Source organism: Aquarana catesbeiana, linkage group LG04, assembly GCF_042186555.1.
Source record: "Aquarana catesbeiana isolate 2022-GZ linkage group LG04, ASM4218655v1, whole genome shotgun sequence".
Classification (NCBI taxonomy): Eukaryota; Metazoa; Chordata; class Amphibia; order Anura; family Ranidae; genus Aquarana; species Aquarana catesbeiana.
The window spans coordinates 361,990,681-362,134,859 of NC_133327.1; the positions used below are offsets into that span (position 1 = coordinate 361,990,681).

Below are 144,179 nucleotides of genomic sequence, written 5' to 3' on the forward strand. Positions count from 1 at the left end.
TCGGTTTGAAGCTTTGATTGATTATTATACAGGGTGTTTTTGGAAATGTTATTACACTTTGGGGGTTATTTACGAAAGGCAAATACACTTTGCACTACAAGTACACTTTCAAGTGCAGTTGCTGTAGATTTGAGGGGGACATGCAAGGAAAATAAAAAACTGAATTTTTGCTTGCACATGATTGGATGATAAAATCAGCAGAGCTTCCCCTAATTTCAGAGCTTCCCCTCAGATCTACAGCGATCTACAGCAACTGCACTTACAAGTGCGCTTTCAAGTGCACTTGCAGTGCACTTGTAGTGCAGAGTGGATTTCCCTTTAGTAAATCAACCCCTTTGTGATCACATATATATCTTACATTATCTCATTATATTCATTATATTCAACTGGTATTTGTGAGAATAATCTTTTTCGTATAAGGTGACATGAACTAGATTTTTGTTATACATAGTTTGTTATTTATTTACTTACAGGTATATACAATGTTGTGAACAACTGTATACTGACTGTAGCAATTGGTACCATTTGTTCTTTCTATACTAAGACCCGTGTCCCCAACTGCATCCCACACGCAGTCATTAGTGTTGCTTCTACAACTACAGGGACTATAATCATTTCTTATTAAATAATAACACCCTTTAGCCTTCTTTCCCAAAAGGTTACCCACATTCTAAACTTTTTCTTTGCTTTCATCTGTATCTTGGACACTGTTTGAGTCACAATAAAAATGTTATGCATAAAACTAACAACTCTGCCATATAAACTCACTATTATACAACTATACTACATAAAAATATACTATTCATGTCCCTTAAAGGTAGGGGACTTAACATTCCAAAACCCAGTCCCAAATACTCATATATGCCAGTTCAAGAAAGATAGCCTCATTTTGTTTTCTGTAGGCACATTTTTCCAAAAAAATAAATAAATATATGATTTAAATAGAAGACAATACAACCTCTGGTTTAATGCAATAAACCTCTCCTGCAAAACACAAGGCATCTCATTCGCCTTTTAGAAAGCAGTAAACCTAGCAAACACACATCCACACCCAGACAAATATAGAAATATAGATTGGTTATTTTATTTGTGCAATCAATGGTGAATGGTTTATATTTGTAAATGTTTATTTACCTAGAAGAAAACAAGTTACCATCTTTATTAAAATACTAGACATCCTAGATAAACACAAAAAGATTAACTATATTAGGATGTGATTGTAGCTGTTCCTTTAAACCTTCCTTTAATTCATTTCATACACAAGAATTAATTTTTAATTTCCAATCCCATATTGATTTGGTAAAACGCACTGAAACAGAACAATTTTCCTCACTCAGACCAAGCACCCATCCACCCATTACAAATGACACCACCAAACCCAGCCCTCAAAAACCATACTTGCAAACTGAATAACTCCCCTCTCATATGATGAAAAATATTAAAGGAATTCAAAATATCTAACATAATAAATTTGAAACAAATTTTGCCTCAAGATACATCTTTTAAAACTGTTGGGAAGCAGACAAAATTGTCCTTATGGGAAGTTTTTTTAATAAAAATTGGTTCTTAACTTAAAAAGAACATAAACCATTAAACAAAATAATGAATTATACAAAGAAATACCATTTTTAGAATCTTTACACTAACAATGTTTCAGTCTATAGATGCAAAAAAACATTGCAACCGTCTCAAAAGATTGCAACTCAAGATAGTTTCTCTTAAAAGATCCTCACTTTTTATAAGTTTAGAGACTATGTAGAAATAACTAAATGTGGGAAATGTTTGGCTATGCTATCCAGAATAAGAATAATCAATGGTACGTCCTACATATAAAAAAAATCAACTTGAAAACATAGGGGGGTTATTTACCAAAGGCAAATCTACTTTGCACTACAAGTGCAAACTACAACTGCAAAGTGCACTTGGAAGTGCAGTCACTGTAGATCTGAGGGGAACATGCAAGGAAAATAAAAAAAACAGCATTTTAGGTTGCACATGATTGGATGATAAAATCAGCAGAGCTTCCCCTCACTTCAGATCTACCCCTCAGATTTACAGTGACTGCACTCCCAAGTGCACTTTCAGTGCAGTTTGTAGTACAAAGTGGATTTGCCTTTCGTAAATAACCCCCATTGTCTTTCTACAGATTAAATTGTTTGACTTTTATAGAATATACCAAAGTTTATATGACTTAAGGTCCCACTAATCTCAACAAATTAAAGACAAAAGGAAAAGGAAAATATAATCTTACAGAAAATGATCTTAAAACAAATCTCCCAGTAACAACAATTTCAGTTTCAGAGTTGACAAAACCAAAATTGTAAATTTCCAGGGCCATATGGTTAGATTATTGAATATTTAAAAAAATTCAAAATATTTAACCATTTATTTAACTAATTATTTCAATTATACATGCACTGGTTCCTTTTCCCAGCTATATCCTGTACAGCAAATATCACTTTATTAGCAAAAGATGGTAGGAACTAAAATAATTGTATCAATTACAGCTTATTTCCCTTTAAAATAATTACCTAAAAATATATGCTAAGTTGTTTGCAGAAAGGATAGATTCACCACTTCCCAGCCTAATTTTCCCAACCAAACAGGCTTTATTTAAAGGAGAAAGCCTAAAGATAATACAATCAAAATAATCAACATTAAAAACCAGATAAAAAGGAAATATATAAAAACACTTTTGCTATTAAGGGATGCAGAAAAAATATTCAATAGACTTGAGAGGGGTTTATGTTTTATAGAAATTCTGATTCCCTATAACATTTGTGTATGGCTTTATCAAAAATCCTACAGCCCAAATAAAAAAATCAGAACTTTTTCAGAAAAGATATCAATACATAATAGAACTAGAAGGGGTTGCCCATTATGTGATGATATTCAATTTAACTATGGAGTCCTTTCTACAACAGATTAGACAAACTAATGGCATTGGCAGAATTAAAACAATGTAAATTGTATTTGTAAACAATTCAGAATAAAAAAACTCTACATTTGCAAATGCCCTGGTTACTATCACAAATCCACTAATATCATTACCCTCAATAATTTAAGATACTTTTCACTTTCTCCCAAACTTCCAAATTAATCACAATCAGAGATTCCTAATATCCATGTAACACCCCCTACTTGATAAATATATGCAAATCCTTGCCTTTTAAAATGCTACTTTTAAGGCACTACTAGTGTATTTATGTCTCTAAAAGAAGTAACTATACTGCCACAACCTCCTCAACGTAAATTAAAAAAAAAAAAAAACATTGATTAGAGATCAGATTCTCTGATATCTATGTTGGAAAGAATTAATCTAATTAAAATTATTATATTGCTCTAGTTATATATAAGTTGACTTGTCTACCTATTAAAATACCACAAAAAATGTAAATCAGTAAATTATTAAACAATTTTTATCTGGAAAAATAAAAATCACAGAATCCAAAAAAGACACCCTTATCCAGTACAGAAATAAAGGAGGCTTAGCCCTCCCAGATTTATACACTTCCTACCAAGCTATCCATAGAGGCCTCGTTATTGAATGGCATAACCCTCATCCCACAAATAGTGGGTCTTTAAAACTCTTTAGAACAGGCAAAAAGTAAACAGGATTCACAAGTCATCTGGTGGTATAAGAATATTAAAGAGATAACTGCTATTTAAATAAAAAATCCTTTATTTGTTAAAAGGAGGACTAAATTTAAAAGGAAAATTCATATCTTTAATATAATTTCAAAAGAGATACAAGGGTCGATTTACTAAGGGCAAATAGACTGTGCACTCTGCAGTTGCTCCAGAGCTTAGTAAATGAGGTAATGCTTCACTTTGCAAAGAATATCCAATCACACGCAAGGGGAAAAAAACAGCATTTTTACTTGTATATGATTGGATGATGGAAGTCAGCAGAGCTCCCCCTCGTTTACTAAGCTTTAGGGCAATTGCACTTGCAAAGTGCACAGTCTATTTGCCTTTAGTAAATCAACCCCACAATGCCTAAAAAAATATTGGAACGTTTTTCCATGAATAAAATTAATCCTCACCAAGAATCACCCCCAAGGTAAAAACAATAGTCTATTTACATTTGAAAAAATATTCACATCCTGCTGTATACTCCTATCTTCTTTCATAGATATAAAAAAAATATTTTAGATTATAAATGTTATCCTCCCTCCTTTACTGTATATGCAAATAGGAAGGATAACTAAATTATTCTTTTATAGAAAACCAAATTACTTAAATCCTTTCAAAATAATCTAAAGTAATCATTGGCTGCTGTCCTTAAGAGTTTTCATAACCGTACTGGGACATACCAACATTTGTAGTATCTTTGCCCATTTATCTGTACATTCTGGAACATAATTGGTTTGTTCATAAAAAACTATTATGTTGAAAGAGGTTATCCTTTCACGTGTTTTACTAAATTTTAGGTTGTGATTAAACTACACTTACTAAAAATAATAACATATCTAATCCTAGCTGCAAAAAAATGGTTATTCCTAAATATTAGAATCAGACCAAATCTCAGTTATCTGATTGGGTCAACTGAATAAACTAATTGGAATACTTTGAGGAAAGAAGGGCTTTCTCCTCTTCTAGAAAATATAATCATAAAGAAGCTGAGCCAGTCAGAGGAGCAGCTTTAAGACAACTAATATATACAAAAAGTGTTCTACATAACTAATGCAATTCAGGTCACAGGATTACTCTCTTTCCCCAATCATTTGCTATCCTCCAGTAACAGCTGGATTTTTTTTAACATTATTTTCCACTTTTTTTACATCCTTTGTCAGATTGTTATAGTGTTACTTATTTATTCCTCATCCCGTTTATATTCTTATAATCTCCCAATAATTGTAGCAACGATCAGTTTACATTTGTAATGAATACCGTTTTATAATGTATTTTTTGTTGGTGTTTCTTATAATATTTTCTATAATAAAAATTATATGTTTGAAAAAATAGCACAAGTAGAGAAGACTGGAGTGTTACTCATTTTATTTAAGTGTATATATACCCCAACGATTAACTTCTCTTATTTGCTCCCTTTTTGGTCTGCTGAATATACCATAGTAAGTGTTCTGTTATATCTGTTGGATAAGTGCAAAAAAAAACTATTGATCTTGTGTATTAGTACTGCTTGGATGTTGAAGAAGAGGTCACACCCTGAAAGCATATCCTGAAAAATTGTATGTTAGTGCAAATAAAAAAAGTATCACGGACCGTGATCTTGTCAGAAATGCGGAGCTGCCCTATGCTATCTCAAATAGGCTATTTAGCTCTCCAGGTTTTTATCATGTTCTAAAGAATGATTTGCCTTTGTGGTGTGTGGATCTGAGTGTATTGATTTAAACTTAGAGGGGAGATTTACTAAAACTGGAGTGTGCAAAATCCGGTGCAGCTCTGCATCAGATTCCAGATTCTACTGTTAAAGCTTAATTAAAGAAGATTAAATTAGAAGCTGATTGGCTACCATGCACAGCTGCAGCAGATTCTGAGTACTCCAGTTTTAGTAAATCTCCCCCATAGTGTTGTGATTCACACTAAGGGCAAGCAGCTGGGGAAAAGGGTATTGCTAGTAGCGCAGTAGCATTCTGTTATAGATTTATTGACAGTAGGAGTGGTTGAATAATTTAGCAAAAGAATCTGGGCAGAGCTGACACCATTAAGTCTACACAAATGCTGTGGGGTCGATCTACTAAAACTGGAGAGTGCACAATCTAGTAGCAGCTGTGCATGGTAACCAATCCACTTTGAACTTAGATTGTAAGTTCTAGCAAGCAGGGCCCCTCTGATTCCTAATGTATTGAATTGTATTGTAATTGTACTGTCTGCCCTCGTGTTGTAACGCCCTGCACAAACTGTTGGTGCTATGTAAATCCTGTATAATAATAATAAGCTCAGCTTGTTCAATTAGGCTTTGACAAAAACCTGGCAGCTGATTGGTTTCTATGCATAGTTGCACCAGATTGTGCACTCTCCAGTTTTAGTAAATCAGCCCCAATGTGTTGTCAGCCCACACTAGGGCTGAGTGCATTTGTTGAAGATCAACAGGTATTTTGCTATACTTGCATGGTGGTGGTGGGGGGTATGTAAGAAACATAGCAGACCAGAAACTGTCAGCTTAAGGACCATGTGAATGAGCCTTTAGACAACGTTGTCTGTTTATGGTGGTTGAAGGTGGTGGTTTTTGTAATTGTAGTTTTTACATTTTGCATTTAAATTATTTGTACATTTAATAAAGACGTTTTTCAATATACTTTTTTGTATAGTACTATTTGGGGTTAGAGAAAGTCTTGGGGGCTCATTCACATGGTCCTTAAGCTGACTATACAATAAGTTGTATAGTTAATAAAGACATTTTTCAATATGATTTTTTTTATAGTACTATTTGGGGTTACAGAAAGTCCCGGAGGCTCATTCTCACGGTCCTTAGGCTGACCGTTTCTGGTCTGCCATGTTTTTTATATAGTCTGGTTATTGACCATGGAGCCCCACTGACCATATTTGAGTGAGTGGACGAGTACTCATAGGGTTTATTTATTATCCCTACAAATAATGTTTGTGTGCATTTACAATTTGTGTTTTTTATGGAGGGGGGGTGTATGTATTGCAGACATGAACTGCATGTTTTTTTTTTTCTTGACATGAACTTGAATCAGTCTCCCCAAATCAGATAGGAATACATTTTTAGGGAAGATCATGGACAGTATTTTCCATACTGCATGTCCAAACCTGAAGATGAGTTCTTACCATTTTAACCACTTGCCGACCAGCCGCCGTCATACTGCGGCAGGTCGGCACAATCCCACGAGCCGTCGTAGCTATACGTCAGCTCTTTTAAATGTGATAGCAGGCGCGTGCACGCACCCGCTGCACTGTGGGGGTGCCGATGCTGGTGGCCGATGGTCGCAATGACCACCGGCTATGAGCGATCACAGGCACGAAAGGCAGAACAGGGACGTGTGTGTGTGTGTGTAAACGCACAAATCCCTGTTCTGTGAGGAGAGACAGATCGTGAGTTTCTAATAGCTAGGTACCACGATCTGTCATCCCCTCTAGTCAGTCCCCTCCCCCTACAGTTAGAACACACAGTCAGGGAACACAGTTAACCCCTTGATCGCCCACTAGTGTTAACCCCTTCCCTGCCAGTGACATTTATACAGTAATCAGTGCATTTTTATAGCACTGATCTCTGTATAATTGTCAATTGTCCCAAAAATGTGTCAAAAGTGTCCGCCATAATGTCGCAGTCACGATAAAAATTGCAGATCACCGCCATTACTAGTAAAAAAAATAATAATAATAAAAATGCCATAAATCTATCCCCTATTTAGTAGACGCTATAACTTTTGCGCAAACCAATAAATATACGCTTATTGCGATTTTTTTTTATTTACCAAAATTATGTAGAAGAATACATATCAGCTTAAACTGAGAAAAAATTAGCTTTTTTAAAAATAAAATTGGGGATATTTATTATAGCAAAAAGTACTAAATATTGTGTTTTTTTTTTCAAAATTGTCGCTCTTTTTTATTGTTTATAGCGCAAAAAATAAAAACCACAGAGATGATCAAATACCACCAAAAGAAATCTCTATTTGTGGTAAAAAAAAGTACGTCGATTTTGTTTGGGTACAATGTCGCACGTCCGCACAATTGTCAGTTAAAGCGGCGCAGTGCCGTATCGCAAAAAGTGCTCTGGTCATTGAGCAGCCACATCTTCCGGGGCTGAAGTAAGTGAGTGGGCGAGTACCCATAGAGTTTATTTATTATCACTACAAATAATGTTTGTGCGCTTTTAGAGTTTGTTATTTAGAGAGGGGTTGTTATGTATTGCAGACATGAACTGCATATGTTGGGTTTTTTTTTTTACATATACGTGAATGAGTCTCTCCAAATAAAATATGAATACATGTTTTTAGGGAAGACCTACCATGGACAGTATTTTCCATACTGCACAACCTAACCTGAAGGTGCACACTTTTGAAAAATCTTTATTTTTATTTTTCAAAGGTAAAGCAGTAATAAAGTAACACAAGCTCCCACATTCCCACAACCAATACAGAGAACAACCATGGTGCAACATTCATAGGTCCCACATAGGACCTAAAGTGTATGTAAAACGTTAAACATAAAGGAGCCTGAAGATGTGTTCTGACCATATTTAAGTGAGTGGACGAGTACCCATATGGTTTATTTTTGATCCCTACAAAAAATGTTTGTTATTGGGGGGGGGGGGGTGTATGTATTGCAGACATAAACTGCATTTGTTTTTCTTGACATTGACTTGAATCAGTCTCCCCAAATCTGATATGAATACGTTTTTAGGGAAGACCATGGACAGTATTTTCCATACTGCACATCCCAACCTGAAGATGCGTTCTTACCATATTTAAGTGAGTGGACGAGTACCCATAGAGTTTATTTATTATCTCTACAAATAATGTTTGTGTGCTTTTAGAATTTATGTTATTTGGAGGGGGTTGTTATGTATTGCAGACATGAACTGCATATGTTTTTTTTTTTCTTGACATATACGTGAATAAGTCTCCCCAAATCAGATATGAATACATTTTTAGGGAAGACCTACCATGGACAGTATTTTCCATACTGCACAACCCAACCTGAAGATGTGTTCTTACCATATGTCAGTGGATGAGTATCCATAGAGTTTATTTATTATCTCTACAAATATTTTTTGTTATTTGGAGGGAAGGTGTATGTATTGCAAATATGAACAGCGTTTTTTTTTTTGTTTTTGTTTTTTTTTCTTGAATCATACTCCCCAAATCAGATATGAATACAAGTTTTTAGGGAAGTATTTTCCTTACTACACATCCCAATCTGAAGATGTATCAATTTGCCATAGGTTATTTTGTCTCTTCTCCGACCACCCTTTTTTCCCCCCATTGCGATTTTTTTTTTTTTTTTTCCCTCGGTGCGTTGATTGAGGTCCTCTACCCTCCTCCCTTTCCCAATGCTGGGCTCTTATTTAGGAAGTCATTAATCACATCCCCTCCCCCGGAAAGAGATGGCGGAGCAAACCTGTGAAGTCCGATCCAGCAGCCGCCTTCACCCCCCTCTTTTAGGAAGACTGATCTAACCCTATTTTAAGCTGCTCGCCTGCTGCCTTAAATTTGCAGGGGGTGAAAGCGCCCCCCAGCGTAGCCCCCCCTGTCCATCCTTCTCTCTCTCTCTCTCTCTATATATATATATATATATATATATAGATATATATACATGTAGGTGTGCAGTGATAGTGTCTCCCTATAGGGGAAGCCTGGTGACGTTGTCTATGGCTGTTTACCTAGTATGTGTGTAAGGCAAGGCAGGCGTGTTCGCAGCTTCATTCATAAATGATTTCCGTGCTAGCCTGGAATGAGACGCCGATTGGTCGCTGGGCGCTGCTGCCAGCCCCTCCACGATCCGTGCTGAAATTAGTAGCAAGAAGGCATGTAATTGACAGAGTCACGTGTGCAGCGAGGGGGCCAGGGAGCGAGCACACACAGAAGGGAGCAGCACAAGAGGGAAAGCACGCTAGACCATGCGAGCTAAACTCGGGATCGCTCCCAATCAGGATGTCACATTGATGCCACCAATCACCCCCGTTCTAAAGGAAACTTTTCAGCTTTCGTTTGTGGAGCACAGGGCGTCATGGCCGAAGGTTGGTTTACCGCATCTTCCTTTTCGGATCGCTGGCTTTAGCGGGGTGGGATCGGAGTCGGCCGAGGGAGCGGGAGGGAAGGAAAGGGGGGAGCAGCGATGTGACTCCGGCCGATGAGCGAGAGAAGAACGCGTGCGGCTGCGGGAGGAGGGGGAGGCTTTTGTTTGAATCGCTTTGGTTACACACGTCCCCCCCCCCCTTCTTCTTCTTCTTCTGTAACCTTGAGTCCCCCTTCACCTGCCCGGGTCGTGCGGGGAAATGGATGGACAATCGGGGTGCTATGAGCCCGATCTCTGGCTTGGCTTCCCCCCATATGACGGCGATCAGGCTGGAGGGTTATTAGGATGGCAGATAGGATGGCATGATCGCCCTCATCACTGTCATTGCTTTTCTTTTTTTTCTTCTTCTACACAGGAGGTGCTGGAGGAGAACAAGAGAAGTTGCCAGAGGAGGAGGAGGACACCCAGATCTTGCGTGGTTCAGGCCACTGTAAATGGTTCAATGTGCGGATGGGATTCGGTTTCATCTCTATGACCAGCCGGGAGGGAAGTCCCTTGGAGAACCCAGTCGATGTTTTCGTTCACCAAGTAAGTCGACCCTCTTCTTCCACCCCCCCCCCCCTCCTCCTGCTAACCACCCACTAAGACACCAGCCAGCCACCCACTTTGACCAGGTAGTCTGCTATCTGCAATCATTTGCTTGCGTTCAGTGACTTTAAAGTGTATGTACCACCACAAGTTTTTTTGTTTTGGACGGAGTAGGGAAGGGTTAATACACCTACCTTATTTTTTTTTTAATTTGATTTGCTGTCTGTCTAGCACTGGGAAAATTTCCCTTCACTTTCTGTCCTCGAGACACAACAGGAAGTTAGGTAATCTTTCAAGGTAACAGGCATTTCCCTTGTAAGGTAGCTGTACCTACTAAAAGATTTTCCCTTACCTTTTTTTTTTTTTTTTTATTATTTGGGGATAACACTAACATCTTGATTTCCCTATACTTCCTGTCCCCAAGACACAACAGGAAGTTAGCGGCTCTTTCAACGTAACAGGCGTTTCCTTTACTAGAAGATTTTTCCCTAACCCTTTTTTTTCTGGGGACAACACTAACCTGATGACTTCCCTTTACTTCCTGTCCCCAAGACAAAAAAGGAAGTTACGTAAGCTTTCAACGTGACAGCCACTTCTAGATGTATCCGCTAGAAGATTTTCCCTCATTTTTTTTTCTGGGGACAGCACTAACATCTAGACTTCCTTTCACTCTATGACCCCAAGACACAACAGGAAGTTAGAAGCTTTCAACGTGACAGCCACTTCCCCTGTTAGATGTATCCACTAGAAGATTTTCCCTCACTTTTTTTTTTTTTTTCTGGGAACAACACTAACATCTTGACTTCCCTTCACGTCATGTCCCCAAGACACAACAGGAAGTTAGGGAAGCTTTCAACATGACAGCCACTTCCCCTGTTGGATAGTTGAACCCACTAGAACATTTTTCCTCACTTTTTCTGGGGACAACACTAACATCTTGACTTCCCTTCGCTTTATTCTTGGTGACCATGGTCACTGGTACAGAGAAGTGGATCTCCTTAATGGGGACACAGATGGCAATAAAAACTTGACATAGGGTTCAAGCCTTCTCCACTCTCTCTAAAATAAAACATATCTAGAGATACACTTTTATGCTTGGACGCACAAGCTAGGAAGCCTTTACTCTAAATGTTGTGCTTTAGGTCTGTAGAACCAGCTGCATGGTAATCCAGATTTGGTTTCCACCAAGCAGGTACCTATTGGTGCACGTTGGTAAGATTTTTCCAGTAGACCTATTTAGGAAATGAGTGTGCTTCTACACACTTTTTAGTATATATTTTAAAATAAAAATAAAACCAATACATTGTTCCTGTAATCTTCTAGCTGGTCTGGTAGCATCACCAAAGCTTCATGTTCTTACTTCAGGAGAGGGGGGCAGCCATTCTTCCAGGGCTGAGTTGTTTTTTTTTTTTTTAATAAAAATAAAACCTATACGTTTTACTTGTAGTCTTCTAGCTGGTCTGGCAGCAGCACTGCAGCTTCCTGTTCTCACTCTAGCCGAGGGGGGAGGGGGGGGGGGGGGGTGGCCATTCTTCCAGGCCTGAGTATTTTTTATTTAAAAAGAAAAGTAAAACCTATACATTTTTCCTGTGTTCTAGCTAGTCAGGTAGCATCACTGCAGCTTCCTATTCCTTCTCTAACGGAGGTGGGGTGGGAATTCAGGACTGAGCCCACATATTGCCCTGTGAACCACTCAGTCCTGGAGTACTGTGAGCCTAGCCGGTATCGTGATACGCCCCAAGGGGGGGGGGGGGGTCGCGCAAATGACAGGTTGGGCTCACAGGAAAAGTGCAAACTGTAATTCTGAAGAGGACTGCTGGACAGAGGAGGAAGCTAGGGCAGCGTGGACAGGATATGTAGAACTGGCATATTTTTTCTATTATTATTTTTTTGTAATTAAAAAGAAGAAATTGAAACCTGAATTCCACTTTAGGTCAAGGTAACTGTAAGCAGCTGACCACTACATTGCACTATAGCTCCACCTCCATGTTTAGCTTTTTAAGTAGTTGTCTAATGGCAGGGTTTGCTACAAAGTAATCTGACTTTCTCTACATCACCAACACAAGCTGCCTGATTTGAGCTCCAAGGCTTGCTCTCTTCATGGAGGAAGGCACAACAACTGCTAAAATACAAGACGCAAATGATAATAAAGTTAATAGCCATGTTTTAAAAGGGCCATGTTGCATTTGCACTGGTTATGAACAGCAGGAAATTTCATACAAGCTTTTGCTCTGCATCTTTAAGGGTCTTCAAGTAAAGAAAGCGTGTGGCCAGAGGCGGTTCATGTTTATACTTTTCTAACGTGTGGACTGTGCATGGTTTGTCCTTTCACCCAGACCCATGTAAAATCACTTGTGAGGGATTGCACAAAGACTACTTCCTAGTTAAAAATGACTAGCTAGTTTGATCTTTTAGGTTTGTGTTCATTTTCAGATAATTGGCCAAGCTGTATTAAACTTACTGTTAAATTGCAATATTTTTCATATTACCAAGGCAGAATGAATGATGATCCACAATGCATATTTAGTCTATATTCACATTATGTGCTGCTCCATTTTGCATCAAGAGTTTAAAAATGATCTCTGAAACTAGCATTAAAAAGGAGTGATATCATGGTACAACCTTTGCAGAAGCTATGTACAGATCTATTTTTATTTTTTATTTTTATTTATTTCAGGTACTTATATAGCGCCGTCAATTTACGCAGCGCTTTACATAGATCTATAGCCAGATGTTACTCATATGTGTTACTAATCAGTCAGGAAGTAAATATGTCCCAAACAAGACACCTCAACACTTTAGATTGATAATGCTATTGGCTGTGTCCCCCTCTTGTCCCAGATCCATCCCCTCTTGTGATTGCTTTGATTGGGGCCATGGTTCAGCCCCAAAGAAACAAAGCTCTACTGACATGGAGCTTGATGGGTCACATGGGGACATCTCTGCTCTTTGCTGGTCAGCCAAGGCCCACCACTTAGTGCTTTGCCTTGTTCCACAGATAGGTGTAAAGGTAAAGTCAACCTGGAAGGAGGGAGGAGCATTATTTTTCTGGAAATTGTTTTCTGCTCTTTTTCTCTTCCTTCTGTTTCTGATAAGAACCAACTTCATATGTTATGTGTGTGTTGTTTTTTTTTTTTTTTTTTTTTGTTTGAGATCCACTTACTTAAATCATTGTCAGATCTGATTGCTATCAGTCTCCTAGTCCCCCTTTTTTCATTTGAACCTCCTTCAGGTTGTTAAATTGCTTTTTACGATCTCATAAATTTACTTTATAGATGAATAAACTAAAAAAAAAAAACACTTCCTCTTTGTGTAATTGTATATTTATTCCCTGCTCTTTTATTAATGTTTGGCCACATGTAACGTGTGTATTCATGTGTGCGGTGTTTTTTCATTTATTTTTTGCTATTTCTGATCTAATCTAAGGTATTCTAAATGTTAACATATGTTTTATTGTATTGTGTCCTTGCTTCTGTTCTGTGGGTGATATACAGCTAATGGACAATGCTGTGTACGTGTTTGTTCTGTGTTTTTTTTTTTTTGTCTTTCAAATAAGTATACCTCTGCTTTTAGTTTTCCAACAGCAATATACACACTGCATGATACAATTGTATAAATGTACAAGACACTCCAGTTATTTTGTTGCTTCTAAGGTTCCATTATTTGTGCAAGTATTCTAAGGTGTATTTTGGGAGCGTGTTTTGGGTTGTGTTTGTTTTTTTTGTTTTTTTCCTTTTTTGTTTTTTTGATTTTATTTACTTTTTCATTAAGTAAAGATACTTTTGTTTCTTATTGAGATGTAAGTTATATGTTTACATTTTGGTTGCAAAATTAAAACATTATATAACTGGTTTGTTTAGTTATGACTTGTGGATTGCTTGCAGCATTAGGGTTGTTTTTAGCGATGTAGCTTCCAGTGGTAAAAATGGAATTCAATGGCAAGTTGTAGTGAAAAACATTCAATATGATCTTCTCATTCATAGAATTTTGTTGGAAGTATTTTAACATTGTATAAGGCAGTATTATTTATTTATTTATTTATTTTAGAATGTTCAAATCCAGAGTTGAGTGACACTAGGTATTTTTTTTTAATTATTTTGGTGTGTGTTTTAAGTGTAGGTTGTGCCATTACAAAAATACTGGCATATAATATTGTTTTTTTTTCTGTATCCTTGTTAGAAACCACAATTTTTTTCCTTTATCATATGTAGAAAGAACCCTGTTTCTTGTTTTTAGATGGTGATGTGTTTTTTCTGCTTTATTATTTTAGATCATTGGCTAACAGTGTATTCCAGCAGGTCTTTGTTCATTAACACATTGTACTAGGTGAATCAATGTTTGTGAACACTGAAGACACTAGCTTATTATAATACTGTGGGGCTCATTAATACATACAACAGCAAAGAGGAAATGATCTTCATGCTTTTTGGAGCATGAGCACAACATGGTGTTGGTAAACATCTCCTACCCACTTCATGTATTTTGTTTTTGTGTGTGAAGAACAGTACTGATTCTTGTTGATCTTATAGACCTGTTGGTGTTTGTTTGTTTCGTTTGTCTTGTTTTTTTTTTTTTTTTTGTTTTTTTTTCCCCAGCTCTTTTTATGTAAGGTTATATACTAGCTGAATCACAAGCAGCAGGTTCTTGATCACAGATGTTTGTGTGTGTGTGTGGGGGTATAGTCTAAGCAGCACAATTTAGAGAATGAAACAAAATCTGCATTGTTTTGTATAGGGCTAATCTTTTGTGAAATTTGCATTCTGAGTTAAATTTAACAGGGAAAATTACCCCTCAAACCATGAAGTTGTCCCTGGGGATGCACATACCACAGGCTGAGCTGCTGGCCTAAATGTCTGCCAGCTTTAGGTTTAACCATGAGCAATTAGGAAATGGTAGATTGTCACCTTGTATTGTGTATTTTTTTTCTCCCCTTCCCTTCTGAAACATGAATAATTCACTTTCCATATAATGACATTTACAATATGTCTTCCAATGGGCATGTCCTGTTTTCATAGTTCAGTACCATTAGAGCTCAAATACAAGTTGTACATGGTTTTTGTATAATGAAAGTCACATAGTGGTAGAATGCATGTGTTTTTTTTTTTTTTTTTTTTTTTTTTTTTTTTTACATATGGTAAAGGCTTACTTATTTCATTACTTGTGTAGGTAGGGTTTCTGATCTTAAAATGGCTGATTACTGAGAGGTGATGACCCCAGAGCAGTATAAATGGTCACGTAGTGAGTACTGTTGTGTGTTTTGTTTTTTGTTTAACAGTTGATGAATTGGTGGTGGTATTGCCTTATTACATTCATCAGACATTAAGATTTATTCTTAGTTATCCATCTTTGTAATACAAATATATAGTTGAACCTTGCATTTGCAGTCATGCATGATGCACCCAAAGAGGCGGTATCAGATTTATTGATCCAATTTATTGATTAATCTAAGTAATTGTGCAAAATGCATAGCAAATTTTTAAGTGCTTTAATACTTGTATAGTATATATACTAGTATATTGTTTATTTTAAAACCAAACACTTCTAAATGGCTTGGTAATGAGACAAAATGTAGAAGTGAGAGAAAATATAGACTAATATGTATATTTCATTCCAATGTGCTGTTTGTTTTTGTTTTCTTTTATATAAAAGAGCAAAGTGTGCTTGTCAGTTACCTTACCTGTGGAGATTGTTTAATGCTGATCTTGCTTTACATATTAAACATATTTTTTGGGGGTGGGAGGGGGGCCTGCCACTGCTCAAGTGTTCTGCTTCCCATATGATTTGGGGGGGGGGGGGGGGGCGCAAAGGCTGAGCATATATTGTATGAAATGAAACAAATATGTCTACTCTCTACTTTATTTATTTCTGTTCTGCTTAGGAGTTTGGTGCTGTGACCTAAGTATCAGTTTGCCAAATTATAAACATGTCTTTTATTTTGTATCCATTGCTATTTTCTAATATTATTCTTCACTTTGTGGGCAAGGTTAACTTGATCCCCATTTTTTGTCTGTTTCATATTTTATTTAATTGATGTCTATTTTGCTTAAATTGTTTGCAGGCTCTCTAGTTATTTGTTATTGCAAAACATGTCTCCATTATTTTAACACTAGTTTAATGTACTGTTTTGTTTTTTTTCTTTTTTTTTACCCACTCATTTGAATGATTGAGAAGTAACACTAAAAGCATTTTTTTAACTCAGTTTACATATAATTGCCACAATGCTAAATGTCCATATTGTAAGGTTTTAAATGTTGGTATGTACTTTTTTTTCTATTTACACCTTCAGGGCATTTCTGAGACGGTAGAAATGTGCTTACTTTTACAGCACATGCTGAAAAAACTAATAAACAAGCAATGTGTTTTATAAAACAGGTAGCTGTTTTCAATGTTCAAGTCCCATATCCTAGTTCAGGCTTTTTTAAGGGGGTACTACATTTTAGTAAATGCCTACAACCTAACACATGGATTGATGCTGATAATTGATTGGATCTACTGTGCTCAACTTTGTTTAAAACATTACTATAGTAATATTATTTTTACCAATAAAAAAACACTCTCTCATTGCATAGCTACTGATTTTATGAATAGGTATTGCTCACTGACTTATAAACATGATATTGTATACAGTACATTTGATTCGTATTTTGTTTCATTATTATTCTATATTCCCATATATATCGGAATTATCCAGTTGTGTACATTTTTAGGACGTTTTACTGCATTTGCTTGCTAATTTGCCAAGTAAACTTTGCAATTGTATCTCCTGATTTAATATTTTCCCAGTCAACATTTGACATTTGTTTTTCATAATTTTCCTTTGCTATGTGAAAAGGGTGCCACTTATTACAAAATAATGTAGAAGTGCTTGAATATTCTATATATTTAAAAAAAAAAAAAATCAAGCTTTTTGCCAAAATCCAGACTTCATCCTGATGGCTGTCTTGATGTTGTCTCAATGACTTTTTTCAGTCAAACCTATTTTGCTATCAGTCTGTTCAGCAGCAAAGGGGTTAACATTCCTTCCCCCACTCCATTGAAGATCTTTTGAATGGGAGGAATTTGCACCCTTTGGCTCAGGTTGCAGACTCTCTTGATCAAACTAGGGAAGTGAGGGTCATAGCTGTTCATTGCTTACTACTTCCTTGGCTAGTTTGAAACTCTGGTTATGCTTTAAAGTAACACTGTTTGCTTCCTTGGTTGTTATATTACTTCCATGCTGACTAATTTGCCATGATCCATCTGTAACCCCTTTCAGCTGTATATTTGTGTGTGTATATGTGTGTGTGTATGTATGTGTATATATATATATATATATATATATATATATATATGTTAGTCATTTCCCATTAAGTCCATATTTTGTGTCAGTAATGTGACATTTTAGGTCTATGCATTGGCATCAGAAGATGGAAGTAGAAGGATTAGGGAAACCGAACCTTCTACAGGGGGGTTACAGTGTGAGAACCCAGTACTTGTATAGGGACATACCTAAGAGTGATTAAATATATCCTTTAATTCAGGATTTCTGCAATCTTCCTGTAAAATCATAATTTTTTTTTAAAATCATCGGATAAAAAGGTTTGTGTTGCCTTTAGCAACCTGAACTACAGAATCTGGTTGCTAAGGGCAACACAGAAGCTTTTACCTTCAGCTACTTTAATAAATGAAGCCTCCAATGTTTTACACTTCGAATTGTTAATGTATTCGTGTTAATTTTAAAGAATACATTTGGCTTCAACACTTACAAATGCTTACTGAAAAATGTAAGCCTATTTTTAATGGACCATGTATTTAAAAATAGTCCTAAGACTTTCATTTATCCATACTAATAATGTATACAGTAATATTCTGTTATACAGGTTCCCTCCATTCAGTCCCCGGACACTAATATTTATTATATGCAGTTTTAAAGGTTTAAGAGAAGTCCATGCTGCTGGGTGCTTAGATCATTATCTGTGTGGTTTGTAATAAAAGAGTAAAAGGGGAAAAAAAACTACAGGTTTGTGACCTTTAACTGACTGTTCTCATTGTGGATCTAAGTTTTGTAATTAATATTTGACATTGGGAGCAGTACCGGGGCAGGAAACCTGGTGGGGGAGGTGGATGCAGTTTTCACATTTTTGATGCATTCAGGAGGTTAAAGTGGGCCCCCATTAAGATTAACCTCAACCCATTACAGCTTTTTTTTGGCATGCAGGCCCCACCCATGAATGGTCCTGGACAGCTAATACCAAGCTTTTGTTTCTCCTGCAGAAAGGGTTTTTTTTCCCCCTCTCAGAAAGGAAAGAAAACAGTCCTCTCTTTTTTCTGTGTTATAATCATGTGACTTCCCTTCAGTGAGTCACAGATAGGATTGAAGGTGATTCATAGGATGAATCAGACATCAACATTTTTTTAATTTTTTTTTTTTTTTTTTTTTTTACTCTTGAAATAAATTTGAAAAGGAATATAAACAAATATGGCAAAATTGCTAAAATGGATTATTTAACAGAAGCTTGTCACTGATCTATATTAAGCTGCTTTGTTCTAAGACATGTATTTATAACAGCAAATATGGACCCTGGAAAAAAAAACTCATTTAATATTTTACTTTTTATATAATTTATTGAATGAAGAAAACAAATGTGTTTATTTGTGGGCACGGTATGCTAGTATTGAACGCTAATATGCTGATTACAGTTTAGTGTATTTACCTGTCTCCTTTGTCTTTCTGCATTAAAATTATTCAAGCTGCAGCTGTCACATTTTAGCCAGTTTAAACCACTCTCAAAATACTCTATTAGCTCTTGCATGTGAGATGGAAGGATCTTGTTTTAATTCCAAGTCATGCTAGCTGTGTTTTTGAGCATAGTGATCGTTACTATATTTTCTCAGAACTCACATGGCAACTACAGTGGGGGAGGGGTCCCACCCACCAAGCTTCTGATGGGGGGTTGGGATTCTTGCAAGAGAATTGTAGTGATAAACACTCTCAACTTCACCAAAGCTACAACATGTCAAGCCTACATCTAGCAGTAGAGCAGGCAAAAATAGATGAATCACTGATGTGTTTTTTTTTTTTTTGTTTTGTTTTTTTTTATATTACCTTACCTCTCTTGTCTATACTGGAGGGCAAGACTCATGAACAACATATTCCTTTGACAAGCAATTTGAGTTTAGGTTTAAATGTACAAGTTGACCTAAATATTAGGTTAGTTTCTGGGAAGGAGAATAATTGGTGATGGTGTAACAAAATAGCACCGATATTATTACTATTATTATTATTTATCCTTTTTTTTTATCATTCAAGAATTAAAATTCTTTAATGCATTTTTAGTTATTAACTAACTATGTTATGCAGTGCCCATTGAATTGGTTTTATTTGGTAAATACAATGAACTGTGTTCTGACACATGAATTGTTTTGAACATATTTTATTCGCCAGGCTTCATGCCAGGATGCATATCAACTGCATAGGTGGTTGTGGATGTTAAACATCCCGTGCTAGAAAATAGTAGTTCAAAAGGAACATTGCTCTGTAAATCCTAATATTGTTTTGTTTCAATGTGTACACTGGTGATTTTAAACTGATATTGTAAGCCTGGTTTGCATTGTCTTTTTTTTTTTTTTTGTCTAAAATAAATATTTAAATTAATATAAACAAAAATTAAAAAAAGATAGAGATATATATTTATATATTACTTTGTACTATTTGTTACTAGCAAACTAAGGCAGAGACAACTCTAAAAACGTGGAGATACAATCCATAGATTATAAAATAGATAGAATAAAAAGATATATAATATTATGATTATTATTAAATATAATATATGTATATATTATATCTTTATGATTTTTAGAGTCGTCTGCCTTATTTTGCTAGTAACAAATAGTGCAAAATCATATAAAAACAATAAAATTTACAGTTTTACAATAAAACATTGAACAGGCTAATATTTACTTTTATGACTTTGTAATTTCATATCCTATTTAAAAGTGTCAAATGCGTCTACATATTTGAAAACCTGTTTCCCGTGAAGACTCACTGTATCAAGTCCATACATTCTTAAATTATTTGACAGTACGCAGTTAGTGCTGGATACATTTCTTTCCTAGCATCCCTTTAAGATAGGTTGACCCAGGAAGACTTACATGAGCCAATTTTTTTGTTCCCAACTAGTGATAGGGAAATGCTACTTCAGTAAAGCTTAACAAAATATGCTGTAGTAGTTTTTCCTGTCTTTTCTTCATCCTTTTGGGGTGCTCCCCACCCACCTACCGTTTTCATTTTTTTTCTTTTTTCCTATATGCTCTTGTCTGGTTCTACTGTCTTTCTAAATTAATGTCTGACAGTTGAGGACATTTAAAAGCTTAAACATGCTGCTTCAGATCAGTTGTGGGGAACATCTTAATCATCAAATACAATTATGAAGGTGTGTTTGAAATATAATATAGAATACAGTTAAGTGCCACCCAAAATGTACAGCCTCAATCATTTGTCCAGATTTCAGATCTTTTTATTACCAAATGGTTGGCAATATAGCAAATAAGGGTAGGAAGCTTTACTGAGCATATTGTACATTTAAACCTAGACACAGTATTGTGTCCTTGGCAGAATTGTAGAGATCTCTTGGGGAACTTGAGAGGATTTGTAAAAACACGTATGTTACAGCAGAATCTATCAAATCATTTGATTTCAGCTAGTTGTAATGCCTCCACTCTGTCTTTTTAATGACTTGACACTTTTAGCTGAATGAGTAAACCTATGTAGGTTTATTGGGAAAACAGTTTTTTTTTTTTTTTTCTTCCTTATTTGGGGAGGGGAGCACATAACTGTGGTGATATCCACTAGCAGTCTGAATAACAGGCAGGAGGTGGGGGAGTTGCCATACCTAATTCCACACAACACTTCCTATAAGCAGTTTTCTTATGGTATTTCACGTGATCACTGTAAATGCCCTTTTTTTTTATTTTACTTTACTTTCACCAATACTTTGTATTGGTTTACAAAAATTGCCACATTTTGTAATATACTAAAATCAGGCCAAAAAGAGTAATTTAAGTAACAAACAATTGAAGGCTCTGTGTATTACATTTATTCATCCGCTGTAGCAGGTATTTACCTATTCTCTACACCCCTTGGACTATATAAAGATCTGTCATGGGGGAAACATTCAACTCATTATTACATACCCCCTTCTGAAATAACTGTCTGCTAGGTTGTCATGCTGGCCCCCATGCTGTAGTGATTGATCCAGAGAAAGTATGCATGTGAAAGCTTCTGATTTTTCTGATCCATAGCTACATTTGTATTCAAGCCAAAATGTCATAAAAAACCTCTTGGAAATTAGCATTTTCATGAGTTTGGCAGTGGAAACATCCATGTTTCTTTTATGACAGGTTTACTAAAATACATAATGCTTATTTGACAAAATAATTTGTAATTCTGTTAAGCCAGACTTGTGATCTGATTAATAAAGAAGATTGATACAAAATGCTGTTGATTAAAGATAGGATATTGCAAAATAAATGACATTTGTTTTAACAGACTGCATCCAATTGATTCTTTTATTTTTGCAAACAATATTCTGACTTGCAGCAAAACTTTGACATTAGAAAATAAAGGGCAGAGTCGATTGCAGCAAAATTGTAAATGCACTTATATAAAATTAGGCAACCTGTGGAAAACTAATTCTATTCTGTTTGCCCACTCCAAATAAGGGATTGGAAAAAAAAAAACACAAAAATGTGTATTGTTAATTGCAATCTCTGTTAAAATAATAACAAAATTTGTGAAAAAATTACCCAAAAACTTTAATTGAAAAGGGAGACTTTGATTCAACATTTCTAAATTTCCAATTAAGGGAAAAAAAAAAAACACTATGGGGAGAGTTACTAAAACTGGAGCATGCAAAATCTGCAGCTCTGCAAAGAAACCAATCGGCCTCCAGGTATTGTCCAAGCTTTTATTTAACAAACTAAAGTTAGAAGCAGATTGGCTACCATGCACAGCTTCTGGGTGCTTCAGTTTTAGTAAATCTCTCCCCATATGTACAGCTTGTATGATATGCTGAGAGTTAGCAGAAGTAGATAATTCTGCCACTGTGTCCCTTCTTTTTTTAATTTATTCTTTTTTTTTTGTGGGGCAGTGTTAAATCCTTGCCTAGAAAACACTAGTAATACGATATCTCCATTTTTTTTTTTTAAAAGAGGGATGCCTATGCTTGGCTTTGAAGGAAATCTGTTGGGGTATGAAAGCTACCATCAGAGACCACCCCTGAATATGACCTGGCTGTCCTGGCTGAGACAGTACTTTTAGGTTCAATGATTTGAAACAAATATGCAGATCAGGAGTTCTGACGACTTAATTTGCATGTTTGTTGCAGGTCAGTGACACTATGGGGTTGATTTACTAAAGGCAAATAGACTGTGCACTTTGCAAAGTACAGTTGCCCTTTGCAAGTGCAGTTGCTCCAGAGCTTAGTAAATGAGGTAAGGCTTCACTTTGTAATGAGTACCCAATCACGTGCAAGGAAAATAAAAAAACAGCATTTTTGCTTGCACATGATTGGATGATGGAAATCAGCAGAGCTTCTGCTTATTTACTAAGCTCTGAAGCAGCTGCAGTTTTCAAAGTGCACAGTCTATTTTCCATTAGTAAATCAACCCTTAAAGCTCCAATCACACCTGAGTGTAGCGATTTACTGGTGTTTTTCTGGCACCTTTTATTTAAGCGTTTTTGCCGCTTTTTACGGGCATTTTAGAAGTTTATTTGCTTAGCCAGTAGAAAGCACTAGGGGGAAGAGAGGGAGCAGAAATTAGGAGTGGAGAACTGCTGTTTGAGCAGAATACCAGCAACAAAATGCTCGTAAAAGTCAGGCGTTTCTAATCTGCCAAAAAAAAGCTCATGTACTTTTTTGAGCATTTTACTTTAGGTGACAAAACGCTCATATGTGAACAGGGGCTATTGAATTGAATGGGATTTGACTTGTTGAGCTACAAGCTGCAATCCGAAAATCACAAGTTTGAATGGGGGCTAAGTATTGAAGTCGGAGACCACTGGAAAATAATTCCTATAACAAATAACAAATTTTCCTGTCCACAGGTTAATGCCAGTTCACACAGGGGCAACCTGTCAGGTGACTTGTCAGCCTGACAATTCGTGCTCCATGCAGTACAATGGAACAGTTGTAATAGGAGCGACTCAAGTCGCTCTGACTTAGAAAAAGGTTCCTGTACTACTTGGGACGACTTCGGAGCGGCTTGCATTGACTTTTATACAGAAGTAGTTTTGCAAGCTGCGCTCAAGTCGCACTGTACGGTGCGGCTTCAGAGTTGGGCGACTTTGCTCCTGTGTGAACCGGCACTTAAGCTACATATGTTTGGTTGATTCGCAACTTTTACTACATTTGGGAGTAAACTCACAAGTAATTGTTAGAAACAATGTTATTATTTACATAAATTCCTCTAAGATATGTTCCAGGGTCATTGGGCTATTCCTTATAACTGATAGCGCTAATCCTTTTTTTTTTTTTCCATAACTGTATTAATATCCAGCTTGATCAGTTAGGCTGGGTTCACACTAGCTGCGGCCACGGCTCACAGCAGGAGTCCTGGTGCACACTTGTACACAGATTCAAGTGCAAATCGGGTCCGAATTTTTGGCTGAATTTGCACCTGAAACTGAGCCAAAGGCGTACATTTTTCAGTGCGCTTCGCGGCCGCCCGAGGGCTGTGTAAACCAGCCCCTTTGAGAACCGGTCACAGTCTCCTGTCATGCAAATTGGATGCTGTGAAAGCCACATCCAATTTGCATCAGTGTGAACCCAGCCTTACTTTTTGGGCTTAGTTTAAAAGCATTATTTGGCTATTTGCCCATGGTGGCTTTATATATCTTTGCTGGGTTCATAGGAACCCTTTTAGAAACCTAGGACTGGGGGACATGGTCTTACCAGCTAGCTAAAATACATGCATATATAATTCTTCTGTCTAGCCTGGCAAACAGTTTAGGGTAGTCACCCTAGCAAAGCGTGGATTGTGGAACCAGGGATTGTCTGGCCATAAGGGTCGTCTTAGATTCTGATGCTTTTAACTCAGCTGAGATCAATTTCCCACATATGCAGATCAGGATCCCAGAGGAAAGGTCCAAAAATGGCAAAAATCAAAATCTCTGCAACATGTTTCATTGGGCATTGAGCAGAGAAACCTCACAGTATATACTGAAGTCGGGGAATGACTTCCAGAGGCTGCCTTCTTCAGTTCTTAGTTGTAGGGAGGGCCTTGCTGCTTCCCAACTTAACAGACCCCCTATGGAGCTCTGCTTTTGCCTGTCATTTCTAACTTCCTCCACTTACAAGGACCACGGTACTCTATGCTAAAAGGCATGTAGAATGGGTTAAATTAAACACAAGACTTTACTGATTTACAGTTCAAAGCACAAAAAGGAAGCCCCTAAAGATGTATACTTCTGAATGATTATTCCACTTTTTTTCATACCTACAACACTCTTTGACAGTTATGATTGTTGGTAAATACCTTGGTATGCTTACAAAATGTATAGTGCATACTATTGGCACAATATAAATTCTGCATAATAACATTGTCACTTAATCATTCTCTGCATTTTGACCTTTCTGCTTTAAAATTCTTTTTAAAACCACATTGGCATTCTATTTTTTTTCCTAGGCACTGCTTAGTGCACTCTTGCTGTCAAATAGAAAATAGCCAGTTACTAATTCCTTGCATATATTAGTCTTGTTTTTCAAAGCGGTAACAGCAGGCTCAGGTTATAAAGCCATTTGGTAATGTAGACGGGGATACTGTCCAGTTTAGTTTTTCCTAGCAGATGGCATCCCGATCTATCACAACCGACATGGTCATTTTTGCATATTTGGTCAGTGAATTGTTTTCAGTATGCCCAAATTTGACGCCAAAGGTTTCTCCATGTGTTTTTTTTTTTTTTGCCAGATGACAGCTAAATCTGGCCATAAGCCAGTAGAGTTTCCTATAAACCTTATATTGAACAATTTTATTTAGAACATGCTTAGGATATTCTTTCTTGCCCTCCTTGAGTCAACTAATTTGGTTCAAAAGCCCTTAAAGTGTTACTAAACCCATAACAGTAAAATCAGTCTGTATATGCAGTAAAGCATGCTTGTTATACTCACTGTGGAACGCAAGGGGTTAATCCTCTGCATTGTGTAAAAAGGCTGTTTAATCCTGTCTTCTCTGATCCTCTTCTTTCAGTGTCCAAACCATCCCCTGATAGAACAGAGGCTAGGGGACAAGCTGCACATGCTCAGTTTGGTGTGTTTTGCTAGAGCATTTTATTTATTTATTTTTGGGAGAGTGCATGTGATCAGCACAGGGCCAATCAACACTGTCCAAACAGAGGGTCAGGGGTCCTGCAGCCTTTTAGGACAATCGGAGGAGAATGAAAATGCCTCCTACAAGCTTTAACCAGACACTGATAGAAGTCACAAGACTACTATATACTGCTGATGAGAAAAGGTATTTTAGCAGTTTATATTTCCTAAAACTATTGCATTTCCATGTCCTGTGTACTGTGGGAGACCAGCTATAGTGAATGCAGGGTCCTGGGTTTAGTAACTCTTTAAAGCTTCATCCATACATGCTATTTGATTGCAATCCCAGACATATTAAATCAACTTCAGTACAATACATATGATTTTTTCCTGAACGAAAACCACATTCACAGTTGGAATTATGTATTTATTTATTTTTTGTTCATCCAAATTGTCCATCTTTTTTATCACTACAATGAAAAATAGAAACTAATTACCGCTCTAGGTTGGTTTCCACATGTATTGCACGCTGGCTCTATTCGTCACAGGCTTAACAGTAGAAGAGAAGAATCTGGTCGGCTGCACATCTAAAAAGATATATTGGAATATTGTGCAGCCGACCAGATTCTTCTCTTCTACCTACAATCAAAAACAGTTGGTTTTGGCCCCACTAACCCACTTAGAAAATCAGACAAACTCTCCAAAAAAAATGTTCATACAAAGTTCTATCGTTGTATGGACCACATAAAGGTATGCCATCAAAAATGAAAATAAAACCTTAAAATGCTTAGAGGGACAGCATAACAAGAGGATAAATGCCTCACAGGCTTAGCTGTAGTGCAGCTGGCAGTCCAAAGCTTAGAAGGAACTTGTCAAAGTGAAAATCTGGGAGCTGCCATTGCAGACATGATTTTGATGAGCATGCTCTGGAGCTGCTCATTCTTGTTTCTCTGCTTGGTCACTGACCTGGAAATAGTATGTGCGCATCAGGTGTTAGGGCACCTGATATGCACATGGTTCTGTTTTTTTTCTCTGGTTCGTGATTCACCAGGTACCTTGCTTTTATCCTTACAGGCTAACATTAATATATCTTGTGTTCTGAGAACCCCAGTTTCTAAAACTTGACATATTAGGCGACCTATCTCAATTCACTATTTTAGAAGAAATTATATGATCGTGGGAAACTGAAGCACTCAAAAGAAAATGTGGTTAATTCCTGGAGTCAGAGTGCAGGAAACAATACTGAGTAAAGTTGGGGTTTCACCAGTAAGTGTGAAGATTTTTTATTTTTTATGTTTATGTTCAACTTTTGATTTTGATTTTTGGTCCATTCTGTTACTTATAATGGCTATCCTGTTTGTAACACCTACAGCGATTTACTAGGTCCTCAGTACCTGAACTACTACGGTAAACAACTTACTATTCCAAATTCTGGTGCTTTGTGGTTTTAATTTTCAATCAATCCCAACATTTGCATATTTTGGGAGAACCATTATAAAGTGAGTCTTATACTGTTCCTTTTAAAACATACTGTGTAGGGCAGTGATTCTCAACCAGGGTTCCTCCAGTGGTTGCTAGGGGTTTCTTCAGCATTGGGCAATTTCTGCCTCTTAGATAAGTTCCCACTGATACCATTGATCTTTTTCACTATCTGTAAGGAGGTAATTCTTCCCAATGACCACAAGTGTAAGGACCATTCTTCCCATTGACCATCACACTAACTATCATGAGTTGTAGATTTCTAATTTTTAGCACTGGTTCCCTAAGCCCGGAGAACTATTTCAGGGGTTCTTCTGTGTTGAAAAGATTGAGAAAGGCTTGTGCAGGGCATTATCCTTTTATCTATACAACATAGTTGAAGCATGTAAGCATTCTTGTATACTTTTATCTGCACCCTGTTGATGGCAGCCACAATCAAAAGCATGCATGTGGAGATAGACTTGATTTACCTGCCTTTAAGCTCTCTGTTGGGTCCATAAAAGTGCAATCTGCTTGGGGCTGATGCAGTGTTTTACATAATATCTGACATTTTAAACATAAGGGCAAATTTCTGGTATGACTTGGTAAAGAAGAGAAGCGAGGTTCCAATGCATCACTTTTTAATATCTCTAGTATTTGAAGATGCTCTTATGTGATTTCCATCAACTGTATTGTTGGAGTCTCCTAGCAAGTGTTTTCAATGCCTTCCACTGCTTTGTATTTGTTCCACACACACACACACATTTTCCAACTTGTGGACAGCCATCGTTTACTTATCTAAGGTTGCCCCACGTGTGCCTTGTTCAAACACTTGGGCAAAATTTAAGTAAAATTACTGGTAGGTCCCATTGATGTTGCAGAACATTGGCTGATGGGCAAATTTATTGTGTATGTTATTTTTCTGTGGGACATCTCCATTGTCTTTGAGAAAACGTGGCCTATACACACCACATACAGGTGGTCATGTATGCATATGTAATCCAACCACCCTTCATGACATGCTATCTGTGCACTCTATAAAAATTGTAAGGTGGACACTTCTGAACACTGGTTTATAGAGGGGAGGAGTGGGAAAGCCAAGTGCAGGAGACCAGAGCCAGGAGAGCAACAGTGTTTTGGAGATGGGAGGGACTTCCCAAAGACTTGAGATCGTTGCCTGCCATCCAATATCTATTGGTTACTTTTAGGAAGATGAAGTTGATCATACTTCACCAAGAACTTCATCTTAATTATTTATTTTTTATTCTAATGTCTCTGATAAAGATTTGGAAGGGCATTTAGGTCCCTCACTAGTGGGAGGGCTCCCTCTGTGAATGGCCCTCCAGCAAAAGCTTCTGTGCTTTTAAAACACATTGTTAGCTTTTTTTTATTTTAGAGTATTATAATTTGAAGGGAATTAAAGAAAGCAACCTATAGTGCTCTCAAGAGTTAAATACTAAGTTCTTGTAAAGGTTGCTGGTTTTTTTTTTTTTTTTTTTTTTTTTTTTTTTTTTTTTTTTTTTTTTTACTCTTTTTAGTATTTTTTACATGCCTATTTTTCCATGTGTTCATGATTGTATTTCATACACTAATCTGCAGATGCTCCATCAAAGTTGTGTGATTATCAGCCATGCAGAATAAGTCACCTACAAATTATGAGTAAACTGTATACCCTACGCTTTGTGTGTGTGTGTGTGTGTGTGTGTGTAACCATATACAGTATGTGTAATTTATAACTGGCAAAGGAAAGATACACATGGAATTACAATACACAAATTCCTAGTTGGTCAGAACAACACTAAACTGAAACTGTTTCTCCATATAGATTAAGGCTGACCATACATTATACAATTTCTTTACAATCTCCTTTTTAGATTTTCCTTCAACTATGTAGTGCAAGGGCCTACCTAATTAAACACAAATTGAAAGTTTTTTGTTTGTTTTAGCTTTGACCTTCATATTTTATGGTTTTTGGTAAATCTAAAGGAAAAGTGTACAAGAAAATTGTATAATGTGTGGCCAGCTAAAGCTAGGTATGGCACTATGCCAGTTTCCCTGCGGCCACGTTTTGTGTGGGCACAGCAGATCATTCAATTGAATGGGCTGCTATTCATACAGAAAACGCAGAGAAAAAGTCTCCCTGCACCATTTCCAGAATCGAAACTTTGGGAAAATTGCATAGTGCTATGCAACTTGCAGCACGGGAACATTTTTGCTTTGGTTGTGGAAAACCATGTGATTTACACGCAGATGTAAACCTAGCCTAACAACTTTACCGCTGCTTGACCTTGCTTACAGACCAGTGCCACAAAAGCCAAATTTGGAATGCTAAAACGTATGGATGGATTGTTCATTACTAGTCCTCATATCCTATATAACTTAGGGGATATAGATGGGTTTTCTGGAAACTTTAAGGACCAAACTCACACTACCACTAAGTTGGGGTATTCCATGTGTTAAAAACTTTTACTCCCTTTGAATGTTAGTGCATTGTGACATGCATTGTGAAGCACTGCGTCTGGGGAACAAAAATGCCGCTTTTTACTTTTTTTTTTTTTTTTTTTCTCTCTTCCTCCTGCATTGGTAGCCCAGACACACAGTTCATGCAAATTATCTGAAGGAAGAGCCCTTTTGCTGCTTGAAACCTGCAACCCATGCATCTGGAGAGGCCAGGAAGTGCTGTGGATCTGACAGCCTTCTTTCTCGGTTCAGTGAGGCAGTATAGGGGAATACAAGACATGGCATTGCAGTATCCCTTATCTCTTTCGCATATATGAATATAATAATTACTGCACTGGATAAAAAGACCTGTCTATAAGATATTTATTGAAAATTGATTAATTTGATGATATTATTTTATGTAGTTTTAAAATGCAGAACTAAACAATACAGCTATGTAACCAAAATGCACTGATGATACATGTCCTGCAGTACACTGAAATTCATTTTTGATATATTCAAATATGTGAGAACCAAAATTAATAAACATATGTTTTACAAACACTTTTTTTTTTTAGTCTGCTCTCTATTGTCAATTTGGGTAATACTATTAACAGTTACTGGTAATGTTCATACTGACAAAACTTGGGGGGGGGGGGGGGGGGAACAAGCAATAGTTGCACATAAAATACATATACAAAACATTTTACAAAGCTATATTCTTTGTTTCTAAAAGGACCCCTTCTTTCTGAAACAATATACACACTGCTTTTTGGCTAAGAATTTTATGGTACCCTTCTATGCTTATAAAACAAAGATTTTTCTAGAAATTACTGACAACCTGCTCTGCAAACTTAGTTTCCATGAATTTGCAAAATGCCACTAGAAAGTGACTTTGTGTTGCTATAGTTCACTGCAATGCACCCATGTTAAAGCACAACACACAGATATTTGTGCGCTGTGCGTTGCATCACACTGTCCTTTGATAATTTGGTGCAGGACTACTGCGGACAGGACAGTGCTGGATCGGTGGAGGAGTTAGGAAAGTGTTTTTAGGGACATGCCTAGAATGCATTTAGGTAAAAAAAAAAAAAACGCTTATGCCCTGTACACACGATAGGATTTTCCGATGGAAAATGTGTGATAGGACCTTGTTGTCGGAAATTCCGACCGTGTGTAGGTTCCATCGGAATTTCCGACACGCAAAGTTTGAGAGCAGGCTATACAATTTTCCAACAACAAAATCCATTGTCGGAAATTCTGATCGTGTGTACACAAATCCGGCGCACAAAATGCCACACATGCTCAGAATAAATTAAGAGACGAAAGTTGTTGGCTACTACCCCACTTATAGTCCCGACGTACGTGTCTTACGTCACCGCGTTCAGAATGATCGGATTTTCCCACAACTTTGTGTGACCGTGTATATGCAAGACAAGTTTGAGCCAACATCCGTCGGAAAAAATCCATGGATTTTGTTGTCAGAATGTCCGATCAATGTTCGACCGTGTGTACAGGGCATTAGACTTTAGAACCAGTAGTTGTGAACATACATGCCATTGGAAGATTTCCCCTCTATTGCTTTTCTGGGGAAAACCCAAAATTTGGGATTTTTCTTTTTACTTTCCCTTTCAATGATAATGGTAAACAGGAAAAATAGAGGGGGTAAATCTCCTTTAACCACTTCAGCCCCCGAAGATTTGGCTGCTCAATGACCAGGCCATTTTTTGCGATACGGCACTGCGTGGGTTTAACTGAATTGCGTGGTCGTGCGACATTGTACCCAAACAAAATTGATGTCCTTTTTTTTCCCACAAATAGAGCTTTCTTTTGGTGGTATTTGATCATCTCTGCGGTTTTTATTTTTTGTGCTATAAACAAAAAAAGAGCAACAGTTGAAAAAAAAACACTATTTTGTACTTTTTGCTATAATAAATACCCCCCCCCCCTTTTTTTTTTTTTTTTTTTTTTAAAGCGAATTTTTTCCTCAGTTTAGGCCGATATGTATTCTTCTACATATTTTTGGTAATAAAAATCGCAATAAGCATATATTGATTGGTTTGCGCAAAAGTTATAGTGTTTACAAAAGAGGGGAAAGATTTATGGCATTTTTATTATTTTTACTAGTAACGGCGGTGATCAGTGATTTTTATCGGGATTGCGACATGGCGGACAGATTGGACACTTTTGACACATTTTTGGAAACATTGGCATTTATACAGCGATTAGTGCTATAAAAATGCACTGATTACTGTGTAAATGTCACTGGCAGGGAAGTAGGGGGTGATCAAGGGGTTAACTGTGTTACCTAGGGAGTGATTCTAACTGTGGGGGGATTGGAACTGCCTGGGTGAGACCGGCCGTTGTTCATACTTAGTATGAACAACAGATCGCTTTCCTCACCATTGATAGATCTCCGTTCTGTCTCTGGAGCGATTGCAGGTGCCCGGCAGTCATCGCGCGACCCCCTAGTGGTCACAAGGCGAGCTGACTTTTAGCTACGACAGTTCCCCCAGGGGAACCAACCTGCCGCAGTATGACTGCGGCGGCTGGTCGGGAAGAGGTTAAAGTGGTAGTAAACCCTCTGCTTTATTTTTACCTACAGGCAAGCTTATAATAAGGCTTACCTGTAGATAAAATTAATATCTCCTTCATCGTTTAGGAGATATTCTAGCTAGCAGCAGCCAGGGACATCAATGGCGTTCTGAAGGAACAGCACAGCTGTGCCGTTCCTTCAGACCTGTGTGTCGCGGATGAGACTGCCGCACGTATGCTTGGGAGTGACCTTTTTTCCGGCACAGCCAGTCAGACAGCCAGAGTATGAGAATGCGGAAGGAAGACCGTATAAAGATGGAAGCCTCTGCATCAGAGGCGGAGGGCTTCGTTTTAAGGCAAATCTTGCATAATGATGCATTATGATCTAACCTTGCAGGGGAAATTTGTATTTATTTTTATTCCAAAAGTTTACTACCGCTTTAACGGGGGGCACAGACAGCAATATAAACCGACAAGCGTTCTAATTCCTCTCCACTCTATCCAAAACTAAAAAAAAAAAGTTTTGCCTTTTTAGTTTTACATAAAGCAGGGGGCTTATCCAAGTGGTCCTGTGTTTGGTCAGGGTGTGTGCCAGAGGCAGGCTGTGATTGGTCAGGGGGGAGGGGTGGTTGTGTTGGCTGAACAAACTACAGAATACAGTCATGCTGTATGTCTGCACGGTGTCATGTACCTCTGAATGGGTAGCCAAAGGACGAAAACTGACCACGCTAACACAGATCAGTTTCTGTTTGTATGGTCAATTTAAAACAAGGGAGAAAGCCAGATCAGCCAGTTACTTCAGATGGAAGAAGCATATAAAAATGAATAGAGACTATGATTTATAAAAAACACACAAATTGGATAACATAGACTTTAACCCTAGCAGTGTGGGTGCATGGGCTGGTTTTTAGGTTTCTTGAAGTTGGGTTCTATAAAATCTGATCTATTGCAGCACAGAGATTGCTTGGATAGTTATAACAAAGGGATTTGATAAGGCAAAGAGTAGTTGCTGTAGAACAGAGAATAATATAAATCTGCAAAAAATAAACATGCATAGTCCCTGTAATGTATTTAGTTCACCTAGAGGGAAGGTTTCCTCTGAACAGCGTTGCCTTATTATATGTCATAAATTTAATAAAGAAAACTATACAATCACAAGAGTTATTTCTTCCTTTATTTATTATTTATTCATTTTATTTTGTATTCAATTTGTAAGTAAAAAAATGTGCATTTATTTATTTCTTTTGAAGTCTGTAGAGCATTGCACCAGCTATCAGTAGATCGCTGGTGCCATGCATCCCGTACGGGCAGGCAGATACACTGACAGGAAGAAATCAGTGAATTACCACAGCGCTCCACAGTGCCGTGGTAGTTCATTGAGGACTACAAGCTGACAACCGCAAAGGATGTGGGGGCTTGTAGTTCATTCACGCTAGCTGTCACTTTTTAAAATTAGCGCGGCCGTGCGGGGATCAGCCTAGAGGCTGCAGCATTGGTTCAGCATGTAACCTGTTCCTATTGCCATTCCCCAACCCACCAGCCTCTAGCGACAGTGAGACGGGGATCTTTTCCCCAAACTCTCTATTACAATTTTTTTTTTTTTTTAAAAAGTGGCCGTGTGGACCTCCAACCACCCATCCACATCATTTATTCAGAGTTCAGTGAATAGATGTGCTACACGTACCGGCAGCCTTTGCGGCTGTTGGCTTGTAGTTTTCAATTAATTCAGCTTACACAGTCTGCAGGAGTCCTGCATTGCACCTGCCATCTGCCGATCGCAGGTGCAATGCTTTGTAGGCTCCTAGTAAAAGAAAAAAATTCAAACTTTTTTACCTGCAAAAAGATGTGCATTTATTTATTTATTTTATTTATTTATTTTTACAAAGGTGAACTTGTCCCTGACTCTGTGTAAAAAAAAAAAAAAAAAAAAAAAAAAAAAAAAAAAATCGGGTACCTGTTAAACTTTGCTTTTAACTGTCTGTATAATACTGGGGGGTTACTGGTCCATATATGTTTTTGTTCAATGCAAAAGAAACTGAGAACATGTCAGCGTAGATTTCCTTGCAATAGAAATTTTTATAACCCCTGTTTTTATATAAGCTTTTATTAAACTTTTTTAATCATATGTGAATCAATCTACTTTAATTGATTTGTGAAGCAATGGAAAATTCATTAGTAGTGCATCATGGGATTCTAGGTGGAGAATTTAAAATTTCATAACTAATGCACAGTGGCAGACTTTGACACTTGTCAAAGCAATCTGCACTATTTCGTAGTTGTACATAGGATCTTTAGTTATACCCATGCGTTATGCCGCGTACACACGGTCGGACTTTTCACCTGCAAAAGTCCGACGGACGCCGCCGGACCAAGTCCGGCGGACAATCCGACCGTGTGTGGTCTCCATCGGACTTCCGACGGACCGTTTCGGGCGGAAATCCGACGTACTTTAGATTTGAAGCCTGCTTCAAATCTTTACGTCGTACCTCCGCCGGACTCAGTTCCTGACGGAAAGCCCGTTCGTCTGTATGCTAGTCCGAAGGACCAGATACGACGGAGGAGCAGGTTACTGCATCTCGCGCTCGCTGCAATAGGAAAAACTAATTTTCCCATTGCGGCGAGCGCGGGGGGCATCCCAGGCCCTTAGGTCTGGTATGGAACTTTAAGGGGAACCCCCCTACGCCGAAAAACCAGCGTGGGGGTCCCCCCAAAATCCATACCAGACCCCGATCCGAGCACGCAGCTCGGCCGGTCAGGAAAGGGGGTGGGGACGAACGAGCGCCCCCCCCCCCCTCCTGAAACGTACCAGGCCGCATGCCCTCAACATGGGGGGGTGCTTTGGGGGAGGGGGCGCCTTGCGGTGCCCCCCCCACCACAAAGCACCTTGTCCCCATGTTGATGAGGACAAGGGCCTCTTCCCGACAACCCTGGCCGTTGGTTGTCGGGGTCTGCGGGCGGGGGGCTTATCGGAATCCGGGAGCCCCCTATAATAAGAGGGCCCCCAGATCCCGGCCCCCCCACCCTATGTGAATGAGTATGGGGTACATGGTACCCCTACCCATTCACCTAGGTAAAAAGTGTCAATAATAAAACACAACACAGGTTTTTAAAATAATTTATTAAACAGCTCCGGGGGGGGGTCTTCTTCCGTCTTCGGGGGTCCCTCTGGTTCATCTTCTCCCGGCGTCCGGTTGATTCTTCTCCGCTCTCCGGCCTCTTCTCCCGGTGCCCCAGGTCTTCGGCCGGCCCCTCCGCTGTCTTCAGGTAGCTCTATTGCCAGCGGAGGTCCGGACTTCTTGGCTTCTTGTGTTCTCTTCTCTTCTCTTCCCCCAGATGTTGACACGACGCTCTCTCCGGCTGGACTGGTCTCTGAGGGCTGCGTTGTGACTTATATAGGCGGAGACCCCGCCCCCATATGATGTCACAGTCCCTGGGCATGCTGGGACTGTGACGTTTTAGGGGGCGTGGTCGACCACGCCCCCTAAAACGTCACAGTCCCAGCATGCCCAGGGACTGTGACATCATATGGGGGCGGGGTCTCCGCCTATATAAGTCACAACGCAGCCCTCAGAGACCAGTCCAGCCGGAGAGAGCGTCGTGTCAACATCTGGGGGAAGAGAAGAGAACACAAGAAGCCAAGAAGCCAAGAAGTCCGGACCTCCGCTGGCAATAGAGCTACCTGAAGACAGCGGAGGGGCCGGCCGAAGACCTGGGACACCGGGAGAAGAGGCCGGAGAGCGGAGAAGAACCAACCAGACGCCGGGAGAAGATGAACCAGAGGGACCCCCGAAGACGGAAGAAGACCCCCCCCGGAGCTGTTTAATAAATTATTTTAAAAACCTGTGTTGTGTTTTATTATTGACACTTTTTACCTAGGTGAATGGGTAGGGGTACCATGTACCCCATACTCATTCACATAGGGTGGGGGGGCCGGGATCTGGGGGCCCTCTTATTATAGGGGGCTCCCGGATTCCGATAAGCCCCCCGCCCGCAGACCCCGACAACCAACGGCCAGGGTTGTCGGGAAGAGGCCCTTGTCCTCATCAACATGGGGACAAGGTGCTTTGTGGTGGGGGGGCACCGCAAGGCGCCCCCTCCCCCAAAGCACCCCCCCATGTTGAGGGCATGCGGCCTGGTACGGTTCAGGAGGGGGGGGGGGGGCGCTCGTTCGTCCCCACCCCCTTTCCTGACCGGCCGGGCTGCGTGCTCGGATCGGGGTCTGGTATGGATTTTGGGGGGACCCCCACGCTGGTTTTTCGGCGTAGAGGGTTCCCCTTAAAGTTCCATACCAGACCTAAGGGCCTGCGACGGGGCTCGCAAGGTTTCAATCTCGCCAAAAAAAGCGGCGAGATTGAATTCCTTTTCTAGTCCCGTCGTACCCAAGTCACGTTCAAAATGAACGGACTTGTCCGTGTGTGGGAAAGTCCGTTCATTCTGAAAGTCCGGCGGAAGTCCGTCGGGAAGACCGGATTCCGGAAAGTCCGGCCGTGTGTAGGCAAGTCCGGCCGTTCAGAAAGTCCAGCGGTAGTCCGCCGGAAGTCTGGCGGCAAGTACGTCGGACCTAGCTTTCTAGAAAGTCCGACCGTGTGTATGCGGCATTAGAGGAAGCCACCTTCAGGTGATTGGACTCCGGCAAACAAAGCTGTAGGGACATCGCCTTTATAAACCCTCCCACTCCTAGCTGCCCTGTCTTTTGCTAGTGTCGTTAAAGTCGTCGTAAACGCTAAGGTTGGGTTCATACTATTGTGAATTGGATGCGGGGAAGCTGCATCCAATTCGCAATAGAGATTTTGACTGGCTCTCTATGAATCCGGTTCACATATCTCGGCTGCGGCTCCGGTGCAAATTTGCACAGAGGTCCTGTGTGTCCTTTTTGGTCCGTTTCAGGTCTGAATTCAGCCAAAAATTTGGGCTGAAATCGGACCTGAAATGGTGATTGGGGACGCACCGGACCCCTGCTGTGAGCTGCATGTGAAGATAGTGTGAACCCAGCCTAAAGGTTTTTTTTACCGTAATGTATTCCCACTGTTAGGGTAAAAAAAAAAACATTTTACATACAGCTACATCACCCCCCCACCCAAATACTTGAGCTTGATCTCGATGAAGCATTGTGCCTGAGAGTAGCAGCAGGCGTCCTCAATGGACTCAGTCATTGGCTCCTGTTCCTGTCAATCAAATTCAGTGATAAGGGATTGGAGGGCAGCTTGCTATGGGGGCACTCAAAAGGCAGGAGCACCAGCGTGGGACCCCAAACGAAGGGGATCGGAGCTGCTCAGTGCAAAACCATTGCACAGAGCAGGTAAGTATAACAAGTTTGGGAAGTGTTGTTTTTTTCCCTTATTTAAAAAAATCACTTTACTCAATAGATGTTTTCTGTCCTGAGTGAACTTCCTTCCCCCTTGCTGGGGTTTTGTCCTGCAAGATTCTTCTATAGAACTGTAGCTGCTCCATAGCAGACTGACTTTTTGGGCTTTCTTGGTTGAGCCTTGGGCGACTGTACTTGGTCTGTGCCTGGAAGAAATAATAAAGCTGGTTGCTTCAGGCACTAGATCATGCGTGGGTGCTCGTCTTGACACAACATATGTTAAGTTGGCCACAGGGTGCTATACAGGTCTAAAGCTATGGTCAATCAGAAGGTGGAACCCCAGCTCCATGTCAAAACCTGGGGCACACCAGAAATCGCACTAATGTGAACAGGGAATAAATGAGTGGGTATTGCAAAGCTGAAATAAAAGCAGGAACTTTGTTACCTAAGGATGGATTCACACCTATGCATTTTTAGTGCTTTTTGCATTTTGCAGGTTTGCACTACAGAATGTGTTCCATAGGAAACCATGATAAATGGACTGTAGTGCAAATCTGCAAAATGCAAACAGCACTAAAACTGCATAGATGTGAATCCAGCCTTACATGGCATAAAGGTGAATATTATTAAATAAAAAGAAACCTGTAGCTTCCAAAAAAAAACCCAAACTGAATCAAATATTCTGACGTAGCGTACAAGACAATTTGATGATAAAATTAATCAAGTATGGGAATTGAAGGTGTTAAAGAAAATGTAAGCAGTATGTGATAGAAGAAAAATAAGGAATATATATATACATATTTACACTGCTCTTCAGCCTAGCTTTTAATGGATAAATATACCAAAAAACAAAAATGTAATATGTTTGCAGTTTATCAGTCTACTTTCTTTCTTTCTTTCTTTCTTTCTTTCTTTCTTTCTTTCTTTCTTTCTTTCTTTCTTTCTTTCTTTCTTTCTTTCTTTCTTTCTTTCTTCTTCTTTCTTCCTTCCTTCCTTCCTTCCTTCCTTCCTTCCTTCCTTCCTTCCTTCCTTCCTTCCTTCCTTCCTTCCTTCCTTCCTTTCTTTCTCCCTTCCTTCCTTTCTCCCTTCCTTCCTTTCCCTCTCTTCCTTCCTTTCCCTCTCTTCCTTTCTCTTCCTTTCTCTTCCTCTCTTCCTTTCTCTTCCTCTCTTCCTTTCTCTTCCTCTCTTCCTTTCCCTTCCTTTCTCCCTTCCTTCCTTTCTCTCCCTTCCTTCCTTTCTCTCCCTTCCTTCCTTCCTTCCTTTCCCTCTCTTCCTTTCTCTTCCTTTCTCTTCCTTTCTCTTCCTCTCTTCCTTTCTCTTTCTTTCTTCCTTTCTTTCTTCCTTTCTTCTTCCTTCCTTCCTTCCTTCCTTCCTTCCTTCCTTCCTTCCTTCCTTCTTCCTTCCTTCCTTCCTTCCTTCCTTCCTTCCTTCCTTCCTTCCTTCCTTCCTTCCTTCCTATTCCTTTCTTTCCTTTCCCTTCCTTCCTTTCCCTTCCTTCCTTTCCTTTCCTTCCTTCCTTTCCTTTCCCTTCCTTCCTTTCCTTTCCTTCCTTCCTTTCCTTTCCTTCCTTCCTTTCCTTTCCTTCCTTCCTTTCCTTCCTTTCTCTTCCTTCCTTCCTTCCTTTCTCTTCCTTCCTTCTTTTCTCTTCCTTCCTTTCTCTTCCTTCCTTTCTCTTCCTCTCTTCCTTCCTTTCTCTTCCTCTCTTCCTTCCTTCCTTTTCCCTGCTGTGCTATTGTGTTCTGATAGAGGGAGCCTTCCCCGCAGTCAGAATACAATGATCAGTATAAACAGGTCGATAGGAAAAACTTGACTTCTGCACAACCAGGGTGCCCATACATGGATGGAAATTCGACCAGTCTGTACTGAACCAGCTGAATTTTGATCCATGTATGGCAGACTTTAGCTATCCCTGTGGTGTGATTGTATAAATCATTAGTATAATAAGATAACTGAGGTTTATGTGTACACAATAGTAAGATGATGACGTTTTTGCAGATTTGCAATTGTCAAAGCTAAACTCTGGGGGGGGGGGTAATCCTTTTCAGTTGATTAAAAAAAAAAAAAAAAAAATTCCTCTGTCACGTAGGCTTCGCAACTGCATGACCAATTCCTCAAAGCTGTTTCTGCTACTCTTACTCGCAGGCAACGTGATGTCATCACATACAATGCAGGACCAGCATTGAAAGTGAAGGCGCTGGGGACCCGCCCACAACCCAGAGCATCATGGTGTAGCATGGTTTCAGCTTCCAGGAAGGCAAGGAATAAGTAAAGTTTCCCCTAGAAAAAAAAAAATCTTGCGCAGCGTGTTTTTTTTTTTTTTTTCCTGGGAGATGAACTTTACATTGTGAACAACATTGTATTCATGTGAGCGGTTGAGTAAACAATAATGCCAATGTCATCCAAAGCATTTTGTTTTTTAATTTACACATTTCATTTCACACTTCCTTTTTTTTTTTTTCCTACATACTTTTAGTAACAGATCACTTCTAATAATGCTGTGATCATGAAGCAATATATCACTATAGCAGTGACTTGTTGCCACCGAGAAAACCATGACAGAGCTTCATCAAGTCTGCCCTAGCCTCCGAGCTGCCAGGAAGTACTGTGACCTCATGGCACTTCCTCTACAAACACAATGCTGAGGCATTGTTTGGCAGTATTCTAGAAGGAGCTGATCAGTGCACTACTTGGTTAGTGCAAGACCACAGTTGTTGCTAGCAGGTCCAGCACCAAATAAGGCTGGGGGACACTTATTTTACTGTTTCTTTTTCTAGTTTTTGTGGTTGTTTCCATCCCCATGCATATCTGTAGGAGAACTTTCTGATACATGTGTATTTTTCTTAGCAGAGACCTGTATAGATGCTTCAGGACTAGAGGTCCCCTGCTTCCTTTGTGCTCTCTGTTGAACATATGTGTGCCTTGGCATGGTAATGTTTCTGCTGGTTACTCCCTTAGCTGGAACTGTTAAGTACTGAAAGCACATACATGCTTGCTGTACATTGATAGCTCAGCCTGTAGTCAGGTTTAGGGTCGCACAACTTAAGCTGCCCATAGATGGATCAAAATTCTGCTGGTTCAGAAGGGACTGGATGAATTTCAATCCATGTATGAGCACTGTGGTTGTACAGAAGTCGATCTACCAAGTGACTTCTGTACAACCAATCTACTTGGAAATTTCCTCTAGCAGCGCTCATCAGTGTATTGTTTCCGCCGTCAGAATACAATGACACAGCAGGAGGATTCCCCCATCCACCTCAAATGTGTGGATGTTGAAATCGAGTCAGTTTTTTTTTTCGTTCAACCCGCTGGTTGAACAAAAAACAATTTACTCATCTATGGCCAACTTTAGGATGTAAACACCACTCCTGCGTGGCAGGAAGAGGCTGAGGCTGATATCACGTACGTCTTGTACGTCACTATGTTCGTAACTGTTGGCCAACATTTGTGTGAACGTGTGTATGCAAGACAAGTTGGAGTCAACATCCTTCGAGCAAAAATCCACGGTTTTGTTGTCGGAAAGTCTGTGTGTAAGGGGCATAAGGCTTTCATTTGATATATTTAATACTTGATATTTTAAAATACACAGAATATATTTTTATAATAAGTAGATAGAAAAAAAAGCTAAAAAAAACCTAAAAGGTTTATTACGCAAACTAATTTGTATAAATATGAATGCACTGTATGGTCAGGTATATTTGGATTTGAAGTACTAGCCATTTTTACCCACCAGCCTGGGAGTTCAGTTCAATAGTAGGCAAGTAGGGAAAGTGATAATTACAAAAGAAAAGATCGTCAGCTTAATAAATAGCAATATTTCTAAGCTTAAAATTCAGTGCACGTGCAAAAACTAAACATACTCAAAATTCCAAATGGGTCATGCTTTAAAAATCATTATAGCTGATATATTTAGTAGTTGGATGAAAAGGACAGCCCTACAATTATTTTTATTTAACCTCTTTTGTTTGTGTGTGTGTGTCTAATTTGTAATACGATGATTATGTGCATACATGGGTATATGTTTGTAGCTGTATGCTGGGGGGATAATTAATTATAAATGTTTTTTTTTTTTTTTTTTTTCATTTTTCTACTATCGTGAGAGGGCTGGTAAGCCTCCTATTACAGGGACAGGGAGACATCATGGGTCTATTAGAACCGTAATGTTTCCCCTGTAACTGGTCCCAGCAGAACGGTGACAGAGAGCCCCCTCCACCTGCTTGTGCACCAGGCATCTTTTTCAAAAGTTTTATGGCTCTGACCTGTAAATGTATACAATGTGAGCACTTTAGGTTCAGTCTGTTCAAAGGGGGTAAGGGGCCAGATGTTCCCTGATCTACTTCACTGTTGACCATCCTGAACAGTGGAGCCCCCTCCAGGTTCCAGGCTCGCTGATCAGCAAGGCGAGTCATGGAGGTGGGGAGCAGCATATTTCAACACATAGAATGGAAAGTTTAGAGCCACCCAGGCCACTTTTTACAATCTTCTCACAAAGTAGGAGGATTAACAGAAAACAAACAGGAGCGAGTTTGTTTTTTCAATCCTGTCACTGTACCTGCCAAAACATAACTTTATTGTGGTGGTGAAAGAGTTCATCAAGGAGAAAGCGTGGTCAGTAACCACTGTTTACTGTTTTTGTTTCTGGTTCCCCTGCAGCCAGGTGTAGCTACCTTAGGAAGATTAGAGTGATCTCCACAGAATGTTAAGCTGTACAATAAAACAGTACTTTTGCCGCTCTTTGGATACAAGAAATCTTACCTGGTCGGATGTTAAGTTACCATAGTTCTGTAGCTACAGGCTCTGTGGAGAAATTAACCGTGAGAGCTACCAGAGGCCAGCCTTTTAATGTGGCCAAATACTAGGTGCTGTAAGCCGTTAGAAACAGACTTGAGGGTGTCTGAGGATTAATTATTTCATAGTACCTGCAGCTCCAGAGGTCAGTGATGGCTTGTTTTTAAAGCCGCATTTCAAGTTTTAGGCCTAATGCACACTGGACGTTTTTACAGCTGCCGTTTTTGGCTTCTGACGTTTTTTTCTGCAGTCAATAAACTCCCCAGCATATTATCCTATTTGTCCATGCACACTGGGCTGTTATCAGCAGTTTTTTGGCATGGGGCGTTTCCTAGATGGAAAAAAAAACCCAGAACTAGTGGGTTTTGAGTGGAATTTTTCAGCTGTAAAAACACACTAACTCTTAAAAAAAAAAAGCAGAAAAACGCAGCTTTTCGGCGTTTATCAGTGTTTTTGAGGCAGAATCTTTTTATGTGAGTATAATTTTGCTAAAAAAAAAAACAAATAATGCTAAAAAACCCTGAAAAAACTACTACAAAAACGCTGAAACTACAGCTTTCTACAGCTAACGTTACTGCCTTTTTTATAACGTACAGTGTGCATGAGGCCTTAAAAATTAGTCAAAAACAAACTATTTACTTCAACAGATGCATTGGCTATGTGCACTGTATGAACTGTCTGTAGTGTCAGCTACATAGAGTATACAGTGCTGTGTTCAGGCAGCGGGGCAAGAACTTCCCATCCTGCTCCGGAAACAGAATAATTTGGGGCTGAGCGCTGCTCAGCCATTTACAAGAAGCTTTGATGTCATCCGCCCACCTCTCCACCTCAGCCAATCAAAGGAAGATTTGTATTCATACAATACAAAACTCCCTATGAATGGCTGCGCAGCACTTAACCCAAAACAATTTTGTTCCAGTCGTGGGACAGGAAGTATTGTACAGTTGCCAGAACACAGCACTGTATACTGTATGTAGCTGCAGCGCACACAACCACTGCATTTGTTAGTGACGTTAATAGTTTGGATCAACTTGGTGCTAAATTTAACAATTGTGTATTTATCCGTTTGCCTAAAGTTCTATTTAACCACTTCAATACTGGGCACTTTTATCCCCTTCCCCTCCAGGCCAATTTTCAGCTTTCAGCACTGTCACACTTTGAATGACAATTGTGCGGTCATTCAACACTTTACCCAAACTCAATTTTTATCATTTTGTTCACACAACTAGAGCTTCCTTTTGGTAGTTGATCAACACTTTTTTGTTTTTTTTTGCTAAATAAACAAAAAAGACAGAAAATTTTGAAAAAAACCCACACTTTTTTCTTTTTTGTTTCTGTTTTTTTTTGCAATAATTGTTCTTCTTCGTAAATTTTGGCCAAAATGTATTCTGCTACATTTCTTTGGTAGAAATAACCCAAACCAGTGTATATTTAGTCTGTAGGAAAGTTATTCTTTTTTTTTATTCTTTATTTTCAAAATTTTACCATACAAAAAGGAACATCATTTACCCTAGGCAACAAAGTAGGGATAACAATTTACATATTTATCACGGTGTTAACCTTCCTAATTGCCCCTTTTCCCTCCCCCTCCTCCCTTCCTGGACCACTCAATCCCCCTGTCTCTACACCATTTTTACCTCACTATACTCCTTCCTTAGTTTAAAGCGGGAGTCCGGTGACCAATCTTTTTTTTTTTTTTTTTTTTTTGGGTAATTGAGACACTTTGCTAACCCCAAAATAATACTCACAGTTTGGGTGTAATATTTCCTCCGCTGTCTGTTTTCGTACTGAAGAATAACTTAAAAAATGTGATGCTGGCTGTTTCCATCTTGTTTGTGGGCATGTGAAGCCCACAAGCATTGATTTTTTGGATGTGGTGAATGCTGTTCATTCACAGCTTGTTCACGCGTATGATCATTGTTTCCGCACTGAATCTTGGGAAGCCTGACACTAAGCTCCCAGGAGATAGTGCGGCGCCGGGGAAAGGCAATAAACACGCCTACTCCCATGGGAGGAGAGACAGGAAGTGCCACAATAAAGTACAATATAAAGGTTATTACAGCGATAAAAATTTTTTTCGTGCGGCATTTGAACATCTATGCAATTAACTGAAGGGAGTAAGATTAAGTTAAACATTTGAGTGGAACCCCGCTTTAAACCTTTTCCACTTTTCCCATCTCTTGGTAAATCTCTCTCTTCCTTCTTCTTGACAATATCTAAGACCTTCCATATTATGTATCTCATCTATTTTATCGAACCATTCTCTTATTGTTGGGCTGTCTACTTCCTTCAATTTTTTCGGGATCAGGCTTTTCGCAGCATTAATCAGGTTTATAATCATTGAATTTCTATATTGTTTTATTGGGATATCTACCCCATGGAATAGGCATATCCAGGGGTCCTCAGACAAATCTGTGCTAGTGATCTCCTTTTATATACCTTAGTATTTCCTTCCAGTATGTTCTGATCTTAGGGCAACTCCACCAAATATGGGCCATGGTCCCCGTTTGTTTACATCCTCTCCAAAACTCCATTGTTTGCCCCGTTTGATATTTCCCTACTATATCTGGGGTACTATACCACCTAGTTATGCACTTATAGTTAATTTCTGCCACTCTGATGTTTACTGATGATCCATGTACCAGTCTCATAATTTTCCCTACCTCTTGGTTCTTTCCTCTTTTCCCTATTTCCCTCTCCCAATTTTTTATACATGTCGGAACTTCCAGCTCTTTTCCCACTGTAAGTATTTCATAGATCCGCGGGATACCCCCACGTGTCGTTTCCGTGGCACTCGTTCAAAAGCTGTCAGATCTTCCCCTTCTCTCACCAGGTGTGGTAATGCTGCTACGAAGTGCTTGAGCTGGAAGTACCGTCATTCGTTCATTTCAAACGTATCTTTTTTCATTTTTAATTTTTGCAGTGAGCAAATTTTCCCCCTATGTGTAATGTCTCGTAATTGTACATTATCTTTTTTAATCCAATTACCCCCTATCAAACGTTTTCCTGCTGCAAAATAATTAGTTTCCTTTAGTGCCATTAGTGGGGAGTGATATTCCCATTTGTTTTGTTTGTGTAACAAGTCCCAAACCCTAATTACATTCCTTGTAAGTGTATGTGTATTTCCCCCTAGTGCCCTGTATTGTGGTGGTGTCCAAATATTTCTCCCTAGCTGTGTGTCCGCTGTTGTGTGTTCTATTTGTACCCATCTTTTCTTACTCTTCAATTTAGCCCATTCCACCATACGTGTTAATAGAACCACCTCATAGTACTTTTTAAAGTCTGGTACACGTATTCTCCCTGACGGTATTCCCGAGTGTGGCTCGGGGTTAAATTCCAGCACCATTAGCGGTAACCCCGAGCCACAGTCGGGATTACATCTCAGGATCCTGGTGCAGTATACTTACCTTGTCCCCAGGATCCTGCGATGTCCGCCGCGGTGTCTGCGGGCTCTGTCCTCCTCCAAAGCCTCTCTGTGCTAGGCTCCGTTCCCTGCGAGCGTCGCACAGGGGCGGAGCCTGGCAGCAAATTTTAAAAATGTAAAAATCATAACACATACAGTACTGTAATCTTACAGGTTACAGTACTGTATGTAATTATTTCACATCCCTTTTGTCCCCAATGCTTTGGCCCATGCCCTGCATGCAGTTTTATATTATATATACTGTTCTTTCTGCCTGGAAACTGGAGATTGTCCATAGCAACCAAAAAGTGTCCCTTTACGTCAAAAGTGGCTTTAGACCAGCTAGAAAACAGCGATAGTAAATTTGAACACTTGCAGAATTGAGCGATAGTGAATCGTGGGGAAATTTATTTATTATTATTTTTTTTTTTTAATTATTTATATTTATTTATTATATTATAATTTATGATTTTGTGTTTCAAACTTCATCATACCCGGGATCTCTACTAGACTTTTGGTGGACAGATCTAAGTGTGTTATTGCTAAGAATTACAGGCCTATAATATAAAACGCCAAATTTCTATGCAAAATAATTGTACCGCTTCGAGACGCAAAAATCTGAAATAATCATACCGCCAGGGAGGTTAATCCACCCCGATCTTTCCTTTTCTGTAAAATTGCTAGGGCTATTCTGGGTTTCTTGTTTTGCCAGATTAATTTTATTAAAGTTTTTATAACTCTGAAGTATGCTGGGGGTATGTATATGGGGAGCATCTGAAACTTATATATAATTTTGGGTAAGATTATCATCTTTAGGGCATTAATCTGACCAATCCATGACAAGGGTCGTGCTGCTATTCTCTTTATTTCTATTTTTAGTTCCTCCAGCAGTGGGATATAGTTTGCTTGATAAATTTTCCCCAAAGATATCGTTAGTTCTATCCCTAAATACTTTATTTCCGTCTTTCTTCATGGGAACTGGAACTCCTGCTGCAGATTATGTTCTTCTTTTGCATTTACATTTACTTTTAGAACCTCCGATTTGCTTGGGTTAATCTTAAAGTTGGAAAGGTCACTATATTCTTTTAGAACTTTCAATAAGTTGAGCATAGAAATACGGGGATTGGAGATATAAAATATCGTCCGCAAACGCAGCCAGTTTATGTATCTCCCCTTCCTACCCTTACGCCCCCTATGTCCACGTTCCCCTGCACCGTCGCCAGTAATGGTTCCAACGCTAGAACGAACAATAACAGCGACAGAGGACAACCCTGCCTCGTCGTACTCATATATATATTCGTTATACATTCTAAAGGGGGTTGACAGTATTCTGTTAACCTTAAAGGCTGCAGTAGGGCCCTTATAAAGTATTTGTATCCGCTCCATCATCCTTGGGCCTAGTCCCATTCCTTCCAAGGTACTCATCATGAATCCCCAGTCTACCCTGTCGAAAGCCTTTCTGGTTTTGATTGACCGAATACAGCCGCTCATAAAAATCTTGGAAGACCTTCGCAATGTCCTTTGTGTTATATATCATCTCCCCTTTTTTATTTTGTATTTTCTCAATGAAGTTTATTGATTTTTTTTTTTTTTTCCTTAACATCTGTGCTAGACATTTACTGTTTTTATTCCCCCATTGGTATCTTTCTTTCGAGATTTTATTAAAGGTTTTCCTCATTTCAAGCTCTAGGAGTTCCTTTTTTATTACCAGTTCCTGCTGCTGTCCCTGATCTTGCCTTCTATTATTATTTTTTTTTTTTTGGCCTTGTTCTAATATAAATATATATTCTATTAGTTCCTCCCTCTTCTTTCTCCTTTCCTTCTTTTTCCTTTCTCCCATTGAGATCAAGATTCCCCTGATATAAGCTTTGTGGGCCTCCCACAGGGTATTATCTGCAATCTCCTCTGTTTCACTAACCACTTGCTTACTGGGCACTTAAACCCCCCTCCTATCCAGACCAATTTTCAGCTTTCAGCGCTGACGCACTTTGAATGACAATTGCGCAGTCAGACAACACTGTATCCAAATTAAATTTTTAGCATTTTGTTCCCACAAATAGAGCTTTCTTTTGGTGGTATTTGATCACCTCTGCGGTTTTTATTTTTTGTAAAAAAAATGTAAAAAGACTGAATTAAAAAAAAAAAAAAAAAAATGTTATATTTTGTTATAAAAAATTGAAAACAGGTAATTTTTCTCCTTCATTGATGTATGCTGATGTGGCGGCAGTGATGGGCACTGATCAGTTACACTGATAGGCAGCACTGCTAGGTGGCAGTGATTGGCACTACTGGTGGGCATTGATAGCTGGCACTTGTGGGCATTGATAGGTAGCACTTGTGGGCACTGTTAGGTGGCACTGTGGGCACTGTTAGGTGGCACTGTGGGCACTGTTAGGTGGCACTGTTAGGAAGCACAGATGAGGCAGATGTGCCTCTTCCACTTCGGGACCTTTGTCCCTCGCATCTGAGCCGGTGATCGGCTTTTTTTTTTTTACTCACGCTATTAGCGTGAGTAAAAAAAAAAAAAGATTACCGATCTTTTGTTTACATCATGTGATCAGCTGTCATTGGCTAACAGCTGATCACATGATAAGGGACCGGGACCAGCCCCTTACTCGGATCGGTGATCAGCCGAGTCTCAGTGACTCGGTGATCACAGCACGCTCGGCGCGCGCCCTGCAGGGCGCGTGCACAGGGGAGGCCATCGTAGGACCGGGAATTCAGGTCCGCACTGTGGCCGTCATTCGGCCATAGCACGGATGTCAAGTGGTTAAAGTACACTCCATTCCTAGTAACTTCCCCTTAAGAAAGAGAAACCTTCCCTCTGGGTCATATAATCTGTCCTCCAAGGAGAAACAAAACCCTCTACCTATTCCAATTGCTTCCCCCTTTGACTTATTTGTCATCGAATCGCCATAGTACCACACTGGGTACCGTGGGGAGTACAATTTTACTTTTGTTTCATGTGACAGGTGTGTCTCTTGTAAGAAAGCAACTCCTACCCCATAATGCTCAATCTCTTTCAGAATTTGGTGTCTTTTTGTTAGTGTATTTAACCCTCTGACATGTATAGGTCAAAAAATTAATGATTGTAATATTTAGCTAATATACCCCCTGTTTTCATATAGACGGGATCTGTGTCCATGTTTTAAAGCTGTATTCTATGAGTTTTGTCCACCCTCCCAAAATTCCTGCAGGTCTTTCAAAAATTTTAATCTTACTGTTCTTTTTTCTTTCTGAACTATTAGTGATGCTGGGAAACCCCAGCTGTATTTGATGTTTGGCGCTCTCATTTGTTCCAGCAGGGGTTTTAATTGTCGTCTTCTTGCCAAAGTTCCTGCAAATAAGTACATAAAGATTTGGAGATCCACTCTCTCATATTGCAATGGGGGTATTCCTCTGAGTTTACTCCATATTTTGGCTTTATCCTCGTACAAGTGAAATTTTACAATCACATTTCGAGGTACATCCTCCTTCAGATCTTTTCTAACCCTATGCACTCTGTCTATCTTTAGATTGTCCCCTTCTCCTCTATCTAGTACTGGGTTAAATATTTTTTTCATTTTTCTCTCCAGGTCTTCCCCATTCTGTTCTGGTAATGCTCTAATCCTTAGGTTTTGGCATCTGCTTTGGTTTTCTTGGTCTTCCAGTTTATATAGGGTTTCCCTATGGTCTGTTTGCAGTTTTCTTACTTGTGTTTTTAATTTTAATATTTCTTGGGCTTATTTTCCTGTTTTGTCCCCTGCTTCTTCTACTCTCCTCAGCAGGTGGCCCAGATCCGTCCCTACATTAGTAATCTCTATTTTAATTGAATTTTCCAGTTTGGCAAACATTTCCATCATTTCCAATTTCCATTTTAGTTGGCATTTGGGATACATTCCTTTGTTCTTCCATTTTGCTTGTATCTAGTTCTCTTTCGGTGCCAATATCTTCCCTAGGTTTATCCCCTTGGTCCTCATTTTGTTTGCCCAACACTTTTTTCTTCTCTTTTGCCCCTTGTTGCTTTTTTCCACTCCTGGGCTTTTGGGACTCCCCTCTTTTGTTAGATATTTCTGGATCATGCTTGCATTTAGGCTCTCTTTTGGGGTCTTAGGTTCTGTCCGTTTTTGGGTCCGGCCTCTCATATTCAATTTTGTTAATTTCTTTCTCCCCAGGTTGATCTCTTCTTTTGTAGTCTTGCTAGGTCTCACTCCTGTGTCATATATCCATCTTTTCAATTCCTTTTCTCTTCAACCAGAGATTCTTATATTCAGTATCCGGCTTCTAGCTCTTCCCAGCTTTCTCTTTTATGACACATCCCTTTTTGTTCTTAGATCTTCTTATGTTACTTTCTCCCCTCTCCAGTAAATCCAGATCGTCAGGGGTGGTCTTCTTTGCCTCTGGGGGACCCATTTATTTTTGGGGTGCCGTGGGGGAACTCCTCCGTCGGTGATCTGTATATAAGGCCGCATGTACCATGTACCACTCTTTGCCTTCTCCCCCCGCCGCTCTCCTGACTTTTCACTTCCCCAGGGGTGCCTCTTTCACCCCTACTAAGCGACCACCTGTGCCTCCAGAGACTCCCTTAATCCCACTATCCAAATAGAGTCCAAGGGAAGGAGGGGATAGGGGTATACTGACCAGCAGAGATACGCAAAAACAATCTTCAGACACAAGTCTTTTCGATGTTATTTAATCCTTGCCTCTCCTGCTTTACACAATTTTTTTTTTTCTTTTTACAAAGGGACAATACGATAATGTCGTAGGGCACAGAGAATATAGTTCTTATGCTTTATGTTTTATCTTCCCTTTTGGGACACTTCAATGTCAGTTCATATTATGCAGCGCCACCTGTCATCAGATTCCTTCTTTGTGTGGTATATATGCATATACCTTGTATCCCAATAGGTGAGCATTTACTTGTTAATATTAGTTCAAAGACCATTTACCTGAGGAGAGATGACAATTGCCGACATTCACATATTTTAGATTGTAAGCTCTTAACGAGCAGGGCCCTCTGATTCCTCCTGTACTGAATTGTAGTGTACGCCTTGCCCTAACGTTAAGCGCTAAACTGTTAGTGCTATATAAATCTTGTATAATAATAATATCCACAAGCTACAAAGCCTATAAATCTACTTTCCATGCACCAAAATACCTTTGCAAACCCAGTATTACATCGTAAACATAGCATCTTGATGTACACAGCTTGTGCTATGCTGAAAAACTATAGGAGGGGCAGATACAAAGATACCCAGCACAAGGAGAGGGAACATCAGTGACCGGCCTTTATAACAGGAAGCTCCTGCACAGAGGCAAAGTTTCACACTGGGTTATTGCACAGATCTGGAAGAAATACTCAAAGCAGCGCACCAAGATTTAAGTACACATCTGCATGCCTGCTATAGACCAAATACCCAAAACTGTTGAACTCTCAAGGGCATATGTTCATATGGATGTTTGACTAGGACCTACTAACATTCTGGGGGTTATTTACTAAAGGAAAATCCACTTTGCACTGAAAGTGCACTTGGAAGTAAAGTTGCTGTAGATCCGAGGGGGACATGCAAGGAAAATAAAAAACAGCATTTTAGCTTGCACGTGATTGGATGGTAAAATCAGCAGAGCTTCCCCTCATTTCAGATCTGCCCCTTAGATTTAGAGCGACTGCACTTCCAAGGGCACTTGCAGTGCAAAGTGGATTTGCCTTTCGTAAATAACCCCCTCTGTGTATTAGAAAGTAACGTGAACATGCAAGGTATCTCGCAAGCTTGTGAATACTTGTATACCTTATCCCTGTCAATCCTGTACCTATTGCTTTAGGTAAATGCTTACTACTTCTTCCTCTATATTGTGTGAAATTAGAACCTGTTAAGCTCATTGATGTTTTACTTTCTAAAGACTGGTAAATTTCTTTTTGGGTTTAATCTTTTTATATAGGGCAGGACAGTGGTTAGCTGTAAGACAAATTGCTCAGTGCTGTTTAGAGGGAGAAGGAGAAATGTTTGCACTTCATACCTGCTGAACAGGAAACAAATATTGTTGTATTGCATTTCTGCAGAATGTTTTTGACATAGTCCTATAGATCCCTGGTAATAGACACAGACGTGTTGGCAGGTCATGAGAGGCCAGCTTTGTTTTGGGTGGGTTGGAATTTTTAAAATAAAATCTCACCCAACAATTAAATACTATGATAGTGATGAGATTGCATGGTACATCCTACTGCTGCCATAGAGACAATGATGGGGAGAACAAATGCAAGTGAATACCAATGTCAATGTACATTTTGAGGTTCTATTTTTATATATGGACAGTACAATTTCTTTCAGGTGATGTCTACCTTCTGATGAGAAAGGTCACTGTGGTCTCTTACACATTGTATTGCAGGCATATGCTTAAAAAGTATGCTGGGTCTATTTCTAACTGTAGGGCAGCAAATGCAATGAGGCACAGTAACACTCAGTTCAAAAAGGCACTGCATGCACCATGAAGGGAAGTAACTAAAATCAATAGGATAGTGTGGACTAGGGATGAGCTTCGAGTTCGAGTCGAACTCATGTTCGACTCGAACATTGGCTGTTCGCAAGTTCGCCGAACAGTGAACAATTTGGGGTGTTCGCGGCAAATTCGAATGCCGCAGAACACCCTTTAAAAGTCTATGGGAGAAATCAAAAGTGCTAATTTTAAAGGCTTATATGCAAGTTATTGTCATAAAAAGTGTTTGGGGACCCGGGTCCTGCCCCAGGGGACATGGATCAATGCAAAAAAAAGTTTTAAAAACGGCCGTTTTTTCAGGAGCAGTGATTTTAATAATGCTTAAAGTCAAACAATAAAAGTGTAATATCCCTTTAAATTTCGTACCTGGGCTGTGTCTATAGTATGCCTGTAAAGGGGCGCATGTTTCCCGTGTTTAGAACAGTCTGACAGCAAAATGACATTTCGAAGGAAAAAACCCATTTAAAACTACCCGTGGCTATTGCATTGCCGACAATACACATAGAAGTTCATTGATAAAAACGGCATGGGAATTCAACACAGGGAAACCCCAAACCAAAATGTAAAAAAAAAATGATGTGGGAGTCCCCCTAAATTCCATACCAAGCCCTTCAGGTCTGGTATGGATATTAAGGGGAACCCCGGCCAAAATTAAAAAAAAAAAAATAACGTGAGGTTCCCCCTAAATTCCATACCAGACCCTTCAGGTCTGGTATGGATTTTAAGGGGAACCCCGCGCCAAAAAAAAAACGCGTGGGGTCCCCCCAAAAATCCATACCAGACCCTTATCCGAGCACGCAACCTGCCAGGCCGCAGGAAAAGAGGGGGGGGACGAGAGTGTGGCCCCCCCTCCTGAACCATACCAGGCCACATGCCCTCAACATTGGGAGGGTGCTTTGGGGTACCCCCCCAAAACACCTTGTCCCCATGTTGATGAGGACAAGGGCCTCATCCCCACAACCCTGGCCGGTGGTTGTGGGGGTCTGCAGGCGGGGGGCTTATCGGAATCTGGAAGCCCCCTTTAACAAGGGAACCCCCAGATCCCGCCCCCCCCTGTGTGAAATGGTAAGGGGGTACTTACCCCTACCATTTCACTAAAAAAAAAACTGTCAAAAATGTTAAAAATGACAAGAGACAGTTTTTGACAATTCCTTTATTTAAATGCTTCTTCTTTCTTCTGTCTTCCTTCATCTTCTTCTGGCTCTTCTGGTTCTTCCTCCAGCGTTCTCGTCCAGCATCTCCTCCGCGGCGTCTTCTATCTTCTTCTCCTCGGGCCGCTCCGCACCCATGGCATGGGGGGAGGCTCCCGCTCTTCTCTTCATCTTCTTCTTCATCCTCTTCTCTTCTTCCTTCTTCTCTTCTTCATTTTCTTCTCCGGGCCGCTCCGCATCCATGCTGGCATGGAGGGATGCTCCCGCTGTGTGACGGCGTCTCCTCATCTGACGGTTCTTAAATAACGGGGGCGGGGCCACCCGGTGACCCCGCTCCCTCTGACGCACGGGACATGACGGGACTTCCCTGTGGCATTCCCCGTGAAGTCACAGGGAAGTCCCGTCAAGTCACCGTGCGTCAGAGGGGGCGGGGTCATCGGGTGGCTCCGCCCCCCGTTATTTAAGAACCGTCAGACGAGGAGACTCCGTCACACAGCGGGAGCCTCCCTCCATGCCAGCATGGGTGCAGAGCGGCCCGGAGAAGAAAATGAAGAAGAGAAGAAGGAAGAAGAGAAGAGGATGAAGAGAAGAGCAGGAACCTCCCCCCATGCCATGGGTGCGGAGCGGCCCGAGGAGAAGAAGATAGAAGACGCCGCGGAGGAGATGCTGGACGAGAACCCCCGGAGGAAGAACCAGAAGAGCCAGAAGAACCAGAAGAAGATGAAGGAAGATAGAAGAAAGAAGAGGCATTTAAATAAAGGAATTGTCAAAAACTGTCTCTTGTCATTTTTAACATTTTTGACAGTTTTTTTTTTAGTGAAATGGTAGGGGTAAGTACCCCCTTACCATTTCACATGGGGGGGGTGGGATCTGGGGGTCCCCTTGTTAAAGGGGGCTTCCAGATTCCGATAAGCCCCCCGCCCGCAGACCCCCACAACCACCGGCCAGGGTTGTGGGGATGAGGCCCTTGTCCTCATCAACATGGGGACAAGGTGTTTTGGGGGGCTACCCCAAAGCACCCTCCCAATGTTGAGGGCATGTGGCCTGGTACGGTTCAGGAGGGGGGGGCGCACTCTCGCCCCCCCTCTTTTCCTGCGGCCTGCCAGGTTGCGTGCTCGGATAAGGGTCTGGTATGGATTTTTGGGGGGACCCCACGCCGTTTTTTTTTTTTTTTTTGGCGCGGGGTTCCCCTTAATATCCATACCAGACCTGAAGGGCCTGGTATGGAATTTAGGGGGAACCCCACGTCTTTTTTTTTTTTTTAATTTTGGTTCGGGGTTTCCCTGTGTTGAATTCCCATGCCGTTTTTATCAATGAACTTCTATGTGTATTGTCGGCAATGCAATAGCCGCGGGTAGTTTTAAATGGAATTTTTCCTTCGAAATGTCATTTTGCTGTCAGACTGTTCTAAACAGGGGAAACATGCGCCCCTTTACAGGCATACTATAGACACCCCCCAGGTACAAAATTTAAAGGGATATTACACTTTTATTGTTTGACTTTAAGCATTATTAAAATCACTGCTCCTGAAAAAACGGCCGTTTTTAAAACTTTTTTTTGCATTGATCCATGTCCCCTGGGGCAGGACCCGGGTCCCCAAACACTTTTTATGACAATAACTTGCATATAAGCCTTTAAAATTAGCACTTTTGATTATTCATGTTCGTGTCACATAGACTTTAATGGTGTTTGTGTGTTCGAGCAAACTTTTTTCCTGTTCGCATGTTCTGGTGCGAACCGAACAGGGGGGTGTTCGGCTCATCCCTAGTGTGGACCAATATTGCATGGAACAGCATAGTAATTTTATTTGATAGAGTGCACTAAAAACAATGTCAGGCTCAGTGGCAGGGAAATGTGGGAGCACAGACATCCATGGCAATGTAGCCTAAGGAAAGTACTAGTCCAAAACATACTGCAGGTCTCCTGTGTCTGTAGTTCTGCAACTGGATGTAAATTGGCATGTAGGAATTAAATTATTCATTTTATCTGATTTTAAATATTATAAAATTAATAAATTTAAATAAATTATATAAAAAAAAAAAAAAAGTTATTTTTAAAGAGCAGGGTTTGTCCTTAAGGGTCAACTCCGAGATATTAGCAACCCTCCTTCTTTCTACCCCTCTACTAACCACTGGCATGAAAAAAAACTTTCCAAATGCCCATTTACAGCCTTAATCACATGACCGGTTTTCTCTCTTCTTTCTGTTTACTTTTATCACACTGCCTGTGTAATGTGAACACCTCCTATTGGTGTTGATGACACTTCCAGTGGCCGGGTCCTCTCTCTCATAGACCAGAGACGTCATAGGGGCGATGTCCAAGGGCATAAACAGGGAAATTGGGAAATTTCTAGTCCATAAGGCCAGTATATTAGCTTTGCTCATAGACAAAACTGTGACTTTGATTCATTACACTGTGGGATGGCTTAGGAAGAGGTCTTTGACATAAAGCCTGAGGAGTAAGGTCATTGATGCACAATGCAAAATTTAAATTACATTTCTTACATTAAATTTTTTTCCTGCAATTGGATTTCAAGTGTTCTTCATATAGTCAGGGTGTACAAATGTTTTAGTAGAGTAAGGTAATGTCATATTAAAATTTAACTAAACTAAAAAAAAAAAAAAAATGTATTTTATGAAATGAAATGTTAAATACAGCACCTTTTAAATGCAGCTAGTAAAAGTACCTAAATTTACCCTGTACTGCAGCACTCAGACTGGAAAAAGGAGGGGCAGTACAAGAAGCAAATCAGGTGTACTGAATGAATATGTGCTGAAAAGGAACATTGTGATAGAATAGGGGGCAGAGTGATCTGGTTATTGCAGCTGCTCCTTAACTGTCCAGTCTAAGTTTGAGAGAGGTGACCGATGCTTACTGCATCAAAAAAAATTAGGTCACCAGTCAAGACTTTGTACAAATCCTATGACAGCTGACACTCTCCTCATTTACTTATTGCAATGGTGTATTTGGCTATTTGCTTGGAATTCAGCTTTAACGTTTTGCTTAATGTGTGCAATGACAGCGCACTTAGCATGGTGTCATGGCCTTCACTAGCATTGGGCATCCAGGGCATGTGCTCCACATCTTTTTCAGGGTGCCTTGGGTCCTGAGGCCGTGACTGCCCAGCATATACTGTGTATGTATATGTGTTTTTTTGCTGCAATGCAGTAACTATGGTATTACCAGCAGCAGCTCAGAGCCCAGGAAGGCTACCCTTCTGTTCCTTCTTCTTCTTGTGGATGAACTTGACTGGCCTGCACAGAGTCCTGACCTCAACCTGATAACACCTTTTGGGATGAATTATGCAGCGTACACACGGTCGGACTTTTCGACCGGACTGGTCCGACGGACCGAGTCCGGCGGACAATCTGGTCGTGTGTGGGCTTCATCGGACCTTCAGCTGACTTTTCCAGTCGAAAATCTGATGGACTTTAGATTTGAAACATCAAATCTTTACGTCGTAACTCCGCCGGACCCAGAAATCCGCTGGTCTGTATGCTAGCCCGACGGACAAAAACCAACGCCAGGGCAGCTATTGGCTACTGGCTATCAACTTCCTTATTTTAGTCCGGTGTACGTCATCACGTACGAATCCGTCGGACTTTGGTGTGATCGTGTGTAGGCAAGTCCGTTCGTTAAAAAGTCAGTCGGACGTCCGTTGAAAGGCCGTCAGACCAGTCTGGTCGAAAAGTCTGCCCGTGTGTACGCAGCTTTACAGCAGAAACTGCGAGCCAGGCCTTTTCGTCCACATCACTGCCTGACCTCACAAATGCTCTTCTAGAAGAATGGTCAAACATTCCCATAGACACACTCCTAAACCTTGTGATCAGACTTCCCAAAAGAGTTGAAGCTATTATAGCTGCAAAGGGTGGGCCAACTCAATATTGAACCCTACGGACTAAGACTGGAATGCCATTAAAGTTCATGTGCGTGTAAAGGCAGGTGTCCCAATACTTTTGGTAATATAGTGTATATGTTGGTGCAAGCTTTTGAGGTTAGATTTTTTTTCTGAAGACATCCATGTCCCCTCACTGTATACACCGCCCCTTTCCTCTCCTGCCTCTCCCCCTGTCTGCAGTACACAGAAGCTGAAGGTGCATTCAGTATGCCTTTTTTTTCTTTCTTTTTTTACTTTTGTTTACTTTCTGCTGTCTGCGGGAATCTCTGCTAAAAGCAGAGATAAGTCACTGGTTGTTAGGATGCCGGCGTGTGCTGGCTCCTAACGACCAACTCAAAAATGAATGCAAAAACTGACTGTCGGTATACATCCATATATCCTCCATTCCATTTTTTAATGGAACAAAAATAGGGCTTTCATCCGTTTAAAAAAAAAAATGGATGTGGACGGATCTGTTTGCCCATAGGAATGTATTGCTGTCCGTTTATTCATCCATCACCAGATGGATGAAAAACGGACCTAAGGCACACTCGTGTGAAAGGAGCCCTAAAGGAACCCTTTGTTCTGGTGAATTTTATCACCAAAAGTAAGAGAATTTCCAAATTTTGAGTGGTCACCAGAACAGGATTAGAAGGAAACTCATGTTGACAATAAAATGCTGGCTGTATTTTGCATCAATACATTCCATTCAGATGTAGACGTGGTGCCCATTGAGTTCTGCATTATTATTATTATACAAGATTTATATTGCACCAATAGTTTGCGCAGCGCTTTACAGCATCAGGGAAGACAGTACAGTTACAATACAATTCAATACAGGAGGGATCAGAGGGCCCTGCTCATTAGAGCTTACAATGCTGTATGCTTATTTTCAGTCAGTGATTTGGGCCATAAGGCAATGGGAAATAATGCAGCTTGGCTTTGAGGTTGGTCGCTTCAAGCATCGTTTGCAGTCCCATAAACTTGTACGAGGAGAGTAGTAGTTCTGATGGAAACAAATGCTGTAAAAAATAGGCCCTTAGGACTTACATTTATATTACCCCCAAAGCGTGATCCGCAGGGGGATGATTTTTCAGAGGGCATTTGACAGGCAATATGTTACGTCCTCCCTGCCTGTTTTAACCCTGTAAATCCTGCGCACAGTTGCAGCATGCACCCCTACACCTGAATGGGTTGCATTCAGTGGCCATGCTTCTTACCAAATATGACAAAGGTATAATTCTTGCCGAGGTTGCAAATCAAATGTTGCAACTGCAGCATGTGAACAACCCCACCAGCCACTGTGTTTGGTAAAGGGTGGTGGTAAAGCCGCATTTCAAGTTTTAGGCCTAATGCACACTGGACATTTTTACAGCTGCTGTTTTTGGCATCAGACCTTTTTTTCTACAGTCAATAAATGCCCCATCATGTTATCTTACGTGTCCCTGCACACATAGGCTGTTATCAGCAGTTTTTGGCAGGGGCGTTTTTGGGCTGTAAAAAAAACCCAAAACGAGTGCGTTCTGAGAAGAGTTTTTCAGCTGTAAAAACACTCTAACGTCAAGCGCAGATAAACGCAGCTCACACGACGTTTCTTTTTACTTTTTTGATCCCATTGATTTAAAAAAAAAAAAGCTCAAAAATGCTATTGCAAAAACACTGAAAAACTCACTGCAAAACTACTGCTGTTTTTATAATGTTATTATAACGTCCAGTGTGCATGATGCTTTATAGGTTTCTTTTAAATATACACTTTTTTCTTTGTTGAATGTCTTGTTTCAGTGTTAAAATTTACATTGTTCTCTAAAGAAAAGTAGTGGCTGTATTCACAAAAAGTATTTGCAGCGCTTCACTTTACCACATTTTGTTATGTTACAGCCTTTATTCCAAAATGGATTAAATTCATTATTTTCCTCAAAATTCTACAAACAATACCCCATAATGACAACATCAAAGAAGTTTGTTTGAAAACTATGCAAGTTGTTTAAAAAAAATAAATAAATAAAAATCACATGTACATAAGTATTCACAGCCTTTGCTCAATACTTTGTTGAAGCACCTTTGACACCAATTACAGCCTCAAGTCTTTTTGAATATGGTGCTACAAGCTTGGCACACCTACTTTTGGGCAGTTTCTCTCATTCTTCTTTACATGACCTCTCAAGCTCCATCAGATTGGATGGGGAGCGTCGGTGCACAGCTATTTTCAGATCTCTTCAGAGATGTTCCATCGGTTCAAGTCTGGGCTCTGGCTGGGCCACTCAATGACATCACAGAGTTGTCCCATAGAAACTCCTTTGTTATCTTGGCTGTGTGCTTAGCGTCCCTGTCTTGTTGGAAGATGAACCTTCGGTCCAGTCTGAGGTCCAGAGCGCTCAGGAGCAGGTTTTCATCAAGGATGTCTCTGTACATTGCTGCATTCATCTTTCCCTTGATCCTGACTAGTCTCCCAGTTCCTGCCTCTGAAAAACATCCCCACAGCACAATGCTGCCACCACCATGCTTCACTGTAGGGATGGTATTAACCAGGTGATGAGCGATGCCTGGTTTCCTCCAGTCATGAAACTTGCCATTCAGGCCAAATAGTTCAATATTTGTTTCATTAGAGCAGAGAATTTTGTTTCTCATGGTCTGAGAGTTCTTCAGGTGCCTTTTGGCAAACTCCAGACGGGCTGTCATGTGTCTTTTATTGAGGAGTGGCTTCTGTCTGGCCACTCTACCATAAAGGCCTGATTGGCGGAGTGCTGCAGAGATAGTTGTTGTTCTGGAAGGTTCTCCTCTCTCCACAGAGAAACGCTGGACCTCTGTTAGAGTGATCATCAGGTTTCTGGTCACCTCCCTAAGTCCCTTTTCCCCAGATCGCTTAGTTTGGCCAGATGGCCCACTCTAGGAAGAGTCCCGGTGGTTCCAAACTTCTTCCATTTACAGATGATGGAGGCCACTGTGCTCATTGGGACCTTCAATTTTTCTGTACTTTTCCCCAGATCTGTGCCTCAAAACTAGCCTGTCTCAGAGGTGTACAGACAATTCCTTGGACTTCATGGTTTGATTTGTGCTCTGAAAAGCACCGTGGGACCTTATATAGACAGGTGTGTGCCTTTCCAAACCATGTCCAGTCAACTGACTTTACCACAGGTGGACTCCGATCAAGTTATGGAAACATCTCAAGGATGATCAGTGGAAACAGGATGCACCTGAGCTCAATTTTGAATGTCATGGCAAAGGCTGTGAATACTTGCGTACATAGGATTTTTTTCTTTTTAATACATTTGCAAAGATTTCCAACAAACTTCTTTGATGTTGTCATTTTGGGGTATTGTTTGTAGAATTTTGAGAGAAGTAATGAGTTTAATCAACTTTTGAATACGGCTGTAACATAACAAAATGTGGAAAAAGTGAAGCGCTATAAATACTTTCCAGATGCACTGTACGTCTTATCTGCTGCAGTACCCACTTTTTACTGATTCATTCAATTGCAACTTCCTGGCTAGGAATAAAACATATTTCTTTTCCATCTTATTCGTGTTTGTATTGCCTTTTTATTTTGAAACACTGCATATCAACAAGATAGGTGTAATTAATTATAGTAAGTGAAATATGTTTTTTAGGCTTGTGCAGTGGGTTGATTTGTAGATATATAGATAGATTTGTTAAATTTTTTTTTTTTTTTTTTGGTTTTGTTTTTATATGGAAAATATTTTCAATCTGTAATACACACAACTCTTCAATATCTGCTTAAATAGTTCCTGGATCTTGTAGTTAACAAAAAACAAACAAATATAGAAATCTTTATAATGTACAGTGTATATATAGACAAAACATTTATATACAAAACACTTTGGTTTTCGGGATTTTTAAGAGAGGATGTGGTGTGACAGACAAGGGACCAGTGATTGTTTAGTAATAGACTGTGATACAGTACATTAGGGATTGTCATATCTTAGATCTTTTTATCTTTTACCAAATGTTCCTGTTTTTGTATAGGGAATTCAAAATTCACTTGACTACAAAAATAAACATTTAGGTATGCATTTTTGTAGTTGAATGGTAACTTCTACTTTGGCAATACCTGTATCTGTTTTTTTTTTTCTTCCAGAGTAAACTATATATGGAAGGTTTTAGAAGCCTGAAAGAAGGAGAACCAGTAGAGTTCACATTTAAGAGATCTTCCAAAGGCTTTGAATCATTACGGGTAACAGGCCCAGGAGGGAATCCCTGCATAGGAAGTGAAAGAAGACCCAAGGGAAAGATAGTTCAAAAAAGAAAGCCAAAAGGAGATAGGTAAGTTCACTGATCCTTTTTCTTGATCCCATCCAATAGTGCTTGTAAATAGAGGGTGTTGCAAGTAGGGCTGCTTATTTTTTCGATTAATTGGATAATCACCTTTCGCCCCGGTTCACACAGGGGCGGCACGACTTGCAGGTCGCCTCAGCGAGGCGACGTGCAAACGACTTCTGTATAGAAGTCTATGCAAGTCGCCCCAAGTCGCCCCCGAAGTAGTACAGGAACCTTTTTTTAAGTCGGAGCGACTTGCGTTGCTCCTATTAGAACGGTTCCATTGTACAGAACGGGAGGCGACTTGTCAGGCGGATAGGTCGCCTGACAAGTCGCCCCTGTGTGAACCGGCTCTAAAAGTGTGGTGTATAAAAATGTAAAGTATAAGAAAGGGCAATTTATTCTTAAATATCTCTATGCAGTGGTAAATATAAATAACCAACTATATGGCTAGGGAGCAAAAACTCTAATCCACTCTGAGAAGAACAGACAGAAGAGATATACTGTTAGAGGTTAAATCTGGTAAATATCATCGGACTCAGATCAAATTTTTTAAAGGGGAAAAAAAAAATGACTGTTTTGTCGATTTTCAGACAGAACTGTAATATATTATATGCTGTCCATACAAAAACAATGTCTTCCTTTAATGGCTATGATCATTTTAAAGAAGTTTTCGGGATCACAGGAGTGCACTTAGTTTTTTTTGCACTCCTGTAACCTGAGTGGACTGAAGTCCGCTCTCTGCTGACGTCACCAATATCAGTCCAGGCACCGCATCATCACGACAAAGTCTGGATACACAGGTGACTGGACCGACGCCCATCTCAGGCTCTCAGCGAGCCGCTCAGAGCCTGAGTCAGCTGCTCCCCGCCCCTCCACAGCTCAGCGCTCCAATGAGCGAGAAGGGAGAAGAGCAGGGAGCCGTGACTGACAGTCTACAGCTTTCTGCTCACGGAGGTCTGAAAACCGAGTAATCAGTAGTGTTTGAACGCTTGGTTCTCAGTGTGGAGGCGCCGGGGGACTGATGTTGCATCCACTTTAGAGTGCCCCTATAGCAAGCTGCAAAGTATAGTACAGAGTGTCCCATAGCAAGGTAAAAAAAAACTTTAGAACTATTCACTTCCTTCCCAGGACTACATGTCCCATGAGGCATTGCTCCTCACACATTCACATTCACAAGTTCTCAGGCACTTATTGACATGCATGGGTGGTGTACTGAGCTGTATGTGTCCTGCACTGTGTTTTCTGATATTTAACCACTTCAATACCAGGCACTTAGACACTTTCCTGCCCAAGCCAATTTTCAGCTTTCAGTGCTGTCGCAATTTGAATGACAATTGCGCTTTCATGCTACACTGTATGCAAACAAATTTTTAATCATTTTGTTCCCACAAATAGAGCTTTCTTTTGGTGGTATTTGATCACCTCTGGGATTTTTATTTTTTGCGCAACAAATAAAAAAAGACCGAAAATTTTGAAAAAAAACAAGTTTTTCTTTGTTTCTGTTAAAAATTTTTGTAAATAAGTACGTTTTCTCCTTCAATGAAGGGCACTGATATGGCGGCACTGACAGGCACTGATAAGGCGGCACTGATGGGCACCAATGAGGTGGCACTGATGGGCACTGATGGGTGGCACTGGTATGCAGCACTGATGAGCACTCATAGGCGGCACTGATGAGCACTCATAGGCGGCACTGATGGGCACTCATAGGCGGCACTGTTTGGCACTCGTAGGCGGCACTGTTGGGCACTCGTAGGCGGCACTGTTGGGCACTTGTAGGCGGCACTGATGGGCACTTGTAGGCGGCACTGATGGGCACTTGTAGGCGGCACTGATGGGCACTTGTAGGCGGCACTGATGGGCACTTGTAGGCGGCACTGATGGGCACTTGTAGGCGGCACTGATGGGCACTTATGGGTGGCACTGATGGGTACTTATGGGTGTCACTGATAGGTGGCATGGGTGGGCACTGATAGGTGGGTACTGATGGGCATGGATGGGCACTGACAGGTCGCACTGATGGGTTGCACTGATGTCACTGATGGGTGGCACTGATGATACTGATGGGTGGCATTGCTGGGCATCACTGATGTCTGTTACTACATACTGGTGCCAATCAGTGCCCATTTGTGGGCACTGATTGGCACAGATTGGGCATTAATTTGAACATGTGGATGACCATGGGGTACATACCTGGCCATCCACATGTTGCCCCCTTCCCTGGTGGTCCTCGTGGCGTCCCTGGTGGTCCAGTGTGGTCATCTGAGGGGGGCTGCGCTGATAAACAATCAGCACAGACCCCCCCTGTCAGGAGAGCCGCCGATCGGCTCTCCTCTACTCGCGTCTGTCAGACGCAAGTGAGAAAAAGCCGATCAACGGCTCTTCCTATTTACATCGTGATCAGCCGTGATTGGACACGGCTGATCACGTGGTAAAGAGCCTCCGCCGGAGGCTCTTTACCAAGATCGGTGGAGTGGTGTGTCAGACTGACACACCGCTCCACCAATCGCCGCAGTGCACGCCCACACGGGTGCGCGGTGGCTATTATCCTGAAGGACGTTATATGACGCTCAGTCAGGATAGCTGAACCACCGCCCGGCCGTCATTTTGCTATAGGCCGGGCGGGAAGTGGTTAAACAAATAATGCATTCTGTATGCAGCCCAACTAATCGTCTGGCCAATTAATCGATTCGTTTTTGATTAATCGATTAGTTGTTTCGGCCCTAGTAAGCTCTTTATTAATCCCTTTTCTATGTCAAAATGCTAACAAAAACTAGATAGCTGTGAAAACAATTAAAAATAAAATATATACTTTACTAGAATTATCATTTTGATGGCAGCACAGTAAATAGAAAAAATCCAGCCAATCAGAAAAGGAGAGCAGATATGTGAGTAGCCGCTCTCTCTTGCTCTCTCCCTCCTCATTGGCTCAGAGACAGCAGTAGAAGCCATTGGCTCCCACTGCTGCCAATCACAGCCAGTGGGGTTGGAGCAGGGAAGGGGCTAAGCCATGGAGACACAGAGCTGGCTTGGGAGCGAGCCCACACAAGTGCTCCCCTAGCAAGCTGCTTGCTATGGTGGGCACCTGGGGGGGGCAGGAGCACTGGCGGGGGACTCCGGAAGAGGAGGAATGGGGCTCCTCTATGCAAAACATTTGCACAGGGCATGCAAGTATGACGTGTTTGTAATTTAAAAAAAAAATGTATCCTTTTACAGTCACTTTAGCCACTTGCCGCCCGCCATATAGCAGAATGACATCGGCAAAGTGCTTGTGATATCCTGATTGGACGTCCTATGACGAGCCCAGGATAACACAGCCGGCGCACGCCCGCGGCGATCAGAGGTGTGTCAGTCTGGCAAACCGCAACTCCGATCGTGGTATGAAGCCTCTGACAGAGGCTTCTTACCACGTGATCAGCGGTGACCAATCACAGCTGATCATCGTGTGAACCAGGAAGTTCCGGTAAATGGCTTTTCTTGGTTCACACTGACAGGGAGAGCCGATCGGCGTCTCTCCCTGTCAGAGGGGGGGTCTGTGCTGATAATCAGCACATTGATTATCAGCACCGCCACCATCAAAAGGTGCCCATCAGCTGCCAATCAGTGCCTAACACCCGCCAGCCTGTTGACATAATAAATGCCTGTCAGTGCCCATAACTGTGCCAATCAGTGCCCATCGAAGTTCCAATCAGTGCCCCATCAGTAATGCCTGTCAGTGCCCCATCGAAGTGCCAATCAGTTCCACTCAGTAATGCCTGTCAGTAGCTCCTCATGAGAGCTGCCTATCCAGTGCTCATCAGTGCCGCCTATCAGTGCCCATCAGTTTTTTGTTTTTTTTAATTGTCGGCTTTTTTCCATTTATAGTGCAAAAATTTAAAACCCCAGAGGTGATCAAATATCACCAAAAGAAAACTCTATTTGCAGGAAGAAAATGATAAAAATTTAGTTTGGGTACAGTGTTGCATGACTGCGCAATTGTCATTCAAAGTGCGACAGCACTGAAAGCTAAAAATTGTCCTGGGCAGGGGGGGGGGGGAGGGAAGTGCCTGGTATGGAAGTGGTTAAACCCCCAGCCAGGACTTTTTTTTTTCTCTCTCCGTGTACTATTGGGGGTATTTACTTTTTTGCTTTTTGTTCCAGAGAGAGTGGTGGATCTCTCCAGTAGTGGCACAGACTGCAATAAAAAATAAAAATAAATCTTCCTCACTCTGTCCAAAACTAAAGAAGGTTTTGCCTGGACATACACTTTTGTTCTTTTTACCATCTTGTATCCCTTTGTGGGTGACTTGGGTACCTCTAAACTAAATTGCTTACTTTTAAAGCTAAAATGTGTTTATTTTTTGCTATGCTGGATTTAACTTATATGCAGATTGAGGGGCCAATCACACCAGATGCAGTTGGATGCATTTTTTTCCTGCATTCCAACTGCATAAACCGTCCTAAATTGAGGATATCCTCACACCATTACAGTGCGGTGCAATGAAAAAAAAATACAGCAAGCTTTTTTTTTCTTCAGCACAAATACATAAAAATGCATGCAAATGCATCACAGTGCACACAAAAACCCAAAGAAAGAAAGGAGGAGGTGATATCAAAAGACAAACGTGAATGGAAAAATGCATATCATATAATGCATGTAAATTTACATGCATATCATATAATGCATGTAAATTGCATAGATAGCGCAGCGTAGTAATTTTCTATCTCCTAACATTAGTTCCAACAAATACTTTTAAAGTGCCTACTTTACAATGATGAGAAAAATAATAATAATAATATGAAATAAAAAACTATGATAAACTAACAAAAATTATGTTATGGGTCCCCCATCTCTCGGAAATTATTGTATATGTATATAGGTGGTGTGCTGTTCATGCTTAAAGGCAATTTTTTGAATAGTCGATAAATTTTAATGCAATTGTCTTGCATGTTTTTGTAATAAGTTTTATTTTTTAATATATACCTGTGTTATGCCTATAAAGTCCATCATCCACAAACCTATTTTTTAACAATTCAGTTTATCGGGACGTGGCATTATATACATAAATTCCGTATCCACAGCACCACTCTGTGGTGATACGATTTTCAATTAATTGGTGTAGCCACCATGATTCCCTCAACTGCTGATGAAGTTGGAACCTCTCCAATGATGTTTGGGGGCCTCAATACCCCAGAACTGCATTCCTTCAGGTTTTTTTTATGTTTATCCCTAAAATTAATTGATAGGTGATGCTTATCATGTCCTTTGTGTATATTTCTCACATGCTCTTGCATTCTTACTTTTATCGCCTTTTTTGTCCTACCTACATATAATAGGTTGCATGGGCACTTGATGGCACAGACGACCCCTATAGTGTCACATGAAATAAAATCCCTGATCTCATGTGAACCATTAGTACGAGGATTTACAAAGAATTTCAGTTTTCTAACATTTCTTGGGACCCTTACACAACTATAACATCTCCCACATCCGTGAAACCCCTTGAGGTCCCAAAAAATCACAGGCTTGGCTGGAGGAGGTTCAATTACATTGTGCACCAATCGATCCCTCAAATTCGGGGCTCGTTTGTAGACAATTTTTGGTTTATCCGATAAACTGTCCTTAAGGTGTATATCCTGCTTTAGGATCTCCCAATACCTTTTAATAATTTTCTCCACTTCCTTATATTGTAAATTATGATCGAGAACTATACAGGTACCCATATCACTGCTTGATTCCGTGCTTTATACTTTATCTTTTTATCAGATCCTCCCTATCCAAGCCCCCAATCTTTCATCTTTCTACTTCCAAAAAATCGTCCCTATACCCATTGTCCCTAAACAGTCCACTCAATTTCTCTGTTTGTATTTCATAATCAGCATTGTTTGTGCAATTCTTTTTAATCCGCATAAATTGCCCTCTAGGAATATTATTATTCCAGGGTCTACAGTGGCAACTGGTAGTGGGAATATATGAGTTACGATCTGTTTCCTTGAAATATGTCTTTGTTTCTATTCCTCGAGGGGTATTGGAGATCTCCAAATCCAAGAAGTGTACATTTTCACTGCTAAAATCCCATGTCAGACTAATGTTCTGGTCATTGTCATTCATGGAGTGCAGCAATGTTTCCATATCTTCAGCATTCCCCCTCCAAATGAGCAGTAAATCATCAATGAAACGTCTGTATAGCATCACCCTTGGGTCCATGCTGTACAGAATACCCTCCTCTCCCATTTGGCCATGTACAAATTAGCCACACTGGGCGCAAATTTAGTGCCCATAGTGACACCTTTAATTTGCAAATAAAAATTATTGGCATACCAAAATAATTATGTTTTAGACAAAATTCCAAATTATTTTAAATAAACTTACGTTGATTACGTGTCATATTAGAATTATTTTTTAATGCCCACTTAACTGCCCTTATAGCATCCTGGTGATCAATATTAGTATACAGTGAGGCCACATCACCTGTGACCATCGCCATATCCACACCAACCTTGCATGTAAATTGTATCAAGTACATGCAAATCTATAGAAAATAAACATGCAGTAGACACTAGTTTCTGGTATGAATGGGCCCCTAAACTCATCCATTTAATCTGCAATAAAATGGAGTAGATAACAAAAGTAACACCATTATTACTTTTGTATCTCCCAATCTGTGTGTCTCTGTTTATAAACCCTGTCAGACAGTTTTCTTTTTTAAAGTGATACTAAACACAGTTTACTTTACATTGTTCCTTCCATTTCTGTATGAGGATGATGGCACTGTAACATTTTTTAGTACCTTTTTCCTAGTTGATATACAACTGTCACATGAACCAGCTCTTTTCCAGTCCCCTCCCTATTGTGTTTAGCTGGTTAGTGGGCATGGAGGAGGATGGAGGGAGTGGGCTGTCATTTACCACTGTGCCTAAACCCACATGTGTGACTCTATAGTCACATGGGCTGCTCAGATCTGATGGGAAAGACATGCTCAGCATAGAAACTCACTAAACACTGAGCATGAGCTGCCAACACTGCTCTGCAAAGTCCCTAGCTGAACTGGGGACATGAACAGATGGGGGAGATAGAGAGCAGCAGGATCAACCAGGTTTTTTGCAGAATACAGAAAACAAAATCTCATAGTGACTGAGTGAGTATGAAGAGCATGTAATACCCCATTTATTGATAGTGAGTGATGTGGGTTTAGTGACACTTTAATAGCAGCTCCTTCTACAGCTGCTGTATTTACACATCAACTCCTAGCTATCATTTTGACATTCAGGAAATGCCGGCAAGTGTGATGGAGAAGCAGCAGTAGGGTAGTAAAAGGTCAGGGCATTCTGCATAGTCCCTGTGTATGGGAGTGTGTAGCATGCCCAGCATCTTCAACAGGGGACATGTGCTTTTCCATGACTGCCCTTTGTAAGTTATTCATGGATAAGGGGGTTTACTGCAGCAGTAAAAATCTACATTTTAAAGCTGCAATCTGTGATTCATCCATTTTTGTAAAGCACTTGGTGAATTCAGTTGGTAAATAAAATTGGGCGCCAGAGATTTTTTTACCAGCCGCCCAGAAGTCTAGGCAATATTCATAGTATAGTTGTTTCTTTTTAATAACATTGAATGTTTGTCTATCCCCGCAATTTTTTTTTTTCCTAAATTGTACTAAAACAAGTGCCATACGGAGGCTTTTTTCTAAACCTCTCCCACTGTCAAAAACAGTTGCTATTTTACACACATCCTAGAGTATATATATATTCTATTTTTTTTCTTTTGATCTGTAGAAACAAAATCATGAAGTGATTAAAATAATCAGGCATTCAACCCTTTTTTTTTCTGAATTGGACATATTCTTTGCTGAATCCTGGTTCAGTTTCTCTCCAGGACTGTATAATGTAATGGTTGCCTGGCAACTTGAAAATGCGGGTCTTCCATGATCTGCAGTGTCAGGTAGAGCTTTAGAGACCTTGGTGCTTGTGTTGCTAGGTAACGTGAGGTAATCGCAAGGCCCTTAAATAAATATGGATCCTATTGAAAATAGGATATTGCATGCAGGAATTTATCATTTCTACCAGCTGCAGCCATTGGTTTTTTTGAGTTAAATGAGTATTTGTTTTTAAGATAGAATCTTCTCTATGAAAATCCATTTTATGGATATTTTAAAATTTTATTCAATAATATGTGGTGTAGCAAAGCCTTTTTGCACAAGTGATTTTACACCTAAGCCTTCTCAATAGAAAATGTTTTATTTTTATATAACTATGACCGAAGAGGGTAAACCCACCTTAAAGCCCATTAATCGCCTTCTGTGCAGTCGCTGATTAAGTTGGAACTGAACTGGTGTTTGTTTTTGGTTTTTTGGTTTTTCTTTTTTAACAAAAAAAAAACAGACAAAAAGCTCTAAGCAGTGCTAGCCCAGAAGCACTGACCATAAAACAGATGTTTGGTAGGGGTAAGAACAGCTTCAGGGTGCCCAGCTGTCTAAAAAGTTAGAACAATTTAAAATATATATATATATGCAGAAATGTTGAGCATTGAATACCTTTGTATTAAGAAATTATTTAAGGACTTTAAGTCGTTTTTGTGTTTTGTAGTTTTTCTTTTTTTAAACTAGCAGGTAGGGATTTAAAGGAGAAGTATGACCAAAGCTATTTTGGCTATACATCCCCTGTGGGTCACAGGAATGCATTTAGTTCTGCACTCCTGTGACCCAGATTCAGCTAATAGTGGGCTAAAGCATGCTGTCAGCTGACCTCCCAGAGCAGGTCCAGGCTCTGCAAGGATCCCATGTCAGGATCTGATCAGCAGCTGACTTAGCCTCTCAGAGCATCGCTAAGAGCCTGAGCCAGCTGCTCCCACCCTGTCCACTGTCTGCCACTCCAATGAGCTTTGGAGGGTCAAAGCAGACAGCCAGTGACTGACAGTCACCGCTCTCTGCTCACTGAAGACCGAGAACGGTTCTCGTTCTTAGAGGCGGATGTCTTTTTACAGGGACTGCCTAGTAGTCTGTTGTAAAGGTCTCAGAGCTTGAGTACATGAGTATTGTTTTCCTGGATTTAAAACAAGTCAGATGATGCCTATTCCAATCGTATGCATGTGCTGGAGCAGTGTTGCATTCAAATGCAAATGCCAGGGTACACAAATCCTTACAGTGCTCTGTAGCACAAGCTGTAATTTGCACATAGAACTTAATGACTCATTCCACTGACCCATGCTTTATAAGCCTTGTGAAGTTTCAGTCAGACAAAGTCAGCTACCAAGCAGACAACTGCTGCAGCATCCTATCAGATGACATTGTTTGAAAAGAAAAGTTTGCATATGTAGTAAATATGTTAAACATTTATGTATTTATTACAGGTACTTCTATAGCACCATCAATTCACACAGTGCTTTTACATATACATAGTTGCCAACATTGCAAAAAAAATATGTGGGACACTTTTTTGGCTGTAGGCGGAGCCGTATGTTAATTAGGGGGCGGGGCATGCATTTGTAGGCATGACATAGCAATAAAAAACAAAACTTTGCTGCGGAGAGGGATGGGCGTGGTCTATGCGAATAGTGGGCGTGGCTTAATTGGGCGTGGCTCAAAGGGGGTGTGGTTAGAGTCTGAGATGAATGAGGGATGGAGAGGGAAAGGGGGAGAGAGGAATGAAGGGACAGCAGCCCCAGATCCTACACAACAATGGAAATATGTGTATTTTAGAAAGTTTAACAATCAGCAGATAAAGATACTCCAAACACCTGGTGTTAGCGCTTCAATCATCCCGGCACCATGATTGTTATGGTGTCAGGATGATTGAAGCGCATTATTTCTATTATTACATTGTAATATAAAATTAAATCATTCAACTCACCATAATGCTGAATCAGTGGGATCCCTGAGCGTGTCACTAGCCATGTCGCCTGCCACCAGCAGAGTCCGTCCTTGCATCAGGTGCCCCCAGCAGAGTCCGTCCTTGCATCAGGTGCCCCCAGCAGAGTCCGTCCTTGCATCAGGTGCCCCCAGCAGAGTCCGTCCTTGCATCAGGTGCCCCCAGCAGAGTCCGTCCTTGCATCAGGTGCCCCCAGCAGAGTCCGTCCTTGCATCAGGTGCCCCCAGCAGAGTCCGTCCTTGCATCAGGTGCCCCCAGCAGAGTCCGTCCTTGCATCAGGTGCCCCCAGCAGAGTCCGTCCTTGCATCAGGTGCCCCCAGCAGAGTCCGTCCTTGCATCAGGTGCCCCCAGCAGAGTCTGTCCTTGCATCAGGTGCCCCCAGCAGAGTCCGTCCTTGCATCAGGTGCCCCCAGCAGAGTCCGTCCTTGCATCAGGTGCCCCCAGCAGAGTCCGTCCTTGCATCAGGTGCCCCCAGCAGAGTCCGTCCTTGCATCAGGTGCCCCCAGCAGAGTCCGTCCTTGCATCAGGTGCCCCCAGCAGAGTCCGTCCTTGCATCAGGTGCCCCCAGCAGAGTCTGTCCTTGCATCAGGTGCCCCCAGCAGAGTCCGTCCTTGCATCAGGTGCCCCCAGCAGAGTCCGTCCTTGCATCAGGTGCCCCCAGCAGAGTCCGTCCTTGCATCAGGTGCCCCCAGCAGAGTCCGTCCTTGCATCAGGTGCCCCCAGCAGAGTCCGTCCTTGCATCAGGTGCCCCCAGCAGAGTCCGTCCTTGCATCAGGTGCCCCCAGCAGAGTCCGTCCTTGCATCAGGTGCCCCCAGCAGAGTCCGTCCTTGCATCAGGTGCCCCCAGCAGAGTCCGTCCTTGCATCAGGTGCCCCCAGCAGAGTCCGTCCTTGCATCAGGTGCCCCCAGCAGAGTCCGTCCTTGCATCAGGTGCCCCCAGCAGAGTCCGTCCTTGCATCAGGTGCCCCCAGCAGAGTCCGTCCTTGCATCAGGTGCCCCCAGCAGAGTCCGTCCTTGCATCAGGTGCCCCCAGCAGAGTCCGTCCTTGCATCAGGTGCCCCCAGCAGAGTCCGTCCTTGCATCAGGTGCCCCCAGCAGAGTCCGTCCTTGCATCAGGTGCCCCCAGCAGAGTCCGTCCTTGCATCAGGTGCCCCCAGCAGAGTCCGTCCTTGCATCAGGTGCCCCCAGCAGAGTCCGTCCTTGCATCAGGTGCCCCCAGCAGAGTCCGTCCTTGCATCAGGTGCCCCCAGCAGAGTCCGTCCTTGCATCAGGTGCCCCCAGCAGAGTCCGTCCTTGCATCAGGTGCCCCCAGCAGAGTCCGTCCTTGCATCAGGTGCCCCCAGCAGAGTCCGTCCTTGCATCAGGTGCCCCCAGCAGAGTCCGTCCTTGCATCAGGTGCCCCCAGCAGAGTCCGTCCTTGCATCAGGTGCCCCCAGCAGAGTCCGTCCTTGCATCAGGTGCCCCCAGCAGAGTCCGTCCTTGCATCAGGTGCCCCCAGCAGAGTCCGTCCTTGCATCAGGTGCCCCCAGCAGAGTCCGTCCTTGCATCAGGTGCCCCCAGCAGAGTCCGTCCTTGCATCAGGTGCCCCCAGCAGAGTCCGTCCTTGCATCAGGTGCCCCCAGCAGAGTCCGTCCTTGCATCAGGTGCCCCCAGCAGAGTCCGTCCTTGCATCAGGTGCCCCCAGCAGAGTCCGTCCTTGCATCAGGTGCCCCCAGCAGAGTCCGTCCTTGCATCAGGTGCCCCCAGCAGAGTCCGTCCTTGCATCAGGTGCCCCCAGCAGAGTCCGTCCTTGCATCAGGTGCCCCCAGCAGAGTCCGTCCTTGCATCAGGTGCCCCCAGCAGAGTCCGTCCTTGCATCAGGTGCCCCCAGCAGAGTCCGTCCTTGCATCAGGTGCCCCCAGCAGAGTCCGTCCTTGCATCAGGTGCCCCCAGCAGAGTCCGTCCTTGCATCAGGTGCCCCCAGCAGAGTCCGTCCTTGCATCAGGTGCCCCCAGCAGAGTCCGTCCTTGCATCAGGTGCCCCCAGCAGAGTCCGTCCTTGCATCAGGTGCCCCCAGCAGAGTCCGTCCTTGCATCAGGTGCCCCCAGCAGAGTCCGTCCTTGCATCAGGTGCCCCCAGCAGAGTCCGTCCTTGCATCAGGTGCCCCCAGCAGAGTCCGTCCTTGCATCAGGTGCCCCCAGCAGAGTCCGTCCTTGCATCAGGTGCCCCCAGCAGAGTCCGTCCTTGCATCAGGTGCCCCCAGCAGAGTCCGTCCTTGCATCAGGTGCCCCCAGCAGAGTCCGTCCTTGCATCAGGTGCCCCCAGCAGAGTCCGTCCTTGCATCAGGTGCCCCCAGCAGAGTCCGTCCTTGCATCAGGTGCCCCCAGCAGAGTCCGTCCTTGCATCAGGTGCCCCCAGCAGAGTCCGTCCTAGCATCAGGTGCCCCCAGCAGAGTCCGTCCTAGCATCAGGTGCCCCCAGCAGAGTCCGTCCTTGCATCAGGTGCCCCCAGCAGAGTCCGTCCTTGCATCAGGTGCCCCCAGCAGAGTCCGTCCTTGCATCAGGTGCCCCCAGCAGAGTCCGTCCTTGCATCAGGTGCCCCCAGCAGAGTCCGTCCTTGCATCAGGTGCCCCCAGCAGAGTCCGTCCTTGCATCAGGTGCCCCCAGCAGAGTCCGTCCTTGCATCAGGTGCCCCCAGCAGAGTCCGTCCTTGCATCAGGTGCCCCCAGCAGAGTCCGTCCTTGCATCAGGTGCCCCCAGCAGAGTCCGTCCTTGCATCAGGTGCCCCCAGCAGAGTCCGTCCTTGCATCAGGTGCCCCCAGCAGAGTCCGTCCTTGCATCAGGTGCCCCCAGCAGAGTCCGTCCTTGCATCAGGTGCCCCCAGCAGAGTCCGTCCTTGCATCAGGTGCCCCCAGCAGAGTCCGTCCTTGCATCAGGTGCCCCCAGCAGAGTCCGTCCTTGCATCAGGTGCCCCCAGCAGAGTCCGTCCTTGCATCAGGTGCCCCCAGCAGAGTCCGTCCTTGCATCAGGTGCCCCCAGCAGAGTCCGTCCTTGCATCAGGTGCCCCCAGCAGAGTCCGTCCTTGCATCAGGTGCCCCCAGCAGAGTCCGTCCTTGCATCAGGTGCCCCCAGCAGAATCCGTCCTTGCATCAGGTGCCCCCAGCAGAATCCGTCCTTGCATCAGGTGCCCCCAGCAGAGTCCGTCCTTGCATCAGGTGCCCCCAGCAGAGTCCGTCCTTGCATCAGGTGCCCCCAGCAGAGTCCGTCCTCGCATCAGGTGCCCCCAGCAGAGTCAGTATAGACCCCCTCAGTGCAGACCCCCCTCCATCAATGCAGACCCCCTCAGTGCAGACCCCCCTCCATCAATGCAGACCCCCCTTCATCAATGCAGACCCCCTCACTGAAGACCCCCCTCCATCAGTGCAGACCCCCTCAGTGCAGACACCCTCAGTGCAGATCCCCCTCCATCAGTGCAGACCCCCTCAGTGCAGACGCCCTGTGCAGACCCCCCTCCATCAATGCAGACTCCCTGTGCAGACCCCCCTCAGTGCAGACCCTCCCCTCCCATAATGCCCCCCAGGCCCTGGCAGCACATATTCATTACAGCATGAGCGGCCGCCGGCGCCATGTGTTCAGTGGAGAGGGGAGGGGCCGATCAGTGCGAGAAAAGCCAATTCATTGGCTGCACGGATCGAGCCCCCTTCCTCTCGCCATTGAACACAAGGGGGAGCGATCTAGCGGCGGCTCCGGCTGCCATTTTGCTGAAGCCAGCTGTAAAAAAAGGTAAAATGCAAACATTCCCGATTTTCCCTGGGCAAATCCCGATTCGGGACAGCCTCCGATCGGGACGAGGGTCCCAAAATTGGATTGTCCCGGGAAAATCGGGACTGTTGGCAACTATGCATATATTTTGTACATTCACATCAATCCCTTCGCTCAAAGGAGCTTACAATCGAAGGTCCCTAACTCACATTCATACACATACTAGGGCCAATTTAGACAGGAGAGCGTTAACCTACCAGCATATCTCTGAAGTGTAGGAGGAGACTGGTGTACCCGGAGGAAACCCACACAGACACATGGAGAACCTGCAAATTCCCAGGCAGGTAGTACCATAGTTGGGGTTTAAACCAACGGCCCTAGTGCTGCAAGGTAGAGGTACATTTCCAAATATTACCACAAAATCATAAATGTCCTTAAAAGAGAAAAACAATCTAGAGAGAAGAGATGGATGCTTGCAGGGTGAAAGGCGTGGCACCATTGAGGCTGGGGCTTATCATAAAGGGTGGAAGTTCACATTCCGAACTATAGCACCTTCATTATCTCCTGTTTTATTTGTGTTAAGAAGTCTAGATTTTTTTTTTTTTTTTTTTTTTAATCCTAACCTAGAATTGTGGAATTCCAGATTAGAAATAACTAAGCCTAAAACTGCTCCGACCCCCCTTCTAAAACCTCTGTTAACTACCTTGTATAAAAACAGATGAATATACTTGCCTATTCTCAGAGTGCACTGGTCTGGTCACGCAACTGGCTCCTAGCAGCCAGCTTTAAGGGAGAGGAGGGACAGCCGACAACTGGCAATTCCATCCATGGTCTTCGCTATCTTCTCTTCCCTGAAGGTGGCTGCTGGGGAGATTACATGATCAGACCAGAGTGCCCTGAGAATAGGTAAGTATAAGAATCATCTTTTTACAGGGTGGTTATTATTCAGGACAGGGGTGGGAGTTGTTTTAAGCTTAGTTCGATCTAGCCTGGAATTCCACTGAGCTTTTTTTTTTTTTTTCAAATATTTTATTTAAATCACAAAACCACAAAAGGTCCAGGTTATTTCAGCAACAATGTGTAAACAATAGCGTTACTGATCCAGTGGAATGTTGCATTCAAGAAACAGGATTGTAAATTATATCAGACAAGACATTTTCAGCATATAATCTTTGTAAATATGGTCTATGTATTGTCTCAACTGAGGTGTAGACCTGTTGTACCGAGTCCTGAGCTCACCTAAACTATTTTCCAATTTGTAAATTACAGAAGAGAAAAGAAAGGAAAATTTATTCGAAGAGGGCACAGAGGCGAGAGAAGAGAGGGGAGGGCGGGTGGGGACAAGGAAAGAGCGGAGGTGGGGGGTGGGGAAGGGGTCCCGGGTTGGAATGAGCGCCAAGCCATGGGGTATCTCTGCAGGATACAGCTGTTCTACATTTATGAGCCAAGTAGGTTTAGACCCTCTTCAGAGAGGATAAACATATTCAATAATCTCCACAGCTTGGAGTATTTTTCTTGCTTATTTTGTGCTGAAAGTGTGAGATCTTCCATTTTATTGATCTCTTCCACTTAATGGAGCCAGCATCCGACAGTAGGAGGTGATGGTTTTTTTCCAATTGAGAGGAATACATGCCTTGGCTGCGTTTAGCAAATGCCGCAAAATTGATTTCTAATACTTCTCTGGGATGGTCGAAACATGTAATAGGTAGAAAGCTGGGTCGTTTCTGATTTTGTAGTCCGTGAATTTTTGAACAATGTTCCGTACTTCCCTCCAATATGTTTCTATTTTCGGACAGGACCAAAATATGTGTAGCATCGTACCTCTCTCCTCCTGGCATCTTCAACAACGATCAGGCATCTCAGGATTAAATTTATGAAGCATCTGCGGGGTATGGTACCACCACGTCAGTATTTTATAATTCGTCTCCTGAATCTTAGTGCAGATAGAGGATTTCAATGAGAACCTAACAGTATTTTGTCGTTGGCTGGGCGTGAATGTATGGTTCATTTCTTTCTCCCATTTCTCCAGCCAGGGTAAGTGTAAATGTTCTGTCGGGGAAATCAGTAGGCTATATGTTTTTTGAGAGTACTTGTGTCAATACTCCATCCTCTGAGCAGTATTCTTCAAATGTGGATAGTCGATGACCAAATCTTCCTGGAGTCTGTAGAGAGTGGAGAAAGTGATGGAGTTGTAGGGCACTCCAGAACGTCAAGTGAAAGGCACCGGTGGGCTCCATTAAAAAGGCGATGAAGGGCCAACAGCCTGCCACTAAAAAATACAGTGCCTGAACACAGTTACTCCATTGTAGGGTATAGAAGTGATGATCTCTCAGGCCTGAGAGAAACCGTGGATTCCCAATAATGGGCATCAGGGGAGAGTCTATGGTCGAGAGAGAGGTCTTTGTAAATATTTGTGCGCAACTACATATTGTAGGGCCTTTCAGGGGGTGTAGCTTTAAGGTTGGTGGTAGATTATCAATGCACCAAGGCGCTCCTCTCAGTAAAATGGCCGTTTGAGCTTGTTCAATTTATACCCAGCGTTTCCAGCTGAGTGGCGGTTCCAATCTATTAGACGTCCTAAGTGAACTGCCTGGTAATATTTTAAAACGTCAGGAAGGGCATATTGTTTAGGCAGGAATAAAAGCGATGGGGAGTGTGTAGTCGTTTGTGAGTTCAGATAAATTTAATGAATATGGAGTGGACCTGTTTAAAGAACTGAGAGGGTATTTTAACTGGTAAAGTTTGAAAAATATATAAATACTTAGGTAAGATACACATCTTTAGAAGATTGCATCTACCAAACCAGGAATGTAGTCCTCGATTCTACATCTCCAACAAGACACAGGTTCTGGTCAGGAGAAGGGGGAAGCTGAGTTCAAAGACCCGAGATAAGTTAGATGGGATATACGTTCCCAGATATTTCAGAGCTGTGTCTGTCCACTTGAACCTAAAGTTTAGCTGCAAGGTCCTGAGTAGCGCAGGGGAGACCCCCACCCCCATAGCTTCTGATTTACCAAAATTGATAAGTTAGATAGCTTGCCATAGATATCGAATTCACAGATAAGGTTGGGGAGTGATACCGACGGGTTAGTGAGGAAAAAGAGCAAGTCATCAGCACAAGCTGAAATTTTTTGCTGCATATTCCCTACCTGAACTCCAGTGATGCCAGGGTTCAGTCGGATCGTACAAAGAAAAGGTTCCCATGAGAAAGCAAAGATTAGGGGGGATAGTGGGCACCCCTGTCTTGTCCCGTTCTTAATGGGAAGGGGATCCGATAGAATCCCATTGGCTTTCACTTGGGCTGTTGGATGTGAGTAAATCTTGGTGATCCATTGTAACATATGTTCTCCCAGGCCAATATGACGTAGGACTGCAAACATGAAACGCCAGTTCACGTGGTCAAACGCTTTTTCAGCATCTGTTCCTATTATAACACAGGGAGTCTGTGTCTTGTTCTGTGTGGATAAGGTTTAACACTTTAAGCGTGTTATTGCGGGCTTCTCTAGTTGGAATGAATCGCACTTGATCAAGGTGAATCAGTGGTTGTAAATGTTGTGTGATTCGAGTGGCGATAATCTTCGAAAACATATGGGGACCCAGAAGTGGGAGAAATCGCTTGTAGTAGTGTAGTGGGAAACCATCGGGACCTGGAGCTTTGCCTGTCTTTGAGATGTTAAGTGCATATTGCAGTTCGTCTAAGGTTATTGGTGCTTGTAACGAAACGTCCCACACTCCGCTTGAGTGCTTTCGTCATATACCACTTCCTCTGAATATAGATATCAGATATTCCAACCGTCCACAAGCACAAAACAAGACGATATTTGTTTAGTTGCTGAACATGGACTTATTTATTAGAACCAAAACACAAGTCTTATATACAGTAAAAGAGGAGTCTCCTCCCTCCTGCTCATATTACTCTAACAATACACCTGTAACCAGAAACCTAATTAACATGAGCTAGTTTACTAAATCATTTACCCAGACTAGGTGACTCAGAGATATGACCCCTCAGCGTAGACGTCACGTCTCCTAGCTCACCGACTATACAATACACATTATCATAAATCTCAATACAGAACTCCTTCATACAATAGCAAGGTTAATTAGCACAAACAACAATGGGTGAAATACTCTTAGAAGCCACACTAGTAGACAACAGGAGACCCAGGGCTTTCCAGATCTCATTAATCAGCATTCCTTTCACATACATCTGCTATATGAGTCCCAAGCATGCAGAGACCACCATGGCCTCCTTAATAATGTCCTTTTGCATTACATAACAGAATATTTTCCTAAATGCTTGTAGCTCCCTCAAATGCCAGGGCCCATAGTCGGTAGGCAAGAGGCTAGCATTCAGTCCCCTCCAAAAGCCTCTGTCCTGATCTTCTCGTACCTCAGGGGTCAGCTGAGGGAGCTGAGAGGAGGCGATGTAGTCTTCTATTTGTGTCTGGGATGGTGACTGGTCTAGTAAGTTGTAAAGGGAAGAATACAGTTCTCTAAAGCCCTGGGCAATCTGTTTAGGGAGCACTGCTTTTTGGCCTTGAGGTGTAATAATTTGAGGGATATATGAAGCTAATTTTTGTTCTCTAATCGATCTGGCCAACATTCTCCCACATTTATCTCCAGACTCATAATTGAGTCTTTGCCATCTTTGTATGGCTGCTTTGGCTTGGTATCTCAGTAAGTCTGACGTCTGTTTGCGAAGGGCTAAGAGGTCTCTTTCAAGCGCCGGGGTTGGGGCGTGTTTATGTTGGGCCTTCACTTTGTGGATGTCGTTGAGAAGGGACGAGAGTTTCTCCTTGCGTTGCTCCGATTCATGCGTTATGCATCCATCCATGAGGATACCTCTGATAACTTCCCTGTGGGCCTCCCACAGGATCCCCACATCACAGTCAGGTTGTTTATTGGTCTGAAAGTACATATTCAGTTCTTTTTGAACATCCTCCACTACTTCAGGGGTCTGCAGGAGGCTTTCGTTTAACTTCCAGAATCTAGTCCTAGAAGAGGACAGGTCTGAAAGTTTGTACGTTAGCTCAATTGGTACGTGGTCTGACCATGTTATCATGTTAATCGTGCGGCCGAGAAAAAGGTCCTGGCGGTCATTAGGGGCACAGATAGTGGCAAATGTCATTTTGGCCGCCCCGAGCAACCGTTTGATGAACATGAGGCAGCCTTCAGGGTCCGCTAGGGTGTTGTGGCATGTCCAGGGAAGTCGGTTGAATAATACTATGGATACACCTTTTAGATTTAGTGAGTTTATTAGTAGAATGGTAGGTAACTGGGTAAAACCTATTTTTCAACATAGGAAGTTTATCGTCTCTGAAGTGGGTTTCCTGAATAAATGCCACATCTTCATGCGAGCGTTTCAGATCATTGAAAAGTATGCGTCTCATTTTGGGAACATTTAGTCCTTTGGCATTAAGCAAGATTATCTTAACAGTATCCATCTCAGAACAGGGAGAGGGAATTGACAAGGGGAAGGTGTGTGGGGGGGGGTTGTTGTAATCGAAAGGGTACAGATAGAGTAGTAGTGTGGAAATAGAGAGAAGAAAAAGATATGCAGGTGCTAAATCAGCAAGTAGGTTCAGGGGGACACATGCGATTAGACACGGACCTTGAAGCTACAATGGCATAAGATTGCCAACAGGGCACTCCAACCCACGTCGGCATTGGGAAAGTGCACCAACCTGAGTGGGGGAGGGGGTAGACAGAAGCCTAACAGGAATGGCCCCTACCCACCCCACCCAGCCCAGCAGCAAGCAACATCAACAGCAATGGCATGTAATATGAAATATAAACATAACCCAAACAGTAGAAGAATACAACCTCCCCAGCATATTTGTAGTTCAGGGGTGTAACTTCAGCCAGCATGGGGCACTCCACAATCCCAATATCAGGGCAGGGAGGGCCTAGTCTCACCCGGGGGTGCCATTGTATCTAAAGAGGAGTAACCAGTGGTGTAGGGAGGGCAGCTATGCCGAGTGAGATCCCAGAGATCCTCCTTTGGGTATTAGGGCTCAGGTGTTATGTAGGTTGCCAGGTAGAAGACCTTACCTACTAGGTAGGTCTCCAGCACAGTATAGCTTACCACTTGTGCGTCTTTTGTCTCCCAATAGTAATGTCTTGGTAGTACCACTCTCTCTGCCTCAAATCGTCCCCGGGTAGACTCTGCCGGAACTCCACCAGGGCACGCCCCTTCAAAGTCCCATCCTGCCCCCTCTTGTCAATCAGACTGGAGAGTGTCAGAGAGGCAGAGACATGAGTGGCCATCCCTCCGTATATAACAACCCCCCCCCCCACCCTAGCCTACCAAAGTATGGGCAGAGATTAATCACTTTTTCATTAACAAAATCAATGTTAGGATTCCCCATTTCTGGCCAGAGGTGTAAAACAAAATAAACTTGTAGGAGACATTGCCCACCCCTCAGAACAGCATACAGGTCACAAGAGATGGTGTCAGCAACAGTGACTGTTCCCCGTGTCCCACTTAGCATCAGACAGTTCCACCGTGTACTGTAGTACCATCTATAGTTACACAGCAGAAGCATGTGGTTCAAAAATGAAGGTACTTAGACCTCCATTAGGGTGTGCAGTCTTGGTCAGCTCTGCTAGGGGTGGACAGGTGGTTAATAAAGCAATGGCTGGGGATCCTGGAGACCAATAACAATTGCCCACAGCAGTGATGGAATCCTCGGTCACCCTGTTGTTCTCAGACCGTATGAAATGAGCAGCTCAGGCAAACAGGGGACCCAGAGGGAGGCAGGCAGAGCGGAGTCATGGGGATGTACATCAAGTATTGTAGCAGGAGTAGTACTTATGCCGTCTGGCACCATAGACACAAGTGTCCATAAGTAATGAGTTACCTGCATCGGATATATCGTGGAGGAGTGGTGAGATGTCGGCATCCATATTCTGGACAGACGGATCGGGGTGTCCTCCAGAAGCTGTTGGGAGTGCAGCAAAGAGCTTAGTTGATTCACTTCAGAACTTGAGATAGCGGGTGGGGTCATCGGAGTTGGTCAGAGGTAGAGCATCTCTGTGGTGTTGCCGGTGCGGATCAGGACTCACGTTGGACTTCCGGCGAGGGCGTCCGGGAGTGTCTCCGTGTTCTTTGTGGCAGGGATTGAGAGGTCCACCAGGGTGTCCCTGAGCCCGTGCATCCCGCTGGCCGGGGCAGGAACAGCAGCCAGTTCTGGACCAGGACGGGGTTCACTCCCATAAATGTAAAGAGAGCGGGCAAGTGTCCTGGTGTGCGCAGGATAAAGAAGCGCTAGTCCCTGCTGAAGATGGCCGAGAGGGGGAATCCCCATCTGTATGTGGTACTTGACCGATGGGAAACATCTAGGACCGGGCGTAGCATAGCTGTCACTGCAAGGTGGCTCTGGGAAGGTCAGGGAGTATTTTGATGGGTGCACCGTCAAAGTTCAGTTCCCCGAACATGCCTTCCTGACGACAGTCTTCTTGAGCGTGTATCTGTGCAGCCTGCAGATCACGTCTCTCGGTCAGCAGGATCAGTAGAGTGGGGTCCCAGGGCTCTGTGGATCCTGTCGAAATCCACCTGGTTAGGGAGGGCACCTCCGTAGACCCTCTGAAAAATTGCAGTGACTGTTTCCGCAAGATCCTCAGGGCCCGTCGCTTCAGGTAGACCCCTAATCCGCAGGTTATTCCGTCTGCTCCTGTCTTCCATGTCCTCAAAATGGAGCTGTAAGAACACTGCTGCATCCATATGGGCGTTCTGCAGGCACTCCAGTGCCGACACTTGCTGGCTCAGGGCCGCCATAGAAGACTCCCCCGTTGTTAGTCTGGTGGAGAGGGACTGAACGTCTTTTCTAGCCACTTGTAAATCCTTGCAGTGTTTTTCCTCCAGGCGTCTGATGATTAGTTCTATATCAGATTTAGTCGGAAGGGCCTGGAGGAGGGCTCGGAGTTCAGCGTCTATTTGAAGGGAGCAGGGTTGGGCACCAGAGAGAGGTCGAGCGGAGATCCGGCGGGACATCTGAGTATGAGTCCGCAGCCGATAAGGTAGCCGGGGAGGCCGTGGGTGGAGAGCATCATGGCTCCACCATCTTGTGATCCGGGAGGCCGTCTTGGAGCTGGGGAAGTAACAGTCAATACTGCCGCTAGCCTTGCTGGTCTTAGCTGCCTGTTTGCCTCCCTTCGCTTTGCGCTTCCTGACTGAGGGCATGCTGCAAATCTTATGAGCCGAGCTAGGTGAGTGCAGGCCGGGAGCTCAAGCTACATGCGTCTACCTGTAGCCATGTCCAGACCACACCCCCCTGAGCATTCTTATGGTCATGTTTTTCCTTTTTTGTGCCAAATAACCTAAATGAACTGATATGCATCTGAGAATTTTACTCCCTTGTAATAAGAATTGTTAACATGATACTGAATATCATTTTGTACAGCTACTGTTTATTTTTTATTTTTCAGTCTTTTTTTTGGTTATGCATAAGGGCTGTTTGTTCATCCATTCACCAAAGATAGATTGCACTACAGTTTTCACATGTGCATCTTTTTCATGAGTTCATCTAGGGTTCTTGGTATTTACAGTCATCTGCAGAATGCTTTATGTATTTTATATGAATACCAACTGATTTGTTGCTAATCGCATGTTTTACCTTCATGCGTTCTTACCCGAGCCTTATCTATAGCTATTGGAAAATACGATTTGGACCATTTATACCAAGTTAATCTTAAAGAAAGCTGGAGAAAATATAGCTTGCCATTTTTAAAGCTTGCAGAAATGTTGGCATTGTTGTACCAGAGCAGTGAAGAGAACCATGGAAAGATGTTCTGTTTTCACATTTAATGCACAATGTGCTACTCTTCCAGTACTTTGTCCTAGTGTTTCATTACCCCACCTCAGTGCTGGTATCTGTGGAATGTTTAGTCATTTAGTGTTTGATGAATCATCCCTTGCTGCTTTTTGATGATCTTTAATAGAAAACTCTACTTTTAAAAAACACTATTACAACATACATTTTGTGGGTTTTAGTGTTACCAGTAATTACCTTTCAATTTGTTAGAAGTCTACCATGATTTTTTTTTAACTGCCAAAAAAAACATAACACATCACCCACCCATTAACTAAAGTAGTAGTCCCATGTCTTGTGCAAAGAATACAAGGTAATTTTTCAGTGGCATCCTCTACATTACTAAAGATACTTTTTTATCAATTCAAGTATTAAAACTGAATCCTAGGCAGAAATAAAATGCACAAATTAATGAGTCTGTATTATCAATCATTATTTACTCATTTAATTGTTTTTTTTTTAATGCTGTGTAGGTACCTTTTGCAGCCTTTGTACAGCAGATTTCAGATTGAAGCAGCACAAGGAGCAAATCAGTTGGGCTGCAGTGCAAGGTGAATGCTAATAGAAGTGAGCAGAGAAATTAGTTAAGTGTTTCTCAGCCTTTTTTTTTTTTAGTCGCGGAACTCCTTAAAACTCTCAAAGCACCCCATTCTAAAATGTAAAAAACGAAACTAATAGTTTTACATATCGTAGCACTATCTACACATGTAGGACACCCAACATTATAGGTGATTTATTATTTCTAAGCAAATACATCTTTGCACTCTGGTACTGACTAGCATTTCCTTCTCCCTCACTTTCTCACTTTGTGTAACAGAAAAGGTAGGCTTCATCCGCCTGCTGGCTTGTACACAACTTGGATGCAGTTGTGGGCAATTTTGTAGCATTTTGCAAAGCCACCCTTAAAGAACCCAGAAGGCCTTTCAGGGTGGCACCCTGTTTGAAAAAGACTTGATTAGCTCATGGGTATGCTGCTTCTCCTTTCAATGTTCATTCAGATTCAGAGAAGGTGGTTGTAGAGGAGATTTGTAAAGCTGGGTATACACTAGTAGAATTTCAAATGAAAATGTGTAAGGAAACTCTCACAACATTCAATTATCATTCGAAAATAGTTTGATTTCCTTTGCTTTTAACATTCTGTTTTGGAATGAATCAACTTTACCAAATGAAAGCCACACCCACTGTTAGAGTCTACATTCAATACATTTTTTCCATCCTGCTCCTTCAAATTTTCCTTTCACTGTGGTCGAAAACTAGCGTCACTCATGATTAGAAAAAACAATTGTACTTGCAACGAGAAATGTTGAATGAAATTTTACTAGTGTATACCCAGCTTAATGTGAAATAACAAACATGTTATACGTACATGCACTGTGTAATGTTTTCTTCAGAGAAGCCCCTATCCTCCTCCTTTTTGGGTCCCCTGCTAGAACTGCTTGCTCCTCCCCTCTGCCGAGTGCCCCCAATGGCAAGCCTCTTGCTATGGGGGCACTCGAGCATGCTCGTTTCAGAGCCATGCTCCTGTGGACGGACATTTTCCATTCACACACACAGCTTGGCTTGGCCCCGCCTCTTGCTCTCTCCTCATCAGCTCACTGGCTGTGATTGCCAATGGCCTCTGCTGCTGTGTGAGCCAATGAGGAGAGAGAAACCCAGGATGCACATTGCTGGATCTAGGTGAGGCTTAGGCAAGAATGCATTAAGGTAAAAAACTTTCTGCCTTTAGAAACACTTTAAGGCTGGGTTCACACATGTGCAGTGCGAATAGAAGTACCGTTTTCACAGCTAATTGACAAAGTAGTTGTTCAGCATTTCACGTCAGTTTTTGATCAGGATCAGGTCAGGATTGCATCAGTATCAGGTCAGGTTTACATCAGGATCAGGTCAGGATTTTATCCTGTTCACAACGGAATGTATCTGTAAATCAGATGCGTTCCCATAGAAGATAATGTGCTTGCAATTCGCACCACAATGCCCAGAAAACACACACTTTTTTGGGCAATGCGGAGTGCGAATGCAACGCACATATGTGAACTAGCCTCATTCAAATGAACGTATTTTAAAATGTCATGCGAATTGGATGCGTAAGCCACATCCAATTCGCATAGGTGTGAACCCAGCCTAAGTGTTTAACTGCAGCAGAAATAAATTGGGTATTCTGTCCAGCCAGACAGGACTGTGTGGTGTGGCACAGCAGTGTACATCTCAGATCTGGACAACATAAATCATTTAGCGGGTAAAATGGCTCCCTTAATATTAATTTCATATTCATTACATCTGTGTGCTTAGCTATTTGCCTGGAGTTCAGCTTTAAATGATGCTGACGATGCAGCTTTTTTTGTTATAGCACCTAGACTGGTCATGTGATTAAGAGCAAGCTACATGGTCTGAAGAACCTTTAGCATAAACACATAGTAAAACATTTTTCAGAGTGTGAGCAATACTATGATCCTATACATCGTTTTTTTGCACGTAATCCGCCAGTTCTATTGTCTAACAGCATGCTGTCTGATTACATTGTAATAAATGTAACAGCATCTGTTCCTTCTTTAAATGCTGTGATCCTAATTAAGTCAGATGCAGAGCAGGGGCGCCTATCCTAAGTCAACCAGTCTTTTGGGCAAGGATTCTTGTTTAAAATCCTTATTATTGCATTTTGGAAGAAATCAGATCTGTGTAAATTTATGTGCAACATACATATGTAAAAATAAAAATGGACTCTCTCACCTTTATTTTGCTTCAATGGCTAAGCTTGTAGCTTCTTAACATTTTTGTGCACTTTTCCTTATAGATGCATACATTTTTATCTAAATCTCATAATATGCGCTTGTTGAATAGAGTATGTTTAATGTTCAGTCCATGTAAGGCTGGATTCACACCTATGCATTTTTAGTGCTTTTTGCATTTAGCAGATTTGCACTACAGAACGTGTTTTTTTTTATTTTTATAAAATCACTATACTTCAGCCTTTATTATCCCTAAAAGCAGAAAGGCTAGTTAGGTGAAAAGGAATTATTTTATGTCCTACCCAATTTAGGTGGTACGTTGGCTTTTTAGTGTGTAACATCATATTTCTCTCAATCGAGTTATCTTGCATGCCACATGTAGCGATGAATAGAAGATCTCATTGAACATATTTACAATGTGAAAGAGAAATGGTCTGTGCTTCGTGGACACTTGTAGACGCAAGCTTCTTTTGATTAGTGTCTGTCCAACTGCTGACCTGAAAAACAAAACAGGCAAATGGGACCCCAAATGTAGACTTGTTGGTAAAGGCTCATGATTGTCTAATGAAAAACATTCTGTGAAGCCTGGTGAGTTGCACTCAGTGAAACGACATCTGCTTCACTTCTTGAAACTTCTGCTTCAGCATTGTTTACAGATGCAAATGATTCATTGGTCAAAAACAGCTGCAGCTTCATACTTGACCAAATGGTCTATCCTTGCAATAGAATCATGGCTGTGTGGACAGATGCCCTGCCATTCAAAGGAATAATTAAAATAAATACAATGGATGGATAGAATGAAATCTGAATGGCTTTGTGGAACTTATAATTCTTAAAGGGCTGGGCCTCTATAAATATACATCGCTACAGGTGTGTTGGGCAGAATGATTCGGGGGGGGGGGGGGGTGTTTATGTGGTGTGCACTTCCAAGATGCTTTTTGCCATCTGATGAACTTATGGCTCGGGGATTTTTAGTTGGCACATCTGCACTCCACCATATCTAATTTATACTGTTGTCAGTGCATTGTGAGAATATTAATAGTCTACGGTCAGAATGGAGATCTGCTTTCAGCTGCAGGAGCCAGAAGGACATGCTTATAGTTAAATTTTTATTTATTTTTTTTTGGTCCTCATTTACAATAAACACAATATTTGGTACTTGCAGTTGAAAGATAAATATGTTCCTGTTTTCATATGGATTTTTTTTTTAGTACACTGTATCTGTTATTTTAATATTTGCAAATGAAACTATTTGTGTCCTGTATAATCTATACATCCTTTCCAAAAACATTCCTGGCCTTTTGGAGAGTAAATGAAGGCTTCCTCCAGCATACATATCATCTGGCACTCCCCTTTTAGTAAGACTAGCATGTCTGTTTTACAGTAGTTGCTCTGACAACAGCATGCAAGTTAATAGACGATGTGCCAGGATGGATAGACTATTATATCGCAACACAGCAACAAGATGAAAAATCTTCAGTAGTAGCTGTTTGATGGTAACCTCTTCCATGCTGGAGGGGATGCTGCTGTGCATGGCTGTCATGCAGGTATTGTTCTTCAGTGAAAATTGGTTGTAGAGAACACAAGTGAATTGCTTTGATATGACTGTGGGTTTGAAAATAGAAAATATAGACATAAGATGTATTTGATTAGTTTCTGCTTTTTACAATTCAAAATTTTTGATTTCCCTTTTGTAGAGACTCTATATACAATTTGAAGTAATGATGTTGTGGTTATTTGCTCATTGTTATGCTTAGATATGATGTGCATTTTAACAATTGTTTACCATAATTGGGTAATTAGAAATGTTCTTTATGCAGCCAAGGTTCTTTGTTTTACAGCATACCATGTGCTGCTGAATGGTCATATGGAATCCTAGCTGTAGTACCTAAAAGCAACATGCTAAATCTAATATCTTTCAGTTAATCTATCAATCATATTCTTGATAATGATTTTTAATTTTTCTGTTATTTTTTTTCTATAATGTTATCAGTTGTGTGTGTGTGTGTGTGTGTATTGTGGTTACGAATGTAAGTGCATTTGAGTACGTAATGTACAAATGTGTTTTTAAGACTATTTCATTTATTTGATATAGATATATATAGATATATATATATATATAGATATATATATATCTATATATATCTATATATAGATATATATATATCTATATATATATATATAAAAATAACAATCTTTAGGACTGGCTGTTGTCACTTTAATGTTTTACGGAGAAATTTATAGCATTATAGTAAGCTAATTATTATGTGGGGCTTGCATGTGTAACTTTTATGTTAATAATGTGTTGGGTTGTTTTTTTTTTTTTTTTCTGTTTTGTTTTGTTTTAAGAGAAAATGTGTGCTTGTTTTGTGTGATGAAGAATTCTTTCAGGCATGAGTTGATGGTCTCAAATCTTTTGAGGTCTGTCTCTTTATAACCCCTGACCTTTGTTCTTATAAAGTCAACATCCAAGGGCAGGAGATTAAGGCAGTTTAAAGGCTAGAGTGGGAAGTGAAATGGAAAAATTAGCTTGCATATTTAGGGTGCAAACATCAAAGCCCAAAAAATGTGCATGTTATGAACATTATGTAAGCGCCTAATCAGGTTATATTCTGTTGTAATTTTTAGGGTGGCTAGCATGTCCCTGAATACTGAAGTCGTTTTGAAGTCGTTTTTTATGAGTCTCAAAAATGGAGGGGGGGGGGGTCAGAAATGTTATATATAAAATAAATAGACCATAGATGGATACAAAAGCTATAAAGCTAAATAGTTCATTTTGGCATTTGTATTTTTTTAGCAATATAAATCTAAAAGGTAAAAAATGCAAATGTATAAAGTCAATTCAACCTTGCTTAAGAACACTTGGGTGTTCTTGTTTATTTTGTTGCATTTGTGTAGTTGTAGGTAACTTGCAGATTTAATGAATTACTTTATTTAGTGTACATTCTTTTACAATCAATGGTTCTATTAATGTCCAATAAACCCACTGCAACTTCTTTGAATGTATCAAGCAATGCAGCCATTTTTAAGTGGAACTAAACCTATAATTAAAGTGATTGTAAACATTTGTTTAAAAAAAAAAAGTGTTATACTTACCTGCTCTGTGCAGGGGTTTTGCACAGAGCAGCCCTGTTGCTCCTCTTCCCGGGTCCCCCGCTGGTGTATGCTCCCCCCCCCCCCCCATCTGCCAAGTGCCCCCATAGCAAGCTGCTTTTTATGGAAGCACTTGTGCGTGCTTGCTTCTCATCTAGCTATGTGTCTGTAAGACACACAGAGCAGGGCTCATCCCCACCCCCTGCTCCCTCCGCGCTGTCTGTGATTGACAGCAGCAGGAGCCAATGGCTCCTGCTGCTGCGTCTGAGGCAATGAGGAGGGAGAGAGCCTCTACTTTCATGCACAGTGATGGATCAGGCTCAGGTAAGTATAAGAGGGGCTGCATATTGAAGGATTTTTACCTTTTTAATGTAAAAAACCTTCAGCCTTTAGAACTACTTTAAAAAGAGCAGACAGCTCTTTATTGCAGAAAGGACATGCTATGTCTCTTCTGCAAAAAGACAAAAATATACCTGCCTGTCCACAATCTTCTAATGTGTGTGGAGCTTAGTGGACATTCCCAACACACTGGTGCTGCCAGAATGAATGCCAATCCTTGTTGGTCAATCAGGAGGCCAAAGACCTGGCACCAGGAAGAAGCCAGGAAAGAAAATGCCAGCAGCTGGTGAGGGATCTATTGGTCACATTACAATGTTGAACTTGCCCCACACTGTGAGATAAGTTGGTAGAGCAAGCAAGAAACCCCTGACACAACCTGCAGACATTATTGCAGGACTTTCTTTTCCTGGGGCCAGATACAGAACTGATGGGGGGTCAGGTACGCTTATAGAAAAAAACACCATTTTTAAAAAAAAGAAAATGAGTAAAAAAAAGTGCATGGAACCCATTTTTGCACTGTAATGTCATTCATTTGTAATTTAAATAAAATAAATAATTTTACTGCTGCATAGTGTGTCACATGGGGTGGCTAACAGGGAAGAAGACGCCTCTATCAATCACCCTGCTGGAGCCCCCGCTGATTTATCACATGGAGCAGATAGCTGGGGAGAGGGAGCAGCTGTCAGTTAACCTGCTGGAGGGTGCCCCACACCCCCACCCAGCAAGCAAAAAAGTCAAATGGTGCGGCTTCCAGATGAGAAAGGAGGCAGTGAAAGCTTTATCACAGGGTAATGGGCAGAGCATGTGCACTGAGAGTTGTAATGCAGCAGACAGAGGATTAACTGCAGAATAATCAGGCCCATTAAAATGGCAGGATCAACATAATATCCACTAGCAATGAAAATGTACATGAAAGATTATGCACACAGATAGAGAACATAATTATAAAGACGACACAAAAAAATATAGGTTTACTGACACTTGAAGGTTTTAATAAACATTTCTGTCTTGCAGTCTTGTCCATCCTAATGACAATCTGAAGTTCATATTTTTGGGGTAAGAAAATATTTTTTTTCTCTCCCTACAGTGAGAGGTCTTAATTCCAAAAATGTATCTGTATATATCAGCACAACTGCCATGGGGCATGGGGGGAGAAAGGGCCCTTACTAGATCTGTGTGTGTGTGTGTGTGTGTGTGTGTGTGTGTGTGTGTGTGTACACGCAAACCTCCCTCTTATGGCTAATCTGCAGTACTCCTATATTTAATACAAAATAATAAAAGAACAAATGTAAAAATCAGTTCAAGTAAATTCTGCTTTTTTTTTAATTCTGCTAAAAATTAAATTTAAAATATTTGCAAATTCTTTGCTTTTTAAGAACCATAACTGTTGAGATTCTCATAACATCATTTACAAAAAGGTTAAAGTGATTGTAAGGGTTAGTTTATTTTTGTTTTGTTTTTTTAAATAACAAACATATCATACTTACCTCCACTGTGCAGCTTGTTTTGAACAGAGTGGCCCTGAATCTCATCTTCTGGGGTCCCCCGGTGGCTCTCGTGGCTCCTCCCCACATCAGATAACCCCTAGGAAAAGCGCTCTCCAGAGGGGGTTACCTTGTGGGCACGCTCCCGAGTCCAGTATTCGGTGTCCATAGCTGCCGAATGTATGACTCAGCCCCACCCCCCGGCGTCTGCGTCATTGGATTTGATTGACAGCAGCGGGAGCCAATGGCTGCGCTGCTATCAATCTAATCAAGACTTGAGAATTCCAGGCAGAGAGACAGTGCGTCAAATTCCAGGGCTGAGGTAAGTAAAACTGGTGGGCTGGGGGGCCGGTCACTGCCAGGTGTTTTTTCACCATAATGCATAGGATGCATTAAGGTGAAAAAACATGAAGGTTTACAACCCCTTTAAGTTTACCTTTTAGGAGCTGGTTACATGTTAACACGTTTTTGGGTGTAATATGTTCCTAATCACCTTCTTCCCACCCCCAGACTCATCAACAACCCCTATAGCCTATAACCTAACCCTTATGACCATCGTAAACCTTAACCCAACCCTTTACCCAAAGATGCTTAAAAGCCTAATAGTGAATGTATCTCCTAACCCTAAAATCTTAATCATATAGGGGTTATAGACTAGCAAAGTTTTGAGGACATGCCCCTTGCATGTCCCCCTATAACACCACTCCATGAGTCCTCAGTTTTTTGCTAGTGTCCTAAGGTGATGGGCCTTTTCTCTTTTATGCAGAAATCACTCTTATTGGAATGAAAGATTTTCTGTATTAAAAATTAAATCATATAGATGACTCCAACATTCACACAGAGCAATACAATACTACAATTTCTATCAATCTTCCCCAAAAATTTAATGGTCATTTACCATAGTTTATGCATGTTATTTTCCTTTGTGCGGGCATCTAAAAGCCCAGAGACTGTTGCTGGGCACAGCCATCTTGGATGTGATGTCAGCAGCCCCAGCAGATTCAGCTGCCATTCAAATGACGCTTTATAGTATTCTCTTTAGCTCTTCCCCCAGTTGCTACATAAAAGGTTATGTAGAGAGGGGAGAGGTAGAAAAGCTGGACAAGCACTGACAAATTATGCTCTTCCATAATAGGAGAAGGCTATGATGTGCAAGAACCAAAAAAAGGCTGTGCTTGGGAATTTACTCTTTCCGAAGTAGTCAAATTTGCTAGCAAATTAATACACATCTTAAATAAAAAATATTTATGGAAAGGGTCCTTCTCTACAGCATGCTAGCAGAGGACGCTTTTCTACTTTTTGATAGCCCCCACTTTCACTCTTAGTATTTATGCGCCCTATACAAATAGTGAGAGTGGATCTCCCCAGCAATGACACAGATGGCAATCTGAGAGAGAGTCTATCCCTTCTTTAACTAATGAGAAAAAATAGCTGGGGGGAAATTCTAAAGTGCATTTAAAACCAACTTTTTTTTTTTTAGCTTTTAATTAAAGCGGTTGTAAACTGCCGATGTTCAAAAAAAAAAACCTGCAAGGCAATGGCATAATGTGCTAGTATGCATCACATACTAGCACATTATGAAATACTCACCTTGGAAGGAAGCCCTGCAGCGCTGTAAAGTCACCACTGAGAGGGCTGACCTGTTCCCCCTGTCTGACTTCATGTTCCTGAGCTCCAGCAATGTTGTCGCTCCCTTGCATGTGTGTGGGAGCCGCCTTTTCCGGCACGGGCTCTGAAGGTCCTGCACTGTAAGCCGGACCTTCGGAGCATATGCGCCGATGTCATTGGCTGCATACACTCTGAATATTTCCTAAACTGTGCGAGTTTAGAAGATATTCACAGTAGATACAGGTAAGCCTTATTATAGTACCTTACACCTTATAAGTGGTAGTACAGAGTTTACTACCATTTTAAATAAGGGATAGTTAATATTCCTGTTTGTGTCTGGTTGGAGGAGATTTTTCTTTCACTTTTGTACTAGAGGCCCAAGAGGAAGTAAGAGGAAATATCTCTATTCGAAGATTTATCATTACCTTTTTTACGGTGATGTCTGTAAAAATTGGGATTTCTCAACACTTTCTGGGACGGTAGACCAGGACAACTATAGAGCTTGACTCTACCCAACTGGGACACAGACAGCAATAAAACTTGAATAAAGGTTCTAACCTTTTCTCACACTATTCAAAGCTGAAACATTCTAATCTACTCATTTCAAAGTATTTATTGAAATGGGAAACATCAATTCCCAAGCTAGCATTAAAGCATAGTATATTTAATCAGTAACACTAAAAATGTTTCATATTTGCATGCAACTTAAGGGGAAACATATAATTCCCCCTGCTATCACTGCCCGCCAACATACAGTATACACTGCTTGTTGCCACCCCGCTTCCCCAGTGTGAGCCTGCTGCCAAGTTGCTAGAATTTTACTAGATTTTACAAGATACATTATTTGGAATAGTATGTATGTATTCATAGAATTTGAAGTGCCCGAAGCCCTTTTGAGCTAGAATCACAAAGTAACAGCAGTGGCTAAACTTGAATTCTTCATGCTTTCCGCCTCTCTCTAGCTTCAGTTTGAGATGCCACTATGCATGACCTCATGCAGCCTTCCTAGATTCTTCCCTTTATAACTAGTTCCTTTCTGTCTTCTACCATGCTGGCTGTTGAAAAGTTGTTTTTCTAAAAAAAAAAAAAAAAAAGTTGTAAGAGGCCTGTTTCAGCCCTCTATTTTTTTTTTCAGAAATATCTAATTACATGTTTCATTTATTGTAAATTCTGTGCAAGCTATATAGCTTTTATTTATGTATCTATTTTTTTTAGGTTTGACATCAAAACCTTAAATCAGTTAAAGGCAATTGAATTTGTTTTTCTATGCGCAGAGCTAAAACTTTTGTAAGTGAGAAATATTGAAAATGAATATTTTTCATATTTACCTCCTTGAAGTTGACTGGTGGTATGCTCAAGGCAGTTTCTTACACATCTACTATCCTGGAAATGCCCTAGAATTTGATGTTTTTTTCAGTTTGTAAGGCTCCCACATCTACATGATCAGAGGGTCATGCTAGTTCAGACAGAGCCTTATGGATTTTTGAATGCGGACAGCTAATGTTAAAATGAATACAATTCTTTACTGAACAGAATCTGTAACACATGTACTCTGTATTAAATGTTTATTGACCATAACAACTACGGTTTCCATTTAAAGTGTATGTATAGACCATTTTTATTTAGCTTTGGAAAAAGTACAGAAAACAGCAAACTCCTATTGCTGTGATTCTTGTTTTGATTTTTTGTTTATTTGTTATAAGAACCTTGCAGTGGAGATTTTTCTTCACTTGCTGTCTTAGAGACACAACCGAAAGTGAGACAACCCCCACCAAGTGAGTGGAATTCCCATTTTAGGAAGTTGACAATGGAATATTTGTACCGATTGGAAGACTCCTCTCACCGATTGTCATGTCATTCTGTGTCTGTCTGACAGATAAACAGAGGCAAATCTTCTTGGTGGGGACACAAACAGTAAAACAGTGGTAGATGGTCTAACCACTTTTCACTTCAAGTTTAAAAAAAAAAAAAAAAGTGTTGCTTTTACATAATCTATATTTATGTGAGTGTGTATGCAGCCTAGAGCCAAAATACACCTAAATGTCAATGTCTATCCTTTCCACTACATCAATACTAGAATCATAGGGTTATCAGCCATAAAGCAAACATTTATCATACTGCAGAATACCAATTCTAAGATATGGTAGTTGTGTTTTGTTTTTATTTTTTTTCCTTCAGTTTCACCTGGTGATCCTGCTAGTAAGCTGGTTGTTTTTCAACAAAATAAGCTGTCCTGTAGATGTAGCAGTTAAGAGTGTGGTGCTATATATATACATATACATATACACACACACATACATTTATGTAAATGGTAAATTTAGTGTTGGGTGTGTGAAAACATCCCCCAGCTGTACTCCTCTGCTCAGCTTTGGATCCCCAGTGATTGATGTAAGCTTTAGCAAATCGGATTCCTTACAAATCATTTAATCAGTACATTATTCCTAGACTGGCAGTGAAGCGCCACCTCTTGGATATTTAATGGTAGTGCATGTTGTTAAGCTAGACAGTAGTTGGTGTGTGAGATACATATACTGTATGAAGGTGTGGCTTTGTTTGCAGACAAGAATTCACATGATGTAATCCTAAGGATTTATTTTCTTCACTTATATTCCTGGCAATTTTCAACCTGTCATCTTAAGGATTCTACCATTCATCATCAGTCTTCATTACAAAAGTTATAGGCTAGTTTCAAAGCTAGTGTGTAAAATTACCAAAAGATTATTCATCTTCCTTCGTTGTAAATTTTATAATGACACTGGGAAGGTTGTATATCTCAGGAATGTTAGTTCTTGGAGTTTTTTTTTTTTAGTATTTCCTCTTTTTTGATGTGCAGTTTTGGAGAAGTCATGTCATTGCTTGTTCTGTATATAAATTGATAGGGATTTGGATGCTTCTATGTAATGATCCTTTTTACATTACTGATGTAGTAATGAAGTGTCTGTTATTTATAGAGCACAAATATACTGTTAACTTTTCTTATATAGAAAGGCTATAAGTTGTTTTTGAGGAAGGCAAAATAAAAAGAAAAAATAATGTATTGTAACCTGCTTGGCTTTTGTGATATGCTGCACTTTGAACTCAGTAGTGTTTTTGGTAATAAACTCAGTAATATTCTGCCTACATGTATACACATGTATTTTATTTACACCTGGAAAAGTTTTTTTTTTTTTCATCTTATTTATTTATTCATTTATTTTTTCACTGCTTGTTGCAAGTTTTTCAAAGTGTGCATTAAAATCTTCAGCAAGGCATATAGAGCCTGTCTCCTTTACTGATGAGGCTTCAGCGAGCCCTTTCCTACTCGGCATTACTGTCCCTTGTCATCGACCTTTTTTCATTAAATTACATTTCTTTCAATCCATGGAAGCTCAGCATCACATGTGGACATTACCACAGCTTCCTGCATTCAGGAAGCTATTTTATCACTCCAGTGGTCCTTCCCATTAGCCATGCTCTGCCTGCATTGCATGGAGAAGCACTGAGATCCAGTGATGCCACTGGGTCTAAATTAAGGTATGTGATGAAAACCGGTTTTGTTTAAAAATGTAATTTGCATGTTGATGAGGAAGGACCAGGGAGGGCAAGAAATAGTCAGATTAAACTTCAGCTTTAAAAATATATAACAATGCGGTGCCTGGGTTTGGGCTTTTTCCTTCATATAGGATAGAACACCAAAGTTGCGCAAGCCTGAGTGTTTATTTTTTTTTTTGTTTTTTTTTTTTTACATTACATAGAAACATAGAGTAATGGCATAATAAAAGAAGAAGTGGTCCATCAAGTCTGCCTCATTTTTTCCTAGTAATTAAAAAAAATTTGATGTAAAGACTGACTTTTATTTCTTCTAGGTTCTCTGACAATGATTTTTGTACTGTAATTTTAACAGAAAAAATAGGAAAAGAATAGACTAGGTTAAACTGATATTTAAAGAAAATTCTAGCCTTCGTGCTTAGGACAAGGAAAATCCATATTATTGATGCACTGCACGGTTTGAAAACCATTGGTGGCATCCATAGCCCCCTTTTTCTTTTTTTAACACAATATGGGCCTTATACTTGAAAATGTTTTGCTGTATCCCACATTGCCCAAGGTGTTGATGCCTGATTAAAGATCTATTTTGCCCTACCTATCCTTGTGCCTGTTTATTTTACTAACCCGCTTTAGAAAAGAAAGCAAATGGCTCTTCCAGGCAACAAGCACCCTTGCGTTGTATAATATAAAAATACTCAGGTGATGATAGGTCTTTTTACATTCTGACTAGGGAGATATGAATGTCCCTTACCTTTTTAGTCTTCTTGTCAGCAATTACACTTTTGTAGACACATTGCAGCCCCTGGAGAGCATTTGGTGACATAAAGGCAACAGAGGTGCGAAAAAACTTTTCAGAGTTTTGAATGGCATGCTTTTGGAGGGGCTCCTATACATTTCCTATTGACTTTTAGCATTTAACAGCCATTCACTATCAGATTAAATCAAAAGTTAAAAGTATGTATAGAAAATCACTGCAAAAGCTATGTAGATAAGATAGTGAGTCAAGAAAAAAACTGGTTGTATACAGAACTTTGTTTTGTCTTTTGAAGGAGCATTTATAGACTGGATCAGAAACTAGAACCTGTTATTCCAGAGCTACACGTTTCTATTTGTTTTATTTAAATATTTATTGAACCTTTCAAAAATCAGCCGGTGTGGTGTATCTAATAAAGTGTATCCAAAGCCTTTTCTCTGTTAGCTATAGTGGGAAAGGGTTAAAATATATCAGAATGTAGTGTGTCCCTGCATTTTCAACTTTTCTATTTGTGCTGGTGACCACTGCAAATAGACCAGGCAGCATTTTTCAGTTCTCTCCCTTCACAGAACAGGATGTAAGGGAAATCTTCCAAGAAGGCTTTGGTGACAGCTATGTGATGTCACTCTACTTATTGAGTGTCCTCGGCTTTTTTTTTTTTTTTTTTTTTTTTTAAGTTGCCTGGTGGTAGCGTTAAAAGAAAAAAAAAAACCTTGACTGTGTGATAAAACAGGAGTAGCTCTGGGGGATTAAGGCCTCATGTACACTACTGCTGGTAAACGGACGTTTAGGAGCAGTTGGGCATTTTTTTCAACTGCTCCTGAACTCTCCTCTGTTATCTTACCAGTACATGTGCACAGGATCGTTTAAAGTCGGTTCTAGGTAGTTGAGTTTAGAGGCTTTTTTTGGAACCCAAAAAAATGCGTTCAGAAGCTGTGTTTAGAGGCATTTCAAGCGCCGAACGTGGCTAAATGCGGCTACCCCTGTTTAGGCGCGTTTTGGTCTAGAAGCGTTTTTAAAGGGAAACATTTTATTTATTACTTTTGAGCCTGGAAAATGCTAAAAACACACCAAAAAAGTTATCACTGCCTGCATGCTTGATATACCATGTGATATTCCCCTCATCAGCCAATTATGCTGTACAATACACGACTTGCATTACTTGATGCTGAAGTTGAGTCACCAACAGACCTTCCTCTGGTGGTACGCTTTTCCTCATGTTGGTGTCCATGCACACTAGATGGGTCTAACCTTTTCCAAGAGAACGTCAAAGGTGGCAATTGACATGCGTGTAAAATTAAACATTTCTCTGGGTAATTACGCAGCTGAACATACATATTAGAAAAGTATCCCGTGGACATGCGTTGAGCCATCAATGGATGTGTCCAGTAGTGACGAACTCTGGTCATGTCATGCAATTTTCTACGTCTTTGGAGCCTCAGCAAAAGCAACATCAGGAGCATTTCCTCACACATGCTCATCATGGGATCCATATTAGCAAACCAACCAAAAAATATCAGCTAGCTACAAGCACACAGCTTTCTCAGCTGCTACTCACACCGTTCTCTCACAGAATGGCTGAAATAGTTAATACTTGTCTCCTGAGGTTATCTTTAGTAAAAGCTTCTGAGTGCAAACTCAGCTAAACGCAGCTTGTAAACAATGCTAAACACACGTTTTTAAACATGGATTACTGGCTGTGCTGTTCCAGGTTGAAAAACGTCCCGTGTACATGAAGCCTAAGGTTTAGAGTTCATAAACTAATCTCAAGTTGCTCAGTTTTAATTGAGGGTTCAATAATCAAATTGAGTCTGGGGATGCATCAAATAGATACATTTTCCTGGTGCATGTCTTTTTAAATTGCAGGGAAAGATTAGTCAATGACTGTTTTACAAGTATCAAATTTTTCACAAGCCGCTCCTGGCAAGATCAGGCTCCACACTCACATCTCAAGTGCTGGCTCAACTCATTCCCATCAACTGAGAAAGAAGAGATGTGCCTAGCACAAAACATGTCAGATTAGAACTTGTTCCTGCTGGCTATTTAAAAAAAAGAAGAATATTATTTTGCATCTGGATGAATGGCATTCCTGTTGCTGGTACAATTGATAAACCGAGGTTCTTTTGCAATTTCCTTCCGTTTCAAAATGCAGATAAAGAGCCTGTATTTTTTTTTTTTTTCACTGACAGTTGAAAAGTTGTACATTAAACAGGAAATGGGCAAGAGTCATTTATTTGAATCCTATTTAAGTAAGTAATATATGTCCATAAATATTCATAATGTATTATTTAAGTGAACTGTTGGTCAGAGCGTCTGTATACCTTTGGTATGTTAGGTTTGGACTTTTCAGTAAAGTGCCTCTTATAACGCACCCCAGCTACCTTTTAACAAATTCAATAAATTGGTCAAGAGGATGAAAACTTTCATATTAAATTGACACTAAACAACTAAACAATATCCTTATTCTCCAAAAATAATCCATACACACCCACTACTCATTAGCCCTGTAATCTGTTTTTCTTAAATTGTTTCTTACTGTGTTTTTCTGCATTCTCTGTGAGCTCATAAATCTCTGCTTTCAACCCCCCCCCCCCCCCCCCCCCCTTTCCGTTGTGTTTGGAACAATTATTACAGGTTAGTTGTGGTCATGTGTGCTGCTCTATGTACATTACAAAACCCATATCCCATAGTCCATCTCAAGAGTGCGCAATAGAGGGTAACTGCGTTCTTAGATATAGTGGGACCATGGAAAATTTATGTAGTAACCCTCTAACAGGAAGTCAGATCACGGCAGATAAAAAATAAAAAATTGCAGGAGGCTGAGCATTAAAAATACATATTTGAATTCTTTTTTTTTTTTTTTTTTTTTTTTAACCAAAGTTCAGTGTCACTTTGTTTCAGCTTAAGTGGTGCAAAATGTATAGCGAAGGTACATATAGAATGTTTTGCAGAGTGGTCTGGTAGGCAAGTAGAGATGCACTGAAATTTCTGCAATTTCGGGTAAAAATGGTGTTATCGATAATGGCACAGATAACACACCGTGATTTTTGCCACAAATTCACTGTGATTTTACCGCAAATTTATGGCGATTTTGCTGCGATTTTACAGCAATTCTGGGCCGCTTTTACCATGCTGTGCTTATGGGGTTTTTCATAGGTCATGTGACTCAAAAACGGCATCAAAAACATAACACGAGTGCATTAATGATGCATTCTTGCTGCGTTTTCAATGCATTTGAACTTTTTTGGCGTTTTTTTAACTGGCCAAAAATGCAGCAAACAGGATTTTTAACACCACAATGGAATCACAACGGACCAGTGTGAGGATATACATAGAATTTAAAGGGATACATTTTTCTTGAGCTTTTCTTGCGCTAAAGGTGCCAATAATGGCCGGCGATCAATTCATATTCATTTAAATTGATGATATTAATTTAAATGCCGAATATAAAACAATTCTATATAAAATATAAATATTTTTTAAACACTGTCATTTTCAGTTTCGGTTTTCGGTCAAGTGCATCCTGCATTTTCGGTTTCGGTACCAAAATTTCCATTCGATACACCTCTGTTGACAAGAATGGTTGCCATTTTGCTTAAAACCCCAGTAAGAGAAGGAAAACATCTCAGAAATGGTGTGAGTTGTGCAGCTGGTAAGAATGATTGACACAAAGCAAAGAAATGCTAAAAGGGATGGACTAAATCCTCCCCCACACCCTTGGCTGCCACTCATAAACAGGAGCAGATAGCATCTAAGGCATTGCCTCAGCAGGGAAGCAAATGTGATGGGGGTTAGGAATCCGGAAGATTACATTGTGTAGCAATTAGATTTTTTTTCTCTGTGCTCTAAACAGTGCCTACAATGAAACCTAGAAGCAATACCCTAAACATCCCTGAGCCCAAATACAATTGTGGTGATAAATCTGCCAAAAGGTATGTTCTTGATTGAAGTGGTGAGCTTGGCTGCACGTTCTTTTGACCATTTGGTGACTGAAATGGTTCACCGAATCGGATAACACAGTGCATACCATGGTGACTGATTAAATTGATTTGCCAATAATTACAGGCAGCACCATTGCAGAGTTTATTTAACTCTTTTTAGTCTTGGAGATGTAGATTTCAGGTTGTTGAAATCCAGTGTAGGTGTTTTTTTTTTATTTTTTATAGGTCTTAATTTGTGTTCTCTTATAGAAAATATAGTAAACAATTTTTATATTTTTATAATTCTTCAGGAAATGGTATTGGTAAGAAAAACATGTCTATTTCTCCCCATACATATATTCTCTCTCAACATCCTCTACATAATTTAGAAATTAATATAATTGTATAAAAAAGTTAACTAGATCAACATCAAAATTTTATAACCAGTCTGATCAATTTAATAGCACTGTTTTTACTAAAGAATTGGCTGTATACATTACAAAGAATATTTCTGTAGACAAACCATTTAACTGCATATTTTCACTTTGTTCAACATGAGTATTACGAGTGGGAGATTGTGTGTGTGTGTGTGTGTGTGTGTGTGTGTGTATATATATATATATAATTTTTTTTTTCTGTAATTACATGATCGGTTCAGTATTAAAAAAAAAAGTGTCCCAAGATGCAAAAAAGTGTCCCAAGTGTCCTGAGCTGAACATTTCATTGCAGAAAAGCTAATTCCAGAGTGTTATGTTTTTTTTGTGTATTAAGCCCCGTACACACAATCAGAAAATCGTACGAAAAATACAAATTTCAGAGCAATCGTACGATAATCTGATCGTTAGTACAGAGCTTTCGAGAGCCGATCAAGACAGTTCATCCGATAATATTTGATCAGACATGCACGGACATTTTTTTCATACAATACCAGATTGTTCTTTTTTCCTTTAATCAGTACAGTTGTCATTCGAAAATGCAATACAAATACACTACAACACATTACATCACTTCCAAATTTTTATTCTGTCGTATGAGAATTTTCGTGACTTTAGTAAACTCTTTAGGTTACATCTGAGATTAGCATGCAAAATAATGGACCATCATTCGTCTGATAATCTCATCGTGTGTACCAGGCAGCTTTCTGGGAGACAGTTAGCCAATTAAATTGGTAAAAGCATCCTTCCTGTAGAAAACACTGCTGCTGTGATGGCAAAGAGAATTCTTATATTTTTTGGCATCTATTGAAAGCTTGAAACGGGGAAGCTTATTTTAGGTAAAATTTTCTTAGCAGAATGACTTATGTAGGAAATATTTTATTAGGGTTTGCCTGTTTTCTTTAAATAATATATATATATATATATTTTAAAGCAAATCTAGTGTGTGTGTGTGTGTGTGTGTGTGTGTGTATATAATATAATATATATATATATATATATATATATATATATATATATATATATATATATATATATATATATATATATATATATATATATATATATATATATATATATATATATATATATTTAAACTGGAAAGTGCATGTTGAAATAATGTAATTTACAGCCATTTAAAATGGTCTCAAGAAATATTAATATCCCTTAAATGAGATGTGCAACAAATTGACAGAATTCTATGTGTTTTTTGTTTTTTTCTGGAATTTTGCCAGAAATGATAAGGTAATTATATAGCCTAATAGTAATGTCATGATGATTTCACAAAAAAATACACCAGGAAATTTTACGAGCACATATTACACAGTGTAAAATACAGTATAAAAAAAGCTTTAAAATTTTCACCAGAGTGGTAGGCTGCTAATACGAGCACATCATATATACAGTTAGCGTATGCCCGATGTAAAAGAAGAATATGCTTGGGGAAATTGTAAATAGTTTGTTGTATGGTTAGGCTGCCTAGAGAATTAAATGTAAATGCCGTCCCCTTATGGTGATTTTTGGGATAATGTAGATGGAAAACGCAGCATTTGCATTTAGCATGGATGAATTGTCATTTACTGCCATTACCAAGAAAAGCATTTTGATTTTTGCATCTTCTGAGAGGTATTTTACCTATTGCTGGGGCTTTGCATTTATTCTAAATCCCTATTTTTTATTTTTAACATTTTAGAGGATTTTTCTCTTTAGTATATTACAACCTATTTGCAAAAGAAGTTTGAAATGTATTCTATTTGTGGTGTTCTTTTCTAAAGTCTCAGCATGCAGTGGACAGAATTGTCAAGATGTTGCCCACTATTTCCTAATGTAACACTGTACATATCCATTGACAAATTGGATCAGTGCAGTGAACATTGACTGTGTGTGCCATTAGATGACTTTACAATCCTTGTTAAATGATACCTCCCCAACACAGACCATTATTTTTCAAATATGTGCCTTTACATACAATTTTTAGTGATATAGAGTAGGCTCCATTATCTTTGATTACTATAATCACTTGTATGTGGATTCAGTGTAACAACTGTATATTTTAGGTTGGCTTGCGTGATTAATTTTGCTCATGCAAAACCAAGTTGTTTTTTTATTTTTTTTTTTATTTTTTTGTTTCAAAAGAAATGAACAAGAAATGCAAGGGTTTTTTGTTTTGTTTTTCTAAAGTGTCTTTTTTTGTTTTTCTAGATGCTACAACTGTGGTGGCCTTGATCATCATGCTAAAGAGTGCAATCTACCTCCACAGCCAAAAAAGTGCCATTACTGTCAAAGCATAATGCACATGGTAGCTAACTGCCCTCACAAGATGGTTCCACAGCATCCAGCAGCCTCTCAGGGAAGATATGAAGCAGAACTGCAGCCTTCCACTTCTGCTTTTCAGAGAGAAGGAGGAGGTGCTTTTGGCTATTCATCTCCATCATATTCTCAGGAGGGAAGATCGGAGCTCTCAGAACATTCAAGCAGGTCACCGCAAGAAGCTTCCTTAAGTAAGATGTCTACATCGCCTGAAGAACAAAGCAGGAAGGGGCCTTCTGTTCAAAAAAGGAAAAAAACTTAGCATTGTCTTGGTGTCTCCCTTAAAACTGACCTTCTCTTGGAAGTTCTACCTCATGCAAGTACAGGGGAAATCATTTCATTTTTCGCAACATATCTGGAATTTTAACTACTGTTTAGGAACTGTGAATTAAATCTACAAAAGACAAATCACTTCAAGCAAACTGAACATGCAGGGTGTTATTCTTTTACCTCATTTGTGTGTGTGTCTGTGAGATTTTTTTTTTAATGTATACTCCTTATATCTTTTCATAAAATGAGTATATATATATATATATGTATGCGTGTGTATAGTCACAACAAACTGCATTCCTAGCATTCATCAAAGAATGAAGCAATACTCATTATTATTTCCAAACACTCCTGCTATTTATTTTGTTTTCTCCCACCGTTAAATTAGTATTGTACTTTCCATTTGTTTTTACTATTTAGGCTCAGTGACCTCTCACCTGTATTAACATATCCCAGTTGTTGCTTTTCATTTTTTTAATTGTTTTTTAATCCATTGTCAAGGCCGATTTTCCTTCATTGCTTTAGGTATTTTTAAATAACACTGTGTTCAGGTGGGAGAATTTCTGAATATACAGCGAATAATCATGAAATTTAGGATAAATGCATTGTTTAATATACTAAGTGATACTGTATGGGGTAAAGAATGCAGTAGTAAAATGCATTAACAAAGCCCCCATCTTCGTTAATAGGGTTCAGACTGCAGTAGCACACAGATTCAGGTTTACTTTATGTTATTTACACACTTTTAACATGTTGAATTTAAAACATGCCAGAATATGGCAGCTGATCTGCTTTTTAATTCATCAGGTTTGGGTCATCTGCCTCGTTAAAAAATGTAGTCTCATTTAACATGAACCTGGCAAATAAGAAATAAGCCTAATGCCTTTAAGAGCAGGTGTCATGAAAAATACTTTTGGGTGTCTGGTGGGCCAGGAACCGAGGCACATTCTCTATTGATGTGACCTCCAAGTTGTGCACTGGCCTACTGCATCCCACAATACAAAAATTATACACCTGAAGACAATAGGAGAGTGTACATTGCACCATTAAATCTAATTTTTCTTTTAGCTAAGTTGTGGGAAAAGGCAACACTTAAATTATTTAGAAACCTCTGTGCTGATGTTGACATTATTATTTTTTTCTTATAAATTCAAAATAATTTCATATATGATTTTAAACAAGATCTAGGAGCACATATGTAAAGGTCACGGTAACTGCCTATCACTGATCTGTGTGCTACTGTGTGCTACTGTGAGTATGTGTTATAAATCGAACATTATTACTGTCATGCAATGCAAGGTATCTGATAAACCACCTAACTTATTTTCTCTTGCACAAGAAAACCGGGGCCAAACAATTGTCTTTTTGGATTTCTACAAATTTGAGCTCCTTGAGTTGAAAGGGTTGATCCTAAGCTGACAAAGCCAGGTGTCGATCTGGAAAGAGACACATTGGGGTTGATATACTAAAGGCAAATCCACTTTGCACTACAAGTGCCCTGCAAGGGCACTTGGAAGTGCAGTCACTTTAGATATGAGGGGAAGATCTGAAATGAGGGGGAAGCTCTACTGATTTTATCATCCAATCATGTACAAGCAAAAATGCTGTTTATTTTCCTTGCATGTTCCCCTCAGATCTACAGAGACTGCACTTCTAGTGCAAAGTGGATTTGTCTTTAGTAAATAAATCCCACTGTAAACTTTTCAGACAATTCTGCTTAAACACATTTAAGAATGTGTCACAGCAAACACATTTTTACTCTTATTCTTTATTTCACATCAGATATCGTTGGCTTTGTTGCTTTTCCAAAACTGCAAGAGATTTTTAGATCTTGTGGAAGATAATTCCAAAACATGGAATTTGAAATGTGGTATTTTTACTTTTATGTGTCGACTAATTGTATGGATTGTTTGGATCTTCACTTGTACTCCCCCCATCCCCACATGATACACATCATTTCTATGGTGAGGAATATCTTTTTTTGGATGTGTATACTGCTGCTGATGATTTGATTGTGTCTGGCAAATGGTAGAACCAACCATCAAATATTGGCTTATTTGCAATGTTGATCATCTTGAAGTCTCTTGGCTCATATGGAAGGTACCATGGCAAAATGTTTTGCCTTGCTCTGAAATGAAAACCATTTCAAAGTACTAAACTCCTTTTAGGTGAGCTGAACAAGTTGAATTTGCAGTATTAACACAGAATTGCTGCTGCTCCTAATTATTTAATCCACCAGGCACATATCGAGTCATTACACTTGAATTCCATGACTGTGTTTTCTCAATGGTTATGCTGATTTTTATCAGCATGGTCTAATGCAAAGTTTAACTTTTGACGATATTGAATGTGATGAAATAATGGAGTACTTCCTTGCCTTAAGTAAGGAAAAAATGTTGTCTTATTTAAGTTATGTAGACGAATCAAAGGGGCGTTGCCTAACCTAAGGCAGGTGCTGTTAAATGCACTCAGAAATGTCCTGATGCTCTGGCTCTGTGGGTTATGCAGCAACTGTATGAATTGAATAAGAAATCATGTGATGTCACTGAACATTTGAAACCAAAGTCTCCTCACCTTCTGCCAATAGGAGGATTGTGGAATTTGAAAAATGGGCATTCCCTGTTTACATAGTGTTTTGAACTGAGATTTACTGGACAGGAAGGGGTTGGGTTGCTACTGATCCTCTTTGCCATCTACATATGTACATCATCTCAGTCTGAACTACAGTGAGCACATACCAAGCCTAGGTTAAAACTAGGTTTTATTTTTGTATGAAAATTTTATCACTAATTTCAGAACATACTCAGGATTAAGAACTTAGCTCAGGGAATATACCATGTAATGTTTGTTTCCCATTACTGAATCGTCTACAGACCTGCTATATCAGAGCAAACCAAATAGATGTAGACATTTATATCTAATATATTAAGTGTTATGTACTGGTGTTAGTAACTACCTCTCACATTTCATATCAACCCACGATTCTGATAATCACGTATTTGTATATGTATTTTTATTTCATGTGTTAACTGTAAAAGGTTATTATTTACTGTATGTGAATATTTGTGATGTTACTTCTTTTTGGTTGTTTTCACAATGCTTACATACATTATATTTTTGTTTTTTTTTGTTTTTAATTCTGTTTACAGCAAAAGGCTACCTCATATAACCACATAGCATATTCTATGCTGCTCCAGTCGTATTGGTAATTGTCATATAAAATGGTACATTTTATTTTTTTTATAAATCATTGATTCATTGTAATGAATGCAATTACAGTGAGCTACATAGATAACTGTAAGATAAGTCACCAGTGGTCAGACATTTTTTTTAAAGGATTCCTAATTTGTAAAAAAAATAAAAAAAAGAAATAAAAAAGGACCTTTTGGATTCCTTGGCATTAATTTGGGATGGAAGGAACTTTATTAGAATAATAAGGTAGAATGCATTTACAATGCCTTTTTATCACCTTCCTTGTATTTCCTGGAATCACTACTATACTGGAATTATTACTAGAGTACACACATACATTAAAGGTGCTGTGCGAGGTATACATTAAATATGCCCCAAACCTGTCAAACTTAATTCAGCAACTGATCCTGGATATGCAGCACCTGGTACAGTGAAAATCACATCTGTTGCCCTGTTCCTGGGGGGGGGGGGGGGGGTTCATAATGAAGGCTATCATTAAGCTAAATATCTGTCTGTTGCAAGTTTCCATTGTCTAAGGCCTGAGCCACACAGGCATTTTTTAGTAACCCAGTCTACTGTGATTAGTTGCACATCTAGTGACCAATCGATAACGGAACAAATGGTTCCCTGTTATGTGACTTACAAGCATGTATGTGGCAATTGCTAAGAGTAGCAATCAGTCACGATCAGAACAAATAAGTCTCCTATTATGTGAGTTTCAGGACTAGCATGTGGCAGTGGTTAATAGCACATGATCACCCAAGGTTGCAGTTAATTGCTACTGAATACCATTTCTGTAGCTTATACTTTAGGAGTCCTTTTTTCCTACCTGTTATAATAAATTGCTAGTCTTGGATGACTGAGCTACCAAAAATTGCCAATGTAGCTTAAGCTGGGCATACACTGTTAGATTTTCAATCGAATGTCTATATATAAATTGTTCTTCAGGGCATTCTTTCTTGCCATCATTGTGTCAATTGATTTAAAAGAGAAGTATGTTTTTTTTTTTTTAATGTTTTTTTTGTTTTTTTAAAAAACCTTAAAGTGGATGTAAACCCTTACATATACCCAGTGAAGTGAAAAGCTTCATATGATACACAGAGATGAAACAAATCTCCCTACATAAGTTTTATACACATGTATATCTTCTGTCTTCAGCTTTATATACTGTTTGGGAAGTGCACGTGCTGTTAGAATTTTCTCTTCCTCGTTCCCCTGTAGGTGTGGATACTTGCTATACACTGTGAGAAACTGTGGGACAGCTGATTGGAGGAAAGGCACACACCCCCTCCCCACACATGCAGAGTGTGCCTGTGACTAGTTTAGCTTTGTGCTAATCTATTTATATCAACTTCCCCCGACACACACTTCAGGCTCCCGTCTTGGAGAGCTTGTAAAAAGTTATCAGGCTGATAACAGAAGAACGGAGCAGGACAAAGTTGGGGGGCATAGGGCTTTGAAGAGAGATAACAAAACACTGTAGATATATGTGCCTAGCTCAAAATTTAGTGAATCGGGTTTACATCCACTTTAATTCTCTCACCTAGGTGGATGCAGCATCAATCCGATGCTACATCTGAGCCTGGCTGCTTCCAAGACTGAGAACTGAGCAATCAAAGACTGCAGACCGCTCAGTTCAGAGTCTTCACTAAGTATCATCCAGACCTGCTATTTGAATTGAATCCGAGACATATTAAACAGATATTATAATGTGTACAAATTTCCCAAACAAAAACCACACTTACAGTTAGACTTCCATTAATTCAAGAAATGTTTCCATCCTGTTTCTTCAAAGCTTCTCATCGCTACAGTCAAAAATGACTGTTGATTTGACCCTGCTAACCATTAGAGAATCAAACTAAGATTCTGAAAATCCAAAATTCTGCTAGTGTATGTCCAGTAGGGATGAGCTTGAGTGTGTTGGGATCCTATTCTAAACCCATGTGAGTGAGCCCACCAAGAATCTATGACTTTACTGGGACAATAATCTGTGGCTAAGATATTCCCCGTCCCACAGCCGTACGTACACATGCTTTTTGTATACATGTGCCAGTGGGGTGGGGAATGCCCTGGCCACAGATGATTGGCCCAGTACAGATGACTGCTTTCTGTGGGGTGCTCGCTGAAATGGGTTCAGACTGGGATCAAACACACCCAAGCTCATCCCTAATAGCCAGCTTTAGACCTGACAGGTGCATATTAATTTCAAGTCATTCACATTGTTGCTGAACAGTGGCTTCTTTATGATAATCATACAGCTCATGGTTTAAACAATGGCATCCTCCATCAGAAATCTATTTAGCTTGATGACCGGTTGTCTTTACTGCAGTCAATGCTAGGAGCTTCCAAAGGCAAATTTGTCAAGAGGCTCTGTTAGGGGCCACACCACACTATAGCAACTGAAATTAAATATAGTAAGGGTGTCTGCAAGTTTTATGCTAGTGATTAATGCATATTTTGCATCTAATTAAACAGATTGGCCAGTGTGGTTGCATTTTTATTTTGACATTATGTCATTAATAGTCTCCAGTTGTATTGTCATTGTACACATGTACTCTTAAACTTTCAGCCACGGCATTCTTAATTTTGCTTGTGGTTGGCAGAGGGAATTTCAGTGTGTTAATTTTGGAGTACTGTGATGCTCTTTGTATTTGTCAGTCTCTGCTGGTATGCTGTATTTGGACATTTATCACTACAATGTGACATTTGGTAAAATTTTGGTTTCCATTTCCATAATACTTTTGAGACTTTTACTCAAATTGTATAACTAATAACACCATTGTATTTTTTTATTTAGATAGTGTTCTATATTTTTATGCAGCAAATAGCATTCTTTTATTAAGATAAATAACGAATCTCAGTAAGTCTTAAAGGTAATTTAATTAATTTATCTCCTGTAAGAAATGTTTATCAAAGTTATATATGTCAAAGGAACCCTTTTATAAGATAGATCAGCGTTGGGGAAATCTCTACAGCTGGGTTCTGTATGTAGATCTTTCAATAATGAGGCTTGTAAACAGAAAAAAAATAGGACAAACTGACTTTTGGATATACCAAAAGCTGAACCTACATGTGTCATCTGCAGCTTAGTTTGCAGTAGCACAAAACCCGCTTGGCAACATTAAACCACATTAGCAAGAGGTTTCTCCATGTAGTCATTTGTTTAAATACACAAAGGCCATTAAACAGTGAGATATTAGTAATTCTTTTCATCAGCTTTTGTTTTTTGTTTTTTTTCTTTCATATTAGTGTATACTGCACTATGTATTAAGTAAAAAAAAAAAATGAGATCGCTCTGTTGGCTCACTAGACAGTTTTCTGACGTTTTTGTGCAATTTGCTGTTTTCTTAAAAAGAACCTGTCAGGATAGAAATATGGGCATTGCTAATGCAGGTGCAAGTTCAGAGGCTGGCATACAGCCAGTAAAGTGTCAGAACGCACATTTACCTGGTTAGTGATTAACCAGGTATTGAAGGATAAGGATAACAGCCTTGGAGCTTACATCTTCGTATATGTTAGCAATAACCACTACCATTTTTTTCTATTTTGTCAGGTTTTTTTTAATACCAAACTGCACCATTCAAAGGAACCAGCAATTGGAGTCCTTCGTGGACCCAGTTGCAGAGGCAATTGAATTGCAGACTACATAGACTCCTGAGGTTGCTGCCTGGGGCACTGCATAGAGAGTTTTTGCCTAGGCATTTACACAGAACTTTGGGAGATGTACCTCAAGTGGTAGATGACATTGTCTGTCATAGTGGTTATGAGCCCGCAGGAGGCTGGTCTTCAGTCAACAGAGTTGAGTTGTAACTTCTTTTCCTTCTTTATATATAGCATATTAGGCTCTAAGTATTAGAAAGCTATATTCTCATTAGAATCCATTCCTTAATCTTTGTATACAGCCAGTAGGATGTGTCTGCTACTGAGGCCAGTAATAGAAATATAGTCCCGTGTACCCAGCATGTTCCATGCTTTAATGTAATTGTAGTGACTATCTCTCCTGAATTTGGCCCTTTTTTAGCAGAAATGTTTTGGCGAGCCAAAGCATTCTGAAGCTAGCATTCATTGCTATTGAGCATTTTAAATAACAAAGTATACAAACCACAATAGAGACCAAAGTACACTGACTTATTTCTTCATTTTTATGTACCAAGTCTTTTATATAGTTTAACACTTCGTAGCTTAGAATACTTTATTTTCCATGGTTATTAAAATAAGTTTACAACATTATAAACCCACATTGTTTGAATTGTATGTACTCTTTAACAAAAAAATGGGGAAAAAAAATCAATTGAAGTTATGGGTCATTATACCTGTTTACTGTCTTCTCAGTGGACCGAAGCACTGAATGCCTTTCTGCATATCATGTATTTTTTATATTTTCATTTCATGCCTAGTATCTTTTTTATATCTGTCAATCATGGAAATTGTGAGGTTTTAAAGGAATTACTTGATTGAAAAAAAAAATAAAAACATATAATTTTGGCATTTAAAGACTTGTTTTTTTCTTTTGTTCTTCTTTTCTTCTTTTATTTATGTATTTATTTTTTAATACAAGACACTGATAAGCTGCTGGAGTTTGACTTGTTCGGCCATTGTTATCTTGGTTTCATATCCCTCTCCTCTCCTGAAATTCCCAATTAATCATTTTTAGAGAATTTAGCAAGAACACTTACAGTATGTCTTGGTTTGCTTCAGGGATCAATATTGCCAAAGCAGAAAACCATTTGACTGCTGTTTTCCAAAAGGGTCAAGTAACTCCCTGGTTATGGAAAGCCATCATTTTAAGATTGCAATTTTTGCCATGACTGCATAATACTTCTCAGTAAACTTGAAGAAGCATTATAGTAGTGAACTGTTTGCTGTGCAATTTTCTTCCAGAGGTTTTGTATGGTTATAGTTTGCATAGCCACCATATATCCACTCAAACCAACTATTTAGCCTGGTTTGCAATAAATCACAGATTTTCTTACTTTGGCCTTTTTATAGTATTTTTTATAGAATTTTCATGGGAAAAACTTTTTTTCTCTTTTTTTATTTTTTTGTAATTAGCATTTCAATGCTAGTATCTTTTGGGCTAGAATACAATTTCAAAAACTATCTTCAAGGTAACCACTTGCTGGCCGTCATATGATGTCCTGGGGTTTCAGTGGTGATATCTGAATGATCTTTGCAGCTACAGGCATCATTCAGATATCAATCTTTTCCGCCGGCAATTCCCTTCACCATAAGAACAATCATAGCGCTGTGCAGCCGCTTGATCGTTCTTACAGGCAGTGGGAGGGGATATCCCCCCTCCCGCTGCCCTCCGGTGCTTCTCCCGGGTCGCCCGTACGATTGGTGCACCAGGGAAGGAATCCACCACCGGCAGAAGTTGGCCTTAGATATTTCCGAGTGACAGATGGTCCCTGGAAATCTCTATGACCATCGGAGGTCCGGGTGTGATGTTATGACGTCGCGTCCAGGCCAGCGGAGGTAAACAAAGCCAGGGACTTGGCAGGAAAGGCTGGGATCGTGATTTTTTTTTTTTTTTATCTCAGCCTTTCCTGCCTAGGGGAGCGATGTGGGGTCTTATAGACCCCACATCTCTCCATAAAGAGGACCTGTAACGCACCATTCCTATAACAAGGGATGTTTATATTCCTTGCAATAGGAACAAAAGTGATCAATTTTTTTTTTTTTAAAGGGAAAGTGTAAAAATAAATGTAAATAAAAGAAAAAAATTAAAGCGCCACCATCCCCGCGAACTCGCACACAGAAGCGAACGCATACGTGGGGCACGCCCGCATATGTAAACAATGTTCAAACCACATGTGAGGTATCACCATGAACATTAGAGCGAGAGCAATAATTCTAGCACTAGACCTCTTCTGTAACTCTAAACAGGTAACCTGTAAAAAAGCTTCGCCTATGGAGATTTTTAAGTACTGAAGTTTGGCGCCATTCCACAATGGTACACAATTTTAAAACGTGACATGTCTATTTACTTAGCATATCATTATCTGTCACATTAAACAAAAAAATGGGCTAACTTTACTGTTTTGGGTTTTTTTTTTCATTGCTGAAAGTGTTTTTTTTCCCAAAAAAATGGAGTTTGAAAAATTGCTGTGCAAATACTGTGTGACAAAAAAGTTGCAATGACCGCCATTTTATTCCCCAGGATCTCTGCTAAAAAAATATTTATAATGTTTGGGGGTTCTGAGTAGTTTTCTAGCAAAAAAATTTGCCCAGTGGGCAAGTGGTTAAACATTCTATTACAAATAGACAAACTACCAAGGATGTGTAATAATGTGTTCACTATTGTAACAAATTCATAATGAACACAATGATAATCTTCAAAATATAATGACATAATGTTCTGTGGATTCCGAGATGGTTGCTATTGATTGCTATGGTTGCTATTGTACAATTTACAACTTTTTTTTGTTTTGTTAATATACAGTAGATAATAGAAAACCCCCTCATCCTAATGCAGGCATAGTTAGACTAAAAACATCCAGGTATAATTACACTAGAAAATATATAGGTATACAAAATGACGATTATGCACATACAATGGAGGCTAACCACTTAACAATAAATTATGTGCTAAAAAAAATATATACTCATATTCATTTTAAATGTAGTGTCCACAATTTTTGAAATTAAACAATTATGCAGCACACCACACAGTGTAGGTTTACAGCTGTAGGATATAGTAACCTCCTGCTTTTGTCACAGGAACCTTTGAAGATTGGAATGGGTCACAAGCTCATTTTGAAGGTGCCATACTACTCTGCAAATAGTAAAAATTATGTGAAGTAGAGTCTAGTTTAGAGTTTAGCAGAACCTCTCATAAGCGCAGCTTACTTCATACGGAACCCCCCTCCCCACACCTCATAGTACCTATTTTTGAACGAGGGATTAAGGTCTTTGCCTGATATCTACAGACTTTGTACTCAATGTTTTATTTTGTTTTTTGTAGGAAAGTTATTTGAGGGATTAATAAAGGATTGCATACAGAAATCTTTTCTGGAAAATATAAATGGGCAGAATAGAAAACCGAGTCCCCAGCACTCCAAAGATGCTTAAAATATTTATTATGTGACATAAGATCAACAGGGGGTCCATTATTGGTATAAGCTGCAGCATATCTCACATCTGGGTGGCATCCTTAAGGGCACAGCCATGAGGTTGGCACTATTAATTTGCATATACACAGTGATTTTTCCGAAACAGGTTTATTTGGTCAGGATATGCTTTTGTTTTCGTTATATGCTGTTTATTGTTTGCACTTGTTTATTAGTTGTCAGTTACCCTGAGGAAGGGGACCTTGCAAAACCCAGAGGCCTTTTGACTGTATGTGACCTCATGTGTACATAATACGTTTTTAAAGCGCATCTTTGGAGTACTGGTGACCCTCTATTATTTAACACTTGTTCTGCACAGTGACATCTGTTGCGGGCACTACAAGCATCCCCTTGGATTTTATCTGCTTGAGTGCTGTCAGGAATGTGCAGCTCTACACGAGATTTATTTTACATGGATATAGGAAACACAACTCTACTTACTACAACATTTACTCTAGAACATTCTTATTAGGCCTCTTTCACAAGTGTGTGCAACTGTACAGTATGCATTTATATGGGTTTGTATGTAATTTCTAAATGTATATGATTGCATGTAATGATTTTAAATGGTATAATTCACACTGGGTTTATATGTGGTTTAGGTGCATTCAGTTTAGCTGTATTGATAAAAAATAGAAATCTCTGTGTCTGAGAGCAAATTATATATTCTGAACAAACAAATTTAAGCACTTAAAATTTAAAGTACATTTAAACACAGGAGAACTTGATCTAGAAAGTTGAAAGTTTGTGCTTTTACACAAATAGGGTGTAAAAAGGTGTAGAATTTTCAGAAGTCAGTGAGTGTAGTGTTTTCCCAGGTCACCATCAAATTTGGTACCTCACTGCAATGGCCCTGCTTCCTTCCTTCTTTCACAGCAGTAGTCATTCCAAGGACAGTTCTTAGCACTTTTAGGCCCGTTTCACATGGGCGCCTCCGTGCAACAGATTTCCGCTTGCTCAGCGGGGGATCGCTCCGATGATCCTCACTGAGCAGGCGGATGACAAGTCCTGTCCGCTGACATAGTCCCGCTTTCCTCTATGGGGATATGGGATGGAAGCAGACCGCCTGTCCATTTTCAACCCATCCAATCTGATCCGCCAAACGGATGAAAAATAGGACCACCGTTTTTTGCCTGGATTTTGCAGGCAGGATTGGACATGTGCCTGCTGACATCCGCCTTTTCATAAGGGAGACTGCAGGGTCCGATCAGGTCTGCCTGAAAAACTGACAGGTGGACCTGATTGGACAGCCCATGTGAAAGGGCCCTTAGACTGGATTACATGAATGATGTAATTCCAGATCTGTGAATTCACCTGGGCCCTAAAGGATCGGAGATCAGAGGCTGTGAGTATAAGGCCAGTTATTTGATTGCATTGTTTCCCTGTGGAAAGCCTATACTTTATTACTTTTTTTAGGGTTTGTTCTTTTGCTGTAGTTCTGACCCACCTTCCACTGCCATTAAAGTAAGTACACCTGCCCTCATTTCTGGCATCAATTTAGCGTTCCTTCTGCATCCTTTTTCTAGCTAGAAATGAATCTTAAGTATTGGCTGGATCCTTTTTTGCTGCGTAGTATAGCTTTCCGGAGCCGTGCTATTTACTCTGCTACAAGCCTTTGCTGCAAGGGACACAGCATGGTTCTAGACTCCTGTACAGTGGGGATTCACCTGTGCTTCTGAGAGTTGCAAAACCCTGATGTCCTAGCACTTCTTTAAGGTTCTTAGACCTATATCTCCTCGTGTGTGTACCCTGCTACTTGCTGGGTCCAGGTGTAGCTGTTTTGAATTTTTACATTTTAACCTTAAAGTTCAAAAGTAATTTTTCAAGTATGTATGGGCATTTACACAAATAGGGTGTAAAAAGGTGTAGAAATCATTAAATAGGGAAAAATGTAGAGAAGAACAGTAAATCTAGGACACATATACATGGGATCAACCCTAATGATCTATACCTGCTAACAAAAGTAATAATTAACCATTACTTAACTTTAGTCACAAGGGTCTGACTGCTGCAAATGCTTCATGCAATAGGCAGAAATTTCTCGCTGCATCAGAGCACACAGCGATGGCTGCTTACTATCCCCATCCTTAGTCAGCTCTGATAATTTCCACAACATGGTCCCTGTCTTTGCTACCCGTTAGATCCACTTCCTTCACTTATTCTTCCTCTGCTTCTTGTTTAACCAGCCTTTTCAGAGCAGCCAAGCAAAATTGTTAGTGTTTAGAGGGAGACTAGTTTACAGACTGAGTAAAACTGGAGTCCAGCTAAAATACTATTACCCCCTCAGCTCCCAAATTGAAATTTATATTCATGTACTGAATATGTGACAGTTCTAAATATGGCACTATCTACCCAGTAACTCTTTCTTGGCACTAATAGCTGCTACTCCATCTTCTGTAGATATGATCGTGTTTTGTCTAAATAAGATGGGTGTTAGTCCCATCAAGGTTGCTTCTTCATATTGCTCTGACCAGTTTTTGCCTTGTCCCTGTTGTCCTGGGCAGGGACAAACTGGTTCAGACTTTGGCTTCAGGGAATGGCTGCCAAAAATTATCCCCAGCACATGATTGATTTAATGAATTAGGTTGTGCAAGCAATCAGCCATCTTTGAGATATCTTCTTGGATATGGCTCATCTGGTGGCCCACATTAGTGTGGTCTCTGTGATCATTTGTAGAGTACTTTGGCTGAAAAGCTGGTCTGCTAACCAGGTTACAAAAAGACCTTTGACTAGCTTCCTTTTTTTTTTTTTTTTACATCAAACAAGGTTTTATTGATCAACTGGTGCATACATGTTATGTTTGCTTTAACACATGAACTTGGTAACTAGTACATTAATTGTTATAAAGACCGTACATATGATAATGAATACATTGTGCTTGTCATGTGAGATTATTCTATATGCATACATTTAACACGTATAATCTACACATCAAGGCTCGCATCCAAGAAATCATTCTATACCAATTTGGTTTCATTATACACAGGTATCAGACTCTTGAAGCCAACGATCCCATATCTTATTGTACTTGGTAGGGCAACCTCTATTAATATATATGTATTTCTTATACGGCAAAGTATTATTCACCTCCACCTTCCATTCCACTATTTTAGGAGGCGCTTGTCTCATCCATTTTTTGGCTATAACCTTTCTAGCTGTAAAGAGTGTTTCGTGGAGAAATGTTTTTGTGTATTTGTCAATTGTGTCTGGGATTATACCCAGAAGGCATTGTTTTGGGTCTAGAGCTAGGGGTGAGCCCATTGTATCGTGCAGAAATGTCACAATTTGTTCCCATAAGCCTTGAATCTTAGGACATGTCCAGATCAAGTGGAAAAAAGTACCTGTCTCTTTCCTACACATCAGGCATGTAGTAGATTGTGTACGTTTGTATCTAGCTACTTTAACGGGTGTGAGATATGCCCTGTGAAGAATGTAAAGCTGCGACAGACGGTCTAATAATTTGGGGGACACAGCCTTACAAGACTCCAGTGTCTCCCCCCACTCCTCATCCTCTATTGGTCCTACTTAGACTAGCTTCCTTTTGTGGGGAATTGAACATTTGGTTTCATTGATAAGTTTGAGATCATTAAAGTGGTAGTAAACTCTTGTGTATTTTTATTTTTACCTACAGGTAAGCTTTATAATAAAGCTTACCTGTAGGTAAAATTAATATCTCCTAAAACCTGCACCGTTTAGGAGATACCAATGCACCATTCCCAATGCACACGTTCCTGTAGAGATGGCTGTACGTAGTGGGTGCTGAAGCAACCACCGGCTGGAACCGTGAATAGTCAGAAAAAGCTTTATTGATCACATAATTATACCAATGTTTCGAAGCCATGTAGGACCCCTTAAAGTGGTTGTAAACTCTGTTACACCACTTGTTCCTACAGGTAAGCCTATAATAATGCTTACCTGTAGGTACTTGCACAGTTTAGGAGGTATTCACTATATGCGCTGCTGCTAACGTCATCTGCGTATGCGCACCGAAGAAACGGCCCGCTTGTGTCCTTTCTTCAGTACCCGTGCCATGACTGGCAGCACCCACGCCCATGCACGTGAGTGATGTCATCGTGGCTCTGACCAATCACACCGCCGGAGCCCGCAAACCCGGAAGTAGCTCTGGTGAAAGATGTCAGCCGTGGGAGCGGAGTGCGGGCAGCACTGCAGGGCATCATTCTAAGGTAAGTATTTCATAATGAGCTAGTATGTGATGCATACTAGCTCATTATGCCTTTGTTTTGCAGAGGTTTACAACCTTTTTAAAACTTTGCTATTTATTGTAACAGTACGATCTTTGAATAAAGATTTGGATCTATTCTGGAGGTCCATGGTGTGCTGGTGACATTTCTCCCATCCGTTTAGGAGATATTCTAGCACGCAGCAGTTGGTGAGGTCACTGGTGCATACGCTCTGAAGAAACGGCATACCGCAGCCGTGAACCCAGAAGGAAAGCATACTAGCACAATTGTTGTATGCCTTTGCCTTACAGGGGCAAACTGTTTAAAAAAAAAAAAAAAAAAGAGTTTAATACCACTTTTAAAACATCACAGGGTGGAAAAACTCCCAATCTACCCAGACCAACAAGGTTAAGTTCTTGCAGAAAAAAAGCTCTAGTACCTAACAATAGGCCAAACACACCTCTCCAAGGGAGTGTCAGATTTTCAAAATTCGCTGGTGACTTTTTACAATAGTTCAAAATAGTTTCTCTTCCTCACAAAAGGTTTTTTCAACTCTCTCCCTTTCATCCCAGTATTCAGCAGACCTTCCAGGCCATTCTGGGACTACTGGCTTAGGGGCATTTTGATGACCCACTACCTATTGACCTGTTGCTCAGGGACTGGCTCATGACTAATTGCTAACACACTGTCAATATTGCATGAGGAGGGTAAGATGGTCTGTTAGCAAGGCCTTAGTTTTTATTTCATGCAAACCTAACAGCACCTTTTGTTCAAAGACAATTAGAAGAATAGAGCTTAAGATTTTACATATTGGTGACCAGATCTAGTTAAAAAAAAAAAACTGAGATCAGTGCATCTCATTATATTTAAAAAATAGTGAACTGATGTTGCATTTATCTGACAGTGTAATAGCCTAGGTCAGGAGCTTGTAATTTGTTTCTAGTGCAGGGTTCTTTAAAGGGGATAACACCTGGGATTTTCCAGACCTTGACCCTGATTCTGGGAGCATGTTTAAGGCCTCGTTCCCCGAGGCGGATCCGCTCAGCATAGTCAGCCAGCTCAGCGGGAGATCTCTCCGTTGATCTCCGCTGAGCTGGCGGATGACAGGTCCGTCTCCGCTCACTGAGCGGGGAGGGGCCTGTCAGAGTGCCGCCGACTCCTATGGAGGGATCGGACGAAAACGGAAAAAATGTCATTTTTTATCAGATCTCATCTGATCCGATCTGCCAGGACGGATGCGAACCTATCGCCATACATCTGAATTTAGCGTATCAGATCGAATGTCAGCGGACATGGTAACCGCTGACATCCGTTGCTCCATAGACCTCCATAGACCAACATTTTAACCAATTAGGTTCACTTACATGTATACAGTAATTTTTCCAGTTAGTTTGTTAATCCGTTGCATTTCTCCAGACATCTACAATACAACAATACAACTCTCCCTGTTTTGACCATCACCGCCCACATTGTTATTATAATATATAATCTGTTTCGCCCCCCCTCAACTTGTTTTACAGAGATTGCAGGAGTCTAGACATCACCAGCTCTCTCGGGCTCAATCCCGGTGTGTCTAGCCATTTTGACCAGATACGCTCAAACCTGTTTGGACATCCCCTATGTTGGTATATATATTTTTCCCTGATAAGGGTTTGTCCCATGTGTTCCACCCAGGAGCCCCTGGTGGGTGGCAGTGTGGATTTCCACCCCATTAGGATAAGTTTCCTGGCCTGAAATAGAGCCCTGGAGAAAGCGACCCTATCCATTTCCTCCGAGATCTCCTCCTCCAGGACTCCCAGCAAGCAACACTTAGGATCGGTGGGAACCTTTGTCTGAAATACTCCATTGAGCGTGCCCATCACCTCATTCCAGTACCGATGGAGCTTCGGGCAACGCCATAGAAGGTGAATAAGGTCCCCGTCATACTGTTGACAGCGGGAACACAGAGGGTCTGCCGCCCTGCCCATCTTGTGCAACTTTTTTGGGGTGTAATGCACTCTCAATACTATAAATAGTTGGGAAACCTTTTGTGCAACATTAAGGGAGCAGGTAGATATAGACTGAAGAGCCTCCTCCCACTGTTCATCTGTAATCTGGCCAAGGTCCCTCTCCCAGGCAGAGGCCGCCTTGCATGGATAAGCCCGCAAGTGTCTCACTAGCAGCATCTGGTAGCATTGGGATATAATTCCCCTGGTCTCACTACCAGACTGCAGCACATGAAATACCGGAGTGGATGACAATATCCACTCCACGGCATTCCCCTGCGCAGCGACAGCATGTCGCAGCTGAAGGTATGAGTAAAACATACTATTCGGTAGGTTAAAATTGGCTTGCAGTTCTGTGAAAGAAAGCAGTTTACCGTCCCTAAATATATGTGAAAGTAGTTTTACCCCGTGCTTACACCATCTAGACTTTTGCTGTAGTTTACCCAGTTCACTATAGGAGCGGTTGTCCCATATTGGACTGAAATCCGTGAACCCTTGCACCCCCTGTATTTGTCTAACCTTATTCCATATTTTCTGTACCAGTGACAGGGTTGGGGCCTTTTTATTGGATTTCGCAAACAGCTGGGCCTCAAGACCCATAGGGATGGTCTCCGCTCCAGAAGCAATCAGCATCATCTTTGCTGCTGAGCCCTGTGGTTCTGGAGTCATAGAGCCAACCAACTGCTGCAACTGGGACGCTATGTAGTACAACCAGGGGTTGGGAACCGCCAGCCCCCCGTTGTCCTTAGACTGCTGCAACTGTTCTAGCTTAATTCTGGGATGTTTGGTATTCCATAATAATTTACGAAAAAGGGTATTTACTATTCTGAAAATTTTTAGGGGAATTACTACCGGTGTATTGTGCAGGAAGTATAATAGTTGGGGCATTAAGATCATTTTAATTAAGTTGGCTTTACCTGCCAGGGACATTTTTAAGTTATTCCATGTGTTTATTTTATCTCTAAAACGTGAAAGCAAGGGGTATATGTTTAGGGAGCAGTAGTCTCCAATCCTGGGCGCTATTTGTATGCCCAGATATTTGAAACTAGTAACCAGAGGGATGGGGCAGTGGTCGGGGAGCGCAACCCCTTGATCTCCATCCAGCATCATCAGGGCTGACTTGGACCAGTTTATGGTTAACCCGGAGTAATGACCAAACAGTTTTATTATAGACATCGCCTCTGACAGCGAATTGCACGGGTCCCCCAGAAAGAGTAACATGTCGTCTGCGTACAACATTATTTTTTCATGCAGAGTTCCATATTGAAACCCTTGAATCTGGGCGCTATCCCTTATGAGGGCTGCTAGTGGCTCTATCGCGATCGCAAAGAGCAGCGGGGACAGAGGACAACCTTGCCTCGTCCCCCTGCCCAGAGCAAAGGCATGCGAGACTCTATCTGTCATTCGAATATTGGCCTGAGGGGATGCATACAGAAGCCTAACCCATGCTATAAAACGTTCCCCAAATCTAAATTTGTCTAATACTGCCCAGAGATATTTCCAGCTAACGCTGTCAAAAGCCTTGTTGGCATCAAGTGACAACAGTGCTCTTTGATCCACATTATCTGCCTGCAGTTGCATATTAAGGAACAGTCTCCTCAAATTTGTGGCTGTAGACTTTTGGGGCATAAAGCCCGCCTGGTCTTGGTGTATAATGGAGGAGATGACCCCGTTGACCCGGAGCGCCAGGACCTTTGCAAGGATCTTTACATCACTCTGGAGCAATGAAATAGGTCTATAGGAGCCGGGGTCAACCGGATCCCTCCCCTGTTTAAGAAGTAAAATCACATTTGCCCTTGCCATAGATTCAGGAAGTCTGCCTGCGTCCAGGCAAGCTTTAAATACTTTTAATAGTTCAGGGAGTATTTGTTCGCCATATTGAGTAAATACCTCCATAGGGAGGCCATCCCCACCCGGTGCCTTACACGTGGGAAAAGAGCCGGCCGCCATCTGAAGCTCCTCCAAAGTTATTGGGGCATCCAATTGTTTTTGTGCTGCTGCCGATAATGAAGGTAAATCAATCTTGGACATATATTCAGCTAGTTCTGCATCCGAGTAGGCATCCCTCGGCCCATATAGGTCTTCATAGAAGGATGCCAGCTCGGATATGACAAGTTCCGGGGAATTGACCACTTTCCCATTGGCAGCTCGAATGGCTCCAATGGCTGGTGATTGCTGTTGTGATCGTGCAATTTTTGCGAGTAGGCGGCCCGTCTTCTCCCCCTCCTCATAAATTCTAACTTCGTGAAGAACCTTTTACGTTCTGCAGTGGAGGATCTCAGCCGGTCCAGGGAATCCTGGGCCGACATCCATGCCTCCCTGGTGGAGTCAGTAGGGTCAGTTATGTAGGTAATTTCTAGTTGCTTCACCAAGTCCCCCGCCTGTTCCAACAGGACCGAGGAGTTGTGTTTAACCTGTTGTACTTCCTGAATGAAAATCCCTCTCAGATGTGCCTTAAAAGTCTCCCATTTCAAATGGGCGTCATGTAAATGTCTGTGTGTTTTGAAGAAGACCTCGATCTGGGTTGCTATTCCCTCCTGTGAAACAAAGAGTTTTAACCAGAAAGCATTCAGCTTCCACGGGGCTTTAGGTAGGTTACTGGGGGGTCTAGTAGTTAACCATAAAGTCAGTGGGGAGTGGTCCGACACTCCTCTTGGGAAGTATTCCACTTTGGATATGTTGCCTACCAGATTTGGGGTACCTATGCATAAGTCAATACGTGATAGCGACCCATGGGTCTTGGAAAAACAGGAGAATTGCTTGCATACTGGGTTACGATTACGCCAAATATCTATCCAACCCACTTCTGCAAGTAGACGACTGAGAGCAGTGCCCCGTCCACCCCCAGGGGGCAGTACAGGTGGATGTCTGTCTAGTTTAGGGTCTAAGTAGCAATTGAAATCACCCATTATTAATACCGGAATATCCGGTTTGTTAGCTAAATAGGAGATTAACAACTGTAATACCTCTCTGGAGAATGGAGGGGGCACATATACAAAAGCTAATATCAAGGTAATCGTATACAATTTACAGTGCAAAAACACAAATCTACCAGATATGTCTATTAATGAGTCTAGCTCCTGGTACACTAGGGCTTTGTGTATCAGTACACTCACTCCGCGTGAAAAAGCGGAGTAGGTGGAGTGATAGGCTATGCCGACCCAGGCGTATTGTAAGAAACCAACTGTATCATCCCGCAGGTGGGTTTCCTGCAGGCCAATTACAGCCGGATGGAATTTCCGCAGTCCGGCTGAGATCATAGACCTTTTCAATGGGTCGTTCACTCCCCGAACGTTCCAGGTCACTATGGGTGTATCAGACATTGCAGAAATTCAGTCCAGTTCCTATCCGTGTAGCAAGGTCCCGTGTTGTCTTGCAGCACTTCCGGGGATCTCCAGTCAGCAATCCATACATAAACTGAAGTGGCCAGCCGGCCACCTGGATCACAGGGTATGACGGTGATGCAATTCAAACAGTGGAGAAGCACCAAAATGTCACAAAAATATTTTATAATCATTTGTAGAGTGAGGTGAACCAGGTAATAGGTCCAGGAAAAAAAGAGAACCTGTGAAACAATCCCCGCTGATTTTGCCACGCGGAGGGGTATCAGATTTTGTGGGGTTCGATAGGCCCTAACCGTGCCAACAGGGCACAACACCTCAAGCCATAACAACAGTGGCAACATAGAAAGTTCAGGTGCGGAGCACATCCGCCATCCATCCAAGTGGTTATTCAACACTTGCAGTGAGCTTATAAAATTGAAATTCCTTCGCTGGTACTAGGTGATAAGGAAAAGTCCTCTGTAAAAGGAGTAGTAGCGACGGTATAATGTGGGCGCCCATTATTCCTGCAGCGAGCAGATTAAGTGAAGTCATCCATCCTCATTTTCGCGTCTGCGACGACGCAGGTCTTGCTCGTTTCGGTCCAGCCATCCTGCAGCATCTTGCGCGTTTTCAAAGAAGTGATTCTGATCTCCAGCTGTAATTTGCAACTTGGCAGGGAAAAGCATCGCGTATTTAAGCTGTAAGCGTTGCAGCCGTTTCTTAACATCTGAAAATTTAGATCTTCTGCGTTGCACTTCGGCTGAGAAGTCGGGGTAAAAGGAGATTTTGGTTCCATTAAACTGCACAGCCCCTTTTTCTCTGGCTAGTCGTAGCACTACTTCACGGTCACGATAATTAAGGAGCCTGGCCAGCATCGCTCTAGGGGGATTCCCAGGTGGGAGAGGCCTTGGCGGCACTCGATGTGCCCGCTCTACTGCATATAGGGGAGAGAAGGCCTCTTTACCAAATGTTTCTTGCAGCCACTCTTCGACGAATACCGTGGGGTCCCTGCCCTCCACCTTCTCCGGGAGCCCCACTATGCGAACGTTATTACGTCTCAGGCGGTTCTCGATGTTGTCAGTCTTTTCAAAAGCCTGATGTGCGTGTTGTGCAGCCCCCCTCACATCTCTGTTTAAATGAGGCATCTGATCTTCTATGTCACTTACTCTCCCCTCCACTGCCGTGGTTCTCTCCCTGATTTTTTGAATGTCTTGACGGAGGATAGATACAGTCTCCTTCAGTCCTCCAAATTTTTCTTTAAGATCATCCACTGAAGCAGTGCATCTATGGACTGCATGTAAAATTTCACTGAGCGTAGGCTGGGGACTGTCTTCCACTTGTAAATCAAACAGGCCTGGCATAGGATCTGGAACTGAGTCCATAATGTCTGTGTCCTCTGGCCTGTCTGTGTCTCCCCTGCCTGTCTGCTCCATGGACACTGCTGGGATCTGTGTGCTGGTCTGTGTGGAGTCAGCAGAGCCTGCCAGTTTCTGTGCATAGTACAGCATATCCCTGGGTTGGTCTTTGGTTTTAGGGGGTTTCTGTGACTTACCCCCCTGGTCTGCTTTCTTGTCCTGGCCTCGTGGCGTTCTCTGCGGCTGAGATGTCCAGGCGCCATCTTGGAAGTCCGGAGCGGCCGAGGCCGCGGCTTCACCGCGGTTCCCACGGGTCATCATACCCCCACACTGCAGCTGTATCTGTGTCCTGGGGTGACAGGGAGGCTGTAGCTACCGAGCAGTTCGGTTTTTGGGCGCCGGGAACAGCGAGGGAAGGATCGTTAGGCGGATCAACAGCGGGAGCTCCGGTGAACAGGTCTGTTCACATGCCGCGCTAGGCCACGCCCCCAGCTTACTGGTCTTTTAGATGTAGTTTCTTCTTTTAGGCTTTTTTTTTCACCTGGTGATACTCCAGTAACACATTTATGGAGCAGTGTTTTCACTTGAGGCTACTCTTCTAATATGGATTACAAACACTGCTCCCTCTCCCTATCTTTATTACATGCAGGGAGTGTTTTTTTTTTTTTTGCTATTATGTGGGTTTTCAGACAAAACTGTGTTCTCCACTTCTAAATGATTTTCTTTCTTTTACCCATTCTCCCAGAAGCTTGAGAAGTATTGGACGACACCACCATTACTGGACCTACCCTTGTCTCTCCTTAACTAGGGGACAGTTATCTCTGTTGATTATGCATCCTTCGTAGACCAAGACAACAAACTAAAGTACACAGCAAAACTCCATTTCAGCCATTGATCTTGCACTCTACTTCTGGTTTTGAAAACCTATTTTTGTTGGGTGTCCCAAGCTACAAAATATGGGGCTATAATCTTGCATGTGAGGGTTTTCACAAACATCTGTTCAATATTGCGGATCAGTTGAACAGGGGCGTCAAGTATCCATAAGATGCCTCTGTGGACAGAAGATGGATGATTGCTTACATTAATTTGGTATTACAAAGAGAGGCTCCTTTCCCTCCTCTTCTGGAGTTTCTCACCAGCACTCTCTGCTCCTCTTCTCCTGCGTGTGCCCCCCATAGCAAGCTGTGTGCTATAGGGGCACACGTGTTAGTGCACACTCAAGCCGGGCTGTGTGCCTCCATAGACAAGCACACAGTGCAGCTCAGCCATACCCCTGCTCCCTCCTCACAGAATTTGACTGACAGCAGCAGGAGCCAATGGCTTCCACTGCCACCTGAGTCTCGTGTGAGACTAGGAAAAGGGGGGAGAAGATATGCGCACAGGCACAGCGCTGGATCAAGCGAGGACTCAGGTAAGTGTTTAGGAATGGGATAGAGGGGGGCATAAGTGGTGAAACATGTTTTATCTTAATGCAGGGAATTACCTAAAGGTCATTAAACCCACATCATTAAAAACTGTGAGTACATGCTGTTCTTACTCAGTCACTATGGGATTTGTTTTCTGTATTCTGCAAAAATCCTGGTTAATCCTGCTGTTCTGTGTCCCTGCTGCAGCCTGAGATTGTGAAGAGCGGCTGCTGCCACATCTACCGAGCATGCTCCAGTTTCATTTCTTGTCTAAGCTGTTAATTTCCTAATTTTTCTTCTCTGTGCAGCCTACGTGACTGTAAAGTCACACATGTGGGTGTTTACACTCCAGATAGTTGATATCCCACTCCCTCCCTCCTTCTCAACACCCACTAAACAGCTAATCACAGTGGGGGGGGCAGGATATTACATGTTGATTGATGGAGGCTTCACTTCCCTGTAATTCTAAGCACATGCAAACAGACACAGGCTGGAGGGGCGTGAAACAGTCTGTGATTGGCAGAACTTCCCTTAGGTAGCCCACATCATGTTTTTGAACAAACATCAAATACATCTACAAACAAATACATGTTTGTATGACCATTTAAAATATTTCTTTATATTATACATTTTTGCTTTGCATTTCAAATCAAGAGACAACAAATCAAGCTGCGTCGGACATAACCTAGTTTGTCATTTTGCCTCTGCTCCAGAAGGACGTTCTGTTTAGCTAAGACAGGTCTCCCCTTTGACTGGACAGTCACATAGCAAATTGTCTCTGATGTGGTGGCTTTAGTCACCAATGGCCTCAAAGGATCACTTGTTATTTCCCCTTTCCCGAAGCTGTCCATCAACATATTGTAGATCCGCATTACCCACCTCTGCCTCATTTATTGGACATCTCAGCTCAGGGATCACTCCATAAGGATGAAAGTCTTTCCACCAGGACCTTTTTTTTCAGATCTGTCAAAAAGGTAGTACTCTGGATGTGAATCTGACAGTGCTCTGTCACAAGTGGCAAGTTCAGAGCTAAATCAAGGGATCCTCTATCATATTTAGCCATTGAGCTGGTTTCTCCATGGGTGCTACACTTACTGATATGTGCTTTCTTTGTTTAAGCTTCTAATGCCGCGTACACATGACCGGACTTTACGGCATACTTGGTTCGGCGGACCGGAGTCCGTCGCACAATTCGATCGTGTGTGGGCTCCAGCGGACTTTTTTTCCCCAAAAGTTTGATGGACCTAGAAATGAAACATGTTTCAAATCTTTTCGACTGACTCGAGTCCGGTCGAAAAGTCAGCTCGTCTGTATGCTAGTCCGACGGACAAAAACCGACGCTAGGGCAGCTATTGGCTACTGGCTATGAACTTCCTTGTTTTAGTCCGGTCGTACGTCATCACGTACGAATCCATCAGACTTTGGTTGATCGTGTGTAGGCAAGTCCGTTCGTTCGGAAAGTCCCTCGTAAAGTCTGTCGAAAAGTCCGCAGGACAAAGTCTGCCGTAAAGTCCGCTCGTGTGTACGTGGCATAAGACTCCTATGAAGGCTCAAGCTGGAGGAAATTCCCATTATTCTGATGGCTCAGGATTGGGAATAATTCCTCTAACCACGTGCACTCCATATCCCCATTCTGTTCAGGCAGTCTTTCTGTCTTAGATGCCAATATATCATCTTGCTGCACAGTATCTAAATGACTGTTGATACCCAGGTTCTGTCTAAGGCCATCATTTCCATCATGGTTTGGATCCATAAGTCTTCTCGCTGTGTATATGGTTGCACCTGGAACACCGTGGTCAGGAGTATGTAATGTTCACTGTAAAGTTCCCCTCACTTTAGGAGGATATTGCATTTCTTGTTGCATCTCCAGGACAGGAAGTGAAGGGAAACCAGACTAAGGTGTGCCTGGTACATTGTTAGCAGAAAGGCAGATAACCGGATGTGTATTTATATTACTTTCCAAGAGGACTCATGCTTTTGTTTTCTTGGTCTTAGAACTTAGAATCACTATTGAGTTAATGTTTTAAAATTAACAGAAATAGACAATTTCAAGTCAAAATTAAAATGTTTTCAATTAATTAGGATTTAAGAACCACATACCAGCACCTTTAAAACCATATTAAACTTGGAAAAAAAAACTTTTCCCCTGCAAGGCAATGTTATAAGGTGCTAGTATGCCTCACATACTAATACATTATGTGAAACTTACTTAAAACAAAGCTCTCCAGCAGTGCGCTGTCACCGCTAAGTCGCTAACAGAGCTTCCATATTCACCTGGTCTTCCTTCCAGGTTCATGGGCTATGGTCCTTTGAATGGCCAAGCTGTGATGATGTTACTCCCACGCATGCATGGGGCTGTTTATAGCACAGGGCTCTGAAGGAACAGCACAAGTATGCTGTTCCTTCAGAGCACATACGATACGCCAGTAATATCACTGGCAACTACACAAGTAAATATCTCCTAAACAGCACACGTTTATGGCTTACTTGTAGGTTAAACATAAATAAATGGCCTTTACTACAACTTTGATTTCAATATTTAGTAGCTGCTTTTGGCAGCAATTACAGCCTCGAGTCTGTGTGGATAGGTCTTGGTCAGCTTTGCACATCTAGACAGAGAAATTTTACCCCATTCCTCTTTGCAAAACTGCTCAAGCTCAGGTTCCATGAGGATCACGATTTAGCAACCTTTTTCAGCTGAAAATTCTCTATTGGGTTGAGATCCAGACACATTCCAGATCCAGATCATTCCCATATACATTAACATTGTTCTTAAAGTGGTTCTAAAGGCTGAAGGTTACCGATGTTCACAATAGCCTCAGCTGTCCTGGGACTCTCCCTCCTCATTGGCTGAGACAGCAATGGGAGCCAATCACAGCCAATGGGGAGGGGGGCAAGCTGTGTCTCTATGTGTCTTATGGACGCATAGAGCAGCGGCTCGGGAGCGAGCATGCAGAAGTGCTCCCAGAGCAAGCCAATTTCTCTGGGGGCACTGCTCGAGGGGGAGGAGCCAGGAGTGCTGGCAGGAGACCCAAAAAGAAGAGGATCGAGGCTGCTCTGTGTAAAACTACTGACCAGAGTAGGTTAGTATAACATGTTTGTTATTTAGAAAAAAACAATATAAAAACAAAGCTTTAATACCACTTTAAACCATTCTTCTACAGTTTTGGCTTTATGCTTAAGGTCATTTTCCTGTTCGGAAGACAAAGCTTTTTCAAAGTCTTAGATGCATTTTGCTAAGTTTATTCTACTCTCTACTCTCACAATTCTTTCAAACCCTACTGTAGAGAAGAATCACCACAGCTGCCACCGTAAGCTGTACACTAGAATGGTGCATTTATGATGGTGTGCAGTACTTGGAGTACGTGACAGCTGCACACCAATGGGTGTATAGAAAGCCCATGGGTAGCAATCAGAAGATAACCCAGAATGCAGATGGAAAGGGTGGTGTACCCCAAGCTCACCATCTGATTAAAAGAGTATTCACACAAACTAGAACTACTGCTACCAGAACTACATAACTGGAGGATGTTTGCAGAAGGACAATGACAAAGGACAATTACAAAAAGTCACCATCTGATTGCACAAGGGATAAAAGCCCTCTGACACAGCAGATGTGGTCACTCAGCCAAGCCAAGAAGGACCTTGTACACATTCCATTCCAAAGACCAGACATTATCTAAGAAGAAAGTTACCAGGGCTTATCCAAACAAGGCAGTCTGGGTGGGTATAGTTTTCTAAACTTTTCTAAACTTAATAGAACTTAAGAGTCCTCTCTTAACCAGGTTTCACTGAGACCACCAGCATCTCTCCACCCAGAGACAGTAAGTGAGCCCGCTGCCTTGGGCATCAATGACCCCAGTCAGAAGAGTGCTTCAGCTGTCTAAGTACATCTAACACTCCCCTCTCTCCAGACTGACAATGCTGCTGTTCCCTGTGCTCATTCATCCAAAGCGGAAGCACTCTAATGCGGGAGGTGTGTTCGTGGTCAGATCCCCAGGTTAAAACAGAAGGAAAAAGCCTAAGAAAACTAATGCAGCCACCACATCTAATGATTGGTAAGCTGCAATATATTTCATTGTTGGTTTTGGGTTTAATGCTGCTTAAAGCTGACAAAACCCAACAAAACAAAACATGTACCTACTGACCAGTTACAGTGGGGACGGAAAGTATTCAGACCTCCTTAAATTTTTCACTCTTTATTATATTGCAGCATTTGCTAAAATCATTTAAGTTCCCTTTTAACCACTTCAATAGCAGGCACTTAGACACCTTCTCGCCCAGGCCAATTTTCAGCTTTCAGCACTGTCGCACTTTAAATGACAATTGCGCGGTCATACAACACTGTACCCAAACAATTTTTTTTATCATTTTGTTCCCACAAATAGAGCTTTCTTTTGGTGGTATTTGATCACCTCTGCGATTTTTATTTTTTGCGCAACAAATAAAGAAACACCGAAAATTTTGAAAAAAAAACAAGTTTTTCTTTGTTTCTGTTAAAATTTTTTGTAAATAAGTACGTTTTCTTCTTCACAATGGACACTGATACGGCTGGACTGATGGGCACCGATGAGGTGGCACCAATGAGGTGGTACTGATGAGGTGGCACTGAAGGGCACTGATGATGGGCACTGATAGGCGGCACTGATAGGTGGTACTGATGGGCACTGATAGGTGACACTGGTATGCAGCACTGATGGGCACTCATAGGTGGCACTGATGGGCACTCATAGGCGGCACTGATGGGCATTCATAGGCGGCACTGATGGGTACTTATGGGTGGCACTGATAGGTGGCACGGATGGGCACTGATAGGTGGGCACTGATAGGTGGCACTGCTGGACACTGATGGGTGGCACTGATGACACTGATGGGTGGCATTGATGGGCATCACTGATTTTATTTTGGTACATTTATTTATTTATTTATTTCAGTTACTTATATAGCGCCGTCAATTTACGCAGTGCTTTACATATACATTGTACATTCACATCAGTCCCTACCCTCAAGGAGCATACAATCTAAGATCCCTAACTCACATTCATACATACTAGGGACAATTCAGACAGGATCCAATTAACCTAACAACATGTCTTTGGTACATGATGGTGCCAGTCAGTGCCCATTTGTGGGCACTGACTGGCACAGATTGGGCATCATTTGCTCATGTGGATGGCCATGGGGTACATACCTGGCCATCCACATGTTACGCACTTCCCTGATGGTCCTGGGGGCTTCCCTGGTGGTCTAGTGTGGGCATCCGAGGGGGGGCTGCGCTGATAAACAATAAGTGCGGCCCCCCATCAGGAGAGCCGCCGATCGGCTCTCCTCTACTCGCGTCTGTCAGACGCGAGTGAGGAAAAGCCGAACAATGGCTTTTCCTATTGACATCGTGATCAGCCCTGATTGGACCCGGCTGATCACGTGGTAAAGAGCCTCCGCCGGAGGCTCTTTACCGAGATCAGTTGTACCAATCGCCGCGATGTGAGCCCCCACGGGCGTGCGGCAGGATGCTATCCTGAAGGACGTCATATGACGCCCAGTCAGGATAACAGAACCACTTCCCGGACATCAATCTGCTATTGACCGGGTGGGAAGTGGTTAATGTACACACAGCACCCCCTATTGACAGAAAAACACAGAATTGTTGACATTTTTGCAGATTTATTAAAAAAGAAAAACTGAAATATCACATGGTCCTAAGTATTCAGACCCTTTGCTGTGACACTCATATATTTAACCCAGGTGCTGTCCATTTCTTCTGATCATCCTCAAGATGGTTCTACACCTTCATTTGAGGCCAGCTGTGTTTGATTATACTAACTGGACTTGCGGCCAAACTGAGCTATCAGGGGAGAAGAGCCTTGGTGAGAGAGGTAAAGAAGAACCCAAAGATCAGAGTCAACCATCACTGCAGCCCTTCACCAGTGGGGGCTTTATGGCAGAGTGGCCCGACGGAACCCTCTCCTCAATGCAAGAAACATGAAGGCCCGCATGGAGTTTGCTAAAAAAACACCTGAAGGACTCCAAGATGGTGAGAAATAAGATTCTCTGGTCTGATGAGACCAAGATAGAGCTTTTTGGCCTTAATTCTAAGCAGTATGTGTGGAGAAAACCAGGCACTGCTCATCACTTGCCAAATACAGTCCCAACAGTGAAGCATGGTGGTGGCAGCATCATGCTGCAGGGACAGGACGGCTGGTTGCAATCAGGGGGAAAGAAGAATGCGGCCAAGTGCAGGCATATCTTGGACGAAAACCTTCTCCAGAGTGCTCAGGACCTCAGACTGGGCCGAAGGTTTACCTTCCAACAAGACCCTAAGCACACAGCTAAAAAAACGAAGGAGTGGCTTCACAACAACTCCGTGACTGTTCTTGAATGGCCCAGCCAGAGCCCTGACTTAAACCCAATTGAGCATCTCTGGAGAGACCTAAAAATGGCTGTCCACCAACGTTTACCATCCAACCTGACAGAACTGGAGAGGATCTGCAAGGAGGAATGGCAGAGGATCCCCAAATCCAGGTGTGAAAAACTTGTTGCATCTTTCCCAAAAAAGACTCATGGCTGTATTAGATCAAAAGGGTGCTTCTACTAAGTAATGAGCAGAGGGTCTGAATACTTAGGACCATGTGATATTTCAGGTTTTCTTTTTTAAGAAATCTGCAAAAATGTCAACAATTCTGTGTTTTTCTGTCAATATGGGGTGCTGTGTGTACATTAATGAGATAAAAAATGAACTTAAATGATTTTAGCAAATGGCTGCAATATAACAAAGAGTGAAAAATTTAAGGGGGTCTGAATACTTTCCGTCCCCACTGTAAACAGCTGCTTGCATCAAAGCCACAATTTGCATTGCTTTCAGTTTTTATTTTGAAAGGGAGTACTAGTTCACTGGTGTCCCCAGATGATGTCTGTTTAGAGGAAACGTGTTGGTTCGAGTACTGTCTATGCCATTGCATCCTGTATGCTGTTTAGAAAGCTTATTTAATAAGCGCTTTTATATCTACTGAAACGTGAGTGTTCTGAACTTTTTGAATAAATTACTTTACCATATGAGTGTACACTATGTGGAGGTGTTTTGTCTCTCTTTGCAGGATATATCAACCGAGTGTCATTGTGAAGAAACTGTCCATTCCTGAATCTGAGGTTGATGGTCCTGTATAGTCATGTCATATCATGCTGTGTGGAATTGAAGGTGGAAGTTCATTGTCCCTCAGAATCGCAGAAGGAGAGTGGTGTGAAAATCCCCTTTATCTGGTGTTTATACACTCCCACTTGTCTAGACCCATTAGGCATATGTCATCTGGGTCCATATGTTCGCTACGCCCCCTCATGTCTTAGTGGTAGTGGAACCCTTACAGTGGTGACTCTTAATCAAGGTTTTGGGACTCATCAAATATTCGTGGATCATCATATCCCGATTATTTGTCTACTTTCACTTGCTTTGGACTTTTTTCACAAATCCACTTTTTTTATTATTGAACTTCACTTTTGTTGCTGTGGTATATACACTTTAACTGTATGTTCACTGTTATTTTGAATCGCATTTATGTACAAGCAAGTTGAATCATTCATTATTATGTTACATATGAATCTTACAACTGTTAATTAATGTGTGTTTCTAATATTGACATACGGATCTCCAATTTAAACATTTTTTGCATTATTTGTTATTATTTTAACACCAACACATGAATTGAATGATACCCACTATAACTTCAGTTTCTACCCTTTAGTTAGGGTCCTTGTACATGTTATTTTTTTTTGTTCACTTGATTAGTGCTTTTTACACAGTCTAAGTACATCTAAAACTCCCCTCTCTCCAGACTGACAATGCTGCTGTTCAAAGGTGCTCCCTGTGCTCATTCATCCAGAGTGGAAGCACTCTAATGCAGGAGGTGTGTTTGTGGCCAGATCCCCAGGTTAAAACAGAGGGAAAAAGCCTAAAAGAAAAAGTAAACTAATGCAGCCACCACATCTAATAATTGGTAAGCTGCAATATATTACATTTTTGGTTTGGGGTTTAATGCCACTTTAAGCTGACAAAACCCAGCAAAACAAAACATGTATATATACACAGTATCTCACAAAAGTGAGTACACCCCTCACATTTTTGTAAATATGTTATTATATCTTTTCATGTAACAACACTGAAGAAATTACACTTTGCTACAAGGTAAAGTAGTGAGTGTACAGCTTGTATAACAGTGTAAATTTGCTGTCCCCTCAAAATAACTCATCACACGGCCATTAATGTCTAAACCGCTGGCAACAAAAGTGAGTACACCCCAAAGTGAAAATGTCCAAATTGTGTCCAATTTGCCATTTTCCCTCCCCGGTGTCATGTGACTCGTTAGTGTTACAAGGTCTCAGGTGTGAATGGGGAGCAGGTGTGTTAAATTTGGTGTTATCACTCTCACTCTCTCATACCGGTCACTGGAAGTTCAACATGGCACCTCATGGCAAAGAACTCTCTGAGGATCTGAAAAAAAGAATTGTTGCTCTACACAAAGATGGCCTAGGCTATAAGAAGATTGCCAAGACCCTGAAACTGAGCAGCAGCGCGGTGGCCAAGACCATACAGCGGTTTAACAGGACAGGTTCCACTCAGAACAAGTCTCGCCATGGTCGACCAAAGAAGTTGAGTGCACATGCTCACCGTCATGTCCAGAGATTGTCTTTTGGAAATCGACGTAAGAGTGCTGCCAGCATTGCGCAGAGGTTGAAGGGGTGGGGGGGTCAGCCTGTCAGTGCTCAGACCATATGCCGCACACTGCATCAAATTGGTCTGCATGGTTGCCGTTCCAGAAGGAAGCCTCTTCCAAAGATGATGCACAAGAAAGCCCGCAAACAGTATGCTGAAGACAAGCAAAGTACATGGATTACTGGAACCATGTCCTGTGGTCTGATGAGACCAAGATAAACTTTTTGGTTCAGATGGTGTCAAGCGTGTGTGGCGGCAACCAGGTGAGGAGTACAAAGACAAGTGTGTCTTGCCTACAGTCAAGCATGGTGGTGGGAGTGTCATGGTCTGGGGCTGGATGAGTGCTGCCGACACTGGGGTGCTACAGTTCATCGAGGGAACCATGAATGCCAATATGTACTGTGACATACTGAAGCAGAGCATGGTCCCCTCCCTTCGGAGACTGGGCCGCAGGGCAGTATTCCAACATGATAACAACCTCAAACATGCATCCAAGATGACCACTGCCGTGCTAAAGAAGCTGAGGGTAAAGGTGATGGACTGGCCAAGCATGTCTCCAGACCAAAACCCTATTGAGCATCTGTGGGGCATCCTCAAACGCAAGGTGGAGGAGCGCAAGGTCTCTAACATCCACCAGCTCCGTGATGTCATCATGGAGGAGTGGAAGAGGACTCCAGTGGCAACCTGTGAAGCTCTGGTGAACTCCATGCCCAAGAAGGTTAAGGCAGTGCTGGAAAATAATGGTGGCCACACAAAATATTGACACTTTGGGCCCAATTTAGACATTTTCAATTAGGGGTGTACTCACTTTTGTTGCCAGTGGTTTAGACATTAATGGCTGTGTGTTGAGTTTTTTTTGAGGGGACAGAAAATTTACACTATTATATAAGCTGTACACTCACTACTTTACATTGTAGCAAAGTGTTATTTCTTCAGTGTCACATGAAAAGATATAATAAAATATTTACAAAAAATATGAGGGGTGTACTCACTTTTGTGAGATACTGTAATATATAGTGCAGTGCTACTATAGTGATGACTCTACTACCACACCATGTGCAAATAATACATAAAAATAATCAAATTATTGTAATATCACACAACATAAAAAGTCCTTATTATAAACACAATTCTTGACTGCTGTGATTTTCTGTGATAATCTTTCACCATCATGCTTTTCATTAAACACTTATTGCACACCTCCACCAGCTATTTTACCTGCTCACCTCAAGAATGAGTCAGGCAGACTCAAATATAACTCTTTATCTTTCACTCTTCAATGATCTCTCCCTTCTACTGTAGATCAGCTGTTCACCATCCGCCCTTTTGCAGTCTCAGCTACTCAATGGGGGTTATAAGTGCAGTCGCTGTAAATCCAAGGGGGACATGCAAGGAAAATAAAAAAACAGCATTTTAGCTTGCACATGATTGGATGATAAAATCAGCAGAGCTTCCCCTCATTTAGGATCTACCCCTTTAGATTTACACGACTGCACTTCCAAGTGCACTTGCAGTGCACTTGTAGTGCAAAGTGAATTTGCCTTTCGTAAATAACCCCCAATGTGTTTCACATAGATAGAGGATTGATCACCCATACAGACAGTTTCTCTCCTTAGATACTCCTCCACTCCAAGGTACTTGTTTCCAGTGTCATGTAATAAAATATACAGCAAGCATAGTGCTCTCGATTTTTCAAATTTATTAAAAACCCCGCTTAAAAGTGGACATTTATAAGATAAAAACAAACACTCGCACATGTGTCTACATAATAAGACCGTCCACTCGCTCACCACCATGGCTGCATGACGTCACAGGCCAATTCCTCCCTGACCAGTTATACGGCTGTTTGCATCAAAGCCACAATTTGCATCCCTTTCAGTTTTTATTTTGAAGGGGAGTTCTAGCTCACTGGTGTCAGCGGGAGCAGAGCCTGGTCACAGTACCTATATGGTGTTCATCTGCTGTAAATATAGGAAAACCTGCAATGCGCTTTGGATGCCCTCTCCTTCCCACCTCCTCCTGCCCTTTTTGGGTGGGGTGACTTGGGGGATTGGGTGGGTTCCCTCAGCGCATTGGCACCATGTACTGTGTCTCCCGCGTGACGTCATTTCTAGGCGTCATGGCGGTGGCCCGAGTTTTTCCATCATAGCCGACATAGCTGTCATAGTCGACATAACCTCTGGGCAAACTCCACCCAAGACCCCATTGCCCCAGCCTGCATAAACCAACTAGAGGAACTAGGTCTTCAGCAACTGATAAATGCTCCCACGCATGGTTCAGGGCACATTCTGGACCTCATCTTCAAACAAAATATGGACATCATCATACTCGACAATGCACCGCTTCCATGGACGTACCACCACGCTATCAAATTCAAAATCGCCACCAACACCATCCTTCAAAAACCCCAATAACAACTCACTGGACAAGATTGCAGAAGAAATTACACTCGGAACTCTTCAAAAACACACTATCAAACAAAATAGCAATGCTAAATGTAAACCACTCAACGGTACAAACACTCAACTCCTTAAACAAGGTAATACTACAAACAGCAGACTCAGTCGCTCCGAAACGTAGAGCACTCATCCACAAAAGAAATTCTGGATGGTTTAATGGCACTCTCACTCTACTGAAGCAACGTAGAAGAGCTGAAAGAGCCTGGAGAAGAAATTCTACAAAGGAAAACCACACAAACTACAAACTCACCAAGAAATATCACAAAGCAATCCTTAATGCAAAAAAAAGAACATTTCTCAAACACCATCTCAAAAGCCTTAAACCACCCTCATGAACTTTTCAAACTAGTCGCTCAGACTATGAACCCTACCTGCCTAGAGCTCCCAGCAAACGAAACTCAAGAATTCTGCAATGAGTTATCAGATTTTTTCATCCACAAAATCGAAAACATTCAGAAAATAATTCAACAGAAAAAGACAACCAACCTCAGTCAACTAAAGAAAGAAGAGGAAATCGATACGAACATAACACAATCACCGAATTTCTCGTTGATCCCGGTCTCCACGGACACCACCAAAAACATCATCAGAAGCCTCCGAGACAGCACTTCACCAAATGACATCATCCCCACAAAACTCCTAAAAGAATGCTCCGACTTCTTGGCGCCTACTATAACACACCTCATAAATCAGTCGTTCAAAGAAAGGATTGTTCCGAACGCCCTCAAGCAAGGCATAGTCAAACCCCTCCTAAAGAAACCCAACCTCGACCCCAAAGACCCTAACCATTGCAGACCTGTAACAATCCTGAACACCATCTCCAAGATTATGGAGAAAGCAGTAGTACAACAGCTACAACTCCATCTGGACACACACAAACTCCTGGACCCACTTCAATCAGGCTTCCGCCCAGGCCATGGCACAGAAACAGCACTTCTCAAAATATGGGACGACGCCCTCGAAGCAGCAGATGACGGAGAATCATGTCTCCTAGTACTGTTGGACCTCAGCGCAGAGTTCGACACAGCAGACCACAATACTCTACTCACCCGCCTCACAGTAGCAGGAGTCACAGATGCAAATTTACCATGGTTTGCATCCTTCTTAGGAAATCCCTCACAGACAGTGAAACTAGGAGCCTTCACCTCTGAACCTCGCGCAATTTCTTATGGGGTCCCTTAAGTATCACCCTTGTCACCCATGCTCTTCAACATTTACATCCGCCCACTCCTCAAAATCATCAGGAAATTGAACCTATGCTTCCACTCATACGCGGATGACACTCAACTCTACTTTCGCATCACCGGACAAAAAGACCAATATCAAGGACTAGAAAAGTGCCTCTCATCGATTGATGACTGGATGACCACGAGCTCCCTCAAACTCAATGGATCCAAAACAGAGCTTCTTCTCCTCCACGCAAACCAAAATACAAAAACTAAGCTTCCCTGGACACCACCCACCATCCTTGGACAAACCATCTGCCCAAGCACCAAAGCTAAAAGTCTCGGAGTTATCTTCGACTCAGCGATGTCGATGATTGCACAAATAGGATCGGTAGTCAGCGGATCTCACCATCTCCTCCGCCTGCTACGTAGACTCATCCTCTTAATTCCAGAGAAGGAGAAAGCAGTAGTAGTTGGAACAATCATCAACTCCTTGCTTGACTCGAAAACCCCCTCTACATAGCTCTACCTAAATACCAGATTCAATGCCTGCAAGTCGTCCAAAACACGGCAGAAAGACTGGTAACAGGAAAAAACCCTGGGAATCCATCTCCCCATCACTGAGGACCCTACATTGGCTAACCGTGAAGGATCGGATCACTTTCAAGACCCTCTGCCTCACCCACAAATGCTCACAAGGAAATGCCCCTCGATACCTATGCGAGAAAATAAAACACTATACACCCAATCGCAGCCTCCGCTCAACCAACCAAAACCTTCTCCTCATCCCTAAGTTCCGCTACAAATCAAAATGAGAACGACGATTTGCAGTATAAGGACCATGGCTATAGAACACTCTACCCACTAACATCCGCATGGAAGAAAACCATCGAGCCTTCAGAAAAAAACTCAAGACCCACCTCTTCTAATATACAGGACATCACAGGACGGACCAGCGCCTTGAGTCGATTCAGTTCGCATTTGTAGCGCTATACAAGTCATTCATTCATAGCTGGGGTATGTAGGCATCGGTTACAGGAGTGATTACTGCCGGGACCGGCAGCCACTCCCCGCACATGCTGCAACATGGTCCGCGTGCGTGTAGGGTGTATATATAACGCCTACCCGGACACAGTTCTTCTTACCACATACTTGGATAGGCCGTACCTCACAGGAACACCTTCCCCTTATGCACACACTCAAGGTAACTACTATGCCACCTATTACTTTGCTATTTTCAACTAGTCATTTTTTTCCCATTCTGTGTTTTGGTGCTTTGGAATTGGTTATGGTGTTTCTGCATACTTTTCTTTCTTACTATTTCATTTGTGGTTCACCACTATAACCTCATTTGCACTAGGTTTCAGTGTCACCCTGGTCTTATCTGAGTATCTATCTTCTATTTACCCCACCTGAATACACAGTATTCATGGATATTATTTCTATTTAACATAGATCCGCTGAACATGTTTACTTTTGTTCATCGCCTTAATACACCATGAAGACTGTGCTCTGGAGGCCCTGTGTGTGCGCCCTACTGGTGCGCTGCCCTAGACTACCTCAGCTCCCGGAAGAGACTAATCCTTTTAGCCCTGTTTCCATACTCACCACATACCAATGTACTTCATCACATGTAAGTACCCAGAATTGGCAACTTTGCCTGTTCCTTTTACTCTCATTGTCATAGTAGACTAACTATGCCCTATTTTTTGTAGATATCTTTGAGCATCCGCCCCTGGGGAGGTGTTTTTTATACACAAAACGCGTTGGGTATCCAGGATGCAGTCATATGCCTGCTAATAGGAATCAATTTAGAGCCACTACCTCTAACTAATTATGCTCATATTATTTACATTACCTTTTATGATATTGCAATATGCCACCCAGATGAGATGTGTGTATATATATATGAAATGTACTCATCAATTCATTCAATTTCTTATGCTGTGAAGCTAAAATGTATGTAATCATATATTCTTGATGTCCATGCTATGTAGGCATGTGTGTATTAGGGACCTGCGAACTGACCGAAAATTTGCATGAACGTTAGAACCCCATTGACGTCTATGGGACTCGAACGTTCGAAATCAAAAGTGCTCATTTTAAAGGCTAATTTGCATGGTATTGTCCTAAAAAGGGTTTGGGGACCCGGGTCCTGCCCCAGGGGACATGTATCAATGCAAAAAAAAACTTTTAAAAACGGACGTTTTTTAGGGAGCAGTGATTTTAATGATGCTTAAAGTTAAAAAAAAAAAGTGAAATATTCCTTTAAATATCATACCTGGAGGGTGTCTATAGTATGCCTGTAAAGTGGCGCGTGTTTCCTGTGCTTAGAACAGTCCCTGCACAAAATGTCATTTTTAAAGGAAAAAAAGTCATTTAAAACTGCTTGTGGCTTTAATGTAATGTCGGGTCCTGGCAATATGAATGAAAATCAGTGAGACAAACAGCATGGGTACCCCCCAGTCCATTACCAGGCCCTTTGGGTCTTGTATGGATATTAAGGGGAACCCCGCACCTAAATTAAAAAAAAGGAAAGGCGTGGGGCCACCAGGCCCTATATACTCGGAACAGCAGTATACAGGCGGTGCAAACAAGACAGGGGCTGTAGGTTTGTTGTTAAGTAGAATCTGTTTGTAATTTTGAACTGGTTCATTTTTAACGTGTTTAGCTCCAGCCAAAAAATCTATTTTAAGCTTTTTGGAAAACATAGGGAAGGGTTATCACCCCTGTGACATTTGTTTTGCTGTCTGTGCTCCTCTTCAGAAGATTTCACCTCATTTTTTGTCCCAATGACAAATGATTTTTGAAAATTTGGGGTTTTTTGTGAAACAAGGATTGGTGATAAAGCATCAGTGGAAAGGAGAAACGTTTTTCCCATATTAACTCTTACAGGAGAGAATTTCCCTTCCTAGGGGTAGATTTCATCTCACTTCCTGTTCTCTCCTTCCGTTTGCAAGTAGGAGTCGTTTGTAAGTTGGATGTTTGAAAGTAGGGGCCTGCCCTATATATTCAGCAGAAATTTGGGCCTTAGGTGTTGTTGTGGCCACAACACTGTAAGCCCTCACAGGGCCCTGCTGTGAAATATTAGATCAAGAATTGTAATTACATGCCCCTGTTGAACAGGGGCTGAAAAATTGGGCCTTAGGCACTGGTGCTGGTGCCACAACACTGCAACCCCTCACAGATACTCTAGTTGGAACGCAGAAACGAGCCCTGCTGCAAAGCATTGCATCAAAAATTGTAATTACACGCCCCTGTTAACCAGGGGCTGAAAAATTGGGCCTTAGGCACTGGTGGTGGCGCCCAGAACCAAAAATGTTCTTACAAGCTATCAGCGTGATCATTGAGGAGGAAGAGGATAATTACTCAGGATAGTCACTCAGCATCAGCATAGGCAGTCTTTGAAGGGATCTGAGTTTTAAAAAAAAAATATTCGGTTACATCAGCATCAGGTGCTTGGTAGCTGGTGGTGATCCAAGACTGATTCATTTTTATGAAGGTCAGTCGATCGACCGAGTCGGTGGACAGACGCACCCTGTGATCAGTTACAAAGCCTCCAGCAGCACTGAATGTGCGTTCCGAAAGAACGCTGAATGCAGGACAGGCCAGTAGCTCAATTGCATACTGTGCAAGCTCTGGCCAGTGATCCATCCTCAAGACCCAGTAACCCAGAGGATTTTCGGTGGGAAAGGTGTCCAAGTCAGATCTTGCCCCTAGGTATTCCTGCACTATGTAAAACAGACGCTGGCGATGGTTGCTGGAACCGATCATACCTTGGGGCTGCGGACCAAAAAATTGTCTGAATGCATCGGTCAGATGGCCACCTTCTCCACCGCTCCTTCTTTGACTGAACGAAGCCTCAGCAACAGGTTGTCCAGAAACAGGAGTTTGTAACCTCCCAGTCTCTGGGAACGCGTTGCACAGAACTTTCTGCAAGGCCTCCCGAAGATGTTTCACCCTCTGCTCCCTCTGCGATGGCAAGATAAGGTCCGCAACCTTACTCTTGTAACATGGATCAAGGAGGGTTGCCAGCCAGTATTGGTCCTTCTCCTTGATACCACGAATATGAGGATCCTTACGCAGGCTTTGCAGGATCAGGGAGGCCATGCAGCGTAGGTTTGCTGAGGCATTCGGTCCGGAGTCCTCTGGGTCACTAAGGATGACATGGTCGGCAGCCACCTCCTCCCAGCCACGTACAAGTCCATGTGTTTCTTGGGACTGATCCCTAAAGACTGCTGCTGATGCTGAGTGCCAGGTTCCACCTCCATACTGACACAATCCTCCTCCTCCTCCTCCTCCTCTTCCTGTGTGATCGGTGGGCACGCAGGAACACTGTCTGGATAAAGGGGGCTTTGAGAGCTAAGGAAGTCCTCCTCTTCCTGCCTCTGTTCTGCCTCAAGTGTCCTGCCCACACGCAGCGTGTGCTCCAACAGGTGGACAAGGGGGACAGTGTCACTGATGCATGCACTGTCACTGCTCACCATCCTCATGGCCTCCTCAAATGGTGACAGGACAGTGCATGCATCCCTGATTATGGCCCACTGGCGTGGGGAAAAAAAAACAAGCTCCCCTGACCCTGTCCTGGTGCCATATTCGCACAGGTACTCATTGATGGCCCTCTGCTGCATGTGCAGCCGCTGCAGCATGGCCAACGTTGAGTTCCACCTGGTGGGCATGTGACAGATTAAGCGGTTCTTGGGCAGGTTAAACTCCTTTTGGAGGTCTGCCAGCCGAGCACTGACATTATATGACCGGCGGAAATGCACACAGACTTTCCTGGCCTGCCTCAGGACATCCTGTAAGCCCGGTACCTGCCCAAGAACCGCTGCACCACCAAGTTAAGGACGTGAGCCAAACAGGGCACATGGGTCATTTGTCCCTGTCGGAGGGCAGAGAGGAGGTTGGTGCCATTATCGCAAACCACCATTCCTGCCTTAAGTTGGCGTGGCGTCAACCACCTCTGCACCTGCCCCTGCAGAGCTGACAGAAACTCTGCCCCAGTGTGGCTCCTGTCCCCCAAGCACACCAGCTCAAGCACCGCATGGCATCTTTTGGCCTGCATACTTGCGTAGCCCCTTGAACGGCTACGGAGCACCGCTAGTTCCGAGGACAAAGCACAGGAAGAGGCCATGGAGGAAGAAGAAGAGGAGGGGGTGGAGGAGAGAGGTGTGTCACAATCATTAGTAGT

General features: G+C 41.4%; 1 protein-coding gene across 1 annotated transcript; it reads left to right on the forward strand.

Annotated features, from left to right (window-relative positions):
• The first annotated feature begins 9,240 nt into the window (after positions 1-9,240).
• LIN28B (lin-28 homolog B) lies at positions 9,241-104,304 on the forward strand. The gene is made up of 4 exons (XM_073627005.1): positions 9,241-9,670; positions 10,085-10,257; positions 61,065-61,249; positions 103,731-104,304. Exons 1-4 carry the CDS (start codon positions 9,661-9,663, stop codon positions 104,098-104,100), a joined length of 738 nt encoding a protein of 245 aa, XP_073483106.1. The 5' UTR covers positions 9,241-9,660; the 3' UTR covers positions 104,101-104,304.
• Positions 104,305-144,179: the final 39,875 nt, after the last annotated feature.

Excerpts from the sequence above, each read along its gene's own strand:
- LIN28B (XM_073627005.1), top strand. Across the intron at positions 10,258-61,064 it reads TCGATGTTTTCGTTCACCAA|AGTAAACTATATATGGAAGG; the intron begins GTAAGTCGACCC and ends TTTTTCTTCCAG. Across the intron at positions 61,250-103,730 it reads AGAAAGCCAAAAGGAGATAG|ATGCTACAACTGTGGTGGCC; the intron begins GTAAGTTCACTG and ends TTGTTTTTCTAG.